A 143,676-nucleotide genomic window follows, 5' to 3' on the forward strand; every position below is an offset into this window, starting at 1 on the left:
TTCTAATTTTAAAGTGTGTGTATATTAGCAAAACCCTATATATATATATATATATATATATATATATATATATATATATATATATATATATATATATATATATTAATTTAGCATGGGATCATCACAATAATTAAGGTTTTTGCCGATAGTGGGGTCAAATGAATCGTTTATTGAAAACTGCAAGCATTGATTCAATCCTGATTTTTGTACTCAATGTAATGTGTCTGTAACCTTTAAACTAAGTTAATGATATATGATATTAATAAAAAAAAATAAGACTTGAAGTTAAAATGACTTAATTATATAGCATTGTGACGCAAAAGATAATATTAAGTTAATATTAATTGAAAGGATTAATATGACGTGCTTACAAATAAAGGAGTTATATGGTAACAAGGATTGAAAAAACAAAAAAAGCAGTCTGGCCAATATCCAAGCTAGCAAGTAAGACAAGGCTAAAGGTAACTTATATACTTCCATATATACTCCAATGATGCTAAGAGGAAGAAATGAGGATGAGTGGTCTTAGATTGTTGAAGGCATTAATAAAGAAAACGAATTCAGATGGAAAGTGCAGATAAGTTTCTTGTGGAAATTAACTTAGCTTGCAAGTTGGTTCAAAAATCATTCATTCATTATATGAAAAGGGAAAAAGAAATGATAATGACCCAAATCCTAGTTGGTTGAGTGCTGATTAGTTGACCATAAAAGGAAAAGGGTGTGTGTAACATTCTCACGCATATATACCATACGAATGAATAGCTAAATTTTGTACTATGGTAGTTTTAAAGTCCCACATCGGAACAACATGCGAGAAATACACCAAATGTTGAATATAAAGTCCTAAGCGAGCCAGCCTTTTAGTCATTCTTTACTATTATGATAGTTTCTTTTCTTTTTTCCTCAGTCAATGTAAAAATGTGATTCCTTCTTTTTACTCCCTCCGTCCCGGTATAATTGACCTACTTTGGTTTTTCACACAAATTAAGAAAAGTGTATAATTGAAGGGGAAAGTGGAATATATTGTACTCCCTCCGTCCCGGAATAACTGACCCATTTTCTAAAAAAAAGTGTCCCAAAATAACTGACCCATTTCAATTTTCAATACAACTTTCATCATTCCCAATACAATATAACACTAAATAATACTACTTTTATCATTCCCAATACAATATATTCCACTTTCCCCTTTATTTATACACTTTTCTTAATCTGTGTGAAAAATCAAAGTAGGTCAATTATACCGGGACGGAGGTAGTATTGGGAATGATAATTATTTAGTGTTATATTGTATTGGGAATGATGAAAGTTGTATTGAAAATTGAAATGGGTCGGTTATTTTGGGACACTTTTTTTTAGAAAATGGGTCAGTTATTCCGGGACGGAGGGAGTAGGGATTGGTTTTCTAATTTTACGTTGACCCTTGGAGAAAGGAAAAGAAGCTTTCAAAATATTTTTGTTGAGGGAAAATCCTCTAAATTATTTATTAAAATTCTGTCTTTTGAAGCTTTCAAAATATTTTTGTTGAGGGAAAATCCTCTAAATTATTTATTAAAATTCTGTCTTTTGAGTTCAGTTTATAATTTTGAAAATTTGGTTTATGTTTAAATACTTAATTTGCCGGGTGCAGCCCACCAAATTAAGTTCTACAAATTTAATTTCTATTTCAATTCTAATTCAAATTTAGAAGTAGATTTTCTAAGTAATTTGTTTACTTGATAAAATTGAACGTTAGCATGTAGTACACGAATCTGATAGATGTTTAATCGATGCCAAGATATATTAATGGTGGAATCAAAGGGTCAAATTTCAAGTTTTTTTAGAAGATTTTTATTTTTTAAGATTTATGGTTTTTTAAGTTCTAACTAGTAGTGTTGATTGAACAGTGACAAAAGGTTGTACACAAGTTGAATCATCATCTTTGGTTGTTGACATTGAGTTTGTTGTTTGAGTTCTTTTTTAAAAACTTTTTTTTTAAATTAGATTTCGGAAGCTCATCAGATCAGACCTCAAAGTTCACGAAGCGTTAATTTAAGTACTTACAGATTAACCACGAAAGAAGTTCTCACTGTGACAACGGAAGTTGAACCCATGTCCTTGTAGGGTACGAATCCAACTCCCTACCAAATAAGCTCAACTTGAACTCTTTTATAAATAAATTGGTTCTCTTAATTGCAAGCTGTGAAGTTTTTTATTTTTTGGTTTTATGTACTTTTGCTAAAAGTGATGAACTCTCACGAGATTTAATCCTTATTCTAAAACTGCTTCTCTTACTTACAGAGCTTGAAGAGCCATAGAAATGAATGCAACAAGTGTTAGTTTTAGATGCTTGGAGTGACAGGAAACAAACATAGCAGAATGGGTCAGGAGCCATCATAAAAAATATATATTTGTTTCTATTGCCCAAGTGTTGTAATTAATATTATAATGATAACCAGTAACATATAGACCATTTTGGTAACACATAATTACAAAAGCAAAATTGAAAATAAAAAAGTAGAAATTATCTGTTCGAAAAAAATATTGATCATTTTAGTGACACATTTTCTTTAATTAAATCATTGCCTTTTCATTCTATGCATCTTTAACAAACGTTGGTTTCTTGTATGGATTAGTCTCGGGTTGGTTCCAATCAAAAGTAATTTACTTGTAAATGATCATCTTTTATCTACTCCCCCGTTTCAAAATGAGTGTCGCTTTAGTCAAAAAAATTTGTTTCAAAATGAATGTCACTTTCAGTTTCCAATGCAATAATAACTTTTTCTTTTCAACTGTACCCTCCAATTAATACTCTGCACACTACTTCCAAAGTATTACTTTTAAAATTAACCAATAGTTAATAAGGATAATTTGGTAAAATAACCATTCTCTTTCTTTTAATCATTGCATTTCTTAATATGTGTGTAAACACCTAAAACGACACTCATTTTGAAACGGAAGGAGTAATTGATTAGGTATAAATATTTGTCAAGTTTCCCATGAATAATTTGTTTCCAAATCAAAAAGTTATTGATACTTGTTTCCCGTGAATATTTGTTTTCCGTAAAGACAAAATAAAATTGAATACTTGTTTCCCATTGAATTCACCGTCAGTGTAAATGTGAATATGTTTCCCTGAAAACAAACATAATATGCATTGTCCCTTCCAACTGAGCTAAGCTCACGAGAGACATCAATAAAATATTTAGTAGAGGAGGAAACATTCCTACTACAAATAGAACTCCAATATGTTTCCGGATAACATTGTTTAGAGCATTACCTGTAATCCTCTCTTTCCTTCAGTGCACGAGGACAAAATGGTATGGAAACTTGAAAAGAATGGCATATTCTCGGTGAGAATAGCACATGCCGCTCTTATGTTAGCAACACAAATGATGCAACAAACTCTCAATCTCCGATTAAGTGGCAGCTGCTTTGGAAGACCAAAGTATGACCACAAATGTAGAACAGGTTTGGAAAGGGTTTGATGGAATATGGGAAGTGAGACAACTGCATCGTTAGAACTCTTCAACTTCTTCAGAAATGGTCTCTGTGGTTCTGCAAACTCTCCTGATAATGAGTGTGCACTGTTTATGGTTTTATGTTAAAATATCTATGTTCATCTTCTTAACCCTTAACTCTTTTATTTTTCTTAACCCATTGATCGTTGAATCTTGTCAAAGATCTAATTTTCTCAAAGAGAATCTAAATTTTAAGTCACAATTCATTAACTAACTCAATTAATTGAATCAATTTGTTATTTGTTGATTAATTCCCATAGTATTTAATTAAGTTTGTTAGTTAGGGTTTATCAAGTAACTAGTCAAATTAAGTTGTATTAATAACTTAACTCTTTAGCCAAATGATTGGGTTCAAATGGTTAATGAGTTCCACCAGAGGGAGAATCGTTCTTGAGAATCCGATTTTGATTTTTGGTTTGCTTGGAACAATTCTTGACAGACTTTACTTACCCCGTAGCCGAACTTTGAATTACTAAAGGGATTTCCGCTAGATACCAGAGGGTCAACATAAAAACAAAAAAAAAGAACTTTAACTTTGCAATCAATTAATTTTGTTGATTATCTCGATGCAAACAAATTAATTGCTCTATTGTGACCGTTATTATCTTGTGTGTTTTAAAATTATTCTCTTAACAGTTAAATCTTCATAAGGCATCCAATACATTAATCTCACAAAATTCTGCTAAACACACCTTTTAAATCTCATATATTTTATGTGATATTTATTTACTCACTCAAGATACTAACTCGATAGTCTCTGAGTTGCATTTATCCAATTTGGAAGTAAATCTTTGACTACATATATTTTAATAATATTGTTAATTTTAATGGGGTCTCACGTTTAAATCACACATAGTATTCCATTAAACATATTAACTATTATAAGGACATTATTATGTTATATAACAAATAACATAATACAAAGGTAATACAAAAGTAAATCTAATCAACATAGATTATTCATTAGGGTTTACTCTACCATATACAACATCTCTTAGTCTATGAGATCATTTAAATTAGGAAAAGAAAAATACAATTATTTGGTACCAACATAATAACTAAATGATAGATCATGAAATATTTTGGCATTCGGTATATTGCACATTTATTTTGGTAGCATAACAAAACATTCTTCTTGATTGGGAGTTTGTGTACTCTCATGGGTTTGGTATTCATAGAATCGGTTGACATTCGTGATTAATGCACTTAGTAACAAACCATATTTGTCGACAATCGGCATCAATTTTACATTCATTACGTACTGTAATGAAAAAAATATAATAAATAATGGTACTAAAACCTTATAAAAAAATGTGTATACCAACTACGTAGTAAAGAAGTAAATTTGAAAAAGGACAAAAAAGTTATTTACCTCCATCAACTTCTGCTGCAACAAAAAATAAGAATAGAAAAGGAATCGTAGCATAAGCAAACTTTAGAATATGAGCCATATTTTTTTTCATTTTAGTATGTAAAAATAGAATGTGATTTGATCTCTTTATATTGTAAAAAGTTCATGATCTCCTACAAAAAGTATATAGTTTTTAGCTCTTATGAAGTTGTAAAACCCCTTCATAAAATTATAACTACTACAAAACATCTCTTATGTATATCAAGTGTGTTGTGTTTGTCCATTGAGCACACGTAGAAAGGTGATCACATAACAAACTTGTTAATAAAAAAAAAATTAATTTTCATTAGATTTCTAACCTTTCAAAACAGTAAAGGGAAATGTTAATTTTTTAGACAATATATAGTTATTTTTTTAATAATGCACCATAAAGATGAAAAAATATTTATGCATTGTAGGATCAATGTTTTTTGATAATAGTAGAAATCATTGAATAAAAAAGAATGCATATTTAACTTTGCAATTGCGTGATATTTAAATTTATGGACAAAGGTGCAACAACAGGAACATGAATAGAACTATTATTATTACACTCCTCCTGAATAACCAAAGAATATTCTTTGTTCATGGAACGAAATGGATCCATCAATGACGGTTTTTGGATTTTCAAAAATGTTGTATTTGGATTTTTAAAGTCTATTTTGAAAAAGAATTTTTATTCACCGAAGTTATTATTGGGTTGAGACGATCAGATTGCTCTCTTTAACACGATTTACAACACTACCCAAAATTGTGTAAGGAAGACTATCAACCCGCCGTCTCCCAGATAAAATAAGTTCAACTACATTTATGCAATTAGCTACTGCACTGTAGCTAATCGTTCAAGAATTACACCTCCAACGAGAATTTAATACCGAAACAAATCAATTATGGTAATATGTCCACTCTACTATAGTATTGTGACCGTTCAAATATAGTTTTACCATCATTCTAACCCTTAACATCTCCAAGTATTAATATGGTACTACAATCACTCAAATATGGTGTTACCACAATTTCCAACCTCTAAATTCTCCAAAGGAAGAAAATATCCAAAGGATACATACTCTTAAGATCATTCTTACCTCTGAAGGTACATTATTAGTTCTCAAAACGACTATGATCTTAAATTTCCTGTCTGAATGCATTTCATATTTAAATTAAATTTATCTAATGAAGGAGAGAGACTGCCCACCCATATCATGCTCTCAAGTTTTAATTCTCAAATTTAATTTTAATGTTTAGTAGTTTGTTTTGATAAAACTGAATGCTTACATATAACTGTATCTGCTAAATGTTTAATCGACCTTTTACATGCAAAATCTACGGTACACTTGAAAATTTAAGTGCACAGGAACACCAAATATTCAAATTAATGGCTAAATGAGTTTTTTGAAAAATAAATTATTGTTTTTGATTATTTACGATTATAATAATTAAATTTTATTTACTAAAAGTATCAGCAAAATAAAATTTAATTTTTCTGAATTTTTATTACTTATAATAGAGAATGTTGATTATATTTTACGATAAAATGTAAAAAAAGAAAAAAATAGTATAATTCTTATAAACAATGAAATTATATTTTTTTTCGTATGAAATGATATTTTCTAAAATATAAAAGTCGATAAATAGGTCTTTACTTCATAAAAAAATTATTGTTAATTTATGGATTTAGAAAGCAAGTGTATCGGTACACTTTAATTATGAGTGTATCTTAGAGGCCCCCCTTTTACACGTTTTTAGAGGCAAATTTCCTTGGCACAAGAGTAAGTAGGTTCATGATTTTGTAACTGTAAGCGCCAGTAATGTTGATTTAACAATGACAGGAAGTTTGTCAAAAGTTGAACCACCATCTTTTATGGTTGAGATTGAGTTTGTTACTCCCATATTTTGTGATAGTTGTTTGGTTTAATGGTAATTAAAGTCAATGAGGTCTTATTTTGAAATTCAAAATAAATAGTATCTCTCTCTTTTCATTTTTGAATGGTGGTTAAAAAGTTGATTGTAACAATAAAAGTATGAAAAGTTGAATGAAAAGAACAATGTTCACTTTCTCAAAAAAGATTAGTATTGTTACCATCAAGAGTACAAGAAATGAAAAGACGGAGAGGCGAAAATAATTCCATTAAAAATCAATAATATTAAAGAAATTCATATCTTGGATCGAGGTATGTTTTTTTGCTCTTACAGAAATATATGACATAGTGAAGATCATAATATCAAGATCCTTGGTGAATTTGCTTACAAGTTAAAGTTCAAAATCCCTTCCAATGTCATGCATTTTGGTGGGGACATGGAGGTTCTCCAAGATGTGGGTTGCATTGGATGTGTATTGGAGTCAAAGATCTCGGATCATTTAATGTAGACATGCTTGGTAAGCATGGATGGAAATTTCAAATTGATAGAACCAGTCTTGTGTCACATTTGTTTAAGGCGCGTTGTTCTCCTGATAGAGTGATAGTGACTTAATTTGGTTGAAGATTGGTCATAATCTAATTTACATGTAGAGGAGTATTTTCAGTGAGAAAATTGTGTTGAAAAATGAAGCTCGTTGGTGAAATAGAACATGTGATAATATCTCTCTATTTGGTGAACCTTGGTTGTCGAATGAAATTAGTTAATTAGGGAGCACCCCCGCTTTTGCATAGCTACAAAATGTAAAGGTGAGTGTTTATTGATCAATTATTTGATGAGCAAGTTTCGTTTTTAATCCTCAACATATCGTTGCATCACTAAATAACGGAAGACGTGTTGGTTTGGAAAGTTGAAAAGCATGGCAATTACACGGTACATAGTGCTTACATATTATGTATGTGTAATTTTGCCGATTATTCACATTGAGACGGTCTGGATAATGGGAATGTATTTTGTAACTTAAGTTCCTCCAAAGGTAAATAATTTGGTGTGGCGTGTGTGCAGAAGTTGCTTCCCTACATGAGATCGCCTAAGTAGTAGAGGCATGAATTTTCCCATAGAATGCGTTTTTTGCAACGAGAGTTGCGAGGACAACATTCACGTGTTAGGACAAGAAACGCAAGTATGTGCACTAATGATCAGCCAGAATCGAGTAGTGCTAGATGTCAAAGTTGGTCGAAACTGGCACCTGGAAGGTATGAGTGTAATATAGATGTGACATTCTCTTCCTCTCTTGATAAGGTAGGGGATTGAGATGTGTGTTCGGGACGACGAAGGTTCTTTTGTACATGCAAAGACTACATGTTTTTCCCACCTTCCTATGTGGAGGGAGGGGAAGCCTTGGGCCTTTATACTGCCTTAACCTGGGGGTTGGCCTTTAGCAAGACGACATGAATTTTGTTCTTGATTCTAAGAAGGTTGTAGATTATTTTAGCATAGATAGCATCAATATCGCTAAGTTTTGTTGTATTTTGATCGCATTAGAGAAGGTAGCCCCATTTCATGCTAGCTCCCATATATATTGATGTATCGTCATGTATTTGTTCTGTGATTTCTAATGAAATGCTATAAGTCTGTTCCTTTAAAAAAAATTGAAATTCAAAATAAAAGGAAATTAGGATAAAGGGTGTAGATTTTGACGTAGACAAATTTTGTATTATAGCAGTGTTTTGAGTCCCACATCAGAACGTGAAGAGAGAAAAAATAGAAAATGACCAATATAAAATCGAAGCGAGTCACTTCTATCAACTTATTATTCTTTCTTACGATGTGGGGGTCTATATAATATTTTTTTCTCTTGGATACCTTCGAGTTGCACTTTGGCAATTTCTAACCCTTCTTTTTCATGGTCAAGTTGATAATGTTGATTTTATTTTTTAAAGTGAATATTTGACAGTCAGGAATTCCCTAGTGCATTCTACTAAAATTATTTCTTAAGATTTTAATTTTGCTGGCTTATTTACAGATTTTGTATCCATATTCTGTTCTATCTAGGGTTCCGCTTTCATCTTGGTTATTTTTTGGCACTGGTAACGAAGGTTATTGAGGTTCTATTTTCTTTTCCACATCCAAGTCCAGCCTTTCTATTTTATTTTTGTTGGTGGATGATTAAGCCTTGTTCTTTTCTTAATCATCATCTATAATTGTAGAATAATGGAGACAGAGTTCACAATGTTATGGGGAAAACACTTGTTTTCTTGCTTTGGTTTTCATATGTTTTTTTTTTTTATTCATTTAACGGTTGCAGACTTGAACATCCTAAATCAGAAGACAGACAATGGAGTGAAAGTTAGAAAATGAATGTTGAGCTGCATAATATTAATTATTAAAGACTTTCAAGTTGTGCCTCTTCTGAAGAATGCACTGAATACCTTGCAAAATATGTCAAGTCTACTCAATACAAAGTTGACTCACAAAGACAGCTGAAGAATACTCTATATGCCTCATAGTATTTGAATTTTAAATTTATGAAAGCTATTTGTCAAACAGTTGATGTATCCAAAATTGTTGGCAATTTCAGATATCGTTTTCTTAACATCAGCTAAGATATATCGTGTAGATTGATTGAATTAGGGGTTCAATTTCCTTGGCACAAGAGTGAGTGTTCATTAGTTGATCCGTTTAAATTTTGTTCAAAGTTGCTTAAAAAATATTTGTGGCAAAGTTTAAAAAATTTTACTAATCTTCAATTTGTATTTTAAAAAAATTTTAAAAAAGAATTCATTACTCGGGTGTCTTATGGTAATTTTTATTTACAGCAGAAAAAATCTCATTAAAAGCAAAAATTTGTTCACCATTTTCAGATGTACATTTGGTGACTTTGATAAGAGGTCAGATATGAACAAGATATGATTGGGAAAAAGTAGCAGCGAGTATCTTCAAAGTTTTCCTTTTATCCGGCGGTGGTCACTCTAGTGGAAATCGTTTCTCATGGCCACTGAGATAAAAACCAGTGATTAATGACGAGTAAAAATGCAGCGAACGACTTGATTTGGGCAAGGAAAAACTGATGGTAGTTGGCATAGGGAAGAAATCCATGTTTGATGTTGGTGGTGGAAGGCGAGAGGCAGTGGGGGTGAAGAGTGGTGGAAGACGGTGAGAGGCAGTGGGAGTGAAGAGTGGTGAAGGAAATGGAGGCCAAAAGATAGGGAAAGGATAAACTAATATTTGCTCTCTGAAGGCTTCAACAAAAGCTAATATTTGCTCTCTGAAGGCTTCAACAAAAGCTAATATTTGCTCTCTGAAGGCTTCAACATAGTTGATCTCTAGTAGAATAATGTTCATGAAAAGCAATAAAAAATAAAAACTATTCCAAAGTCAAAGACCTGCCACAAATAAACTTTTTAAATTTAACTTACAAATGTCTAACTAAAACCATAAACTTCAAAGCGCTCTGACTAAACGGCTAGGGTTACAGCACAAATGCTGTTGAAAAGTGAAAACAAAGTTTTACAGCATAAATGTTGTTGTCCCGGGGGGGCAGTGCCTCCAAGGAGGACGCGATAAACAACAGAATCACGTCAGACAAAATTAATTGCAGCTTCTACAATTTCTTCCTCAAATGGCTTATCACACTGTTTTGTCAACTTAAAACCAAAGCATTACTTGTTCTCTGAACACTCCTTGAATTCAATTGATGGACGCTTGATAGCTTTCCTCCCGAAACCATCACCAAACGATTCAAATTTGATTTCGTCATCATCACTGTCAACAGTCTCCGAAGTCACTCGATTCTGATAGCTTCTTAGTTGAATGAGATATACATTGAAGTAATAACTCACCATGTCTTTTCTTGTCCTCTTTTGAAAGTAACTGGATGGATTGTTCCAAAAAGACTTGTTTTGGGAGGGGATTTTTCGACTCATTATATCCTTAAAACTCTTTTCTTCATCACCTGCCCATTGAAGTGAAACTTCCTCGCCCATTTTATCAAATCCCCAATGGTAAAATGCAGAACCCAATTCAAACTTCAGCTTCATCCTGTTTGCAGCAATATGCAATCTTACACAGTCAACTGAACCTTGAACATTGCAGCTACACTTTCCTCGTCTTCCTCTACCAACAAGATCTGTTTCTGTAGTAGGTCTTGAATCATCTTTAACAGGCCATACTTGTGTGCCTAAAGATTTAGAGTCACTCCCATAAACTACACCAGTCCATTGCGGAACTTCCACTTGGAAAAGAGGGCCAACAGAAACATGACGAGAATCATCACTAAATGGGTCATATTTTTTCTCTACAGTCACAGCTGCTTTAGCAGTTGATATTTTCTTTTTTGTCACAGCTGCTTTGGAAGTTGATTTTTTCTTCTTGATCATGACATCTGGTTTGCCAGTTGTTTTCTCCATAGGACTTTTTTCTGATTCCATACCGTGCAACTTAAGAGCGACAGACAGCCTTTTACTACGTCTCAGATTCTCATACTTGGCAGGATTCATCTTCACCTTCTGTAAAGCATAAGAAAATTCAGTAGATATTTTTTGCATAACACTTAAATAAAATTTCTTCTTTTAGATCTTGTCAACTAGTAGAAGCATTTCTCAATGTTTTGATATCAAAGTAATAAAACCAAAGTGATTCATTGAATAATCTATAGTGGCTTTTTACAAACCAGTTTGCAATATATATAAAACAGGCTTTTTACAAACCAGTTTGCATGACCGTGTCCGTTTCAAGGCCTTTTAGATGGGCCACCCTGTCCATTTCAAGGTTGCGCCCACAGCAGAATCCAATTCATGCGATTTAGGGGTATGTTATGATTCATCGCAATAAATCGAGATTCCTGTTGTGATCGCTATCCAACAAAGATACACACATCAATTAGTATTGATTGGGTTATTTGCTTTGTTTTCAATCGATATATAGATAACCAGGCTCAATAGTGCAGTTACAGTTCTTAATGGAAATTTCATAATGCAGTTACAGGCTCAATAGTGCTAATAATGATGGAATTTATTTAATCCTTGTAATTTTGTACACTGGGCCAAAGCTATCCAATTTCCCGTATTTTATTATTGTATTAACCCTTGTTGACCTATAGCAGTTAGCAGCAAGCTGAGAGTTTGGAATTTTATACATATTGTTTTAGGAAAGAAACCGGTAGATTGTGATTATATATTTATTATGAATGCAGAATTAAGTACATTGTAATGCTAATCATAAATACAATAAAAAGATAACTAGCCATTCATGTGAAAACATTCTGGTTCAGGATATGAAACGCACAAAAAATCCAATGTGTAAAATCATGTATAAAATCATTATGTGTAGTGAAAATATACCTTGGATGATGATCCACGGTTTGGTTCTGCATGCTTTCTGACCGACAGAACATCTCGTGCCCTCGGCATCTGAACAAAAATGTCCTGGTCTCCTTTATACTCCTTCCCCTTTGATGGTTCTGTTAATGGTTGAGCTACAGGCGATTCCCGATTACGTTTGCGAGAATTAGATTCCTTCTCAAGGGATGACCCGTTTGCCAAGAACTTTTGACTCTACTTCTATACTAGATATGTTTTGAATTTTATAACAAAAATAAAGGAGGCACAGAAAAACCTAGATTGCCCTTTTGTTTATGTTGATCGTACAAACACAGAACATCACAAAAATGGTGGTGACATCAAGGAAATGAAGGGTTTCCTGGCAGTATGAAGAGATAGGTACAATTAATCACAAGATCAAAGTTGAAACCTGAAAATTATTGATAATTGATGGTGGCGGTGATGGTACTAACTGGTGCTGCTGTAGAATTTCAATGCTGCAAATGAAAAAAATTAGCTGAATTTGAGTTTTTATTCAAAAGGATAAGAAATATGGTGCGAAAATAAATGACTAAAGTTGAGAGATTATGAGAATAAAACCCTCCTCTTCTCTCAGGGGTATTTCTCTTACCTTCATTTCATTCCCCTTCTTCGAACTCCCTCCCAACAAAATATTTTTTGACATTAAAAAAAATCAAACAACTTGTTGTTGTTCCTTTATAATGTTAAATACTAGGGTTGTTAATTGGGTGGGCCAGGCCCATTTAATCTAGTCCGATAAAGCCCAAATCGATTAGGTCAAGTCAAACCTACAATAAAAAATGGACATGAATCCACTGCAGTTGAGAAATCATACACGCTATGGCTAATCTCGGCCATTGATTTGAGATCAGACGATTAAGATTACTGATTCATTAAAGCATTTACAAATCATCTCATACATCAATTTTAAATCGGACGGTAGAGGTGAGTAATTGTGTCACGCAGTTACGCACCAAATCCATTTCCCAAATCAAACTTAGGGGGATGTATTGGGTTAGAAAATTGGTCAAAATTTTGTAACTTTTAAGATGGGATTTAAAATTGGTCAAAAAAAGGTGGAATTTAATAGATCGAAATGGTATAAATTTATAACAGTTGAAAAAATTACTTATAAATTTATAATTTCCCAAAGAGCCCCCCTTCATTTTTATCAAATATATTAAAAGTTACAAAACTAAATGCAAATATAATAATGAAATAATAATGTGCGGATAAAGAAAAGTATAATCGTCCCAGTGAGATTAGGTCAGTTGCTAGGGACACTGCATTATATTTGTAGGGGCTGGGGTTAGAACCCCGGACACCCCACTTATTCACCTTAAATGGTGAATTTCTAGCCACTAGGCTACTTGACAAAAAAAAGTATAATCAACACAATTGTTTCCTCTCTCTCTCTCTCTCTCTCTCTCTCTCTCTCTCTCTCTCTCTCACACACACACACACACACATGCACGCACACATAGTCATTCTTATATTGTCGATAATATATTTCAATGATTATAAAGTCTGGCATGGTTAGGTCAGGTATGCGATAATCAAACTTAGGTGAATGTATTGGGTCAAACCTTAAAAAGATTATAGAAATGTCTTGTATATTTTAAAAGATAATGTAAGGTTTTGTAATGTCAAAGATTTTAAAACATCTAACTCGTAAAAATTTATAAGATTTGAAATGACAATAAACAACGAAGACTTTTTTTGGATAGTAAAATGTTATTAAGTTAGTAGTCGTATCCAGGGTTTGAGCCCTGAGCTTCCTTCTTAGAACTCTTTTCATGTCTCTTAGAAAACAAGGAACAACTCACATTTCATCAACATTAGGATAGTAAATTTTGTTGTCAAAACCAATTGAAGGAAACTTACAAGGATAAACATCAGGTAGCTACTCCACTCTTGTCTTCCATACACCTTCTTGATAAGGACCTGCGATAAGTCCCAATAAAAGTGAGTGAAGCTGAAAACAACAAAGAGAAGAAGAAAAACCCACTTCTACAATTGTGTTAATCAGAGATACAATTGTGTTATTTGAACATCAAAATAGAGACGTTGTATGTGTTTCGTTTACTATTTACCTTCTACAACAACTTACACACATTTTAAAAATTAACACAAACCAAATGACACCCGTATTCGACACCAAAATTTGATGTCAAAAAATTGTTTCTCTTAAAGCTAAGCAATCATAGATCCTAATGCAATTCACCCTCATTGAGAAAAATGGGTAAACAATTAATCCGCGACATTGAAGTACAATTGCAAGACCAGCATAATCCATTGGACAGCAGTACTTATTAGCAGTTGTTGACTGCTGATCCAGATAAATAACACTCCACAGTGAATTCAAACATATACAGTCTATAGTACTAAAGGAAGAACATTTCAATTGGAACAAAGAAAAAGTTGCAATGAAGAGAGCAGCACCATATCAATCATTTTGAGATAAAAAGGGGAGAACTTTTGTAATATTCCAGCCATCAATATCATATCCAACATTAATTACATCATTATAAGGAACATAAGGAGTATGTCATTATTTGTGCATGTCATCATTTTATACAACAAATGTACACTAATTATCATTATTATAAAGCAGTAGTGATCAATACATATAAGGAATACAGTGGAAACAGGTCATTCAGCATACTTTTTATCCAAACGAAAAATGAAGCAAGAAAGTCTTTGATGAGTGATACCACAAGACTGAGAAAGGGTTATAAAAATGTTCATTGAAGAGAGAATCAGGGTAGAATCTCATCTTAGACTGATAAAAGCAAGATTGTGAAGAGTAGACCAGATGAAGAATAATCCAATAGTTAGAGGTGGAAAGGGAGATCAAGAAAAAATATAGGTCAAATCATGGAGAGATTTAGAGGTAGATGATCTGTCTTTGGACCTAATACATGACAGGACTATTGGCATCAATTGATACATATAAACGAACCGACCTAGTAGGAAAAAGACTGGTTTTTTTTCCTTCACCATCCATGATTGCTTTTTGAAAAACGAATCAACGTTGGGTGCCATGAATTATAGACAGGTCTACATCATTAAATCGAGAAATCTAATTTCCCATTCCCAACCCAAAAAGAAAACATTAACGTTCCAGCTCCCAATATGAATAGAAACCCAAGAGCTTATAGCACACAAAACTACAGTAAGTGTGTGGAGCTTCTGACATGTGTATTGGCAAGTGAGTACATAAGACATTCATATGCTATTGGTTTCAGCAGGGATCATTCATGGAAAAAAAGTGACTCTTCATCTAGCATTACTTTTTGTGTATTATTTGTGAGGTATTGTGTGGGATAGGAGCTGATGCATTTGATATGGAACATAAATCATTTTCACAATCTTGCGTCATCAAATCTTTATATTTACCAATTGATGATGTCTCACCCCAATTGGAATTATATGTAAAATGACAACTTATGGTCAACAATAATGAAGAAGATCTCATAATTTTAATGGAATTATATGTAAAATGACAACTTATGGTCAACAATAATGAAGAAGATCTCATAATTTTAACATAGATTACCTAAATATATTATAACAGCCATTACAGTTTCATTCTGGAGAAACTTAACAAGGATTACTACCTTTAACTTTTTATTCATATGCACCAATCTCGCATCATCAAGGAAGCAGATTCACCATTCAATGTATCTAATGCATTAACAAGATCTGAGTGAAAATAAGAAAAATGTAAGTTAGCAAAAATAACAATCAAACAAGGTTGAATGAAATGAATAGCAAGTGCACTTTTAGTAATATTCATTACCACCAATATATGTAAGGTAAAGGTTGTTAATAATGCTTACCAAACATGGGACTCCAAGTCTGGTTAATAACATCTAAACAAACCGAACCAGACCTGAATATCAAAGAAAAAGATTTTGATCAGCTGTTGAGTGTAACAATTTATTTGAGCAACAGCCAATAGAACTTTCATCTTAAAACTCCTTCGATGTCCCTTAGAAAACAATGAAAGTTTGCTTGCTATGAAAAACTCACATTTCATCAATATTACGATGGTAAATTTTGTTGACAAAAACAATAGAAGCAGACTTATAAGGATAAGCATCATGTAGCTCCACTCTTATCTTCCATACGCCTTCTTGAGAAGGACCTGCAGTGAGTCCAAATAAAAATGAGCGAAAACCTATGCAGCACGGACTCATCAGATTAAAGGCATGTCCAATGTCCGGCACCAACACGACACTGACACACATGGTTATATTCTATGAAGCACAGACACCTGACATGACATAATTGAATGTAATCACATGTGTCGGTGTCGTGTTGGTGTAGGACACCGGACACGCCTTCAATTAGAAGTGTTGATGCTATACAGGTGACAGTGCACTGTATGTGACACCTTATGTGCTAAACACAATTCGACATCATAATTTTGATGTCAAACAAAAAAATCATTTTTCCTAGATTTAACCAGTCATAGACCCTAATGCAATTCATCGTCGTCGAAGAAAATAGGCAAACATTCAATGATGAAACAAAAAGGGGAAAAATTGATACAAGAAGGATGCAAGAAACTTACTGTGTATAACTTAGGTCGATGGAATTCAAGAAAAAACTGTTGCATGGCATCATTGATCCTCTTCACGTTATAATCACCCATCATCCTGATTCACAACAACCCCAATTACAAAAACATTAGAAATTCTGAGGGAAAAAAAACTCCAAAGCAACAGAAATCCAAAACAAAACTCTTTGAAATCAGAAACAAAACAAAAAATCCATGTTTCGGTGTTTGTTTGTCTTTTGTAATTGTGGGTGTTATCTCTGCAGAGTAGAGTAGTGACTATGTCCAAACGAGGAAGTTTTCACTTTTGATTAAGAAAGAAAGTAAATTTCAACAAGCATTTAAACTAGTACCGAATTCTGACTTGTGCCAAGCTTATTCAAAATGTCATCCACCACTAACTTGCTATTTAGGTAGCCAATGAAACACGGATTCGGACACGGACACCAGACACCGGACACGACACGGACACTGACATGCCGACACAGTTAATAATTTGAAAAAATCACATAATTCATTGTAATTACAAGTGTCGGTGTCGGACACGACACGTGTCCGACACCGGGACATACCTAATCCAAGGTGTGTTTGTGCCGTCACAAGTAAAATTGAAATTCTAAAGCCACAAAAGTGTTTGTATTGGGCATTATGCTTTTGTTTGTTGAGGAGTTGGTTGACTATTTTTCCACTTTGTTTGAGCATCGGCAAGATTTTACAATTTTGAGTGGATTGGTTATTTACTCTTTTTAAAAATTGACATGATGGAGGTTTGACACATTTTGTATTATATAATCCGAACGACCGTATTTTGCGAAAGATTGTGAAATAGGTTGGCAAAACGTCGGATTTCTTTTGAGTTTTTATAGATTTTGGATTATATATTCCGAAATGCTATAAAAATGCTTCGAGTTTTATAATCCGAACACAGGTAAAATTGGAAAAGTGGAGAGTGTGCAAGAAGTAAGAAGGTTGAGAAAAGAGACAATCATTATTGTACTATGTTGAGGCCCAATTCTAATTTCCAACATATGATAAAAAATAATTGTGTACAACAATAATTTTTTGGGGGAACAAATATTTTTTGCCGATATTTTTTTATTTTGGAAGTTTTCTTTTTAAAAAATTAGATGAAAAAAATAATTTTTTTAAGGAGTAGATAAACTATTTTCTTTTTGACGAAATAAAGTTCAAACTATTGATAACAAAAAAATAGTTCAAATTATGGAACTATATTGCTTTCAAAGTAGGTAGAAGTTGATGTACCCCAAAATAAGCCAAAATTCAAAAGAAAAGTTACTTTGGGTCATCTCTGATTTGGCTCTCACATATTTTAATTGAAATATTATGCAAATTTAGAACATATAAATATGTGATTGAACACATAAACCCATCTGTGATCCGTGGCAGGATAATGCAAGCATGTTATTTTTGTCATCTTATATTCAAATTAGAGGCATCTCATAGTCATATTTTCATCTCATAATAGACCTTTCTATTTAATTTATGATTTTTTGTTTGTCAACCATGACAGCATGGTGATGATGGTGCACATGAACGTTTGTAGCACTATCTGCCCTCGGACCCATGTGATGTGATCTACTGCAAAAATTAAAAAAGGAATATTTGGCTCTATTTATATCCCATTATTCTCCATATCTACTTTGCTTTTTTTTTTTTTTTTTTGGTCAAGAAAGAATGGGGAGAACATTTGTTTGTAGTTTGGTTTTGCTATGCTTTTTGATTCCTTTAACTGTTGCAGACTGGAACATATTAAATCAGAAGACACACAATGGAGTGAAGATAAGTTTGAAGAATTATTGTGAAAGTTGGAGAATGAATGTTGAGCTGCATAATATTAGAGACTTTCAAGTTGTGCCTGAAGAATGTACTGAATACATTACAAAATATGTCAAATCTACTCAATACAAAGTTGACTCGGAAAGAACAACTGAAGAATGCTTGGTTTATCTTAGTACCAGCTGCAATCTGAAGAAAGATGGCAAAGATGCTTGGGTTTTTGACATTGATGACACTCTTCTTTCAACAATTCCTTTCTACAAGAATACTTTGTATGGATAATTCTGAATCCATCTTAATCAACTAATCGTTTTATGTTAATTGTTCGTTGTTTATTTGATATTGCTTAATCTGATGACCCTTTTATTGACAACATAGGGGAAAGAAAATTAATGTGACAGCTTTGGAGGAATGGATGAGCAAGGGTAAAGCCCCTGCTCTTGACTACTCATTGAGGTTCTTCAATGAGATTAAATCTAGAGGAATTCAGATCATTTTGATTTCTGGGAGGAGGGAACATCTCAGATCAGCTACAATCGATAACCTTGTCAATGTCGGTTATCATGGGTGGACAGGTCTTATTTTGAGGTCAGTTCAATCCAGTTTTTCCTCTCTTTATATCTAACTAATTCTTATATTTCCTTTGCTCCTCATAACAGTTTAACTAAATCCCCTCTCCCTGCATTGCAGAGATCCCAGTAATGAATTGGTGTCAGTGGCAGAATACAAGTCTCAAGTAAGAAAATATTTTACTAGTAAAGGTTATCGCATTTGGGGAGTTTTAGGTGATCAATTCAGCAGCATTGCGGGGAATACTGGCGGTATAAGAGCATTCAAACTTCCAAATCCAATGTACTATGTTGCCTAGTTTATCATTGTAACAGCATTGTTTCTTTCCCATTTTAAATTTCTAAAAGCTGCACTGCTGTTTAAGGAATATCCATTTGGTAGAAGGCAGACAGCCATATTCATGTGGATATTGTATGTCTTACCAGATTCACATGCAAGCTTATAATTATTTCAAAAATGCCCAAAAGTTATATGGAGTATTATTTCCCAAAACTTCTAGAGTAAATATGAAATACTACATTGAGTGACAAAACTGTGAGTCTCCTTGTATCTATTAGATAATAGATACTCATACTACTTAAGAAAAAATTGATGGTTCTGGTTGAAGAAGCTTTTCCTGGAGAATAAGTATTGTATGAATCTCTTAATTGAAAATCAATTTTCTTCTTTTATCTCCATGCTTAGATTTTCGTATTTTTCAAACACAGCCTCCTAAACAAGAACAAGCATATCTTTGTTTGAGCAAATCCTCTCATAACTAGAAATCCCGTATTCACTCAAGATCCTTATCAGTAAGCTGGCGACTAAATAAACGCATCTGCTGAAGAACTCCTAAGACTTAAGAGAGTGCTTCTGCTAGGTATCCACCCATGCCAGTGTCTTCTAAAATGCTAGTTGCTACATTAGCTTTTCATTGGAAGTGCTAAGTCCACCTTCTATTAGGGAGTACAATGAACTATAGACATCATCGGATCTTAATTGTTAAGAACCTAAACCGGCGATGAGAACAGATTCAAATCCTCCCGAGTTATAGATCTTCTTAGTATTCCTGCACATCTTTTTTATTACTCAAGTGATTATATATTACCAAGATTCATCAACAAAATTTCTTCATCAATCTAAAAATGTAAATTGACACCTTCAAATCAACATACACTACAACTATTAACTTTTCAGAAGTAATTCAACTGCTAAAATTTTGCCTAAAACTTACAGGAGGTAAAGTTTGTTTATCCCTTATTGAGATTTGCTTTCTGAAACCTACTATAACGACAGGACCAGTGCATCTAGGCAAAAAAATTCTATTAATTCTAGGCGTAAACTGTAGAACAAGTTAGTTTACCCTTTACATATTTCACATTTTCACTATCCTCCTCCATAAAGCTTCCAAATTTCAAACACCATAGCAGGATTCAGGAAACAAAAGAAACATTTAGAACAGTCAACAAAATGAATTAGACACTAGTTGAGTAAAACCCCATTTGCATTTCAATAGAATTTATAACAAATCTAGATTCTGGAGTTGGAATGATGAGCCGAAACACTGACCATCATAACAAAACTCATTATACATACACATTCCAATGCCTAAATGCAACTAACTACTGAGAAGACTGAGAAGAGAGTTTCAAGCATTCACTCTGACACCTCCTAAGACATGTGTCATTCCAATTAGGTACTTGATGTTGGTTAATACAAACCGTACGAGCACAAGCTTCAGCACACGCGTCAAGATCAGACACACCACAAACAGTAACACAAGTATCAGGAATTGGATCTTTTGAGAAAGAGCCAACCTTGTTCAACATCCTCTTTGAAGTGCAGACCCTTTCACAAACGAAAATTTCATCAGAACTCCTTTCTCTTCCCCTTGCACTCTTCAACCTTTGCTCCTCTGCATTCCTTTTCTTAACTCTAAATGCTTGTCCTGCAACAACGACAGGGACTGCTGCCCCCAAAAGTGACCACCAAATATCTCCCATCTCTGATACTACACAACTTCAGCCGCTCTTTCTTCAAATTTATACACTGCTGAGCACAATCCCAACAAAACAAACAACCCAGTTACAGAATTTGAATCTTTACTTGTTAATCAATACCAACCACACAACACAATACACAACGAAATTTTTAAACTATATAACCTAAGAGACGGAGTTCGAATTCCCTCAATGACAGTTGTAAAATAGTCACAGTGCCATTGGTGCCACTTTAATTAATGATAAGAAACAATTTGGGGTAATAGTCGTTTTAGTCCCTGAATGTGTAACGAGTAATCACAACAGTTCCTCAATGTATCAAAATTTCAAAATAGTCAATGTGTACCTCGTTAGTCAAAATAGTCCCTGGCGTTAAAACAATCCCTCAATATTGACATTAAATATGACAATAAGTAAGTACTTGTAGATACCGATACGACAATAAGTAAGTATGTTGAAAGACTATATTAACAAAACATTTTAATGTAAGAGACTATTTTGACTAACATAGTCCACAATCCGGACTATTTTGAAATTTCGATACTTGAAGGACTATTGTGACTGTCATTGCACATTCAGCGATCAAAATGACGATTATCCCCTTTATTCCTTAAACTATATAAATATAATAAGAAATCCCTAAAGTATTTGAACTTAGTCAATTTATTCACTAAACAATATGAAAATTCATCACTCTAGTCTCGAACGTGTTAGTATTAAGGACTAAATTGGAGAGAAAATGTTAATTTAAGGACTAAATTGATAGTTTATTCTGATAACAATCTCCATTTCAACAAAAAAAAAAAAACACCCCACATGTTAATTTAACATTTGAAGCATTTATTCATAGGTGCATTTCATGAATTGATGAGTGTGTGACTAAAACATTGTAAAACACAAGTTCATGTAATGTAATGTAATTGAAAATTAAGAGAAAAATTAGGAGAAAAATTAGAATTGTGATTCGATTAGAAATAAAAAGTAAGATAGAAGGAAGAAATGGAAAGGAACGAAAATGGAAGAATGGAAGTGAAACTAACCGGCGGTGGCGGAGAAAGAGAAGGCGGAGTATCGTCTCTTTCGCTCTGCTCTGCGTTGTCTTTCTCTAAACCCTTTACCTTCGTATTTCTATAGCCCAATCAAAACTACAACTATATTTTTCTTTTACTATTTACACCCCATAAAATACTTACATACCCTTTTCACACAAATTATTTAATGTATTATCCCAAAATACCCTTTTATATCTTCCTTTTAACACTTAACATTGTATTTGATTTGTCTATGATTGGAGAATACGAATGAAGTATGTGTTGGCGGATGTTCCTCTCCGAGATAAGTATCCACAAAACATTTTAATTCTTAAGTCAACGAGAGCTGGTTGGTGTTTAGAGTTTTTTTTTTTTAGAATGAATTACGTATCTTTATTTGGTTTGGTAGGCGGTCCCTCTCATATAGGAGGTTGAAGTTGCCAATTGTGTGTAAGAGGAATGTTAGGGTCACACCCTCTAAAACACTCTTTAGACACACTCTCATCTATTGGTGCCACCTCATCACTTATTTTTGCCTTTTTGACTGGTAACCAGTTCTCCAAGTTGAAAGAGAAATTACTCAACAATTCACAACAGCCACCACACACTTCTTCCACTCTCTCCACTCCCTCTCCTTTTCTCCGACAACAAACAAAATCATACTCCACCACCTCATCATGTTGTTCGTCTCTCCTTCTTCCTCCAACAGAGCCTTCGTTTTCGAAAAACCGGCGTTTCAAGCCTCGTAAAATCTCCAGCGATTACAGTATCATATTCATCAGTACATACATAGAGCATCTGAACTATTTCTACCTCCCTTCACCAATTCACGTTTTCAAACCCAGAAGGAATTACAATACATACATAGAGCATATGATTACATTTTATTAAAATTAAAACAAATCAAATTAAACTATATATTCCATTTGATGTGTTAGAGGGTGTGACCATAGCATTCCTCTTGTGTGTAATATTGGTAGGCAGTTGTGGCTAACCCAACGCATTGTTTGAACAGCCATGTGATTGTGATTAGAAGACTAAGATTAACGTTGGTTTCCTTTCGTCTATTTCACGCCCTCGTGGTGGCTTTAGTGGTAAGTTTTTTAATCAAGCGTCTAGTAAAGACATTGTTGGAGAGTGAGCTCATAACAAACAATATGTTGCCGTAAAAATAGGAAAAAGAACTGTGTAGTACTACAATAAGCAAACAACCACACCAAAAAGCAACAAATAAACTAACACCACAATATAACAGGAAAAAGAACTAGTAACATCACACTATATCAATTAATATCATCTTCATGTTCCTAAATTTCTTGGATGCAGACGGGTCCCAAACTCTAAAAACGCGTGGCCATATTCAAATTAATTAGTTCTCAAGCTTTCTTTGTAGATTATACTCACTTTTATTTACATCCTTATCAGACTTGTCAATAAGTAGTAGTATAAAAAAAACATAGAAGAAAAGAAAAAAACAATGAAGGTACCACCACTACAAGAAAGCTTGTGTATTCCGACCAAAAATTTCCGAGGAACAATGGTTTCTCGCTAAAATTAAGGATTTCCGAGGAACTTTTTCCTCGGTATGTATAAGTCAGAATCTCTGCTCCTCCCGCATGCAAACTCAGTGTGGCGCGCTTTTCCAAGTTAAATACCGAGGAAAATGTTCCTCGGAAAATATGTTGTCATTATTAAATTCTTTTCAAAGCGTGTATGACCCTTGTAATGTATTAAACAAGGATTTTATATAGCATATTGCATAGTTTACAATATTGAAACTTAGAAAGAAAAAGAAAAAAAAACTGAACGTGTGCTCCATCTTCTCTCTCAACTGGGACACCATGCTCTCTCTCACCCATACCTCACAAAACCTCCATTTTTGAGCAATTGAAATTTTGCATGTATCTTTTTCTTCTTAATTCCTTCAATAGAAGCTAAAAAGAATCAAGGTGAGTTAACATTTTCCATTTTCGTTTTTGATTTTTTGCTGAACCCACAAAACCCTTTTTCCCCAAAATTCCATTTTTCCCTTTTAATTGAATTCCATTTTTCCCTATTTGTTTTCATGGTAACAAGAATCGCATGTTTTGTTTGTGTTTTCGTTCTTTAGGGGAGGTTCGATCTGTGTTGTTTTGCTGGCCGAATTTTGTCTTGCTGATATTGTATTTTTAAGCGTTTACTGTAACAGGAGGGGTTTTTGTAGTTTTGTTAGGTGCTGTTATGTTGGGGGCGTGAGGATGCTTTATTCTCCTGTGTAATTTTGAGCTCATCCCACTATCTTTGTGGAAGCTCTTTTCATATATATAATATGCTGTAAAAAAAACATAATCTCCATTGTTCATTAAAAATTGCTGTTAACACTTCTTCCATTTTGTTCATTATCTATGTTGTTGTTACAAACTTCTTTGATTTAGTTCCAATTATGTTCAATTTTGTGCATTATCTATGTTGTATTGTATTCAATCTAGAATAACCTCAACTTTTTAGTGTTTAATCATGTTTTTATTTTTATGTATTGTGGAATTGATGCAAAATTTGTGAAAAACTGAACAATAAGTTCCTGCAAGTGTGAAAGTAGTGAAAATTTAGTTTTTTTTTTTAGTGTGAAAAATTAGTAAAATTAAGTTGATTGAGTGTTGAGTTATTTGAAATTATGTTGTTTGAAATTTGAAAATAAAATTAGCGCTTTTTTGAAATTTGAAAATAATATTGGTGGTCTTTTAAAAATTTGAAATTCAAAAGTTTTGGCAACCAAAAAAATAATTTAATTTTTTTTTAAATTAAATACATTCCGAGGACAAAGTTCCTCTGAAATGCTAGTCACTTCAGTGACCGCTTTTCAAATGCGTCAGTCTGGGATGCAGCTGTCAAATCATTATTCCGAGGACATTTTTCCTCGGAAACAAAAGTTCCTCGGAAATTTCCTCGGTGATAGGATTGCAACCAACTATTTTTACACTAAGATATTTTTGTGTTATAAGAGAGGGCATAAGAGTATTATCCACTATTACACTTATATTTTTTATTTTGTTGTGTGGGACCATGAAACAAATTTTGTTTTTGTGAAACTTGTTATTGAAAGTCATTTTAAGGGGACCATGAGTGGACCTTTAAAATGAAAGACTATATCATGGGTTTCCTAAAAGTTTACGGTTTTAAGTCCTAAAAACAATTTCCTGTGTAAAATTTAAGGTAAGGCTATATATAATACATCAAATGAACATACTTATGTACAAAAGGTGAGGGAGTAAGAGAAAGAAAATAGATGGATGAGGTATCAAGGGACAGCATGATCCACTTGTTCCGTGGCGTGCATGCACGAGTTTGCAAGTTTATATATATGTGTCAAGTTAGGAGGTTTATATGCTTGTCCTATGTGGATTTACACCAGATATATGTCAAATGGAAAACACAGTTTTCTCACTCTTGTATGTATATATTTTCTTTTTTTGTCTTGTAGTTTTAAGATTTTTAACACATTATTCAAAAAAATTATAAGTCTACATAATAAGAGATAAAACCAACCAGTTGGTTTAGTTCGATCATTATATAGCTCATGTGGTAGTTGTGTATGTTAATTTTACGTTAAACTAATTCGAACCAAAAAAGAAAAATCAACAAGTAGGTTTCAGAAGTTCCCAGCTTTTTCTCTTACAATAAAATTGTTCACACAAATTCGGAATAACCAAATTGATCATCAATCAAACCAATATCAATTAAAAAAACAAACTAATATCAATAAAACTAGTACGAATCCTTCAAATTAAAGATTGTGTCTCATGTATAACAACACAATATTGATGTATGTTGTTTGCAAAGTGAAGTTTGAGACATGTAATAACGCAATTTCACTAAGGGTTTGACCAAGTCAAATACTATCACAAGTTAAGAATAAAAATTATATTTTAATAAAATATCGGTTCATGTTTTTCAATTAAAATTATGAGACTCAATTTATTTAAAACTTCGAAAATATACTCAAAATTTAAACCAATCTCTGCATATTTTAAAAGTTTTAAGAATAATTTAGCAAATAAATTTTCTTGGGATAACATCATGGAAATATTAGACCGACCCCTAGTGTAGCAAGATATATGAAGTAAGATATTTTATGTATGTTAAAGATCTACCAATCACATTAAAGGCTACAAGTATTTAATAATTGGGAACCTAAAGGAAAATATTGTGTATAACCTTTTCAAATTCAAAGTTGCTTATGCTTTGCTTTGATTGGAAGCCCAGCACAAGATTGGTAAATTTTCAAGAGTTTGAATTGTCATAATCAAGAAGTTTGTGCAAGATCAAGGTGAAATCTTGAAGACTAGTGTGTATGGGATCACAAACTAGGGTTCTTGGTTATCAAAGATTAAAATTGAAGGATTTGAAGAATTAGGAGTGCTAAATTCTTAGGTTGAGTGAATTTTCTTGTAGTCGAATCAACAAACAGCGAGTGTTCATAATTGATGATAAAGAAAATATGTTGTCTACGGCAATGGGACTAGATGTAGACTATTGGTAAAGACGATACATTTGAACTAGATGTATAAATTTGAGTGTTTTTTAGATACTCGGTGTTTAATTCAATTTTAGTTTGTTTAGTTTGAATAAGAGAAATTCTTTGTGAAAATTTTCTAAACTTTTAGACTTCAAGAATCATGTTTACAAATTCAACCTTTTCCATATGGTGTTCAGAAAATCATAATCAAAGAAAAGCAAAAAAAAAAAATCTCACCTGCTCACTTTGAAAAGAAAAAAAACTTCTAATATCACATAGCTCTAAAATAATTTTGAAAAAGCATTTCTGATGATACATGAAAAACTCTGCATCTATTCATCCCAACTCGTCCACTATCTAGATATGAGACATACATTCTAACACACTCCTTTCAAAACCCACCATCTCATTCCATAGGTAACAAAACATAACTTATAAAACTTATATTTCATTTTACAAACAAAATAATGGAGAAAAGAATGTAAATAAGTGACAAAAAAAACAACTTAAAATGGGTTAGAACTCTAAAAATGAGAGAGAGGGAGGGGAGAGTATGTAGATAAATTGGAAAAGGAATTGGTTGAAAATTTTAAATAGACTTGAGAGATATTTTTGTCAATTCAGGGAATAACCAAAATTCATTAAGTTTTTAGAGGAAAATCAATTAAGTTTATTAGCAAATCTCTTTTTAACTTTTTATTATTTTTCCTAAATAACAAATAAATTAAGTTTGTCAAAAACAAATAAATTAAGAGTGACCCCTCAAAAAAGAAATTGAATAAATAAATAGAGTGAAAACTCATATATGGAACAAAATACTTTTAGTCTCTTAGAAAAATTATTTTTCTTAGAAATAAAGAGTGGATATACATTGTGGCTAGAAAAGATATAGGAAACTTATTTTTGTCTAAGAATAAAATAAAAGAAACTTTTAACACACAAAAAAAAATGTTTCTAAGGATAATAATCAAGACAACTTAATATTTATTTATTTTGAACTAAATTAGAGATGTGTCAAGGTTCAGGTCATTAGAGAATTTATACTTGCAAAAGTAGTTTTTCTTGTAAAAGTGGGGACTTATATGCCAAACAGAATAGCAGTATTCCAACAAGATTACATTACAAACTATAAGATATGTACCAGAAATTAGTGTTAAAAAAAGGGATATGAACCAAATATTTTATAATTTACACTACCAAACAAAGTAGTAGTATTCCAACAGGATTATATTACAGAATATATACCAAAAAACAGTCACATGGTGCTAGTACAGTTTTGAGATACTTTAATTAGATGTGAAGTCTTCTTTATATTTCGTTACATCACAATTTTCGCACCACTAATTGAGAATTAAGTTCAACCCATCTTGGCCTCATCTTTATTAGCAGCAATTGTTTTTGCACAATATTCAAATATGGTCCCATCATAGCATCTTCTAACAGCTTCTTTAGGCACAAAACCATCTTCATCCCTAGCTAGAACATACAGAAAACCCCATTCCAATTTACCTGCAACCCTGCAAACATTCATATATGTCAGCAATTAACTAATTAATCAATAAACTTAACAATAAAATGATCACTGACCAGCCAAATGGATCTAATGCATTTCTGTTTCCTTCAGTCATGTTCCATAATTCTCTAAGTGTTAGCTTGTCAGGTACTGTAAGAGCATACTTGGTAAATATGTTCTCAAAATTTGCTGGTACAAAACTGCATGTCATTTCAAAAAAAGACATAGATAAATGTTTATTAGGGTTTATGGGTCTTGCTAAAGAGTGTCCGCCGTTTAAAGTTCTTAAAGAGAGTCCGAGGACACTCGTTAGAATATATGACTATTCAATTTAGCATCACTTACCGTCCTTCTGTATCATAGACTCCAGAGTCACTCCCATGTTTTGCTCTATGCATGTTGTGTATGTATATAGGAAAAAGAGGTGAAGGAAACCAGTACTGTAAACATTACAATTCTTTTATCAAGGCTTAACAAATGGTTAATTTTCTCAAGAGTCAAGACACTAAAAAAGTACTCACAGGTAGAGTGGGATAACTCATTGAAAGATTGATAAAAATGGCCATAAAAACTGATACAAACACATTAAATCCAAGAGCACGAAACCCTGAAAAGTTCTTTAGGTCAAGAATCATTCATCTTTTTGGAACATGTAGAAGCCTCAAATTGAAAAAAGGTTGGAAATAATCAAAAAATCAGAAGTCTTACCTGTGTAAGTTTCCCAAGGGTAAATGATTCCATTACCATCTTGATCAAAAAAAGCACAATGCTGTTGAAGAACAGTCAAATTGTTGTGCTTCTTTCCTGGTGTTCCTTGTGGATGGCTTGTATCAGGAGTTGTCAATGCTCTAGCCATGTCTGACCAAGTTCGTCACATGAAATGGAAAAAGAAATTGGTTTTGTAACAGAGAGAGAAATATATAAGTACATAATTTCATCAACAACCCATTTGGTCAATTGTAATTTTTTTTACTTTAGTTTGTAAATTTAGTTAACTCAAAATACAATTCACAAACAAGACATGAAACAAATTTTCACACAAAGGTATATATAGGATAGGATATCTCAAGTGTGTGAACTTGTGTTGTTAGAACTTTTTTTACCTTATTTTGAGGAAATGAATTTTTTTTTTAAAAATGAAGTTAAAGAATTGAAACTTACATGGCTTTGGAATAGAAGTTTCCAAGTCGCTTCTAACCCTTCTCTGAGCAGTAACAGGTGCATTATGAGCCTCAGTTATCATTGATTCCCTCTCCATTTCCACAGACATTTTGATTCCCTCTCCATTTCCACAGACATTTTGATTTGATTGTTTCTCTTTGTGTTAATTGAGCTTCTCAATGTGATATGCACCTGATTTTGTAACTATATATTATACTTTGGTTGACGTGTGTACAAAAAGTGGGGGGTGCAAAGAGAAAAATAGATGGAGAAAGTAGAAAGAGCCAGCAATGATCCACGTGTTACGTGGCATACATGCATGAGTTTGCAAGGTTATATTGTGTCAAGTTAGGAGGTGATACTTGTCCTCTGCTGATTTACACCAATACATGTCAAATGGAGTGACTATTATTAGCTTTTATTATTTTTTTATTGTTTCATTGAATATAAGTAAAAAATATTGTGAATTTATTTTACTTATTGATTAAATTTAATAAATTAGTGTTTAAAAAAGTTAATATATTAGTTTTTAAAATATATTTTATTTTATATATATGGTCCCTCTTAAAAATTAGACAACACAAAGTCTAAACATGAACTTCTCAAAAAAAAAAAAAAAGTCTAAACATGAACGGGGAAAAATGTGAACTAAAACTCACATACACTGGAGACTCAGCCACGCCAGTGTTTAAAGAATCAGATCGAGCACACCCAACACGCGATTGAACCCTACACGCAAATCTATAAAGAACGGTGTGAAGTCTCAAAATAAAATAAAAATTGTTTGTATACATGTGTAAATTTTGTTTTGTTCTCATGAATACAAAATTGAGGTCAAAAAATTATTCGGAAGTAGTCAATAGAAGAAGCAAATAAACTAGTGTTGTTGAAGACACAAAGTGGAGTTTTAACTTAGTCAATATATGATCTTAATTGGACACCTATTTTTAGTGGGTTTTATAAGTTTGATATTGATGCAGCATATTTAATAGAGGAGGGCCGATAACTGGGGTATTCGTGTTGTGTTGAGAGTTAACGAAGGTATTGACATTGTTGTTAGTTGTTGACAAGTCTTTTTATTATTAGATTCAACGGTTGGAGAAGCTTTAGCTAAGCGGTAGGCTTTAAAATTTGTGAAAGGCATGTCCTTTCTAATGTGGTTTTGTCGTTGAATGCTTATCAACAATCTTTCACCTACGTCGGCTCTATTATTGAGGATTGTAACAGTTTTAATTTATGTTTTCATGGTTTAAATTTTTTAAATGTTAAGTGTGAAGCCAATCCTATTATTTAACTAAATATGCTCTTTATAATTTGAATTGCATATGAATCGAAAAGATTTCACCTTGTATTTTTACGGTCTTAACATTTGATTTATTGTCAATTTCGTTAGTAAAATTGTCTTTAATGTAAAATAAATAAATAAATAAATAGATAAGCTAATTAAAATAAGAACTTATCTCGCCATAATTTTGAGCTGGAACAAGTTGAATACTTACTTGATTGATTCTCTTTGTTGTTTCATTTAGAATATCATTTGACATTTGGAGAAATCACGACTATTCATAATTGAAAATGATATGAAATTTTTTGCATTATTATTAAATTATTATAAACTGATTGCTCCACTTCCACAATATAACAGCTGATAAGTGGTGTGAAGATATGTTTTGTTGGTATGATGTTAAACCAGTTGTTTTATTTTTAACTGTGAAAGATTGTTACTTTTCTTAATGTTTTTCTTATATTTCAAGATTTAAGTAGTCCTACATAGAATAATTTAGAAAAAATTTAAGTCTTTATATACAACTATGTAATATAACATTGTGTACAAACTTCTTCAAAAAAAATAACATTGTGTACAACTATAACGAGGAAACTTCGCCTCAAAATTTGTGTTAGAATGCATTGTTTATAACATGAAATTAAACATAAGCTTCGAATGGTTAAGATTTTTTTTTTAACAATCAGAAATGAAGCTTATATATTAACAAACCAAGGAATCTTCAAAGTACAAGGTGTACCAAGAAGACCCCCAATAGTTACAAATGTACAAAGTTAGAAAGATTAGCCAATTCCCAAACAAGCCAAGGGATTTGACCACCACAAATGAAAACCAAATACAAAAATGACATTACTTGCTTTTAGCCACCAAAGCGAGTACCGATTTACTTTATCCAACAACTGATCAATGGAACTGCCTAAATTATTAAACAACCTTTGATTACGGTCATTCCAAATGATCCACGTACAAAGCAACCACACAAGATGCATGAAAGAGCGACGAGCTCTCAAGCAACCTGCTGAATGAGAAATCAAATTCATGTGTTTTCATATTCAATAGAGTAATCAAATTCATGGATTGCAACAAATTTTTTTGGAGGAAAATGCACATGACTTTTGTTTGATAGTTGAGCAGATTCAAATATGGTGTACCGACTAACCGAATTCGGTCTAGCCAAATAGTTAGATTCTCACATAAAAAAATTAGAAAAATTGTATCCAAAATTAGTGGGAATTCATAAAATGTATTCATAATATATACCGTAAATAGTACGATTTCATTCGTATGTTATTGTAAAAAAATTATTTTATTAAACTAGTCTAAAGATTCGAATAATGTGGGTTGTTTTTTAATTTTTTGCAAAGAAACAGACAACCAGGACAAAAACTCTACAAGATTGATGGTTTCACCTTGTCAAAAATAAAATAAAAAATTTGATAGTTTCACACTCAATCCTGTTTCACTTAGACGAGGATTTACCGTATGAATACCTTCATAAGTACTTAAAAGTTGTTTAAGACTTCTACCATAAGTATTTTTTATGTTGCTCAAAAAAAAATAAGTATTTTTTATGATTGACTTAATTGAAACAAATTTATGAAAAGAATGGATAATAAATATGTAATTCGTATTAATCTGATATCAATCAAGTTTCATGAGTTTTTTTTTCCGTCAAATATCCTAGTGTTTGAACTTCACACATTTTAAATGTGAAGAAATGAAAAGTCAGAGGTTTTGACAAGGGTCGTGAGTTTTTATTTATGAATAATATTGACATATTATTGACTATCGTTAGAATTGTTATAATTTAAGAACTAATTCACGGTGGACCAATGTGAGTGCAAAAAAGATGAGTTTTGGACATCTCACTTATTCAAGGGACATTGCATATTATATGCAGAGTCGAGGTTTGAACTCCGGACACCCCACTTATTCACTTTAAAAAAGATGAATTTCTATTCACTAGACTACTTGACAAAAAAACACATTACTATAAAACATAAAAATAAAAATCTAAAACAAACATGCGTCAAAGTCACATGAAGTATCAAAATAAAATAAAAAAATGTTTGTATACATGTGTAAATTTTGTTTTGTTATCATGGATACAAAAATTGAGGTCATAAAATTAATCGAATGTAGTCAATAGAAGAAGCAGAGAAACTCGTACGGTGTTGTTGAAGACACGAAGTGGAGGTCTAACTTTGTCAATATATGATGTTCATTGGACAATTTAATATTGATTCAGCAGGTGTAATAGAGGAGGGTAGATAACTGGGGTATTGGTGTTGTGTTGTGGTGAGAGATAATGAAGGTGTTGTAGTTGTTGCTAGATGTTGGCAAGTCTTTTTATTATTAGATTCATAGGTTTACAGAAGCTTTAGCTATGCGGTAGGGTTTAAATTTGCGAAAGACATGTCTTTTCTAATGTGGTCTTGCAGTTGAATACTCATCAACAATCTCTCACCTATGTCGGCTCTATTATTGAGGATTGTATTAGTTTTAATGTATGTTTTCATAGTTTAAATTTTTTGAATGTTAGGTGTGAAGCCAATCAAGTTGTCTATTATTTAACTAAATATGATCTTCATAATCTGGATTGCATATGAATTGAAAAGACTTCACCTTGTATTTTTGCAGTCTTAAAATTTTATTTATTGTCAATTTCGTTAGTAAAATTGTCTTTAATGTAAAAAAAAAAAATAGATAAGCTAATTAAAATAAGAACTTGTCTCGCCATAATTTTGAGCTGGAACAAGTTGAATACTAACTTGGTTTGATTCTCTTTGTTGTTTCATTTAGAATATCATTTGACATTTGGAGAAATCACAACGATTCATAATTGAAAATGACATGAAATTTTTGGCATTATTATAAACTGATTGTTCCACTTCCACAATATAACGGCTGATAATTGTTTGGAGACGTCAAGTAATCAAATATTGTTAAGACCTAACTTTTTTTTTTTTGAAGGAACGTTAAGACCTAACTTTGTGAAGTTAATCAAATTCATGGATGCAGCAATTTTTTGTGGAGGAAAATGCACATGACTTTTATGTGATAGTTGAGCAGATACAAATATACAGAAATTGTATCCAAAATTATTGGAAATTTATACAAACTATTTATAGTATTTTCTCAACAACAAAAAAAACTATTTATAGTATATACAGTAAGTAGTAAGATTTCATTCATATGTTATTGTAAAAAAATTATTTTATTGAACTAGTCTAAAGATTCGAATGTGATGGGTTTTTTTTTTTTTTGAAGAAACGAATGTGATGGGTTTTTTTTGGGTTAATTATGTTTTTGGTCCATACAAAATTGCGACCTTGTAAGTTTAGTCCTTACTTAATTTTAATAGTATTTTTAATCCCTACAAAAAAAAATTTACTTATAATTTTAGTCCCTGCTAAAATAAATTTTGTTTAATTATCCTTAAACTCTTAAATTTTTTAACGATTCTTTTTATACAAGTTTAGAACACTATGAAAGGTTCATTTACTAAAATCAATAATTTTTTAACATGAAATAAATTAAATACGAATTTTTTAAAACGACAAAAGTTTAAGATATAAGTAACAAAAATATGGACGTAGAAATCAAATTTTTGCGATATTTTTTCGGAGGACCTTTTAATAAGGTTCTTAACATGTCTGTAAAAAATTGTTGAAAAAATTAAGAGTTTAAGCATAAATTAAACAAATTTTGATTGAGTAAGGACTAATATTGAGTGCAGAAATTTTTTGTAGGGATTAAAAATGCTATTAAAATTAAGTAAGGACTAAACTTACAAAGTCGCAATTTTGTAGGGACCAAAAACATAATTAACCTTTTTTTTTAAGGACGAATATGATGGGTTGTTATTTAATTTTTTGCAAAGAAATATAGGCAGCCAGGACAATAACTCTACAAGATTGATAGCTTGATAGCTTCACCTTGTCCCAAAAAAAAAACTAATAGTTTCACCCTCAATCCTGTTTCACCTGAGGATTTACCATATGAATACCTTCATAAGTACTGAAAAATTGTTTAAGACCTCAACCATGATGTAGGTCGTTTCTTAGTGATAGATGGTAATGACGTGTACTCGTGAGTTTAGCTTAGTTGGTATGGATAATGCATAATACTACCTCCGTCCCTATATATAAGACCATTTTGGTAAAATCACGGGAATTAAGAAAGTGGATATTTGTATTAAAGTTGTTGGTAATTACTACTCCCTCCGTCCCTTAATGTAACCCCCTTTTGTATTTTTCACATTTCTTAAGAAAAGTTGTCAGTGTAATTAATGTGTCTGTTTTGTGTATTAATATTACCAAATTGTCCTTTGTTTGTATGTGTATTAAATTTGACTATTCATATTTCAAGACAAGTTAGTAGTATTAATTAGGGGTATGTTTAGGAAAAAAGTAATAAATGCATCTAGTAATTTGAAAAGGGGGTTACATTTAGGGACAAAAATAAAATCAAATGGGTGGTTACATTAAGGGACGGAGGGAGTATTGTTTTTACAATTTTAGTATTTTTAAGAGAGAGAGTTAGTTTATGTTTTCCATATGTTATTTATTGCTAATTGAAGAAAAAGATGGATGATAAATAGGGGCATGTATGTAAAGAAATAATTAATGTAGTTGGAAATAGCAAAGGGGTCTTGTAAAAATGGACAAAAAAATTCTCAAAAGGGTCTTATAATTAGGGACGGAGGTAGTATATGCAAGTTCCGAGATTCAAACCCCGGCCACCACAAAAAAAAATGGTAATGAAGTTTGGTAAATATGAGAAGGAACGGACAATAAATATGTAATTCTTATTAAACTAACATCAATTAAGTTTGGTAAACATGAGAAGAGACGTTAGTTTTTTTTAAGTCAAATAGTATAATGGTTATATTTACACACGTGTGGAGAAGTGAGAAATTTGAGGTTTAAACTCCAATCTCTGCACATAATGTCAAAAACATTTTGAACTACATTTTAAGTCAAATAGTATAATGGTTGTATAATTATCAGTATATACAAATTTGATAATTTTGGCATTCATATTTCATATCACAAAAGTAAGATGATCTAACAAACTGCATCAAATAATTTTAGAATATGTCCCCGTGAGCTTAGCTCAGTTGGTAAGGACAATGCATAATATATGCAAGGTCTGGGGTTCGAATCATGGACACCACCAAAAAAAAAAATTAGAATATAATGTAATAATAAATATGGATTAATGATTTAAATAATATAATATAAATTACTCCCTCCGTCCCTTAATGTAACCCCCTTTTGTATTTTTCACATTTCTTAAGAAAAGTTGTCAGTGTAATTAATGTGTCTGTTTTGTGTATTAATATTACCAAATTGTCCTTTGTTTGTATGTGTATTAAATTTGACTATTCATATTTCAAGACAAGTTAGTAGTATTAATTAGGGGTATGTTTAGGAAAAAAGTAATAAATGCATCTAGTAATTTGAAAAGGGGGTTACATTTAGGGACAAAAATAAAATCAAATTGGTGGTTACATTAAGGGACGGAGGGAGTATATTACTTTCATTTTCTATATTTAATAAATTATTATTTTGTGTTCCTAAAGAGTTATATGAATAAATATTTAAGTTTTGGACTTTTGTTTTATCAAAAAAAATGGACTTTTGCATCATGTATTTAATCTCTATAATTGAAAATTTTGAGAATTTGACTTTTAAATTAATAAAATTGTAAAATAATATCTGCAATTAAAGTTTTTATCACTTTAATTCAACAAGTCAATTTCAAGGATTTTTTTTTTGTTACAAAAAAGGATAGATTATTATAACAAAGAAAGTCAATTTCAATTATAGTTTTTTATCACATTAATTAAACAAGTCAATTTAATCACATTAATAATATCACCAAAGTTTATTTTAACCTTGTTGCAACCAAAGTTGTACTCCCTCCAGTCATTATTATAAGCAAATTTTGATTTTTTAGGTTCACTCAATAAATTATGTATATGGTCTATATTATAGACTACAGACATCATTTATTGAATGAATCTAAAAAGTAGAAATTTGCTTATAATAGTGACGAGAGGGAGTAGATTATTATAGGCCAAATACCTCCCTGGGTCCTTTAAGTTTCACGTTTGTAACAGATAGGTCCTTTAAGTTTTTTAGGTAACAGATAGGTCCTTTAAGTTTCTAAGGTTTCAGATAGGTCCTTTAAGTTTCGAGTTTGTTTCAGATAGGTCCTTCATATCAACTCCGCTAAGGACCTATCTGAAACTTTAGAAACTTAAAGGACCTATCTGTTACCTAAAAAACTTAAAGGACCCATCTGTTACAAACATGAAACTTAAAGGACCCAGGGAGGTATTTGGCCATTATTATAACAAAGGTAAGAACAACATCAAAAAATGTGGAGTTATCTTAATGAATGTAAACGATGTTTTTTTTTTAGGGAAAATGTAAACGATGTTGTAATTAATATTCTACAAACTCTCGTGTTGAGTTTAATTGGAGACAAGAGAAAGAGATAATTTATACTCTAACTCTTTAGTCTACCTTAGAGTTTTTTTTTTACCAATTTATATAATAAATTGATACTTTTATACGAAATGTGATTGATCGAGGTGGTAAGGAATTTAAACTCTTTAAATATATGGTAAAGACATCGTATTATATATGCAAGGGTCGGATTCGAACTTCAAATTCCCCACTTATTCATCTTAAAAGTGAATTTATAGCCACTGAATTATTTGAAGAAAAAAGAGTTGATACTTTTTTCCTTGCATGCTCTCTTTGCAAGAGATAATCCTATTTAAAAAAAAAATCTATTTCAATTAAGATATTAATTTCATTTGATAATCCTCTCAAAAGAAAAAATTAATTTCTTTTTTATTGGTGTAAAAAATTAATTTCATTTAATAAAATAATAAATGAAGACCCAATTTAATACTTAATTTCATGCAATTTTCTCGCAATTCAATTTAATTTTTGATATTGTTCCATTCAATTTTATATAAAAATGAAATATAAAAAATCATGTCAACAAAAACCAATGTATTTAGACCAAAATTTTGATGAAATGCATTAATTTTTTCTTATATATAAGATTGGATGTATTATCAAATTAATCTTTCACATTTTCAAATTAGTTTATGGGTCATGTTAACTTGTGTCCTTAGGGCACAAGTTAAGAAACTAAAAATGAAATTAAAAGATAACTTTTGCATTGAAAATATAAAAATTTTAAACTTATAATGCAATAAATGCACAATTCCCAAGAAAAAGTTTCTATGTTTAGTTTTTAAACTTGTTCCCCAAGTGCACAAGTTAACATTTCCCTTAGTTTATTTAATACTCCCTCCGTCCCTTAATGTAACCACCCATTTGATTTTATTTTTGTCCCTAAATGTAATCCCCTTTTCAAATTACTAGATGCATTTATTACTTTTTTCCTAAACATACCCCTAATTAATACTACTAACTTGTCTTGAAATATGAATAGTCAAATTTAATACACATACAAACAAAGGACAATTTGGTAATATTAATACACAAAACAGACACATTAATTACACTGACAACTTTTCTTAAGAAATATGAAAAATGCAAAGGGGGTTACATTAAGGGACGAAGGGAGTAGTTTATAGCTTTAAAGACGTTGATATTCATAAACTAAATATTATCTATCTATTTATCCACATTTAAGATGCGTGAATCTAGTCAATAATCATTTAGTGATTTAGAAGAAAAAAAAAAGTAAATTTTTCTTTTGAAATTGACAAGACAAAAATTCACCAAATTGACCTTCATCAACAACTACAAATTAATTAGTGACAAGAAGTGGCGTTTAACCCCACACACTTCACATAACATCATCATCATCATCACTTGTTTGTTTTGTTGTATTCTATGAAAATCTTTGTTTGATTCTTAAATTTAGATCCTGTGGTGAATTTTTTTTTTTTCCCTTCTTTTTATTTCATAACCTTGTGTTCTGTTCTGTCTCAACTCTCAACCCTGTGTGTGATACGATACTCTTCCGTGAATCAATTCAGATTCTTGTTGTGGATTCTTTTCACTTTGCGATTTCCAACCATACAAATTCTCCATCATCTGCTTCTTCTTCATTCTGTTCTGTTTCCCCTGTTTTTCCTCTGTTTTGAATTCAACCCATCTATTCATTCCTCCAAAAATCAGTGATTTTTGGATGAATTCAAGTATTGGGTTTTGATTTTCTGCCAAATGGGTTTCTTCTAAGTTCCTTGATTTTTCTGAATTTTTTGTTGAACTTGTCTTTTTAATCTTGGAAGAGTGTTGTTACTTGTTGTTGATGATGGATGATACTGTGACCAAAAAGGATACTGCTAATGGCTCTGTGAATAAGCCTGTGGATGTGGCTTCTTTGGATTGTAAAAAGGTTGAAGATCATGGTCATGTCAATGGAAAAAATGATAGTGATTCCAATTCTTTGTTGACGACACTCCCTAAAAGAGGAGGAATGGCTCGAAAGTTGGATAAGACATGTAGGAGAGTGCAGTGGACTGATACCATTGGAAACAAGCTTGTTGAGGTGTTGGAATATGAACCAAGGTAAATTTTTATCAGTTACATTACAATTTACAGCCAAAGTAATTGTTTGTTTTTGAAACTTTAATTGTGTGCGTCAGTGACAGTGTGTGCTGGTTCAGTTGAGTTGTTATAGTTGTGACCATTTTGAACCATAGTATGTCTGTTATTTTAATGTTGCATATGGAATGGAATCTTTGGTAAATAGGATACTATTCTGCAATAAATTGATCAAATCTGCAAAACTTCCATGTCTACTATTTCCGAATTCATTATCTCTGAAATCCGGACTGTAAATAGGTTCAGTTTTTAAAACATTGATGGGAAGATGCTCCCTAGAAGCTACCAGACTTAGGGTGACCAGTGCATAACTTTTTTGTTCTTTTTTCTTGACTTACTTAACTTGTAACTAGATGTATAATGCAAAGGTGAAAATTGATAGGAGCCGCTTCTATGTATGATGCTGGAAGAGAAGGAAAAATAAATAAAAAATAACCAATGCTTTCTTGCCTACTTGGGGTACACTGTAGCAAAGAAATTTGAATATAACTGAAATGCTATCAATACACTTTTGAATACACTCCTTATGATATGTCAAAAAGTGTGTTACTTCTATATCTCTAGATGTGTCATGCATCCATTATTATCTGACATTTGGTCGCCAAATTGTGTGTGCAGTGATGTTAGTGACTCAGATGATGAGGATGCTTGTATCTGCTCAATAATGTAGAGATGATCCTGATAACCTGTCTCAAACTTAGTGGAGACACAAGAATTAGACACACATACAATGAAATCATCCCAACAAACTTTTAATGAATGAAGGAAAGAATAATCCACAGAAGCATCACAATTCGATGCATTGTATATTTTCTAAGTTTCTGTTTCTTCAAGCACTCGGCCACATCATTGACAACGAATTGTAGTGGAGACATTATAACTAGGAGAAACCAACCAGTTTGAAAGACTAGCATCAACTGCAACTTCCTGCAACAAAGGCTTCGACTGAATGGCATTCGATTCCAAGACGCAAGGCGAGAACTTCGAGCTTGATTCCAAGACTACAGGCAGCATGCTTGTTTTTTGCTCTGATGGAACATTTTCCTTTCTCGTTTGTTTGCTTGATGCAACTTTTGCTTTGATTGCTTTCCATTGAGTAAGATTCTCTACCGGGTGCAGAACGGAATTCATGTTTATGCTCCTCTCTCGTCCACTCAATTTCGATTTCAATTCAGCATCGTTCGACTTATGATTCTTCACTCCATCTTCTTTCTGTTCACTGTTTTCGTCACAAACTTCAGCATCCCCAAAATTCTCCAAACTTTCATCATCCCAATCATACCCTTCATCAAATTCATCATCATCAAACTCATCAATATCAGATTCCTCATACACTATTTCATCCTCCTCCTCATTGTCATAACTACAGTTATAATATCTATGATTCGACGGGTATCGAATCATCGACACTACAGATCCTTCTCTCTCTGATTCCACAGTAGTCTCCTTATTTTCACCTTCCTCATCTTCATCCAAAACCTGATAAGAACTAGGGTTTGCCTCATACATCTCTTCATTCAAATTAAAGCTAACTTTCTTCTTCTTGCTCTTAACACCACTCTTCTCCTTTTCTTGATCTCTACCTCTAACAAATAAAATAAAAAATCAAACTTTATATCCACTCACAAAATAAAAAATCAAACTTTATATCCACTCACAGAACCACATACAATAATATTTCTTCAAATCAAAAGATAAATAAACACAAACCTGATTTCAGAATATGGTACAATAGATTTCTCTGTGACAGTAGCAAGAACTTGATAGTTTCCATATTTCTGCAAAAAGATAAGATTTTTTCAATGAATTTGCATAAATCAAGAACTTAAGAATGATGGGTTGTTTTGATATACTTACTTGGTTTTCTCCAGCTAGGACTTTGTAGAGAGTCTTTCTGCGTTTTCTTTTGCTTGTTAAACCAAAACACTGAAGAAAACAACCCATTTTCTTTCTTTCTTTCTTTCTCTTTCAATGGAAAGAGAAGAAGATAAGAAAGAATGTTTATGTTGGTGTTGTTATTAAAGAGTAATTAAAGAAAGAAAGTGATATGAATGCAACTCAGAGAGAGAGAGAGAGAGAGAGAGAGACATGTGACAAAGTTTTAAAGCCGTTTGGCTCCAACGAGTTTCTGTTTTAGACAAAGCTCCAACAGGTTTCGAAAATGCTAACGTTAGGATTTTAATGATGATTGTTTTGTGGGCGCAACAATTTTTTATTCCTATGAGAGAAAGAAACAATGTTTAGATCTGAAAATCTTTGTTCTCTTTTGTTTGAATATATTTATCTTTTGTTGGGACTAAGATAAGATTGATCATGGTGATTTGGGACTCGTGTGTTTGTTTATTTTGGAGTATCGAGTTTGTATCCTTTCGATTTTGATTTATATGGATCAGTTTATACATAACTTTGTTTTGCATTTAAATTGGTTCTTTTTAGTGGACAAAAAGATTGGTCGTCCAAAATTAATTGATTTTTAAACTAAATATCGAGTTTTCAAACCAAAAAAAAAAGTGTAAATCCAATTTAATCTCTAAAAAAAATTAAAACACTTGTTTTAGTAGACAAAGTGACAATTATCATTTGATACTCTGACACAACTAATACCGACATGAAAATTGTTGTTGACACATTTAATAGGGCTGAAAAACACATGTAAATTACTCAAATATCACTCCGCAGTTAACTGCCGAATTTGACTGAAACCGGCTACAGTTAACTACCGAGGAAATCCACAGCAGTTAACTGCCGATGCGCTCCTGCGACAAATCTGGCAGAAGCTCTCTCATCCATTATTACTCTCATTTTACCAAAAAAAATTCAAATCTCTCTCAAAATCTCTCTACAAAACCCAACCAAATCAAACCAAATTTATTCAACAAAATCACAAGTAAGTAATCATAATGCTATTAACTTACATTTTAGTTGTTATAAATGTTTTTTTAGTTTTTAAGTAGATTTAATTTATTTTAGTTTTTGAGTAGATTAACATTTTATAATTCATTTTTAGAGTAGATGTTAGTTGATTAATTTAGTTAAAATGTTTGCATGATGTTTATGTTATAGTTTAGAATTTTAGGGTTATTTTTTATTTTGGTTTTTTATATTTATTTTTTTATTTTAGTTTTTAAGTAGATTTACATGTAAGAGTATATGATATATTTTAAGATTAGATATAAGTTGAATAATTTTGTTATATTTTACATTATTTTTATGTTTTTTTTAGGGTAAAATATTTTAGGGTTATTTTTATGATTTTTAGGGTTTATGTATAATTTACACTTCAAGTGTTTGATGAAATGTTTGAATGAGTTTTTCATTGATTGTTTTCAATTTCTTATTGTGTAGATTTGAAACAATGGTCGGGTGGATCGACGTTCATGCACAATTCAACGACGGAGAACCCCATAGGTTGAAGGTTCGGTGCCTTGGTGTAACGTTAAGAGGTCTCAAGGATGAACTGAATGAATTCAACCAAGGAGTCAACCCCGGAGACACAAAGAGGGTGGAATACGTTCGGTATAAACGTCCAACGCTCGACGAGGGGAGAGTATCATTCACTTGGGTGGAATTAAAGAACGACGAAAATGTGACGAGCATGTTTTGGGAGCACAGCATGTTCCAGTGGATCGATATGCGGGTAATGTTGCTGAGATCAACTGAAGATATCATCATGAGTCTGATTCCGCCAGAAGATTGTGATTAGGTAGGGAATGCACCTTCCAACTACAACAATTGTCTTCCTTTGAATGAGGTAATTCAAACTTGCCAAACGGCGGGACTCCAACATTCGCCCGACATTCCCATTGTTCCTTTCAAAAGATTAAATTCTTGTTAGGCTGGTTTAGATGAAGGTATTGAAGTGTCAAGGAATGGACCTCATTCTTTTGACACTTCAATACCATCATTTAAACCAAACCTAACAAGAATTTAATCTTTTGAATGGAACAATAGGAATGCCTTGTAGTTTGAAGGTGCAACCCGAATGTAATGTAATGTACCTTTTTATTCGAATTTATTCAATACGCAATTTTTATTCGAATTCACGCTGTCGCAATTTTAATTATTCGAATTCACGCTGTCGTAATTTTAATTATTCGAATTCACGTTAGATTTAATTAGTTTTTATTCGAATACGCAATTATTCAAAACGAGACTTTAATTGAAATTATTCAAAACGCAATTTTTATTCAAAAACACCATAATGTCAAGGAAAATGTAGCAAAATGTGCGCGACATATTAAAAAAACATAAAAAAGATCCAAAATAATTAGGCATTACAAGCCATTACATTCATTCACTTCATCGTCACACAAGTCAATCGGGTTGCCCGATACAGTCCCTGCGGCACCTGCTTTTGGTTGAGGATCAAAGTAGCATGTCCTCCCGCTCCTCCTCAACCTCGACTGATTGTACACCGGTACCTTCGAATCCTTCTTTTTGACGGAACCATCACATTTGATTCCGTGTCATGTCATAGGCGATTATTCTTTCTTCTTCTCGTCACCCTGAACGTTACCCTGGTTCTAATTCTGAGACATGTCTACATAAAAAAAAAATTAACGATCAAAACCTAAACTAAACAACAGTGCGATAAAATCAAAAAACCAAAACCAAAACCTAAACCTAAACTATCATCAAAACCTACACCTAAACCTAAACAATTCTGACAATTCTACAACAATTCATCAAAACCTAAACCTAAACTATCATCAAAACCTACACATAAACCTAAACAATTCTAACAATTCTACAACAATTCATCAAAGCCTAAACCTAACTATTCAATAAAATTTCTATAACAATTATAACAATTCATAACAACCTAAACAATTCTAACAATTCTAACCTAAACTATCCTAAAATCATAAAACATAAACCTAACAATTCTAACAATTTTAACAATTCTACAACAAATCGTCAAAACAATAAAACCTAAACATAAATCTAACATATCATAAAATCATAAAATCAATAAAACCTATATAATCGAAATTTAACAAAAAAAACAAACAATTCAACAACAAAACAGCAATGCAATAAGATTCAAAACATGTACTTGTTTTTGTGATTGAAATTGGCTTGGAATGGCTTGAAATGGCTGAAAATCGCACCTTGGAGAATAAAAAACGTAACAATGAAGTTTTGGAAACTCCTATGCCTGTTCTGTTCTTATAACAAAACATCGGCAGTTAACTGCCGAGGGGCATTTGAGTATTTTACATGTGTTTTTCAGCCCTATCAAATGTGTGAACATCAGTTTTCTACCGACATTTGTTAATTGAATTAAGTTATCCCAATTTAATTTTCTCAAAGGCTAAAATGTGCTTACATTTGCCAACAACATATTTGTTCAAGTGGTAAGGGATTTAAGTCCTTTAAGCAAGTGATCTGGAGTTTGACTGCAAATTTTTGCATATGAAAAAAAATTGATTGGTAAGAGAGAATCCACCTTATTTATCACATAGATTAAACTTCGTAATTACATCAAGGTAATCCAAAAAAATGCTTTCATTTTTTTTTGAAGGATTGTAATGGACTAGAATTAATATTCAATATTTTTGTTAATAAACAAGATGAATTGTGCATTTACGTTAGCTCTGCATGGACTAACATTGTAAACCACATGCATCCAATCAAATAACTTCATGATGACAGTTTTTTAGGTTAATTCCTAAATTATTTCTACAAATATTTACTTTGAATTATTAGATTGGATGTGTGCGTGAAAAAAATATTTACAGCTTTGGTGTATAAAAATTAATCTCTTTAATTCATTTATCGTTGTGTTACAAAGAATGTTTGTTTTTCTAGATAAGCATCAAAGTTTAAGAGAGGATTTTTTTTTTCTTTTAAAAAAATATTCAATTATAACCAAGCCACTCTTACTTTTCACACAACCCTCGGCACTTCATCAACCTTCCTTTGGTGAATAATCATTCTTTTCTTTATTTTATTTTCATTTATTTTTTAAACTCAAGAAGAACATTTTATTCTTTTTTCAATCACCAATTGTATACCACTTATACTCTTCTATTTTTTTTTCATTCTTTTTTGTCCCCAACTTGAATATAACTATACATGCTCTCTTATCTTAATAGGAATAGGAAGTATTCATTACTTTTCTTTTTGGCATAGGGTTATATTCAAGAAAGAAAAATAAATTTTAAGCATACAGGGTTAAGCAAAGAATCACCAGCTCACATGTAAAATGTTTGCTGGAGTGGGTTTTCTCTCAAACTATAAACATATGAATTGGTCATATTCGAGTAACATATGCATAGTAAGCAAGAGAGAATCAAACAAACTCAAGGATGACACAGCGATGACTCTCAATATATGTATATGCGGGATGCACACAACTAACATGACTTGAGGTCTAATGCATTATCTGACCTCAAAATATTTTCATGAACATTCTTTATTTTCAATTTGAGCAAGCAAAAGGTTCATAATCAACTATGTCCAAGTATAACTACATATTGAAACTAAAGAAACCAATTGCACAAAACATTTTTAATTTCCTCGTCTAACGTTTGACTTTATAAAAAACATGTCTTTTTTGTCATGTTCAATCAATATCCAGGGCGGGCCAATATATTTATAGGCTTAAAGCAAATTATATTGAGGCATTTTAAATATGTTAATAGAGAAACATAAAAATTAAGAACACTAAATGTTTAATTTTATTTGCAGCATGTCATACATAATATGGGTATCACTCCCTGTCAACATTCAAATATTGATTCATTAGATTATGAGGGTCTAACTCTTTCATTGGACATTTGTACTCAACCCCATTGGTACAATAACTTTTTTAAAACAAAAATTAAGTTTAATTAATAATATATGATAAAAATAATATTTAAATATACATTATTTCCTTATTCTTAAACCTTGAAATAAGAAAGTGTAATATTGAATTATAACACAAATATAAATTTCTATTTTACTTTTACATATTTTGGCTGCACACAACCTGACTTCATTTTTTTACAATAATAAAACGATATTCATTCATTTAAATTGATAAATTTTATCATTCAACATCGCTATAAACATAAAGGATGAATCTCTGAACAAACTCACAACATCCAAGTTAATAAAATACATGCAAAATGGATTGTCCACGATCCATTCGGGTTTCACACATGAAGACCTTTAAGGTTGTATGACTTATCTATCTATAAGACTAGCTTTAAATTGGATAATTGTTAAAGTGCATAAATCAGTGTAGTCAAAATTAAACATTAATAGTGGTGGATAGAGTCCAAAACAACTTTGCACATACAACTAGTCAAAACATTCATAATCACCACATAAATTAAAAACATTAGTTGATGTAACAATTCTAAATGTTTTGATTGGTTACGTGTACAAAGTTGTTTTGAATTGTCGACACACTACTATTAAACTCTAATAACAATTTCTACATTGTATTTTTGTTGCATGGTATTTTTATATGATATTTTCAATGAGTTAAAATAAGTTTTCAATGTCTAAATATGTCTATGCATAATTGAGAACAATATCATTCAATTAAGCAAAATGCATCTTCAAAACAAATTTTAAAAAAATAAAAAAAATACTTAAATAGATGATAATTCTCAAAAATAATCTAAGTTCTTTGCATAACATTTTTTATCAATAAATTTGATAAAACAATTTTGTTTGTAATCAGGATTGGACGTTGGAAAAATAGCACAAAAACTTCTACAAAAAGAACTTACAGTCATAAGTTAGAATTCAAATCTTCATGAGTAGCAAGAAATGTTTTTAATCTTTCCAATTTAACCTCCATACGACAATGTGTTTCGGAATAAATTGAGATCAAATTGAAATGTGTATTCAAGCAAGTAATTCATATGATTTTTGACATACCACACATCATAGACAAACTTAACTTTTTTTCAAATTGAATGTTATTACCACAATCCACAAAATTATTATCTTACCACAACAATCAAAATTAATTTCATTGAAACTTTTAAAGTTGATATAAAGTAAAACTCCCTAAACAATGATTTAAACGACTTGATTTGGATTTCAAGATGTTAAAGTGTGAGGATCTATTGTTGAATATAAATTGTATAAATTGTCTAAAAAACTCTCGTACTTTTCCAAAATCGTGAAAGTCAAACAAATCATTGGATGAATAAATCGAGGAACCCGACTCATTGAACACAACCTCTGCATGAAGCTTACATGCATTGTTAATTTTCAATAAGATCATGTAAGCACAATGATGTGTCAAAGCAAAGCGATTGATTATTGGAATGATTCTCAAAATCTTAGTGATATATACACACACACACACACACTAGCGAAAAGATGGGCACTCACATGTCCGTCTTTCCGCTCTTTTTATTACGCTAACGTTTGAAAATTATGAACGGTGTTATTTTTATGAAATTTTGATTTTGATTAAAACTAAAATTATAAATGTTTTTTGTTTTCAAGTTATAACAAAGCAAACCAACCATGATTATCTATTTCAATGACACCAACAATATAACAAAAAAAAAATATAATCTAAATTCATTTTTGTAGTGACACCAACAACAACCTTTATTATAGAAAAAAGTTTTTGAAGGTATAATTGAGATAATAAAAAGTAAGTATAAATATATTCATTTAGTTTGTTACACTTTTTAAATGATAAAGGAAAAAATAACACCGTTCATAAAAATAGTTACAATTTAGGTAGGTGTAAATTAGCAACCATATATATATATATATATATATATATATATATATATATATATACATATTTTATTTTTTTTAGAAAGAAAAAAACAAACTAGAATTATTTGTTCAAAGAACAAACCACAAACCTTCCTAAATCCATAAAAAAGGATCACATAATCTTTAAAATGGAATATAATACAACCTAGCTAGAGGTTTCCCATTAAAAATTAACATTACTCGTATTAAAATACATGTAGGCAAAATAACATAAAGTTTATATGCATTAAGGATATGATAGGCAAGTTGAGATCAAATGCAAACTGTTGGAAAATCTTTGATTATAATTTGCTATCAAAGCAAATGAGACCGGGTGTTTGTAAGCATCTGTTTCCAATGGATTGCAGTTGGAGCTTGCTTATCATACCATCATTCATTATGCCACATACCTCCTTTATAAATTCCAAAAAAGAGTTGGTAAATACAAAACTGTGGTTTCCGCCACTTGATTCTTGTCATGGTTGACATGCTGTAAATAACACAAGATCCTCGGATTCCGGTTAAACAGTTAGATATTTCTAAAGCATGCATCAATAATCAAAGTTGCGGTACACCCTCTAGGTATTTTTTTCAACAACTCAATGAGGCTCGATCATTTACAAGAATGTCATCAGCTGCAGTCATAAAAGTCATTCTTTTGTTCTCATTATAGAAGTTGTGACCGCTAAAGTAAATAACCAAAGTATCCCTAGGTTTAGACAATTCAATTAGTTCTATTATTATTTTTTTCCAAAATTGCAACACTTGTAATAGCATAATCTGTATTGTTCAGGTTAATGTCCATCATGAGATGACAATCCTTCTCGAGAAATCCAAAAATATTCACCAAACAATATTTCATCTTAAGGCAATCGGCGTAGGTGTACATCATTCTTGGTTCTCGGTATTTTAAACCGAAAAAACGTAGAAAATTTCGGTACTACCGGTCACGTGTTTGCTTGGAATAACAATGTGGTTCAAGAGCAGGTGTGTAGACCATGATTTTCGGGTGTCAATCCATTGATTGGTTTTGAACTTTCAATCGTTTGGACTTTTCGATCTTTATTCGTGGGAAGGGAAAAGATGAATTAAAAACCCTTTTTGGATCCGGGGGTTGGTTTCGATAGAGGAAGGTGTTAAGCACCTCTAAAGATCACGGTACTCCGTGAGAACCTCTTTCTAACTTTATTTTTATTTGAAAATTTATTGCTTAAAGTCTAAGTGAAAGAATGGAGGGAGAAGACGTAGGAGTTTTTTGTTATTTTTATTTGATCGATTTGGAAGGAATAAACCCTTGCCTACGTACCCTTAAAAGGGATCAAAACCGCCGTAGTTCTCTCTTAAACATATTTTTGTGGGTTAGGTTGATTTTAATTTGATTTTTGAAAATGGTTTTGAGAAGGGTTGCGAGACCTCAAGGTATAGAAGAATAAAATGGTGTGAAGTTGGTTCAATTTTAATTGAGAAATTTAGTCTAAGTTCGATTAAGATTCATTAGGAATTTGATTAAGAAAATAAAAAGGAAAACAACTTGGATTCGGATCCAAGGTTTATTAAGAAAATATTTGTCTTTTTACTTATTTGATTTTTGGGATAAAAGAGATTTTTCTAAACTACCGGTGAGCTAGCGTAACGACGTGAAAAATAAAGCGAGGTAAAAGCGATAAATAAAGTGATATGGTGTCGGTGCAAGTGTCGGTGTGTGCAATTACTACGCTATTACATTCCCTTCCTAGGTCCATTCTAAAGCAAAAAATAAAAATGCATAAAAATAAATTACATCAATTACCTAGAATACACACTAAAATCAATAACAATAATAAAACAAACCAAAAGCAAAAATATAATGAATGATAAAAATAAAATATGCATGCAAAAATTCTAAACACAATTAAAACATAAGTAAGCACAAATTAAATTGAGTACCACAATTAAAAATAAACAATCATACATTAGGAGAAAGTAATGAAAATAAGCATTTAAAACAAATTTTAAGGTTAGAAAATTTAAAAGGATGGAGATATATTTTTAGGAATAAAAAGAGGCATTTAAATTGCCAAAAGTGGTGTAGAAAATAATAAAAATGGAGGAGGAATTAATAAAATTAAAATTGGCTCAGCATGATTAAATCTGGACCACTTGATGCATCAAGGGGTCCAAATTTAATCACTAAAGGGCTCATCACAGCCACTAGATTGATCTAAAGAATAAAAAAACAACACAGCAAGGTAAAAAGTTGGGAACACAGCAGCCATTAGATCAATCTATAGGTTAAAATATAAACCGGAAAAGAAAAGAGAAAAAAAACTGAAAACACAGCAGCCACTTGATCAAATTTGATCAAGATCAAAGAGTGAATCCTCCCAAGAGCATCCTCGGGCGTTGGATCTAGGATCCAACGGCCTAGTCTTGAGGTCACATGGCCATATAATGAACAGCAAGCACAAAATCACAAATAATACACAGTAACCATTGGATTAAAAGCAAAGAAACAGATCAGATGGTTTGAAAGCAGGGAGCATGGTAGACAACAGGAGGGGGGGGGGGGGGGGGGGGGGGGGGTCAGCATAACAGAGGGAGTATATAAGCACTTCAAACAAAAAAAATCACATAAATCTCTTTCTCTTCTATCTCTAAGTTCTAAGTCTAACTTAGAGAGAGAAGCTCTCACTTCTCTCTTCTTCTTCACCAAAAAAACCGGTGGCCGGAACCACCACCAATAAAACTCCGGCGCGGCGGCCGACCACCCTTGGGTGGCGGCGCCGCCGTCAGAATTTTTTTTTTTAGCTTTTTTTTAAATTTTTTTTAGTGATTCTTAAATCCTTTTTCGTTCTAAGCACGGATCCGGCCTTGGTTTTTCGAAGAGATGAGAGATGAAATGTAGATCTAGCTTTAAACTTTTGAAATTTTTTGAAACAAAACCTCACAAAAAGCTAGATCTAAGCTACTACACAAAGATAAATACGAAATATTACCTTGAAGCTTTGAGGCTTGGATCTACGGAAATACTTGGAAGAAAAAAGAAAAGCTTCTCCTCCTCTTTCTAGCTAAACCGCCGCGGTTTTGTGCTGTTGGACCGGTTCGGCTCCGGTTCGGACTTGGTTCGGCCGGTTCAGCTCCGGTTCAGTTCGTATATGGAAAGTGTTGGATGATGATGATTTTTGGTTGTTGATTGTTGTTGGAAAATTAGTTGGGTACTTGAATGTTCATATGAGATTCATATGATATTCATAATGTTCTTGAGATTTTTGTGATTTTGATCCAAAATTTTGGAGAGAGAAAAGAGAAATGTGTTTATGATTTTTTACTCTGATTATTCTCTGCAGCTACAGTGATTGTCACTGACTCTGACGCGCTACAGTGCACTAAGGACTATTTATAATAAAATATTAGGGTTACTCTGATAAGACCAAATGACCACACTGCCCTTGTATCAGAGACTTGAGAAAGGGGACAAAGAGGACCAATCTGTGACTGCCATGTGGACAAAGAAATGGGACTCAAAGGACTAAGGACAAATAAATAAATAAAAATAAAAAGAAAGATCAGGGACATCAAAAAAAATGTCACTTACGTGACATACTATATATATAAAAAATTAATAATAAAAAAAACTAAATATAAAGAAAATAAAATAAGAAATAGAAATAAAAATAAAATAATAAAATTGAAATATAATAAAAATAAAATAATAAAAAAAAAATTGTCCCTTTCGGTAACCAAATGAGGTATTTTAAAATACCTCTCTGTTGAAACTTCGACTGAGATGACTAAAAAAATAGTACTTTTAAAAAACGAACAAATTTTTTTAAATGTCGAATAACAATTTTAAAATATGAACAAAAAGGATTCAATTATACGAACAAATAAAAAAATCTTCACTAACTAAAAAAATACGATAAACAGTTTTAATAAGAATTAACATACGAACAACAAAAAAAGTTTTAACTGACTAGAGCGTGAATAAAAAAATGCTTTAAATACTGAAATTGCAAATAAAAGATCTTAGCTATACGAAAAAGGATTTTAACTGATTAAGTGCGAACAAAAATATCATCTGGTCAAAATTTGGGGTATGACAAGGTGCAACAGTGATTTCGACATAGAAATCCAACTGAAGCTTAAACCCAAACTTTGTTGTGTGATATTTGTCGTAGACGCGGTTTTAGGGACTGACATGCGATACCGGCAAATTTGGATGCTCAACTGACGGGTAGGGGGCGTAGAGCTATCGCTGTTATTATTTATGTGGGCAATCACCATCGCATTACAGAGTTAGTGGCTATTCGTGATCATTTGGGAGAGAATTTTGGTACTACTGGTCACGTGTTTGCATGGAATAACAGCATGGTTCCATAGCAGGTGCAACGGTGGTTTTGATGTAGAAATCCAACTGAAACTCAAACCCAAACTTTGTTGGTGCAGGTTTTGAGGTTTAGAACTAGGGTTTTGTGAAATAACACGTGAAAATTGTCGTTTCAAATAGGAAATAGAACGGTTAAACGACATTTTTTTTAGGAAAAAAGGAATTGATGATAAGCTAAAGAATAATTACGACTGTAAGTGGCGGTGGTGAGAATAGAAGGTGATGATGGTGCGTGTGATCACGACATTGTGTGAGGTGAGTGGGGATGATGAGAGAGAAGTTAAGGATTAAATCAAATCAAATTGAAAATGTTCATTCAATGGCATGAAAATCGAAGAGCATTACCAACCTCATTGTTGGTGCAAAATCCTATCAACATAGTGTTCAATGTAACAATTGTAGGCTCGTATCCAATCTTAAGAATGCTACCAAAGATCAAGGATGCTAACTTCATCTGATGAAGATTTGGAAAACATTTGATAAGGATGTTCATAGACACGATATCGAGGATGCTAACTTCAACTATGACTTATATATATATATATATATATATATATATATATATATATATATATATAGTAGTCGGTGATTTTGGAATGAATTTTGTGTGTTTTGATAAATTTTGTTATAACTTTTTTGGATTTTAACTTTTTTATTTTTTTAATATAAAAATAAACATCGTGCTAAACAAACCAACTCTACATCTAGAGCATGCGAACGTTACCCAGTTCCTGTCTAATCTTCATGATCCTCTCCCGCTCCAAATCGGCAGAGAAGACTTTGGCTTCCTCAATGGTAATCTGGTTCTGGTAAAAATCTTTAATCACACCAAGTTCACCCAGTTTTCGTGAAGATTGTTCCTTAGTCCTTTGCAACTTCTCTAAAACACCCACATAAACAATAATTGATTCTTTGACCATCTTTTCCAAATACCACCAAACTGATAGTCACGCAGCAATATATATATATATATATATTGTAGTCGGTTATTTTGGAATGGATTTTGTGTGTTTTGATGAATTCGGAAAAAAATCAAGATGAACACATGAATGTTCATAGTTTTTTGATGAACACACACACACACACATACATATATATATATATATATACAGACACATACACACACACACACACACACACACACACATATATATATATATATATATATGTTTGTGTTATAAATTCTACTACTATTATTATTGTTATTTTAGAAGCACTATTATCATTATTTTTTGAAAGGAGAAGTACAGTTGTTCCTATTATTATTAGTATACACCATTTTTATTGAGTTAAAAATAAATATATCATATAACAACAATGTATACATTATATTCTTGTAAAAAAACAATGTATACATTATATTGTTGTTGTATGATATTTTTATATGATAATTTCATTGAGTTAAATAAGTTTTCAATGTCTAAATATGTTTATGCATAGTTGAGAACAATATGTTTATTCATTTGTCTATAGTTTTGATGTGGTTAGTTAGGTTGTAGATTTCAAACAGTGTTTGAATTTGACATTGAAATTGAAATGTTATTGTAGTTTATATATACATAGAAGTGTATACATAAACTATATGAAAGTTTTTAAACAGGTCACTACTTTAAAAAAGTTATATTTTTAAACAGGTCCTTACACTATATGAAAGTTTTTAAACAGGTCCCTATACTAAAAAAGTGTAATCAAAGTGGCAAACAAATATATTTTTTATAACCAGATCCGTTACATTGTTGTTAGCCAATTTTTAATCAAACAATAGTAGGAAGATCTAATTACAAAAAATATATTATTAGTTCAGAGACTTGATTTAAACTTTTTTAGTTTGGTGACCTATTTTGAAATCCCCAAATAGTTAAAGGTTTTTTTAGTTTGTGACTTCTATCGTACTTTCATTATTTCATGTCTATCATATTCACCTTTTATTTTAATTTCTTGTAAGTTTTTTCATCTATGTTTATTCTTCTTTGTTTATTTTGTCAAGCACCATTTATGCTTTATGATTGTTATTCATGTTGATCCAAAATGATACTTTTAATAAAAAAATTGGTTTGATTTACATTTGTTATTTTGGTATTTATTTCAAGTTTTATTATGATTTATAGTGTGTGTTGTTATAAATATTATGCAGCCTAATATTAGAGTTTCTAAAACATTTTAACAATAATACCATAATAGATACCCGATGTTCTATGGTTTGAGAAAAATGTAAAAAATTTATTTCATATTTATTTAAAGAGTGAAAACAATAAAAATGTCAATTTGTTGTATTTAGCAACAAGTATAAGGTGGAATATGGTAGTATATAATTTACAAAATAAAACAATTTTTTTTTACTATTTTAAGTTTTGTGATTGCATAATCCATATTCCTATAAAAGACGGTGGAGAAACATTAAAAGATAGTGCAAATCGGGAGAATAATGAAGAGGAAGCTACGTAAAACAATGAATATGAAGTCGGGAAGTTTAATGGAAAAAAAATTGAGACCAATCAAACATAGATTTTTATCAATAGATGTTCATCAAATGATGATGATTCATATGAGTAGGTTATTCTAATATATTTTATTAACATTCATTTATTTGTTTTATAGTCTATTGCTTAATAATCCTCTTATTTGTTATCAATCATAACAAAGTTAACGAAGATAATAACTAAATTAATATTGCATACATAAACATGTCTTTAACGAACATGTTTAAAATAAAGTTGTTTATAACTCTGTGTTATTTTTGGTGCAATGACTTTGTGATAATACTTGACTATATTTAATAGTTATTTCTAATTGTTTGGAATAAGCAAAATTGCAGTTTTTAAAACAAGGGATAATACTTCAAATAGCCTCTGTAATTTGAGTGAAGTTTAAAAATAGTCCATGTGAAAAATATATATAAATTCCACCCTTATAATATTGGATTCTTCATATTTTAGCCCCCACCCTAGTAAAAAATATTTGGGCGAATTATGAAAATAGTCCATGTAAAATATGAAGAATTCAAAATATCCATTTCATTTCCATTTTTCGGGTTTTTGTTTTTCATCTTCCTTCATTTTATTTTCCCTATTTTATTAGCTCCAATATCAATGTGTTACTTTGCTTTTTTTTTTCCCCCCTTAAAAAAAACAATTTTTAATTTTTTGCGTATGATTTCCATTTGGCAATGTACTTTAGATAGGCTATGAAGATGAAAACTTTTGGATTTTAAGTTAGATAAGTTATGGTGGATCTGATTTTGAGAGAAGAAAAGATAAAGATTTAGTTTTTTTTTTGACAAAATAAAGATTTAGTTTATTAAAAAACAAATTTGAGTTTTATGTTTTTGATTTTTTGGGTTTATGGACGTATGTGTATGAAGATGAATAATAGGGAAGAAGATGAAGAAATGTAAGAAAAAATTAGATGTTGGTGATGCACAATAACATACAGTAAACATGCATTATCTAACATCTCCTTTTTAAAACGAATGATCAAATGGTTAAATTTAAAAAAGTTTAATAAGGTCTACGATGAACCAACAATAATGTTGATCCAGCTTAGACATTTGTGGTTAAAGTTAACGGAAATGGACTAAATTGATTGGCGTAGATAAAGTTAAAGGACCAATATGAACGTTTTAGAAGTTATGAGACCAAAATGAAAACAAGAAATTAGTTAAGGGACCAAACGATCAATTTAGCCTTAATTATATGGAGACTAAAAGCAAATAAATTTTTTCAATATAAATTAAAAATGAAAAAACTTAAATAAAGTTTTAATATCAAACTTTGGAAAATTTATATGAGCTTCATCTAACAACAAATCATTCGAGAGATCCTGAGTTTAATTTTTGGGTAGATCAATTATTTGTTAGACTTAACTTACTTCTCAGCAGAACTTCAGATTACTATGACTCCCTTCCCCTAAAAATTGAAGGGTTAACACCAAAAATCTTATGAAGTAAAAAAATAATTAAACCTAATTAAAAAAATATAAAAATAAGAAAGTAAAACTTGAAAAATCTAAAAGTGAATTGTTCTATAAGTTGTTGTCTTGTTCCGTACTCCATTAAACAAAATATAGTATGATATATGCGATTATCGAGTTAAAGATCCAACCCGACACACAATGAATCGTTATAGAAGTAGTTGTCTTGTTCCTTACTTTATTAAACAAAATAGGATATACGTGATTAGTGAGTTAAATGCCAAACCTCACACGCGTAAAACGATAAGTTAGAAGGTTTGGTGCGTGATCTTGACTCATCCTTTCATGTATATCATCACATGGTAGGATATACGTGATTAGTGTGTCAAATGTCCAACCTGACACGCATAAAACGATAAGTTAAAAGGTTTGGTGCGTGATCTTGACTCATCCTTTCACGTATATCATCACATGGACAAAATCCAAACTTAATATTAAATTTGGTAAATATTAATAAGCACCCTAATGTAGTTTTTTTGTTTTTGTTTGGTGGTGGCCGGGGTTTGAACCCCAGACCTTGCATATTTTATGCATTGTCCTAATAAGCACCCTAATGTAGTTAATTATGAAATAAAATATATCACATAATATTATGCATAGTTAAATGTTTTATATTTTAATATTTAAAATTTTAAAATACTTATTAACTTTCCTAATAAGCACCCTAATGTAGTTAATTATGAAATAAAATATATCACATAATATTATGCATAGTTAAATGTTTTATATTTTAATATTTAAAATTTTAAAATACTTATTAACTTTATATCACAATTGTTTTATACATACATCCAATCATATTATATCACATTGCTATTTATAGCAAATTTTACAAATAATATTACAACATAATATTACCTTGAGATATGATTAAATTAGACATCTCTTTAAAACTCTACCACATATGTCTTCAATTTCAATTCATAATTCAAAAACACTTTAAGATTTCTACTTAAAACACTTTACATTGCTTCATGTTTATTTGAATGATTTCTAATTCGATTCAAAACAATTCTGTCAAAGAATTTCATCCTTCATAAGTGCTTAATTAATCGACTTACGAGATTAATCTCTGCATAAACACATTTTATTATTCCATTAAAATTCAATTAACAAAGATGGAAGCATATTCTAATTCTAAAAAAAAAATGTAAATCAAATCAAATCAAATCAAAGAAATCTGAGCCGTTAAACTCTATATATATTTATTCTCTCTCACACACTCTCTCTAGTTTGTTTCTCTCTCTTCCTCTTCTCTCTCATATACAGAGCCACAACCCTCGAAACCCTCTTCCTCTTTATTCTTCTTCTTCTTCCACCCCCAAATCCTCAACTTCTCTCTCTCTCTGCAACACCATTAAAAACCCAATTTTTATATATCTATATATTTGTAGAGAGTGAGAGTGTAAGAGAGAGAGAGAGAGAGTAAGAGAGAGAGAAAAAGGAATGGATTCGGATCAAGGAAAGCTTTTCATCGGTGGGATTTCATGGGATACGAATGAGGAGAAGCTGAAGGAGCATTTCAGCAATTATGGTGATGTTTTGAACACTTCTGTTATGAGAGAGAAGAACACTGGTAAACCTAGAGGCTTTGGTTTCGTGGTTTTCTCAGATCCTTCTGTTCTTGATAGGGTTCTTGAAGACAAACATGTTATTGATGGCAGAACGGTCGGTTTTGTTTTTTCTTTCTCATTTTCATTCAATGTTTTTTTATACCCTTTTACCTATGTTAGGGTTATGTGAATGTTTGTGTGTTTTTTTGTTTAAAAATTTGGTCTTTTTTGTTTTAGATTGTTTATTCCTGTTTTTGGTTGTGAATTGGAGGTGGGTTTTGTTTTGTTTAAAGATTAAGGCTTTAATTTTGCGGGGGGTGTGTTTAGTGGTTTTCATTGTAATTTTTGTGGGTGGGGTTTGTTTTGTTCAATTGCAAAGGCTGCTATTTACTGTGTATAGAGATTTTTTTTTTTTGTTGAAATTTTTATGAGCTGTTTATCGATGGATTGATTGCGTGTTTGTTTTTCTAGGTTTTATAGCATGAGACTAATTAATTTGTTCATGGTTTGATTTGCTTAACTTGAGATAAGTTTGTCTATAACTATTGTTAGTAGATTATTGTGTAATAGAATTGAGCGGTGCGGATGCATATTCCCCTGCCTTTTGTTTGCTGTAAAAACTTTGCTAGACCTGAAAAGATTAAATGTTGCATCATTGGTTGTAGGTACATTATTTTTCCATTGTGGAATAGGTATACTAATGGATATTTTTCCATTGTGGAATAGGTATCTCCTTGGTTGTAGGTACATTAGTGACAGGATTTAAATAGATTGTATCGGATGAAAGTAAAGTATAATGTTTCACTTTGGGAGAAGATACATTGGAATATCATTAATGTTGTTTCAAAACAATAATACCTCGTTTTCCTGAAATCCTCCTTATTGCATATATAAAGCCGAAAATATTAAATGAAACAGAAGAAGATTTTGATACGTTGATAACTTGAAAAGCATTTAATTATACTGTCGCTGAGTATGTCTGCTGACATCCTGGAAGCTAGATCTGTTGTGTCAAATATATTATGTTTTCGTCTTATATGTACTGTTACTTATAAGCTACATATGTTTATGACAGGTGATACTGCTACTTATAAGCTATATATGTAATTTGAAAATTTATCTGTACTTTTAAATCTGTTGTGACCCAGACCCTGTGTTTGCTTTACTTCCAGTTCCCACTATCGATTATAAGCCTAACTAGCAATGTTGTAATTTTGTTATTCAGGTTGATGCCAAGAGGGCTTTCTCAAGAGAGGACCAACCGATTTCTGTCTCTTCGAGATCTGGAAACTCCAATTCTGGGAATGGTGGAAATATGAGAACCAAAAAGATATTTGTTGGAGGGTTGCCTCCCACTCTGGCTGAAGAAAAATTCCGTCAGTACTTTGAGGCTTATGGACATGTAACTGATGTCGTAGTCATGTATGACCAAAATACTGGACGGCCACGAGGATTTGGGTTTATTACTTTTGATACCGAGGAGGCAGTTGATAGGGTTTTGCACAAGACATTTCATGATTTAAATGGTAAACAAGTAGAGGTAAAGCGTGCACTCCCAAAGGATGCCAATCCTGGTGCAAATAGCCGTATGGGTGGTGCTGGAGGTGGCAGTGGCGGAATGGGTGGTTATCAAGGGTATGGAGCTTCTGGTGGAAACCAAAATGCATATGATGGTCGTTCAGATTCTAGTAGGTATATGCAGCCTCAAAGTGCTGCAGGTGGATTCCCACCTTATGGATCCTCTGCTTACGGTGCTGCTGCTGGATATGGGTATGGTTCGGCTAGCAATGGCCTTGGTTATGGTGCAGCATATGGAAGTTATGGTGGTGCCGCTGCTGGTTATGGCGGACCTGCTGCTGCAACATATGGGAACCCAAATGTCCCTAATGCTGCTTATGCTGGTGGTGGCCCAAGGAGTTCATGGCCTGCTCAGGCTCCCTCTGGCTATGGCTCTATGGGTTACGGTAACGCTGCTCCTTGGGGTGCTCCAGGTGGTGGTGCTGGATCTGGTGCAGCAACTGCAGGTCAATCTCCCAGTGCAGCGGCTGGATATGGGAATCAAGGTTACGGGTATGGTGCTTATGGCGGCGGGTATGGTGGAAGTGATAATTCTTATGGGAATCCAGGTGTATATGGTGCTGTTGGTGGGCGTACTGGGAGTGCTCCAAATAGTAATGCTAGTGGTCAGGGTGGTAGTGAACTGCAAGGTAGTGGTGGCAGTGGCAGCTATATGGGCAGTGGCTATGGGGACACAAATGGAAATTCTGGGTATGGAAATGCAGCTTGGAGATCTGAACAGGCTCAAGCATCTGGTAATTATGGGACTCCTCAGGGAAATGGGGGGCAAGCTGGTTATGGTGGTGGCTATGGTGGCGCCCAGTCTCGACAAGCCCAACAGCAGTAATTTTGATAGTTAAATCTCTTGCTGGATCTCGAACTTGACTATCCCTGCCTGTTAATCTTACAACATGAGCTTACAATGATTTCTTTCAGCGGCGAAACTCGCGTTCGATCTTCATACACAATGGGACTGGTTGAGTTGCTTGAATCTCAGTAGTTTGCAGTATTTGTTTTTCTAGTTTATAATAAGTAGTATGGTTGAAGAGATACTAGATGATACTTTCTATTTTACTATTTATTTCTGCGTGTAGTTTTAAATTGCGTGTTTATGGTTTTAGTTGATCTGGATTTGGCAGTTCTTGTAGCATTTCAGCTATAGTATTATATTTCACCTTATATGATGGTTTGATGCAGCTATTTGTGTTGTCGTTTTTGTGGTTTATTCTCTTTCCTTTAATAGGAAATCTTATTTTGTAGACACATGCTTTAACTGTTAGTACAGGTAGAAATAAGCTGATGTAGTCCAGGTAGAAATAAGCTGATGTAGTCCAGGTATTTTCTGATAGCAGTGGACACTTGGTTTGATCACTTCATAATGGCTAGCGATAATGGTAGCGGTAATGGTAGTGATAGTAAAAACTTTGAGGATGGCATAATCATTTTCCCCCTGTATTTGCACTTGTGTTGTACAGGAGGAGGTGCTCGAGTTTTGAAGTGGAGCCAAGTGTCCACTCATATCATGGCTAAGGAATGAACTTATTCAGTCTATTGTGCATTTCTGGGCCATCACATCATCAAATTTGGAGATTCCTGGCTTTTCAAGTGATAAAATGTCATAGCCTTCAACCTGGTTTGTGGTGGCTGACAGATTTGTGGGGGATGGTTTGCAGCATATTGATTATATCAGTTGGCTGTGACTCATTACAATTTTGGCATGTGTTTTAGATGTCTAGTTGAGTGTTAAAGTTCATGCTTTGGAGAACTGTCAAACAATTTTACTGTGATAGGATATTTTTTACTTTTCTCTTTTTGTCTTCATTCCCAGCACTTCTCCTTCATTTCAGCTTCTGTGAAATTGATTTTGCTCTTTATGCTAAGTGCCTTTCTGTCCTACCCGTCAAGGGTTTATATTGGCATTTTTTTTTGTGCTTTTTTTTGTGCTTTCATCTTGTTTTATAAATGATAGGCTTTCTTATATTATACTGTGTTACCCTTATTTCTTGCTGCTTGAGTTAGAAAAAACTAATTCGCCAGTAACTGGTGCATGATATCATTTTTATAATTTTAACAAGTTTGATATTTTATTTTTCAAAAGTAAACAATTTTGTCCCTGTTCTGGTGTTCCCACACCTTCATCATCTACTCAGGGAATCATCTAAATCCTTTACCCACAAATTACTACAGACAAACACAATCACCTTTGCAATCCCACAACCACCTCGTCCATGGTAGCGGATCTGGTGGTGGCTTTTGAATGTGGGTTTTGTATTTGGGTTGGGAAGGGGAAGAAGGTTAAGATAATGGTGAGATTTTGTGTTTCTTTGACAGTGGTGGGTGTTGATGTCTTTATGGTGGTGGTGGTGAAGATTGATTAGCTAAGGCGGACAAGGAGGATGAGAATCTAGCGGAACTTGAAGGTGGCAACGTATGATCGAAGTTGTATTCCAAAAGTGAATATTTTTAGCCTGTTGATAATGTCTCCAGGGTTTTCTTTTTTGAGTTTGTAGCTAGGAGGCCATTGGGATAATATGGAGATGAAGTGATGGCGGTTCATTTCATTGATAGATCAAGAGTGGGAGGAAAATGCGGTGGATTGGTAGATTTTTTTTCTCCTCTAGTAGGCAAATGAGTGATTGTAGTTCAGGAAAATAATGGAATAGGGCCGAGTGGTTTGGGGAAAAAGAATGAAATGGATGCAGTATCACAGAGATGAAGCTGGTCTTGGCTTTTTAAAGCTGTGTTTGACACTAAACGTGAGTACGTTTGGTTGGGATTCAAACCTTAGTTAGCCACGCTACATGAATCTGCTTTTAGTCGGTAGAAAGAGTCGTGTTTTATATGGTAATGCAAGTGCCTTGTAGTCATTTTCTTAACGTTAGGTTTTCTTACATTAGATTATAATGGTCACCCTTATTTATGTTATCATTTATTGATGAATGGTGAAAAGAGCTAATCGTTCATTCTCTTGATGGGCGTGTATATATATGGCCAACAAAGATGTTGGTAAATACTCAGAAGTTTGTATTTCTTTTCAATCTTGGTGCGTGTTGAGTTCGTTTGGTTTATAGAATCAAGGACGGGAAAAATTAATGTTAAGAGTAGCAATTTCCTTTTGAAAAAGTATAATTTTTTTTTTTTTTTACATGAAAATAAATATCACAAATGTAGTTGTTTGCCACTCCAAAGGACAATTCAGCTCCTCTAATTTAACGATTTTCAAGAGACAACAACAATGATTTTCTTTATTTTTTGTTGATAATCACAATAGAGAAATTTTGTGGATTATCAAGAAATGAGACACTATATAGCATCAACACATGTATTCTGCTAGAATGAATGAGGCTTGTGCTTAGGGCCAGCTTTTGTATGGATCACTGAATGCAGTAACGTTCCCAGGGCGTGAGAAAACCACCTACATGCCACATGAAACATATCACTGTTGAATGAATCATATTGCTAATTAAGTAGTTTGATCTAGATTTATAATATGGTAAATAAATTACCTGATAATTCCCAAGTGTGCGTGACTTAAAACCAGCACCACAATAATCAAAATAGTATTCCCATGTTCTGATGAATTTTTCATTAAATCCTAGAGCCAAAATTTCACTGAGAACACAAAAAAAAGTTTACAATAATTAGTCAGTATAAGTAGTTAATTGAATATAACACAGAGAAGCACTATGTTTCAATCAAAATAATAATATACCTCTGCCTTTCCATGAAATTTTTTCTCCACAATCTTAGTGTTTGATAGTAATGAATTCCGAAGTTTTCAACGTGCTCGACGCTGCATTTGCGAATATTCAGTTAAGTAAGGGAGAATAATGAATATAAATGTTACAGTTAAAGTCTTGGCTTTAATGAGTTTTCGTGATTCAACTCGCCTAAACTTTTATTGATAAAAATAGAAGAATTCAACGGTTGCATATATTAGATTGTACCATAGTCTGGATGCGGATGCCATGGATGATGTGATCCTACTTAGAGAGGGTAGGCAACCTCCTGGAAAAATATATTCCTTTATAAAATCAGAACTGCGCCTATACTCATCATAACGCTCATCCGGGATTGATATGAACTATAGAACATAAACCATCTTCAATAGTTAGCACAAATTTAAATACCAACAACTATGTATCTTTAATGACTATTTCAATTCATGCCTTGCAGAAAGCTTATAATCTAAACATTACATAAAAATCATACAAATATAACCAAGGTAAAGCAAAAGTTTGATAGTAGTATAAACAGATACCTGAAGAACAAGAAGTCCATCATTTGCCATTACTGATTCACAACAACCAAAGAATTCTTCCATGTATTCATGTCCAACAGCTTCTATCATTTCACTGAAATATGCTTATACAAGTTATGTACTATGTTGGAAATATATGGCATGTGTACTTTAGTCTGCAAAATTAAAATGAAAAATAGCTTACCAAGATATAATCCTATCATATTTGTATGTCTTTGGCAATTGTCGGTAGTCACATAGAAGAAATTTGATATTGTCCTGTAACCATGGTTTGATAACATCAACAACATGATTTGATAACATCAAGAACACAGTAACAAAGATTATAGAGGCTCAATTTTTAAATGAACACATTTTAATTAGATTTTGTACTAAACTTATGAGAAATATATCAGATTTTATATTAATAAATTCATGACATAAAAAAAACTTTAGCTTGTTGATCAATACCTGAAGGCCAGCATCTTTAACTCTTTTTTCTGCAAGCTTGAGTTGCTTCTCTGACAAAGTGATACCGGTGTATTTGCAACCAGTTCTTTTAACAACTTCAATGGCTAAACTTCCCCATCCACATCCAATCTCAAGAATTTCATGTTTCTTCTCTATTCTAGCCTTGATTTATTTCAGGAAAAATTAGATATTATGCAAAACAGAATCGAATATAGCGATATAATAGAGACCAAAGTCACTCACTTTTTCAATCAGAAGAGATATTTTTCTCATTTGTGCATCTTTCAAGTCTTCATCTTCATCCTATCATATAATATCGGAAAAATAAAAATAAAAATGTTAATCAGCTAATGCAGAAATTGAAGTAGTAGTAGTAATTACATGATATTTAGGCTCAAGCATCAAATAATTGTTGTTCTTACCTTGAAAACTGCACATGAGTATGTCATAGTTTCATCCAAGAAAAGTGCAAAGAGTTCATTACTCTACAAAGACCAAAGAAGAATATCTTGACTTAGTGTCGGAACTAAAAAAAATCACAGAAGGAAAAATCATAAACATGATCCATAATGTCTTAATTTATACCAGATCATAATGTCTAGAAATGTTCCTTCTAGCCTGTGTGAGAGTATTTTTCCTTGAAACATGATCCATGAAGAACTTTGCAGATGTCAAACCGGCCGTAAATAAAATCGGTGTCCACCAACCCCTAAAGACAGATGAGAATAGTTGGAAATGTTAATCCAATTAATATACCTTAGTGTAGGCTTCAATTCATCATAGCAACTTACCTGCTCTTTAATTTTGGGTTGGATGAATTTAAATCTCTGTTGGCTATGAGAACCTACATTAAAAACACCAATGCACACGGAAGTAAAGAGAAAAATCCCAAAGGTACAATACTGCATAAGATTTAGACGAGTATACTTACCAAGAAAAAATTCAAGAGACCTTCATCTTTATCAACAAATGAAAAGTCTCCATTAATGTATGCATCTGCTAGGCCTAAATCTGCCTGTGTCATGACCTGACAAACATGTACAGATGATTAAGTTATATATCATTGCCATTTGCAACTACTTAATTTTAGAGTTTCATCACAGATAAACATGTCTTGTCTATGAAGCACCAACACAGACACAAACATCAAACACGACATTGACAATGAAACGTAGACATTGGTAATAATTTGAAAAAATCATAGTCATTGAATGTAACTAACTATATGCACCATTGCTTATCTAAAAAAAAAAACGACATGCGTCGATGCTAGACACCAAATACAGTTTCAATCTGAAGTATCGATGCTACATAGTGTCTTGTCACTTCTATAGCTAGTAGGCCATCATTCATTGATCCTAGTTCTTGCAAAATTTAGAAGTACATACCTTCCAATAAAATTGGGGACTGTGAACTCTCAAAACACTCTTGGGGGAACACTTTTTCCCAGTTCCCTCAAAGGTAAACATTGTTCCTCCTTCCTCCAATAAGCTGTAACACCTCAACGTAAAATGTATCAGTAAACTCAATAATTTATAACATGCCTAATTTTTTACATGTCTAATAATCTATAAAATGTATCAGTATCGATAACTTAAGTTTTGAAATAAAAAATTCATAATAAGATCAATATAGAGCATAATATCAAAGCAAATGATAAATGAAGAATATGTTACAAGACATTTTTGTGTGTGGAAAATTCATATTAAAAGTCTACACACTAGTGCAAGACAAGCGAACTCACGTTAAAGAACCAGTGGTAATAAAGGAACTCAGGAATCTAGTTACAAAGAGGTGTGCCCCAAGTTCTTTCCAAGAAGGTACCATGTGCTTAGGGTTGGTCTGAAGGGTAACACTCTTTCCAAGAATTCCATGAGCTGCAGTCATGCCAGCCTGAAAGTTCAGTCTTACACTTCAGTTCAGTTGTTTGTTTTGTTTCAACAGGTTGGTGACATTTTGCAAGGGAACTCTTTTTAGGAATGATATTTTTCAGTAAAAACCAAATTTCTTTTTCCATTATAAACTAAGCTTTGATTACCTTTAATCCATCTTCATGAAATCCATAACCTGAAAAGCACAAACATTTACTTAGATCAAAATATAGACTTAGTTAGCCCTCCAAATTACTTGTTTGGTTGCTATTAACCAAACGTGAGATCTCTCCGGTTAGGCTCCATTTGTGACCTAACAATTATTAAAACTTTTGAATTTGGATGTAAAGAGAATAATCAGGAATGTACCTTGGTATGCCCCAGAAAACCAGATTTTTCTTTTCCCTTGAATACAGTCTAGCTCTACTGAAGCTTTGTATGCGGCAACTGATGGAACCGGGTGGCCAGTTGACCACTTAAGCAATGTATTTTCTGGTACATGATCTGGATTTAGAGTTACAAAAAAGGGTTTACCTGCTTCTTCAATATTCTGCAAATCAAATTAGAATCAATAGTAATCACTCTAACAGTCATTCATGAATCATGAGTCATAATGAACGCATTTCTGTAGCAATTTTACCAACCTGAAGAATGTTTAGCCAGTATGTCACACAAACTTTGTTGTTGTTACTTCCGAGAAAATTCCAAGCACTCCATGCTGATGGGTTTTGCGGCATTAAATTTTTATCGCGATGAAGATAAATATCACTGCCAATACAGATCAACCAATAATTATGCATTTGGACTTGGAGAACAAAAACTCTCTTCATATTAATATGGATTTTACCTGTATGCATATTGAAAAGCACCAATAATTCTTCTCTCATCATATGTTGCTTCATTTCCTAATAATCTCAAAGCATCAGGTGCATGTACTGCCATTATGCATCCATCATACACTTCTTCAGAACCATCTTTGCCGTAAACGACACATCCTGCAAAATTGTTTCAATACTTGTTACGGAAACAACATTAAATTTACCTTCCTTTTATTAAGGGAAAGGAAGGGTTGAGAATTGAGATTACTTACTCACCTTTTTCAGAAGATGAAACCAAATCCACCTCACAATTAGTTATTATTTGACTCCCATTATTCTGAAGCTCTTCTTTAACCTGATTTTTATAACAACAAATAGTTAATGTGGAATGTTCTGTTCATTGCTTAAGCTGCAAGATATATGGTAAAGTTTAAGTGACACTGAAAACCATTCCCGAAGTGATCTAGGACCTAATAAACACTAACACACACATACACGGCACTGAAAATCTGACACTGACTCGTAAATACCAGTAACAATTAACAAAGATAGAGTTGATTGAATGTAATCACATGTGTTGGTGTCTGACACCGATACTTGTCAGACACCGGATATGTCAACTTGAAATATCAGTACGATATATCTTAGGTTAAATTTAAGACTTAATAATCGATAAATAGTACCTTCTTAACATAATTTTGTGATCGCCATCTGACAGTTAGCCATTGTGGTCTACCAAAGAGCTGCAGAGAGGATCAAGTCAATCAATAAGCAATACTTAATTTATTTGGATAATAATCACTATATAAATGTGTGAGAGAGTCAATTGTTTGTCCTAGTACCTGAAGTAGGTGGTGATTGCGACAGAATGAGAGAACTGAGAAAGCAGAAAAGCTCAAAACTCCTTCAGAAGAGCATGACCAAATAGAACCACAAATAGGAATCTACATACAAGTTTTTAGTGTCATAAATGTATACTTAACAAGAAAATCGATATTTATCGAGAAAAAAAAAAGCACTAGTCTAATATAATGATTGTACTCACAAGATATGCTTTCTGAAATAATTCTGAGTAACCCCTTGACTTGAGGAATTGCCCCAGAGACTCATTGTGATCCATATCTGGGTTATTCTCAAGCATATCAATATAACTGCATTGAGAAATGAGAGGAAATGAGGTTCTCAACTAATATATCAGAATTCAAGACATGAGTAAGAAAACTGCTCTACACTACATTGGCAATGGAGTAATATTCTTCTCAATTTCCAACTTTCCATGGTTGAGTACAAATTGAAGTATGCATGAAAGAGTGAGCTTAAATTTAACTAATTTTATGGGATACTGCTAGACTAACAAACCCGTCTCCAAAGAAAACAAATAAATAAACGCACATAAGAACACAAAACAATTGATCATGAAGTGTGGTCAATTGCGTCTACGTCTCTGACAGAAGAGTGATTGTTATAGTTTCTCAATTATGCAATTCTTAGGGTTATAGAGTACAATGCAGCCAACCCTGCTCCGCTACGTTCGAGTGTATGTCCACTTATCAGTGAATATGAGCCATAGTCAACGGATACCAATTGTTTCACAGGATATATATCTTTTAGAAAGAAAGCACAATCTAATTTAAATATACTTGATATTTCTGAGTTCACCAACAGTCAAACACCTTCAGAAAGATTGAACTTAGACAATGGATGATCAAAAGTAAATGCAGCCGATAAATCGATTATGTACTTGCCTTATAGCATCATCTTTGAACTTGACAATTTCTCTAATCATTTGCCAAAAGTAAGGATTCAATGCATTTCTCTTTTGTGCGAACAAGCCGGACAAACCGTTTCTGCTGCCCCATTCGCAGCCTCGGCCTTTGTCTAGGCTGACAGAAAATGACATGTCTGATAATTCCATTTCAACTCCAAGACTCTCAAAGAATTCCATCATATTGGGATAGGTCACCTGTTCAATAGTTCATGCTGCATTGTCAATATTCTCAAAATACCATTGTTTATAAATTTATAATTGATCCATTTCAGGGTACACAAATGCATTCAATAACTAAAATTTTCAAGATCAAGCCAGGATGGTTTTAAAATGATTGCCATATTGCAAGCTAGCTTGCATTATCCTATAATGTTTTTGATAAATTTTTGTACGAAAGTTTTTAAGATAACTATTGTTAATTAATCAAGACTGAAAAAAATGACCCAACTAATTTTATTTTATCATATTATGTTGATGATCTAATGGTGAAAATTCTAAGGCTTTGTTTGGGAGTTTGGAGGGGAAGGGAGGGGAGGGTTTTGGGGGGTTGGAAATATATAGAAAAATGGACAAAAAATTCACATTTTTTTAAAGAACAGTTTTTTTGAGAATGATAAACTAATACTTATGATTAATATACTTTTAATTTTAAAAATATAACAACAACATAGATTGGATTTGAAAAATTCATATAAACCCTCCATAACCCCCCCCCCCCCCCCCCCCCCCCCCCCCCCCCAAACCCTCCCCCAATACAATTTTTGAGTTCCCCAAATGAGGGGGATTTTTTATTATGAGTAAAAAATTAACCCCAAAGCCCTTTCCTCCCAATGTCTTCTATTTCTTCCACTTGTTCCTTCCTTTTTTCCAAAACCCTCCCCTCCCCTTCCCTCCAAACTCCCAAACAAAGCCTAAGTAATTGAGCTCAAGTGGTTAATGAACTCCACCAAATGACGAATTATTCAGGAGGGCCTGAATCTATTTTTGTGTGGAACAATTATTGGTCAGACTATACTTACTTTATGGACCACAATTATATATTTTATGGAATAAATTATCAAGTATTCTATATTCTTTGAGAATTAGTCCAATTGTTATAAGTTGTGGGAATATCTTTATGTCTATTCAAGAATTTTAAAGAGTGACGAGCCTACATGGAATAAATTTTAGCTATTTACACACATGTAATTTTCATTATTTGTTGATTGATATTTCATCATTAAAGGTTAGTTAAGAGTATGTAAAATTGTGAGTGCCATCATCTAGTTAACCAAAGGAATGCTACATTTGCAAGAAGGAGCTGTCATGGCAGGACCACTGGTGGAGGGGTCCACATGCCAACTTTTGCTGTGGATTTAAAATTTCTGGTTCTTATTAGCACAAAAAATATCTACAAAAATCTAATATCTTTAATCCTTGAAAGGATGACTTCATTTATTGTCTTAGAGTGTCTTGTTCATCTTTTATTAAGAATAAAATAATCTAATATACTATTGAATATTTAAATAAATGAAATTTTGTATAGTTTTCTTAAATAATACCTTAAAAATAGTTGTTGGTCTTTGGCACCTGTTTTATCTTTATTTGGCACCATATATCTTCCTGTTCTTTTCATTCCAGCCCAAAAAGTAGTTTTTTAAAGATGGAAATAGTGACGCTCAAGTTTGAGTGTGACTAAACATGAAAGTATAAATGCTATAACTAACCATTTATGTTAAAACCGAATCAAAAGTTGTCTAATTCTCATGTAAGTGTTAATAACATCCGTCAAACAAGTTCCGTGAACATAATTCAGTACAGTTGACATGGATAATACATTATTATATATAAGGGTTGGAGTTTGAACCCCGAACACCACTTATTCACCTTAAAAAGTGAAATCTAACTACTGCACTATTTAAAAAAAAATTGTTAACTGGTGCCCCGTGCACTAGTTAAGGAATTATAAAAAGAAATATTTTCTTGGAACTATTTTACTTTTTGAAACTTGAAAAAGTGTTGATTTTAATGTTAATTTATCATTTCTTTTCATTTTTAGCTGCTTAACTAGTGCTTCAAGGATATTGGTTAACATTACTAAAAAAACATGTGTTAAACAATGCGATCAAAGGGTCATTCTAACGGTGTCCCTAGAAACCTGATAAGGAAATAAAAAAATAAAAAAATTTTGTATGAAAAGAATAACTTTTAATCTTTTAAGAGATTCACTACATAACCCCTAAAAAAAAATTGAGTGCATAAGTTTCTAGATAATTTTACTATATTTAATTCTTCAAAGAACACTCATGATACTTCTTAGCATTTTCATAAAATAATAATAAGACCTCTATTCACAATAATGAAGATGAATCAAATATAGGAAATGTTAACAACTTCGAATGTCTCTGATGGATTTTTTAAGGTATTTAAATGATAACTTTCTATTTAAATTTGTATAATCGATGCATTGAAAATTGAAATATTTAAAAAGTGGTCGGAAGCACTCGTTAGTAAAACCCATAAAATATTGCTTAATGTATACTTGTCATTAATCTTCTTCTCTGTTCCAGTACCACACATTACAAAGGGCTTAATAACAGGCAAATGTTCTATGCAATTCACAACAACTTCACATTGTAATTTGTATCATAGGCAACAATAACATAGCTAATTGAATTCTCAAATATTAAATCACACAAAAGTAGATAATTATACTTTCTTTGAAAGAAAAAGAAAAATCCAAAATGCTTCACTTTCACTGTTTTGGATAATGTAATGCTTATGTTGAAGCTAAGACTATTTTCACAATACAATATTCACTTATAAAACAGTTATAACATAACTAAGCAAAATCGCAAAATCCTCAATGAATTATGAACAATTAAAATCCTCATGAATTATGAACAATTGAAGCAAAATAAAACAAGTAAAAAAGTGGTGAATTAGTAGTAATTACCCTATTGAAGACCATGAAACCAAGGTCCAAATCAACACCATCAGCATTAACAGTTTTTGCATGTCCTCCCAAGTAATCTTCTTTCTCATACAGAACCACATTGACTCCACCTTTGGCCAAAACATAAGCTGAAACCAAACCACTAATCCCACCACCAACTACTGCAACTCTCATATCTACCTTATCTTCTTCTTCTCAATGAGAACAAAACAACAAAAGTTCAAATATAGAACTTTCTTCCTTCTCTTTCTGTGCAACAATGTGAATAAAATAAAGAATCCAAAAGTCTTTAATAAAATGGACACGTTATTCGTGGAACTTAATCCTCCACAAACAAGTGAGTGAACAAAAGTGGAGACCGTGACAAGTTGAGACAAGAAAAGTACTGTAATATATACATATATATTATTATTTATATTGCTAAACTTAAACTATGAAGACTATTCCATAATTAATTAATCTACTAATAGCAATTTGTCATTATTAATATCCTTGAATAACCAAAAATCTTGTTCACTTGGTTATACTATACTTATAAGTTATACCCTTCTTAGTTCTTACTACTAATTATAAGATAAAACAAAACAAATAATAATCCTAACGCGTTCAACAAAAGCAAGGTCACGATCACATGACATGAAAATACATAATGTTAACAAAATACTAGTAATAGTTTATTTTGATAAAAAAATACAACCAATTATCATATAAGTAACTTTAGAAGTAAAATAATAGTGACAAATAGTAAAAATACAAGTCTGAATGATTTTCATAGTAAAAATACCATAGTCATTCATTTCTTATCTGTTTCTGTTTTGCAACAAGTAAGTTCTTGAAACAAGTACAAATGTTATCTTGAATGATCATACAAAATGTGTTACATAGTTCTTACAGTTTTCACATGAATATTTGACCAACAAAGGGTACTGATGCAGCTGCCACTACACTCCACAAGGTCCCTGTCCGTTATAACTAATTAAGGTACATGTTTATAAATACAACAAGTTAACGTGACAAAGATGGACCAGTTGAAAATAATGTATTAGGTACACAATGGGGAAAATGTGTACTTGGTAGGTAGGCTTGAAATGAACCCTTCAAACTCCAACATAGTTTGAAACTCGGCTCCACAATTAATTTGTGAAATTTTCTTAAAATAAATAAATAAATTTGTGGAATTTGGTTCATGAACTAAATTAGCTGAATTCTATACAGAGTTATAGTATTCCAATCTAAAAAATATTATTATTGTTGGCTAATATTACAATGATTGATGTTCACTAATTCTATCCATTCTGGTTGTTGGTTGAATCTGTTTTAGACAATTATGTAAAATTGATGATCATTTTTGTGTGTTGAATGTTAGATTATTATATTTAAAAAGTGAAAGATCATTTTTTTTTTTTTTACTTTTGAAGTATGCGATAGGAGCTAACGAACTAGACCGAGTTGTTTGCGAATTTGAATCGGTTTGAGTTTAAATTTTTAAAAAAAGTTTGTGGCGTTGAGTCAAGATGAGTCTAGTTGAGTCAAGTACAACTCGATTGATTCATTTTCTGCCCTTCCATCAATTCAATGTAAAAAGGAAACAATCTTCCTTAATTATATTTTTGTTTCCTTTATAAAAACTCCTACTACGGTGTGACTTGTGTGATGGTTAAGTTTTTAGTTGCGGTGTTTATAAAAGCTTATGATAGTTTCCGTGAATTTAGCTCAATTGATAGAGATAATATATGGGTTGGAGTTCGAACCTCAAACACCATACTTATTCATTTTTAAGAGTTAAATTTCTAACCACTTGCTACTTGATAAAAAAAAAAAGCTCATGATACTATTAAAATAGTTTTACCAAAAAATGTAATTTGTTTTATTAATTATGCAATATTGTTCCCTTTGTCCTATGATAACTGTTGTTGAAAAAAATGTCTCAAAACGAACATTACTTTAAGTTTCAAAAAAATGTAATTTTAGTTGTTTTTTCCTTCAATCTTACTCTCTAAATAATACCACGTGCATCACTTATAAATTATTAATTTTCACTTTACATTTATAATACTACTAATAAGAATCAAACATTGATGAATAAAGTTAATTTGGTAAAATGATCTAATATGATAATTTTGTGCCACAAATGACTAATATTCACACAATTATTGTTCCACGAAATTCCCAGCTTGTTAATGATGATTTACGGATTGGAGTGGGGACCAGGTTTTTTTTTTTTTTTTTTTTTTTTTTTTTTTTTTTTTTTTTTAACTTACTACTGTAAAAGAATGGCTTAATTTCTTGAAGTCTGTTTTGAGTAAGTTGCCGTAGCATGCACTTCCATGCTTTCTATTTTGGTGGCGTTAAGTTTGCAGACAAGTAGTGTGTGAAGAACGTGATAATTGGGCCTACAAGTATTTTTCTAAGAAACATGTCTGCAGCTTCAAATTGAATTATGCTCATTTCCCGACACATTTTGCTCGCGCCCAACTGAAACACCGAAAATACCCCTGTGTTAGTTAAGTAACGTAAGTGTTAAAATCTGTGCATCTTAACATGCGTTGTGCAACTTAACTCATGCTGGAATTAACACTTGCGTGATTTAACTAATGCTACGTGAGTTAACTCACGCAGGGGTATTTTGGGAAGTTCAGTTGGGCGCGAGCAAAACGTGTTGGAAGAAGAGCGGAATTCCTTCAAATTTACCTTCAAGGTTTTCAAACATGTCAATTTCTTATCGTGTCATACTCTCTTCTCAAACATCTTGCATTTTGGATTTTAGCTTCCAAAAACATAATATATGTTCAAAACTCTGATTTTTTTCCTATAAATTTTAGAATTCAAAAGTAGAGCGCACGAAAAGGCAAATAAGAAATTGACTTCATTTAAGGAATACTTGTATCATTTGTTCACGAATTAATCCAAAGTGTGTCAATAAAAGGTCCATTCAAAGGATTGTACCCAAAAAGAAAAGTCCATTCAAAGGTTATGTGAGGAAGGGTAATACATGAATTTTGGGAAAGAGTCACATCTTGCATAGGGGCTCAAATTCTTCCTCCGGTATAAATTTCTATAAGTCCTAACAAACAACTTAAAAAATATATACTCACTCTTTTTGTTTGATAATCAAAATATATAGTCACTCTTGCCCAATATATTTTTAGAAAAAATCATTATACTTAAAAAAATATGCATTAAACTCAAACAATTGGACGGAATGGTAATGTATCTCTTTCACCTTAATCAGAGGCCTCATATCAATTTACGAGAATGCGCTAGTTTTAATCGAGTTATCGGATCCTAACTCAATTTCATAAATTTATTGAAATTACAATTTGATTGTTGTTTTTGGAACGAATGTGACTTTTAATCGATTTTATTTTAGACGGTTGAGCAATTTTAAAGACCTATAAAACAATCACTTAGGTTAAAAGAGTGTGATGCTTGTGCGTTTGACATTTTTTTTGAGCTGTTGAGCCTGGTGGTTTGTTGATGATGGGCAGCAAGTGTTGTCTCAACTACTTGTATGTTGTTGACTACGTGTCTTTGCTAAATTTTGCACAACTTGTGCTTTGATTAGATCCATCAATATATCTTGCTTATTATTAACATTATTCAATCATTTAAATTTTATCAAAATTCGAACTTTTTAAGAGATGCTTGTTCAAAGTATACACAAATAACATTTCTCTTTCAAAGAGTTAGCTACATAGTTTTTGAAATTTTTCAAAAGCCATAATATAATGTTTTTATCCCAAATTATAAGTTATTTTAATAATTTCATATATATATATATATATATATATATTAAAATATGTAGTTAATATGTATGAAAAAAGAAAAATTATAAGTTATTTTACTCCATTTATTGTATGAGAAAAATAAATTATAATTTAAGACAAATGACATAATAATTAAAAATTATCATGGAGACACGTGACATGTTTGCTTATGTATTTTTCTCGAATAAAGATTATAGTTGATCTTCATCATGACAAAAATTAAGCTTATGTATTTTTCTCGAATAAAGATTATAGTTGATCTTCATCATGACAAAAATTAAGATTGACTAGACTACTAGACTAGCATGCTGAAGGGTGACATGTTAGTGTATATATTTTATTATTATATTTTTAATTCAAGTTATAATTAGTTTAAATTAGATTTGTTAAGATTGATTTAAAGATTAAATATGTTTTTGGTTCCTATAAATATATTAACTTTTCGTTTTAGTCCCTCTAAAATTTTCCTTCAACTTTTGGTCCATAAAGGGAATTTTTTCCTTTATGGATATTATTTGATTTTATTCCAAGGCAATGCATTCAGATAAATTATTCTCTTTTGTAAAAAAAAAAGATAAATTATTTTTTAATGGTTTGTTTGACTTGTCTTGATTTGATCCATTACTTGATGAATCTTTACTTGATGAATCTTCTTAATTCTTTACATAAAAGAATTAGAACATGATCGAATAAGAGAAGAGCCAAAACAACACAAAGTAATGCGTAAAAATTACAATAATCTGTACCGGCCAGATCTACGGGCTCACGAGTTTAATTTATGAAATTCGATGCTCGAAGTGAACATGAATGGATGGGTAGGGGTTGGAATTGGATGTGTAGGGATTAATTGGTTCGGTTTTATCCGAACCGTTGAACACCCCTTAGGTCTATCGCTTTTCTACCGCGAGTTTAATCTATACTACTAGCGAAAAGACGGCTACTCACGTGTCTGTCTTTCCGTTCTTTTTATTGTGCTAACGTTTGAAAACTATGAACGATGTTTTTTATGAAATTTTTATTTTGATTAAAAGTAAAAATATAATTGTTTTTTACTTTCAAAATAGGCCAAATACCTCCCTAGGTCCTTTAAGTTTCAAAGGTTACAGATAGGTCCTTTAAGTTTCAAAGGTTACAGATAGGTCCTTTAAGTTTCTAAGGTTTCAGATAGGTCCTTAACGGAGGTTGATAGAAAGGACCTATCTGAAACAAACTCGAAACTTAAATGACCTATCTGAAACCTTAGAAACTTAAATGATCTATCTGTAACCTTTGAAACTTAAAGGACCTATCTGTTACAAACGTGAAACTTAAAGGACCCAGGGAGGTATTTGGCCTTCAAAATATAACAAATCAAAATAATCATGAATCATGATTATCTATTTCAATGAAACCAACAATATAACAAAAATATATAATCTAAATTTTAATTTTTTTAATGACACCAACAACAATCTTTATTATAGAAAAACACACACACACACACACACACACACACTCATCTAGTTTGTTGATGAAGTAGTTTTGCATCAAAAACAAGATAAGTATTTGTATCGTCTCCACAGGGATTAGTGCGACATCACGGATAGTTTAACATCAAATATCATTCTAAGTAAAAAGGGTGATTGTTTGTTTAATTTACAACTATGTTAACTAATTGCAAAATGTAAAAGATGAGATTAATAAGGATTGAAACTTGTTAGGAGTAGCGTTCCTTAACCAAGCGTCACACGTAACCTAATGATCCATACGAATTCTAGCTTTATAAACAACATTATCACAATCAATTCTAAACTACCCTTCATGTCCAAAGTGATATAATTATTTCTAAGTTATCGTTTAAACATTCGTGTCCAAATCCCTTAAACGATAACAAAGTCGATCGGATAACTTAATCGACCGTGTCCAGCCTGATTAAGCATCCGAAAGCATTAAACTCTTGATTATGGTGATTATCACAAGATTAACAAAGTTGTCAAAGAAGTTAACCTAAGATATATTGCTACTCTAGCTCTAGATTCAAGAGTTTGTGTCCAAATCATCTTGAATCTTATTGAAAGCATTAACACAAGAATAACAACAATATTGAATATAAATTGCTAGAATCATATATTGCAAGATCAAAAGGATTACATGTTTAGCAAGATCAAGTACCTCTCATCCTAACAAAGAGTGTTTAGCTACACATCATCATGGAAGCCTTGCAAGGATAGCTTGAAAAGGAAGGATTCATTACACTTGTGATGTCTCAACTAAGGAGTAAGCATCCAACTTCCAAAACCACTCTCACTCTATGAAGAACTACCTTCTTTCTCTCTATAAAAATATCTAACAACTGAAGAACTAAGAAAAGCTAAAAACCCTAGATTCTTTCCTAAGATATTTACCAAGAATAGCAAGTGGGCTATTTATAGAATTCCCACTATGCTTGAGCTCGCCTCGCGAGCAGCCTTACTCGCCATGGCGAGTTATGTTTCCTTCACCATTAAGATTCTGCCACGTCACCCTGGGAGGGTCAAACCGCCCTTACTCGCAACGTCGAGTAGCTCTGCTCGCCTCGCGAGCAAGAGGGTGCTCACGGCTTTTTGGCTTGAATTGATGCTCGCCACTGCGAGCTGCTGTGCTCGCCTCGCGAGCTGTGTAGTACTTGCGGCCCTTTTGCACTTTTCTTGGCTTTTTCATGCTTGCTTAGTGTCTTGAGGTCAAATCCTGCACAATTGGGTAAAGTAAGGCAATTAAAGCGTAATAAGGCAATTATCACTTTTATCTCGGCTTTTCCCTAAATTACTTGCAAAACAAGTAACAAAAGTACTTAAAATATAACATGAAAATATCACTTCCTAGCACTTATCATTTGTTACATTTGTCAAAAAAATAATAATCTAGTTTGTTACACTTTTTAAATGATAAAGGAAAAAACTAAACATTTGTGTTTGTTACATTTTTATTTTAATATTTACATTTATTCTTATCTATTTGTTATATGTGTTATTTGTATTGAAAATTGATGAGGGTACTTTTGGAAGGAAAAATCCAACCCAAAAGTGTTGAAAGGGGTAATTTTCTTTATATAGTAAGTATAGATATAAAGAAAACTACCCTTTCAGCACTTAGTTGGATTCTTTTTTCCAAAAAACTATATGTAAAGAAAACTACCCATTTCAGAACTTTTGAGTTGGATTTTTTTTTCCTTCAAAAATGCCCTCAATTTTCAATACAAATAATACATAGATTATAGTTGTTTTACTTGGGTTGATTCATCATGTCGTATTCCCGTTTGGGTTATTCGTGAGTCAGGTCTAATGTCCCCCAGTCTTTGTATCTCTTTCTTTTTATTTAATATATTTTATATTTTGCCTAAAAAAACAAATAGATAAGAATAAATATAAATATTAACAAAATGTAACAAACACGATATGAATATATATATATATATATATATATATATATATATATATATATATATATCCATTTTTTTATCATTTAAAAAGCGCAACAAACTAAATGAGTATATTTATACTTAATTTTTTATTATCCCAATTATACCCTCAAACAACTTTTTCTATAATAAAATATGCATGGTCCGGGGTTTAAACCCGACCACCACAAATTTTTTTTTTCTAATAATAAAGATTGTTGTTGGTGTTATTGAAATTTGGTTTATTATAACTAGAAAACAATAAACATTTATATTTTTAGTTTTAATCAAAATCAATATTTATATAGAAATAAAAGTTAATTTTGACATATATATACCAAGATCAAATACTTTTTTTGCAAATAAAATTAAAGCAATTTTTTTTTATAATGTCAAATATTATTCCTATTATAATAGAAGTAGTTATTAGTTTAATAGGCTTTAACTATTATTTGTTTTTTTTTTTTTTTTTTATAAAAAGATAGGAGAATGACTTGTTTAGATTTGGGCCTATATGCGGGGTTCTACTCATAATAACCCTAGTAGCAATTTATCTAGTAACATAATATATTGGAATCGCAAATAGAAAGAGAGAAAGAAACCCTAGCTAGGTTGTTATCCGCGTCGTTGAATTTGAAGAGAGATGGGTGAGAGGAAGGTTTTGAACAAGTATTACCCACCGGATTTCGATCCTGCCAAGCTTCCTCGACGAAAAAAGACCAAAGATTCTCAAATCAAGAAGGTTCGTGATATGCTTTCGATGACCATTCGATGCAACACTTGCGGCAATTTTATGTACAAAGGTACCAAGTTCAACTCCAGAAAAGAAGTTGTTGAAGGCGAGACATATCTTGGAATTCAAATTTTCAGATTGTATAGCAAATGCACTCGGTGCTCAGCTGAATTTATCATGAAGACTGATCCGCAGAATTCAGATTACGTCGTTGAGTTTGGTGCGACTAGAAATTTTGAACCTTGGCGTGCAGATGATAAGGAAAGCTATGAAAGGAAAAAGAAGAGGGAAGCCGAAGAAATTGGAGATGCTATGAGGTCGTTAGAGAATAAAACCCTTGATTCTAAAAGAGAGATGGACATTCTTGCTGCACTGGATGAGATGAAGTCAATGAAGTCTAGGCATGCAACTGTTAGTGTTGATAAAATGCTTGCTGACTTGCAACGTAAGGCAGCAGACAAGGAGAAAAGGCTGGTAGAAGAAGATGAAGCATTGATAAAATCAATTTTCTCGAAAAATTCTGAAGTTTCTATCAGCAGAATTCGTGACGGACATGGTGAAACATCCGATGATAACCCAAAGAGGCGAAAAATTTCCAAAGATCTTCCAGGAAAAGCAGCCGACACTACAAAAGCCTGTTTGGATGGTTCTGACAAACAAGGAAAATTGATAGGCAGTTGTCAGAAGCCTAATCCTTTGGCGATGATTTCTGTTATTAAGAAACCAGAGACCTCTAATGTCAAAAGTTCTACAAATACTAATGGTGCACTGTTATCTTTGTGCCTAAGCTATGGAAGTAGTGATGAGGATTAGTTATCATAAATATTTGGAATTTCAACAGTTGCTTCCAATTTGATTTAGAATATAGTTTCTTAATTTTCAAGTTGTTGCAGAATTTCATGTTGTCATATTGTTTTTTGTTTTTGTTAAGTTGTCATATTGTTTTTTGTTTTTGTTAAGTTGTCATATTGTTTAAGACCAATGTTTTTCTGGTTAAGTTGTCATATTGTTCAAGACCAATGAAAAAAGATGCATAACAAAAAAAATTATAAAAACGGTAAAATAGACATCAAAACTATATATCTCCTTTGCGTGCGGTGTGAGTGTGTGTGTGTAATTAAGCTTTAACAAGAATTGATTTGAAAAATTGAGAATAATCGAAAGTTTTGATTACATTTTTTAAACCGGGTTAGTAGAAATATGGGGAGAGGCAAGGATACAGTTTTTTGGAGTGAAGAATGGGTTGGTGCAGCCACCTTAAAAAGGGGGTTTGACCTGATTTATTCCCTGTCATTATGTAAGGAAGCTAGAGTCTCATATGTGAGGAGGAAAGTTGAAAATACTTGGGCGTGGGATCTGCACTGGTCTAGAGAGCTTATATAGTTGGGCAATGTTGGAGGAGTTAGAGGAAGTTAATTTTAGGGAAGGGAGTTTCCGATAAAAATTGGGATAATGAATCGATTGTCAAGCTTTTATCGTGGACTTGGCAGAGATTTAATCGTCAAAGTTTAAGTATGAATTGAACCAGTGGTGGTTGAACCCGCTAGCATGCTTAGGGGTATCAGGGGATGTTGGTCTCGATAAATATGTGCATTTTTGGAAGCGGTTTTGGTTCAGGGGGGTGGCTGCAATGTTTTTGCCATCTGTTTGCAGTGATGCAATCCTGCGTTCTGCTATTGCTGGTCTGTGTTGAGGTGATGTGGAGTGGACTGTTGCGGGGATTATAATGCTGCGCTGCATTTTGTTATCACCGGTCTGTGTTGAGTAAATTTGGAGGGGGCTCTTGCAGGGATTATAATACTGTAATTTGTGCAACCTTAAAACATGTATCAGATGGATTCTTGGGGACTAGTGTATGCATTTAGCAGTGTTTTTGCTGTTTGGTGGTTTGTTTTGGTGTGTCGTGTTTTGGTTGTATCTCAGAATTCTAGTCCTTTAGACGTGTGTGAAGGATTTCATGTTATTATTCGCGGCTCCCATGTGTATTTGTGACTAGGAGCGAAATCCATTTGGACGCTATGTTTCTTCCTTAACTCAGCCTTTCTATTAAGTTATTTCCTGCAGTTTTTGTCAGGCTGATATTTGTTTTATTCATATGAATGTTATTGGTTCAGAAATTTTTTAACAGTACACATTAGAAGTGTCTTGTTCTGGTGTTTTTTCAGGGATAAAACTGAAGGAAAATGTAAGAGAAGGTAGTAGGAAATTTCTGAATCTGTTGTGTATTTTAATGTGAGAAAGTGAATCAATAAAAGTGATGATAAAATTTGTAGTAGTCAGAGTTAATCTGTTAGCAATGAACTGTTTGTTACAACAACTCAAACGAAACGATATTGCAATTAATATGTTAGTAACAGATTGGAAGAAAAAGTGATGGAATAACAGACAATAGTCAGTGGAAAATTGATGCAAGTGCAGTAAATGGTGTCATTAGATATTCTTTTCAGCAGTTGCTTTGTTGAATTCGATACTGTTTTTTTTTTTAATCATCAAATTGATTTAGCAGGGTGTGCCTCTGATATGTACAGTTGCAAATAGAGTCAAACTATTGTTGAGTGTTGGTGAAAGCTTGAAATGTGTCATGAATAATCCTTACTGATTAGTGTGGTCTGCCGTGGGGTGTTTTATGTGTAATATAAGTCATATATTATTTCTTGTATCTATATTGTGTGGAGCTTGTATCATTGACATTGTTCATCTTTGGTGAGGTTCCTTTGTGTTTTGGAGAGCATGCTTTGTCGTCACATTTACCTATCATTATGTCTTTTGGGGTTTTTCAGTCCTCAGTTGGAAGGTGGGTGCTTGGTGCATTTTGATTTTGCTGTGCATCAGCGCTTTATCAGGTTGTGTTGAATTATATTGGACTGGGAGTTGTATTTGGCATATCTTATGCCAATTTTGTTTTTCTTTAATAATATTCTTTTGTTGCTGACAAAAAAAGAGTTATGATCATAATATGTAACTTATTATTTTATTAGACTATTATGCTCCTTAATTTGTTTTGTTGTGAATGGAATATCCCTTGCGCACAACAACAGAGAATAATAGCTTGAGACTGATAGGAACACAATTGATGACAAAGATCTCCCTGAAGAGATTTAACACCGTTACATCTTCAAGGCTGAATTTGAATCCAAAAGATGGAACAAACCCTTACCATCATCTCCAAGTGCTCTTGGGTTTACAGGAAAAAACCAATTATAATATTAAAGTATGGTTCGAGACACAAAATCTCGTTTAAGAATATACATTTCTTATAATGTCAAAATTAAAAATGGGAATCAAAGTTGACAATAATTGTGAACTCTAAATCACTTTATTCCATCCAACAGTCATCAATTGATGCTGTTGGAATCTGTTATATTTCTTTACTACACAACATTGCTGCTACATAAAAACCAAAAATGTATTAGTATCTTTTGCCATAAAGAAATGACCCTATTATACCTTCCTTAGTAGAGGATAAAGTGCACAAGTGAGAATTGTGGCCAAGACATTAGATGTTACAACTACTGAAGGAGGAATTCTTCCTTTATCTTTCCTTATAACAATCCCTTCAATGATCGGATAGTTGACAAGAATGATATGAGCCATAAGATAAATTTGTATGAACATCTTGTCCAACTCTCCCAAACACAACACTCTATAGATGCCTCCTATGAAACAAGATATGTTGATAATGATGAGTGCAACCATTGGTACAAGAAACATGTTTGGTATTCTGAAATCATATTTGTCCATTTGATAAAGCATAGTTTGTTCCTCGTCTTTCACTTTATTTGTTGGCAAGAAACTAGCTTCTCTTAAACCAAATTCCTTCATTAGACAATCTAAAAATCCATATAGATGACATGTGACTGATCTCATCATCCGCATTCTTTGTTCTATTATCATCGTTATGAATGTTCCTCCAGTTGAGAGGGCTTCAAATAAATGTTTGGTTTGAGCTGATAGATAGATGAATGCATAAATGAAGAAAAATGGTTCTGAGACCTGAAATTCAAAACAAAAAAAAAAGAAACATAATGAGACAGATTGAGTATATGATAAGAGCTTATACTATAAGCGCTTGATTAAGCTATTTATCCAAACATAACCCTAGGAGAAACTAATATGGCATAAGAGATGGATAATTTTTGTTGTTACCTTAGGGTACAGAGAAATTCCAGATAGTAGACAAATCTGTGGAACAATAGCAAAACACCAGAAAGACAAGCAATATAGAGGGAAACATGTAACGTATGCAAGACAAAATCTAAGAAGAAGAGACATCCTTAAAGGGCAATTTATAAGGGGACACACTTTGGTCAAACCATTTTCAAGCAATCCAGAGCTCCATCTAGTTCCTTGAATGAATAAATCATTCAAATTAGTGGCACTATTTCCAACGAACTGTGGTTGAGGTGGATCACAGTAAACTGAATTCCAACCATTGCAACTTAGCATGATTGAGGTATGTACATCTTCACATACAGTACCATACATAAAGCCAACCTACAAACAAGCATACCAAATAATAAGTATTAAATAAAATTAAAGTGCCTTATTTATGTTAATATTAAGCATATTTTTATGAATCTGCATACCTCTTTACCCCATTTAGTTCCAATTTCATAATTACAAGAAGCCAGAAGCAAAGTTTCTTTTATAGGCAATGCATTCCCATCAGTGACTATATTTGGACTGCAATTTTGCTTTAAGGATTTGATGAATTCATTGGATGTGCCAACATATTCTTGGAGTTTAGAATCTGTGTCTGAAATTCAAAACATAAAATATGAATATGTATATGTTTAGTACTAGTAGTATGTAATGTACCAATGTATGTGTATGTTGCAGTGTTGTCAAATAGCATATATAGCGGCTCTATAGCACTGTTGCATAGCAGAATCTGAAAAATTCGCTATTTCCCGCTATCCGCATTTAAAAACACTGGTATGTTGGTCCAAACATACAACCTCTTTATTAAACAAATTGAATAAACCATCATGATCTATACCTTTAATTTTGTAATTCCCATATAATGCTTCCCTTTTCATATAGAATCCTGTGCCAGACAATAAGGGACCTGTAATTCCATCCATACCTTGCCATAAAACCTTAAGTTGTAGGAAAAAAAAAGAACAATTAAAAATACAGAATCATCATTTTGAAGATATAGATAATGTGAAATAATATCATAATTTGAAGTGTTTACTTTATATGTTGATCTATGCTGACTGTCATATATGTCATTCTTGCTTATATTGTGAAATTTCTGAGGGAATTGAACGAAAGCAAGTGAAGGTGATTTCTTGGGATCAAGGTGAAAACATAATGCTTGTCTTGCTGATGCTGGCTCACTGCAGAACATGTCACAATCCAGTACTAGAATATACGGAGAGTTGCTGATAACTGCAGAGACACGATACTGCAAGACAATATACATAATTGAGCAAATTTTTCAAGAGGTTTGAGAATGGTCTTGTATTCCCATGTTTCATTTAACATAATCTCAATTTGAAGGGGTGTTTGGTGTCCGAAACAACGCGACACATGTCGACGTGTTAGTGTCTTGTTCGGTGTCTGTCATTGTGTCGGTGCTTCATAGTTGTGGACTCGGGTAAACGTATCACCAATCACAAGAGATATAGAGAAAGAGAATCTTACAAGGACATTGAGGGCTCCAGCTTTGAAATGATGAGGATGAGAAGGTTTTTTCTCACGGGAAACATATACAAGTAATGGCAATTTCACTTGCTCTATTTCACCACTGCTATTTTCTTGAATCATCTGCCACCAATCAGTATTTATAGAGCTTAGTCTGAGATAAATTGGTCAATTGTGTGTAACAATGACATGAGGGAGAAAAAAAATGAAAAGATACCATTAATGCAAAATGCAAAATATCCTTGATTTGATAAGCTGTGTAGTTGGACATGCTATAATCACAGTTATGTTTTTAAACCAAACATCATATGCAAACATACAAGTTAATGAGTTATTTATTATCATTTCCTAGCAACTTGGTGCAAACACCAACATCATGTTATAGACAGAACAAATAGCATTGGTCATCAAAGTTGGTGTCTCTAATACTTTACGACAGAATCAGAGACGAATTTCACATTTTTCGTGTCTGAAATTCCGTCGCTATTTCATTTTTTTTCTAGTAGTCAAATCTGCTAGTTGAACTTTGAATACGCTAATTGAAATTCAAAGCAGTCCAATTTCTGTATGAATTAGTATTGTGTATACGTAACATTAATTATACCTCTACTGTGGATGGATGATTTTGACCTGTTAAGCCAGTAGTATGGTTCTGATCCTCCTTTACTCTCATTATACCTTCTTTGAATGCCTCATATTTTTCCTGCAAAATAAAATTAACATCATATATAAAACAAGCATATTCATCCTGAACACCAAAAATTGAGAAGCAATCCAATTTAGAATCTACCTTAATGATTCTCTTATCTGCAAGAAACTCAACATTCTCAGAAAAATCATCGCCATCATTCTGAGAATCCGAAAAGTAAGCTTCAGGACACCTACACGAAATTCTGTATCTTGTGCAAAAAGGAATCCACCACTTTGCAAATTTCCAAGCCTCCTTCATACCATTCAACGTAATAGGCGAACCACCATCATCAGAAACATACACATGAAGTTTCTCAGGTGGATAATCCATCGCCATAGCTGATAAAACAGTGTTCATAACATCTAAAGTAGGTTCCTTAGTTGGGTCTGCAGTGCATATAAACACATCAATGTTAGGAAGTTTGTCATTTTCAGGTAATCTTTCTGGAAAGACGGTTCTTTTAATCGGATTCCAACGGAACGCTTGGTCAAAAATCCATATCGAAGAGAGAATGATTTCAGATGAAAAGACTAGAAGGTAAGGTAACAATGGTGTTTCTCTTGTTTTTGAGTCTTGAAAGAAGAAACAAAGCCTATAGTAAACTAAGAAACAAAGAGCAATGGAATGGAGGATTGTGTGTAACCTATTGATGAAAACTAAGGACTTGTTGACATGGATCACACTTAGAGGAAGAGTTTCCTCCTCCATTGAGCTCATAGTACAGTTAATGGTTTAATGGCTTATGGAATGTATATTCAATCTGAGTCTTCTATTTATTTCACTGAAATATTAGTAGATGTTGAATAATAGTCTCACACATATCGATAAGGTACACTTTATGTCATTCTCACAAAACAGACCACACACTATCAATTGGATGAGAATCTTCTAAATTTAACAATAGTCATTTGCAACACTTTTGGATTTCAAATTAATTGTGACTTTAAAATACCAATAATTTTTTTTTCTATGAATATATTATTATTTATTATGTTTTAATCCTTCAAACTATTTAACTAATTGTAATTAATAAAAGTATTTTAATAAATAATTATTTTATCATTAAAATCTACGCAGTTAATAATTTTATTAAGAATACACACAACTCAAATATGACACGTATAATGAGACGAACATGGACTAAGAAAAAGACTTAATTGCACTTTTGACCCCTATTTCATCAAGCTTGTGAAAATTCACCTCTTTTCAAAATTTCACATTTTTGTCCTCCAATTTTACATTTGTTGCAATATTGGTCACTTCTGGTCAAAATAGTTATTTTTTGCCCTAAAAATAATGAAAACAAACATATATACTCAAAAGCAAAACTAAATCAACATTCATTTTCTTTTCCCCTAAAAATATATATTCGTTTTCTTTTGTTTTTGTTGAATGAAAAAAATTAAAATTGTATAAAAAAAACAACACTACAATTTTTTTTAATAGCTGTGTAAAACTAAAACAGAACCTAATTTAAAATGGTAAAAAATTGTTCCAAATTAATATTATGCACACTAACCCCAAATTATTATTCTTAGTAAGTGTAATTGAGTAAAATCAACATTATTATTTTTGGTCAACTCATTATCTTTCGTTTATTTTTAATCTGTGTAAAATACTCGTCCTCGTGAGCTTAGCTCAGTTGGTATGGACAATGCATAAAATATGCAAAGGTCCGGGGTTCAAACCCCGGCCACCACCAAAAATCTGTGTAAAATACTCACTCATTTGTGGAAAATAGGAACTACTAAATTGCAACGTAAACGGTCAATTAATAAAACTTGGAATTGTCGTTGAGTGAGTGCCTTCGAATTGGAATGCTCAATATTTTAACTTGTGTCGCAAGAAATCTGAAACAAGTTGCTATGTGACTGTACTTTTGGATGCTTATAGCTGTCGTAGTACGAAAAGTCATTTTTGAAGCCGCCGCCTTTGATCTTATGCTCTTTTTGAAACTTGAAATTATATTCTATACATGACAAGTTCAAATCGTATTTCCCCTCTTTTTAATTTTTCAAAGATTTTAATTGTCGTTGATCTCTGAATCAAAACTTTTTTTTTCATCACACAACAACAATCTTGCAAACTCAATTTACAGTATTTAATTAATCACAAGTTTAGTAAATTTTCTAGTAGAAACAACAATATTTATGATGACGATAACTTACTACTTTATTATTTGGAATGGTTTGATGTAGTTCCAACATTTTTCATCAACATGACAATTTTAGTAAATTTTCTAGTAGAAACAACAATATTTATGATGACGATAACTTACTACTTTATTATTTGGAACGTTACTACTTTATTATTTGGAACGGTTTGATGTAGTTCCAACATTTTTCATCAACATGACAATTTCATTAAATTTTCTAGTAGAAACAACAATATTTATGATGACGATAACTTACTACTTTATTATTTGGAACGTTACTACTTTATTATTTGGAACGGTTTGATGTAGTTCCAACATTTTTCATCAACATGACAATTTCATACATGACAATTTCATATTATTAGAAATCGTGGTTGGGCCTAACACAACCCCACAAAACCGGCTTGTGAGGGATTTCTAAGGCTTGTGAGGTGAGGATTGCCCTCACTTATAAACAAATTGTCAGGCCAACTCCTAACCGATGTGGGACTCTTAACACACCCCCTCACGCTCAGGATTACACATCTGAAGATTACACATCTGAAGCGTGAACATAAATGACGGGTGGCCCGATAACGGAAACCTGATAACAGGTGGCCCAAAGAATCATGAAGGGGCTCTGATACCATATTAGAAATCGTGGTTGGGCCTAACACAACCCCACAAAACCGGCTTGTGAGGTGAGGATTGCCCCCACTTATAAACAAATTGTCAGGCCAACTCCTAACCGATGTGGGACTCTTAACACATATGACTCTCTATATGACAAATATAGCCTTAATTCCTAAAGGCAATTAGCAAAACTCTATGAAGTATTGGAGACCTATTGCATTAGGTGTTGAAATTCCTTGCCAAGTGATTGAAAGTCATTTTACATAAATGCATTTCAGATAACTAATAAACTTTTGTGTTAGGAAGGTCTATTCTTGATAATGTGATCCACTATATGAAGTCCAAGATGTGTGACAAAGAAGACGATGCAACGCTTAAGCTTGACATCATCAAAACCTATGATCGAGTTAATTGGGATTATCTCAAAGAAGTCATGTTGAAAATGGTGCTTTCTCAACAAGGGTGAAGTGAATCATTTTATATGTCGAATCCACTACTCTGTGATCTATATATCTTTGAATTAAAAGCTTGAGTCTTTCTTATTCAAGAGTTTTGATGATGTGGCACATCTAAAAAAGCTTCTCATTCTCTAATATAATAATAATGAGCAATGCTATATATCAAGAAAGATTTTATCAAGAAAGATTCAAGAATGACATGGCAGAATAATCACCCTTAGATTTTATCAAGAAATTGTCCTGAAATTAATGTTAGCCAATAAAATCTCAGCCTGGCCGGAAATTATGGGGTGGTGCGGAAATCATGGGGTGGTGGGATTGAAATCTAAGGGTGATTATTCTGCCATATCATTCTTGAATTTTTCTTGATAAAATCATTCTTGATATCTAGCATTTTCCAATAATAATATTCTCACTTCACTTATAACTTTTCACCTTTGATATATCTCATTAATCCTCCACTCTCTTGAAAGCTTGCAACCCTCCACTATATCAATTTAATGTCTCATTATTATAGAACTCAAACAAAAACTATTTTATTAAATATGTTAATATATATATATATATATATATATATATATACACACACACACACACACACACACTAATAATATAACTCAAAATGGTTTGATATGCTTATACTCATTGGCTTCAGCCACGTAAAAATAAAAGCCCATAATAAATTAAAAAATAAATAAATTTTATCAGTTACACAATATATATGATACAACCGATCCATTGCTTTCTTTGAGTATTGAATAAAAAGAAATCATTGTCATTATAAGTAATAAACAATTAAAAGAGATAGTTGTTAAATATATTAATTAACTAATTTTCGGTTACAAAATATGTAAAGATATAAACTCCTCCATCCAGCAAGAGAAAGCATATTTCATATTTATCCATATGTTCAACAAACAAAATGATAATGTAAAGTTTGGTTTTGGATCATCATCACTTTCTTCAAGCAATTTTTGGGTAGTTTCTTCAATTTTGTATTCTGATTTTTTGTTATCTTTCTTATTCTTCACATATGTTTTAGCTATTCATTAATGGTTTATGTAACAGGATATAGACTCAAGTTACTTGATTATATAGATTGGTTAAATAATATAACTCTATTTTTTTTTTATCATTAGCTAGAGAATTGATATAACATTTATAAGTCTACTTTTCTAACTTTTTTCTTATTTTTTTCTATTGCTTAGTATAGATATACCATTTTTTCCATGTGAATGAGGAAGACAAACGAGCTAATGTAAGTATATGTCTTTAACCATAATTGTTTACATCAATTCAACTAAAAATTATGGATTTTTGACTGTGATTGTCTTATATAGTAGATTATATAGATCCTCCATATGTTCGATAAACAAAATATTTTAATATAATTTTTGTTTAGATGATTGTCACTTTCTTTAAGCTACTCTTGGATGATACTTTTCACATAGATTATATGGATTTTTGTATCGTAGTTTTTATTTATCTTTCTTGCTCCTCATATATGTCTTGACTATTCATTAATGGTGTAAGTGTTTATGTGGCAGGATATAAACTTCGTTTGCTCAATTACATAGATTGGTCACATACTTACCTATGTAAACTAAACTTGAATCATCACTCTAATGCTAGGATTGTCCCTACGTGACATCTCTAAAAAAACTTGATTTCTACTCTCTTATAAGTTTTTTTTTTACCAAAATGTGCAGTTAAGTTTAAGTTACATAAATATAAAGATGACTTCTCACGTTATATATATATAAAAAATGAAACGTCTCGCGCCACTAAATTAATACATAGACCAAAGAGTTGATTTTACGGTTACTCTACGTATGTCCTAATTTAATCCGTCAAAAAAAAAAGCTCTAATTTAAATATACTTTTAATATTCTATAATAATTCTATATATGTTCACATTAAGAACTTTTAAAAAATAAATGACCAACTTTTCCTTTTTTAACGAGTAAAGGACCAACTTAAGACCTGAAATAAACATAACAGACCACACATGCAATTAAGCCAAAAATTTATAATATTTATAGTTTGAACTAGCTCCTAATAAAAGAAAAAAACTTATAATATTTTAGTTAGTATTTGTCCCTCCTCTAATTTTTTGGGCAAGATCCGCCACTCAGGATGATTCCTTGAAATTTGGGGTTTTCTTTACGTTTTTGGTCAGACTATTTTTTATTTTTAAATTCCTTTTAATCTGTATTTTCTATGGAGCAATTGCCTTTTCAACCAAAAATAAGGTAAAATATAATTTCCTTTTAATTCCTCTACATGTCTTTCATAAACAGCAAATATATTCTTTAAAAATAAAATAAAATTTACAAACATGCACCTTTTCTACATAACAAAAGAAAAACAAACAAAAATTATCAAATACAATGCATTTAAGGTTGTACGATAAAAATATCTATACACCTCTATTTATTTTTTTAGTGTCAATAAACCTTCAACTTTTTTTAAATAACCAGTTCTAATTTTAATTCTATCAAAAGAAATGTTCATTATTTTTTCAATTATAAACAAAACATTTTAAACCAAAATTGAGTGTACTTAAATGAAAAAATTATAAGTGCATTGTATCAATATTACAGTTTTTTAATCAATTAAATATTTTTTTTATTATTTAACCGTATTTTAACAAACGCGTGCAACACACGAGTTGAATTCCTAGTTGTCAATAAAGAGATTGTCGACCCAATTATCCCATGCAGACGGTTAAGACAAATTAAAGGGACTCCTTTTCACCTTATCTTTTCATCATATGTGCCCAAGAACTTCCCTCTCTTATTCAACATGTAAGTCCAGAGGTTTCCTTCCTCTAACACGCTATAACGAATAGTCTAATTAATTAACGGTGGAAACAAAAGATGGAATCGAAACACAATTCAACAATTATTTTATCAAGGAACTACGAATTCTATCTTGCATACACCTTTGATTCAACAAGTTAATGAAGACAAACTACTAATATGGAAGGTCGAAAAGGATGGTCATTGTTTTGTTAGAAGTGCTTACAAACTTTGTGTGGATATATGATTCTCACCTCATAAGGTCTGAATTTTGGTCACGTATTTGGAGGCTCAAAGTTCCCCCAAGGTAAGGTATAAAACCTTATTTGGCGTGTATGTAGAGGTTGTCTTCCCCACGTAGAAGATTGCGAGATAAAGGCATCCGCTTCCCATCTAGTTATGTTGTGTGTAGTATAATTATGACGATAATGCTCATATTATGATTTATGGCACCTGAATTTGATGCATCATTGCGTATTAATTATAACGCGGAGGTTATTATTTTGACCTTGTTACATAAGTTTATGAAGGATCAAGTTGTGTGTTTTGCAACTACTTTATGGAGCTTATGGAAGCACCGAAATTTGAGAATTTGGCATGACACTACTGAAACGAGTGGGCATATTTTTTGAACTGAACAATACATATATGATTGGTGATTGAAATCACGCCAATAGAAACCATATTGTTCGTGCTTCCAGTAGTGTAAACCAAGTTGCTGCAGATGGGGCGTCTAATAATTCAACTTCGGGCAGTATGGAATGTAACAATAACGTACATCATGCGAGTTCTCCATGGAAGAAGCCGACGACAGATAGATAGAAGTGTAATATAGATGCCTCAATTTCCTTTCAACTGAATTGAGTAGGCATAGGCATGTGTATCAGAGATGATGAAGGATGGTACCTACTTGCGAGAACTTTGTGGATCACACCACCATGTACAACTGAAGTTGGCGAAGCTTTGGGGTTATTGCACACTATTCAATGGGTGCATGATCTTCGATTTGATAATGTGGACTTCACTCTTGATTCTAAAAAGGTTGTAGATAACTTTCATTAATGTTATTGAGTTTGGTGCGATATGTGGTGTCTGAATGTAAACATTATTTTAATTTTTTTTTTAAAACACTTTTGTCGAGTTTAGTCCAAAGCAAATAAATGAGGTCACTCATGCTTTAGTAAGGATAGCCACATCTGTAGCTCCAATTTTTTCATTAATTAATGTACTGTCATGTACAATTTGATAATAACTGAAATGTTATAAAGCATCTTTACATAATGAACCAATTACGAAATGTGTTCATAAAAGTGTGTTAGAGTGTCAATTACTAGTCCTTGTGAGCATAGCTCAAATAAGAGAGACAATTCATTGAAATATGAAAGAATGAAGTTCGAACCTCGAATTAGGGATGACAAAGCGGGTCGTAAGTCAATCAATCAAGCAAACCAACCACAAAAATAGTGGGCTAAACAGGCTAAGCCACCTCAACGAGTTAGACGTGACGAGCTCACTAGAGTTGACATATTCAAAACTCTAGCTCAGCCTGTAAAAAATAGCAAGCTACACAGGTCAAGCTGCGGGCCATGCCTGTTTTGACATCGCTGACTTAGATTCTTTACTTACTCACCTTAATGGTGAAATCCTAACAACTAAGTTACTTGAGAAAGGAAAAAAAAAAGTGTCTATTACTAACCCTCCTACCTAATAGGAAAAAAATTAAAGAGCATGTAAATAAAAAAGGAAAATGCTATTTATCTAGAAAAATAGCATCAAGAATTTTTCAAGACACATGTGGCAAGTTTTAATTGCATGATTTATTTGTCCACATGTGACAAGTTTTAATTGCATGATTTATTTGTCCACTTCCTATTTTTTAGCCACACCTCCTTGAATTGTGGCAAATAATGCATTGTGATTGGCTACTCTTTATTCTTGAAGAATTCTTGATGTTTTTTTTCTTGATAAATAGCATTGCTCAATAAAAAAAGGACCAATTTTAATTTTTTCACGTATTGTATTAGAGAAAAAAGCAGAAAAAAACAATGCAAGAACTAGCTAGCTAGCATTTTCTGTTTTAGTAACAAGGAGGATTACAGTACATTACACGTAATATCTCGTATTCTTCGCAAATAACAACGTTGGCAAACCCATAATCACACATGAAACTGCTGTCAACAACGTTAAACTAACAAACATGCAAACCCTTTTAATACCAACTACGTACCTTTCTCTCTCCCTCGCCCTCTCCCTCCTCCTGATCATACCATTTCTTCATCCTTTCAAACATCGCCACCATCATCACCACCGGTTATCCTGACCCTCCGGCGCATGGGTCAGCATAGCCGCCGTGAGTCCTACCCTTCTGCGTCATATGACTTCCTCCACCAACGCCGTCTCGAAACGGTCCTTGGTGGTGAAGAAGATGAGCTTGAATGGCCATTTGGAAAGGTGGAAACTATGAGCGCTGATGAGGTGAGGGAGACAGCGTATGAGATCTTTTTCACGTCATGCCGATCAACGCCGGGGTTTGGTGGACGTCAAACGCTGACGTTTTATTCTAACCATGAGAATAATGCTGGTGGTGGAGATGGTGGAAAGCCGAACCAGACGGTGTCGAAACCAACGAGTAGGGTGAAGAGAGCGTTGGGATTGAGGTTGATAAAGAGGTCGCCGTCGAAGAGAATGGCTGGTGGTGGTATAATATCTTCTTTGCCGTCGTCTCCGGTGGCTGGAGGTAGTCCTCTTTCCCATACGCCGCCTCCTTTTAGGCCGCGGCGGCCAATGACTGCCGCGGAGATTATGAGACAGCAGATGAGGGTTACGGAACATGATGATAATAAATTGCGCAAGACCCTTATGAGAACCCTTGTTGGTCAAGTATGTTCTATTTTTTCAATATGTTTCATGTTCATTTCATGTCCTACAATATTATATTTTACTTTGGGGAAAACAAGATGATGATGAAGACATGCAAATAATTTTAAGAATGGAAACAATGTGATGTGATACCAAAAGAAAGATAAAAATGAAATATAAAAGTTGAATTGTAATAGATTGTTAGAGGATAATCGATCATTTTGGTTCATAAATATGCGAGGGGCCGTCAAAATCATTCTTGAATGTAAGAAAATGACGAAAGAATGTGTTTTTTGTTAGTCAATTTGATCATTAAACATGTCTTTGACTCTTTCGTTAGTTAGCTTAGTCCTCAAATGTGTCTTTTGGCAATCAATTTGGTCATAAAATTACTAGTGATTTTGATACAAATACATTCAGAGACACGATATTGACACCATCTCATGGACCAAAATGACTATTTGCTCTACCGTTATATCTTTTGTTGCATAGGATTTGATTATGCCTCTTGGTGTCATGAATGAAAATGACCCTAACATGAAGTGATGACTAAATTAAATGCTTTTTTGTCTAATAATTAGTTTCATGAATAATATTTGCAGATGGGAAAGAGATCAGAAACTATAATTCTACCATTGGAACTTCTACGACACCTAAAGCCATCAGAATTCAGTGATTCAAATGAGTACCATATGTGGCAAAAGAGACAGCTCAAAATCCTTGAAGCAGGGCTTCTCCTATACCCATCACTCCCTTTAGAAAACAACAGCACATTTGCGTCACGCCTCAGAGACATCATAGACAGTGGTGAATCAAGACCTATAGATATAGGCAAAAATTCAGACACAATGAGAACCCTTTGCAACTCTGTGGTTTCCTTAGCATGGAGAAGTAACAACGGTACTCCAACTGATGTTTGTCATTGGGTAGATGGATTCCCTTTCAATCTTCATCTATACACTTCTCTTCTTCAAGCAATATTTGATATACGGGACGAAACATTAGTCCTTGATGAAGTTGATGAGCTTTTTGAACTCATGAAGAAAACATGGCCAACGTTTGGGATCACATTGCCAATTCACAATATTTGCTTCACTTGGGTTCTGTTTCATCAGTATATAGCTACTGGACAGATTGAACCTGATCTTCTTTCGGCTTCATATGTTATGTTGACCGAGGTTGCAAATGATGCTAAGAGGGAGAAGGAAACTTTGTATGTTAAGATTCTTTCTTCGGTTTTGAATTCAATGCAGAGTTGGGCTGAGAAGAGGTTGCTCAATTATCATGAATATTTTCAAAGAGGGAATGCTTCTCAGATAGACATCCTTTTTCCTGCCACGTTGTTAGCTTCAAAGATTTCGGGAGAAGATCTTACAATCACAGATGGTGAAAAGGGTGACAGAGGAGACTATACCATTGTGGATTCGTCTGGTGATCGCGTTGACAACTATATTCGTTCATCCATGAAAAATGCATTTGAAAAGGTTTGTAAGGTTTCTTAGCTAACTATCCTAATCGGTTATTATTAATGCCTAATCAGTTATCATATTCTACTTAATCGATTAACAGTTCAAAACAAAAATTACAAATTAAACAGAATCAGAAAGGTATGTTTGTGAAATATATAATCATAATGTGTTTGTTTTATTTATGAAGGTATTGGAGGCAGTGAATGCAAAATATGGTGAATATGAAAGAAATAAAGAATTGAGTGAAGTTCTGCTTCAATTAGCTCATGAGACTGAAGTTTTGGTGATGAAGGAAAGGCAGTTATTCAGTCCAATACTAAGGAAATGGCATCCAACAGCAGGTGCAGTTGCAGCAATGATGCTGCACGCATGTTATGGCCATGTTTTGAGGCAGTATGTTAGTGAAGTGAATTCATTGACATCTGAATCAGTTCAAGTATTGCAAAGGACTGGTAAATTTGAAAAGCTAATTGTCCAAATAGTCGTTGAAGACTCTAATGAGTGTGATGATGGTGGAAAAACAGTTGTGGGAGAGATGGTTCCTTTTGATGTTGATTCAATCATTTTAAGTCTTCTTGGAAAATGGATCGACGAATCACTCAATAAAGGCAAAGAGAGTTTGCAAAGGGCAAAAGAGACTGAAGTAAGTTTTGTATTTATGAATTATGATAATTGTTCTTTCATACTTGAAGGACATAAAAATTATGTGTTAATTTCTTACCATAGAATATATGGTTAACAACTTTTTTTCATTTATATTGCAGACATGGAATCCAAAGTCTAAAACAGAACTATATGCACAATCAGCTTCTGAGCTAATGAAATTGGTAGAGACGATCGTGGACGAATTCTTCCAAGTTCCAATAGCAATTACAGAAGATTTAGTTCAAGACCTTGTTGATGGATTGGAAATCCTCTTCCTAGACTACATGAAATTTGTTGCATCATGTGGTAAGAAAAAAGAGACTAATAACATAATAGTATAATACAAAATTGCCTCTTTTATTTTTTAATTTTATTAATTAAAGTGGCTCTAATGGATACTTTACAACCGTTCCCGAAGACATTTGAACTATGTACCTTGAGGTTAGAAGGCTAAGCTCCCACCGCTGAGCTAGCACCTCAAGTGTCTAAATTGCCTCATTACCTTTTTATATACAAGCAAAATGTGTAATGTACATGTATTTTCTTTTGACCTGTATTTTTTTTCAGGTTCAAAACAAAGTTACATTCCTTTACTTCCTCCATTGACAAGATGCAACCGGGACTCAAGATTCCTCAAGCTATGGAAGAAAGCTGCTCCATGCGGTTCTAATAATGAAGATACGTATCAAATTAACGGAACACACGAAAGTCACAATCCTCGTCCTTCAACTAGCCGAGGAACACAACGGCTCTACATTCGTATCAACACCTTGCACTATCTCATGACTAACATCCACTCCCTTGAAAAAGCTCTAACAATGAACCCTGGTGTTGTACCTTCTAACCGCCTTCGGTTCACAAACAACCGCAGGGCACAAAACAACAACAATTCATATTTTGAATCCCTTAACTTGTCTATTCTAGCAGCATGCCGCCATGTCTCAGAAGTCACTTCATACCGTCTTGTATTCCTCGACTCAAGTTCTGTCTTCTACGACAGGCTCTATGTTGGCGGGGTAACAAGAGGTCACATTAGGCCTGTGATAAGAAACCTAAAGCAGAATCTGATACAAATGTCAACAATATTAACAGATAGAGCTCAACCATTGGCAACGAAGGAAATAATGAAGGCTTCATTCGACGCATTCCTTATGGTTTTGCTTGCTGGTGGAACCTCAAGGGTGTTTCACAGGCATGATCATATGGCACTGCGAGAGGATTTCGAGAATTTGAAGAGAGTTTTCAGCAACAATGTGGAAGGTTTGATAGCAGAAAACGTTGTGGATGGAGAGGCTGCAGTGGTGCAAGGAGTGATTGCATTGATGGGACAAAGTACTGAGCAGTTGATGGAAGATTTCACTATTGCTGCATGTGAATCAAGTGGAATAGGTATGATGGGAAATGGACAAAAGTTACCAATGCCTCCTACTACATGCAAATGGAATAGAGCAGATCCTAATACAATGTTGAGGGTTTTGTGCTATAGAAATGATGGTGCTGCAAATCAGTTTTTGAAGAGAACATTTCAGTTAGCTAAGAGGAGGTAATAATATAATGTAACTAAAAAAGAAGGACAAGATATTGGTGAAATGATGAAATCATAGATTTGAATTGTCAATGCAATTTTGTTGTATGATTCTTATGATCTTCAAGACAAAGAAGAAGTGAAGAACTTGTGCAACTTTGGTGATGGGAAATGGATGTTTGTATCTATTCAATTTTTATGGTCATGGGAAGGGGAGGGAGCACATGTGTATTTGGAAAAGGACATAAGTTGTTGAATGGAGAAAAAAATTAAAAAAAATAAAAAGAAAAAAATGTCAAGAAAACAAATGTTTTGTTTGTTTTCATCATTTGATTTTTGTACAGATTGCAGAAAAGTGGTGAAATGTAATTATTCAAGCAAAAAAAAAAAAAAGGTTAAAAAAGATTTATGTTTCATACATGTTCATAACATCAAAACAACCAGGTTCCTCAAGCCTCCTTTGTCATACATCATGCAAGAAACAAGATAAGGTGTTTATTGAAATTTGGGGTATGTCTGTTTATGCCTCATTGATTTATGATCAGTCTATATGTAATGTTGTTCTATTTGATTAATGAAATTAGTGTTTTAATGTCAATAAAAATAAAGGAATACACAATTGTATGAACATACAATATACAATAGAATCATGAATGAATAGGCTTTTGCGTTCTTATTAATTTGTATGCATCGATCAATTTCGTCTTCAAATTATTCGAAATAGTTAAAACGTCCTTGAATTTTATAAATGTCGATCAATTTTGTCCCCCGTTAAGTCTCACTATTAATGATGATGACGTGTAACGTTAAACACTAATGTGGATTGTCAACTCATATGTCACGTATTCAAGGACAAAATTGATCGAAAATTTTGAATTTTTTTTAAACTTTTTTTTGTATTAATGTTCTGTCCCATGATGAGAAAGAAAGCTCATATATTCAGTTTATTGAAATTGAGGAATTATATAGCTCATTCTTATAAAAAGAAACACAAGAGATATGTGGATATCGTTTATAATGAAGTTTATAAACATTTTCTAATAAAAAAAAACATATTTATACAGATAACAAAAAAGCACTAGTGGAAAACAAATTATATATCTGTAACTTTTCTTAAAAATAAATAAATTACATGTAAGTTATGAATTGTAATATAACCCTTTAAAAGATACCTCAGATACCCCACTTATTCACCTTGAAAAAATTGAATTCTAAACACTAGACTACTTGACAAAAAAAAAAAAAACTAGATCCCGCACAGGACAACTAAGTTAATCGGATTAGTTGAATATTAAAAATACAATCAAGATATTTTTAAACATGAGTTATGCTAACAATTGTTACATGATTTATAAATTTTATGTAGAAAAAATTCTTTTATTTTTTAGTTTTAATGTGTTGAACACACAATATTCAATTTTTTTTTTCTTTCTTTAGACTCCTAAGCAAATTCTCTAAATACACTTGTTAACATTTTCTTTTAAACATTAATACAATCAGGGGCGTAGCCCTTCATTGACAAGGGGTAGCCTTGGCTACCCCAAAAATTATATTAATCTTCAATTAATTGGTATAAATTTATATTCGACTACCCCAAATAATAAACATTGAGCTACCCCAAACAAATTCAATTGCTGAAAATTACCATAAATAAGAAAGTAAATACATTACTACATGATTGATAGATTTATTTATATTGGTTTGATACTTACTTAATAACAATTATAGAAAAAAAAACTTTTTCAACCGTAAAAATTACCAAGACAATAGTCATAAACAAATTAAATGGACATTGAGTTTCTTGCAAATAACCTATTTGTTTACATTGGAAAAGACATTATTAATATATTTAGTAAGCGGTCAATTATGCATAAAATTGGCTTCTTGAAGTGCATTTTATCCAACTAAAATCACTTTTTTTTTGTTTGTAAAATTTTAAAAAATCAAGACAAAAGTTGAATAAAATTTTTATAAGGACTAAACCTAAAAAATTATAAACTATGGGATCAAAAACATTCTTATCCTTAAATTTAATATATTTGTTTTAAAAATATTTTATCGTTTCTTTATATTTGGCCCCTGCGTAAAAAATTTGCTAGCTTCGCCGCTGAATACAATCAATAGTTATTTTTTGCCACACGGTTGAGAACCTTTGCTCGCAACACCTTTGACATGTAGATGTAGTCATAATCCACCCTAAAAACCATAACAAAGACGTGAGAATGAGTGCACTACAACAATAACTATTACTCTCTACGGTCATTATTATAAGCAAAACTTTACTTTTCAGATACATTGAATAACTAATTTATCTAGTCTATATTATAACCAAATACAATAATTATTCGATATATTTAAAAAATGAAGTTTTACTTATAATAGTGACTGAAAGAACTTATATACGAAAAAGTTAACTAAACGCTCCACTTTTACTTGTGCCATTTATTCACCATAACACTGCTTTAATTCATAAATGGCATACTCATTAAAGAACCATAAATACAATAAATATTGAATTAATTAAAGTGATAACATTAATGCAGACCAAATTGATCATACTCTTGAAAAAAAAATAAGGGGAAGAACATAAGGAAAACACATCAGAAAAGACAAGGTGAGAATAGGATCGTGTTGTTATTGTTGTCATCAAGGTTGTCAAAATCGAAATTTTGCTTCAGGTCAAAAGGAAAGAGCAAAATCAAAAATCGTAAAATCGCAATCAAAATCGAAGGATTTTACCGAAACAAAAATAATGTTAAATATGTGTTATAAATTGTATATAATCGTAACTCATTTTAAAGTCCACAAAATACTTATGAATAAATAACTAAAAAAATGGACAAAATCCTTCAAAACCCTTTAAAATCCTATGATTTTGTATGGATTTAACTATTTTGTGCGATTTTGATGCACTTTTACTAAGATTTTTCCTATTTTAAGTGTGTGTTTGGTTCAGCTTTGAATATAATTGATTCTGACAGAATTGATTCTGATAGAATTGATTCTGACAGAATTGATTCTGAGAGAATTGATTTATGTTTGGATACAATTATGTAGAATTGATTAAACAAACTGATTTATGTTTGGATACAATTATGTAGAATTGCTTTTGAATGTATAATTACTAAAATAGACATAGCTAAAGGAGAATTGATAAAGAAGGAGAATTGATAAAGGGCAATAAAGGAAAATAATAGGTTGTAATAATAAAATATAATATTTACTGTTTATAATTGATTCTAGAAAAGCTAGAAGCTAGGATTTGTAGCTTCATGGAGAATTGCTTTTGGAGGATAAAAGCAATTCTGAAAAGCCAAACCAAACACGTTGTTTTTGGCTAGAATTGCTTTTGGCACTGTAGAGAATTGCTTTTGGCTGGGCAGAAGCTGAACCAAACAGGCCCTAAGATTTTGGTATGGATTTAAGTCATTGAAGATGAATAAAGTCGCAAATCTGTATTTTAGGATTTAAGCCAGGAATTTGACAACAATGATTGCCACTATTTTCAAAGATATTGTTAGTTGTCATTTCGCTACCAAGAATACTAAACACCAACAGAGTAATGATGAAAGTTATAGAAGAGAGAAGCATGTGTGAATAATTTGTTCTATGCAAAGAGTCTCTATTTATAACAAAATAGTCACATATATCAGATCCATACAATGCTCAATCACGATTGTTATTGTTTCCAAAACTGGTCATTCTGTCATTGCATTCCAATAATTACTCCAAATCAGAAAAATAAATGCATATTGATACAATTGTCTCAACATTTATTGTTTTTGAGCTATATAAGGTGATGATATCGTGCAATATCATCAATGAATCAATGTTTGTGTGAATTGATAATGTTTGACCAAGGTAATAATTCCGCAAATGCTGAGTATTTAATCCTTACTTCCAGTTTTGAAATCCATTTAACACAGTTTTGGAATGTTATGCAGAGTCAATGGTAAAGTAAAACACTATTAATTTCATAATTAATAGGAGTCAATGAAAGATAAAATTGTCATAGGAAAAAATTGGCATGATACATGGGCCATTACATTTTTTTAAGGGTAAAATGGAGATTTCCTAAATAAGCAGGAATGAGGATTAAGAAGCAATTAGGTTTTGGATTAATGGTTGCATGACTTAAGGGGCACTTATGGATTAATGGATAATAAATAGATAGATAGATTTGTATTAGATCTGGAGTATAACATATCAAAATATGACAAGTCTATAATTACAATTTACAATTGCCTTATTCATACAAATTGTCTATATATCCAAAGGAAAGAAAACTAATTAATTCTTGCTGTTACACAAATAGTCTTCAATAATGAATAAACGTTAACCTTTTCATCAAGGTGCATGTGTCTCATCTTGAAAGATAGTTTCATTGATTGTTTGCAACACCAAATGGAAGAAAAAGACGGGGATAACCTCGACGCTGATGAATGTTTCCGGCGACATTCATTTCCTTCAGAGGGCAGTTTGGGCCACCACTTCCGGGGATAAAGGTGCAGCCAGATGGCCCTGAAGGAGGAACAGGACCCTTGTCAAGTGATTGTAAGCTCAGTTGAAATTTGTTTTTGGTATTCAATACCCTAGTAGCTATGTTTGGTTCAACATGAGATATAGTAAGAAGCAAAAGCATGCCCAAAATAACGTTGAGAACCTTCATGGTGTGGTGTGTCTTTGAAAATGAATTGGAGATTTAATAAGAAGAAAAATATTGCACTACTATAATATTTGAGCATCTCATGGGGGGATCGTGCTATTTATATTTGGTGTACCTAACATTCTTGAGTAAAATAAATAAATTGTGTGACTCATGAGTTATTTTATTTAACGATTTAATGTTGACTAGTGATCATTTATTAACTAACTAACGGTTATCTTATATTACTACTACATTTGAAAGAAGCAAAACAAAAACATCAAATTTGTTTTGAATTGGTCACATGATATAATTCATGCTATTGCTATGGAGAGTTTTTGACTTGAATGCATGGTTTTTAACTTCTCTTTTTTGCATTTCCTTCTAACCACGTAGCCTAATTTTTCTTTTGACAAAACCACGTAGCCTAATTGAATAGATCTTTTGAAAAGGATATAGATCAATTATATAAATAAATTATTGATTAAAATCAAAAGGACAAAGTTTACTACTTTGCTCTTCTTTGATTGAGTCTATGTTTTGACTGGAAAAGAAGCAGATGGTCGAATTTGCTAAATTTCTTGGTACTGCCTTTAGTGTGTATAATTATTTAACTGAGGGGGAATAATGATATACATATTAATTTGTAAAAAAAAAAAAAGGTAACATATACATTAAATGGAATTTAATTTTTCATTTTACACAAACACTTAATCAAAAGAATGGGCGCAATGTTTTTATTTTGGTTTTAGGGTTATGCTTCCAAAACCAAAATATTAAAACAACTTATAAATAAAATATGTCTAGATTCACATCTTAGAAATGAAATATAGATATTAGATATGTAAAAATAAAGAATTTCACCAAGTTGGTGGAGAGTGGAGACATTCCCGATTATTCTACATGCGCATGCCCTTTGTCACGCAAACTAAAGCTCACACGCAAGCACATTCGTTTATATTGCACGAGTTTATCATAAACTAATATTATATAGAATTAACTAATATTAAACCACATTCCTTAAAAAATTTGTCCAAGTAACTAACTTTTTCACGGCGCTGTATTATTATCATATAGTTCGTCAAATGGTGCATTTGATATAGGGAAAGTATTCTGTCCCATAATGAGAAAGAAAACGCAAATATTCAGTGTATTGAAATTGAGAAATTGTAGCTCATTCTTATAAAAAGAAACATAAGAGATATGTGGATATAAATTACAATGAGGTTTATATAAGTATAACATTTGCTTATTAAAAAAACATATTTATACAAATAACAAGGAAACAATACTGGAAAACAAAGTATACATCTGCAACTTTTCTAAAATAAATAAATAAATTATCTGTAAGTTGTAATATAACCCTTTAAAAGATATTTGTATTAGATGAATATAACATATCAAAATATGACAAGGCTCGCATATTTTGCCTGAGTTGTCTGACACGGCTCGCATAAGTTTTATATAGGTGTCGGACACCGATCGTAGGAGCGTCGAAGTAAAGCAAAAAACAATTATTTAAAACGCCGGTTCAACACGTATCGTACGAGTGTCATAGGAGTGTCGGACAATGAGGCGCGTCGGACACCGCAACATGCCTAGTCCTAGAGGTGTCCGTGCTTTATAGGAGGGCAGACTAGGCCACCAGTTCCAGGGATAAAGGTGCAGCCAGAAGGCCCTGAAGGAGGAACAGGACCCTTGTCAAGAGATCGTAAGCTCAGTTGAAATTTGTTTTTGGTATTCAATACCCTACTAGCTATGTTTGGTTCAACATGAGATATCGTAAGAAGCAAAAGCAAGGCCAAAATAACTTTGAGAACCTTCATGGTGTTGTGTGTCTTTGAAAATGAATTGGAGATTTAATAAGCAAGAAAAATATAAATATTGCACTACTATAATATTTAAGCATCTCATGGGGGGATCATGCTATTTATATTAATTGGTATACGTACCTAACATTCTTGAGTAAAAAAATAAATTGTGTGACTCATGGGTTATTTGATTTAACGATTTGATGTTGACTAGTGATCATTTATTGATTAATTAACTGTTATATTATATTACTACATTTGAAAGAAGAAAAACAAAAACATCAAATTTGTTTTGAATTAGTCGCCTGATATATGATTCCTGCTATGGAGAGTTTTTGACTTGAATGGTTTTTCAATTTTCTTTCTCGCACTTCCTTCTAACCACGTAGCCTAATTGAATATAACTTTTGAAAAGGATATAGATCAATTATAGTTACTAGTTTGAGACCCGTGCCCTGCACGGGAAATGTTTTTCCAAAAATTATTTTGTATATATTAAATAACATATTTTTTTTTAAATATTTCTTGTGGGTCCTTATTATAAGAAATTTTTAAAAAAAATTTGTGGCCCTATTTATAAGAAAATGTCACATTTTTTAAGGTATAGTTATTGTTTAAAAGATATTTTTATCCTTCATTTAATGATTCTCTTTTTAATCTTAATGGGTGTATTAATGATTGTATTGGTGTTGGCCTAGTGGTATTGGCTTGGGATCTGGGAGTGCGATCCTCCTTAAGGTCGCACTCAGGTTCGATTCTCTCTGGTGTCAATTTGGATGGGCTAATTTAGCTTCTTCAAAAAAAAAAATAATGATTATATTGGTTTTGATGATTTTTGGTTTTGTTTCTTATATTAAGAACCAGAATGGGTAGATCAATAATACCTTAAAATTCTAGGGAACAAAATTAATGATTATATTGGTTTTGTTTCTTATATTAAGGCCCAGAATGGGTAGATCAATAATACCTTAAAATTCTTTGGAAAAAAAAGGGAACATTACAATTAAAAAAGTCTTATTTTTATTTTGTCATTTTGTGTTCACCTAGAAGGTTTAGACTTTTTGTCCCCTTCTTCTTTGTGTTACTATAAAAATAGATCTAACACTCTATTTATTTTTTCACCCAAAAACTCAATCCTCTGATAAGTGCGTATGAAAGGGAAAATTAAAGCTAACCGAAAATATGATTTTTTTAAATATTTTTGAAATAAAATCTAATTTTAAATAATTGTAATGGTAACTCATGTCAATTGATAAAAAGGAGGATTATGATTAAAGTCTAGCGAACCTGCGTACATTAATCGCGGGCGGAAACCACCAAACCCGTGTACGATAATGAAACCATATAGCATGAAGGATTACATGTGATTGATTAAAGTACAAATCCGAGTCTAAAAATGAAAAATGATAAACCATGAATTTTGTTATATTTAAAAAAAACATGAATTATCTCAAATAGTAAGAAATTAACTTTGGTAGAAAAAATACACACAATCAATTATCCCAATAATAAATTGGTTCAATGGTAAGTTTGATTCATGTCTCTTATTGGAAATATTTTGTTTTGGAGAGGAGAATCTACAACATCAAATTCAAACAATGTAGATCAACTCTACATAATACATACATGCATAACATAGCAACCTAGTTAATTTAACCCTAATAAGTCCTAACAAATAAATGAAAAATCATTAATCACGGGCACAATCAAATGAACCCGTCTACGAATATAAAACCATATAGCAGAAAAGTTTATGTGTGGCCCATTAAAGCATCAAACCGGGTCTAAAACTAAAAAATGAACTGATCATCAACATAAAAACGGTCCATATATCATCAACTACTTGAAGCAGGTTGAAAATTAAATGTAGAATGAATTTGTTAAGTTTGATTTTTATTAAGCAATAAATAAGTAATAACTCTTTCAAAAAAAAAGTAATAAGATACTACATATAGTGCAATATTGAAGCAACACAATTGCATAGGTGACAAATGAACAGTTTTTACTCCCGTCATATATTATAAATAATAAAAAGCGATGTTTCATCCCTTTGTAGAAAAAATTCATAACAGATGTCCTGGTACAACAAAAAAGTTAAGAAATCGTGAAAATAGTGTTTTGACATGAAAAGTGAAAATTTGAGATTATGGAGATTGTTTTGAGAGTCTAAAGATTTATCTCTTTTTTTTTTCATTTTCAAACTTCAATTTTAAAGTAGAAAAGGTAAATTTTCAAGGACAAAGTTTACTACTTTGCTCTTCTTTGATTGAGTCTATGTTTTGTCCGGAAAAAGAAGTAGATGGTCGAATTTGCCAAATTTCTTGACACTGCCTTTAGCGTATATAATTATTTAGCTTAGGGGGATAATGATGTACAAATCAAATTTGTAAAAAAAAAAAAAAAAAAAAAAAAAAAAAAAGGTAACTTATATGTTAAATAGAGGCAAATGCTAACTTGTGCTCTTAAGGGAATATGTTAAAGAACTCATTATAGAAATATATGTCATAAAAGTTGCGCATTCAACTTTTCAAAAGTCAATAAATTATGTTTTCCGATGCAAAATTGTTTTTTTTTTTTGGTTGGTTCCTAAACATGTGCCCTTATGACACAAATTAGCAATAGCCTTAAATATAATTTAATTTTTCATTTTACACAAACACTTAATCAAAAGAAAGGACGCAACCTTTTCTTTGGTTTTAGGGTTATGCAATTATGCTGCAAAAACCAAAAGACGTAGTACATTTTCATCTCTGGTGACTCGTGGTCGTCGCATTCTCTATTGTCTATCGTCCATGTGTTATTGGTGTGTTCATGGCTTCATCGTCCCTCTTTCATGTTTTTGAAAGTGATGACAATGGAGAAAAGGAAGAACAATTTTAGTTAGTGCTTTATTCCAGGGGTTTCATCCCATTACACAACCCTCGTTATTTGATTGTTTCGTAGCAATTGTGATGAGTTAGATGTCCCACATTGCTTGGAAAAGTGAAGGTTTGGCAATATATAAGTAAGAATCTGAAGGCATGAGTATTCCGGTCACTTAAGTATAGTCATATTTATAGGCTTATGATGTTATTAATACGAGAGTTTGTTTGCATATTGATCTCTATTAATTTGAATGAATATCATTTACTTTTAATGTAAAAAAAAATCAATTTTATTTGTTCCTTGGTTAAAAGAAAAAATAGCATTTGTTTATTCTATTTTCTTTTTTGAGTTTAATGGCCATGCATTGAAATTATTCTATATATTTTTTTTTTTGAGTTTAATGGGCATGCATTGAATATCTAACAAGAAAACATCAATTTATCATTTCATACAATTAATTTCAAACTATATTTATGATTTGGTAGAAATAATACAAAAGGCTTATTGGATGTAGGCGTGCATCTTCTATTTTCTTATACAAAATTCTCTTCTATTTAAAAGAATTCCTATATAGTAAGTTTTAATTTGTTAAGTGGTTGTATATTTTCATCAAGCAACATATGTTTCCGCAGAAACACATCACAATCTATCTGTCCATGTCCTTTATGATTAATCCAGTAATGATGAGTAGAATCTGAGTCATCTACGTAATTGTGCTTGGATTATTTAATAGTAAGCAAAATCGCTAAAAATGGATAAATGTGTAACACATTTAGAAATTATAAAAGACACTGAAAATCCAGAAGCTAATTCAGATATGTATATAGAAGTAGAAGATATGGTAGTAGTGTATTAGTTATCTACAACATACAAATATGGAAAGACGGTGTTTCCACGCACATATCTTCAACAACAGCAAAAAAAGTGTCCAATTAAAACTCCCATAGTGATCTATAATGTTGTTTGTAGATATTATCAAAGTGTTGTACATATCATAGATTATATATATACACGTGATTATGAGATTATCTCATTCTCAACCCTGCTTGCTTTTTAAGGAAGGAATTATTAAGTGTGTACGATTGAGACCACTTTACATTTTACACTCTTATGTAGACATATATTCTCTCAATTTTTGTCCTATCTCATGTTTTCTCAATTTTTTCATCTCAACTCTTAACTATTTTTTCTCCTTTTTCTCAACTTTCAAAATCACTCCCGATTTATATTTCAATGACCTAGATCTTCCATATTATTTCCTCATATTTTTATGTTTTTTTTTAATGTGGTAATAGTCAATTTGATCCTTGAATGTATAACAAGTAGTCACAATAGTCCTTCAATATATCAAAATTCTAAAATAGTCTCTGATTGTGCTATTTGTTAATCAAAATAGTCTCTGACACTTAAATAACCCCTTAATACTCAATAACTCTTTTGATATAGGGACTAAAATGACAATAAGTAAGTATGTATAAGGATTGATATCATATTAAGTAAGTATATTGAAAGACTAATATATGACAATAATATTAGCAAAATATTTTAATGTCAGAGACTATTTTGACTAACAAAATGCACAATTAAGAACTATTTTAAAATTTCAATACATTGAAAGACTAATGTGATTATTTGTTACTCATTTAAGGACCAGTTACTATTACCCGAAAGAATCCTCCTTTTAAGAAAACATGAGGAAATCCTAATCTCTCTCCTGCATTGATTTCCACACATTTTTTAATAAAGAAAGTTGCGGCTCTTAGAGAAATATATTTAGTGAAAAATGTTATACAATCCATTAAAAATGGATTTTAAATCTATTAGACGAGAAATCCTTACTTGATCACAAGACTAAATGCATAGTGTTTAGGTACACACAATGATGTATTTGTTCTCAAAATGTTTATTTTACTTTATTTTTTTATTATTAGAAAAAAATATCTCTTTGTGTGTGCGCCTAAATACCACTCCCTCCATTCATTTTTTTTTTTATGTTTTAGAACTTAAACTTTATTCCAAAACTTTTGATGTTTTAGAATTTTTAATACTTTTTATCCAATTTTACCCTTGTTGAAAAACACACTTTGAAAATTGGAAGTTTAAATAATAAATGCAATTTGTGTGGTGAGTTTCAATAATTAAGGAGATTAGAATTTTGAGAAAAAAAAATCAAGGAGTAAGTAAGGGTATTTTAGTATAAACCATACAATTATTCCTATAATTTAATGATTCATTAATATTTGTGCAATCACCTAAAACATCAAAAGAAAAGGAATGGAGGGAGTATACATTTGGTCTTGTAACCATAGAAGACTAGCTCCTATTTGACTAGCATATTTCATTAAATATCTTATACATTGTATGAAATATCCCTCTTATACATTGTATGAAATATCCCTCTTTTGTATATCATGTAATATCTTATAATTTTCTCTTTTACATTGTAATATTTTATACATGTAAATTTAAAAGAAAATTAACATGTACTTATTATATATATTTATCATAACATAGACTTGTGTGCAAATGCTGGAGTATTTATGGATTCAGACATGGATATTTACAATATAGAATGTATTAATTGTTAGACCTTGTGCTATATGTGCTAAGAGTAAGATCAAATTATTTTATTGGTCTTATGTATTGTAAATTTTGTTTATGACTATTTTTGACTTATATAACTATAGTGTTGTTTGTTTTCCAAGTATGAAAAAAATTATGTACTTTGATTCATATTAGTATAATTGTTTACATAGATATATTGAACAACAATATCATACTTAAAATTTACATCCTCGGTACCAAGTTGTTTACATTTGTTATGAATGGTAAATTATGTTGATTTAATTTGAGGAAAAGTTCAACTATGTTAATTTTCGTGTTCTACGACGCACAAAACCTTCTATAATTTATTTATTTGGTTCATTTGCAAACCACACCAGATAACTATGAATATTTATACAATAGATATGAACATTAAGATAGTTGTAGTTTACTACAACAGAGAGAAACCTAATATGTTTAGGGTCCGTGTTGATGTCATATCGTCTGCCTTGAAGGATCAACTAGATTAAACATATTCTGAATTCAACGGTTTCAATAAATCTCCTACAACAGTTCAGGCCTTGTGTGCTCTACGTCTGGATGTTTTGTGAATCCAACCACATAGACACAAGAAACATGGACATTGTTAAGTATTGTCTTCCATCTATCAACCCATCAGATGGAAGCGTTCAGTTCACTCAGATGAAGGACTAAAACTAATGTGCGGTTATTGTGAGAATGATATGATGGTCAGCAGAGACTTTCACATCAATTATAATATATTTTCTGAGTTTTGACATGATTCAAATTATATTATTCAAAATGATGCAAATAGAATTCAAATTACACAATCCTAACGGGGTAAAAAAAAAAATTGGAGGAAACACGAGAAATGATTAGGGTGAAAAGAGAAGTTCGTGTCTTTGTATTGTAACAAGTCTATTGTATTTTAACTTTGTATGGTGTGTGCCCAACCTTCTAACACATAATTTTGTGGATCCTCTGCAACTCTTCATAGAAGGATGGTAGAATCGCTCTCACTATGATGATGGTTTGGACCATTTCTAATAAATTTTACATATGGGAAAAATAATATTGAAATATAATATAAACCAGATTTTCTAAAATATATTGTTAAATATCAAATGGGGCATAATTTCATTGACGTGTTTGCTCTTTAGTCTATTTACGGTTAAAAACATCAATATAATATAGATGATGCAATTGGCTAACAGTTCATACTTGACTTTAAAAAATGTCAAACTCGGATTTCAGAGTAGATTTATCACTGATAACAAGTCAAACCCAAGTCTTGAATTTGTTTACCTGGTCAAAGCTTGAATCTCCAAAATTCCACATCAATTCAACTTATTTTCATCCTAATAACATAGGACAAATGTTATTTTCTTACTGTATAATCATGTGTACATGCATCACAAGGATGAGTAAGATCTACTTTTTGCATTAAAGAGCACAAGTCATCTTGCTATGTCATAATTTAACTTTAAAAAAAAAAAAAAAATTAATGTCACCTATTAACAAATTTGGTTTCTCCTTATCTCACTTAAATTTTTTTCTCTATTCACAATTGAATCTTCATAATTTGTCTTCTCTAGTTTTTGAAATAAACTTTTTTCTCTTATTAAAAAAATGAATTCTCATTTATGATGTGTGGTACAAATGATGGATGCTTGAATTATTTATCCAAATGTATGAGAAAACAAATGTTAAGAGACACCCCCTTGAGTAGATCTCATTTGTATCACAATATTATCTCATAAATCATCAATTGCACTGCACACAATGAATAGCTGGATTTTTCCAAAGTAAATTATCTTATAATACATCTTCACTTCATTTGCTTTCTTTAATTTTCAAATTAAAATTCCTCAACATATTCCATAATTAAATTTATTGCCTTAAGTTTTCAAATTAAATCTATTCAAAATTTAAGTAATTATAATACGGGTTCTTTTAACAAGTGCCCTAAGGACACTTGGTAAGTATTCAAAAATATAAATAATTGATAAATTTATGTAGAAACAATTGTTTTTTGATGTTTTAATGTTTTGATTACACAATTTCAATATAAAATTTCCACATTAATCTTCTTAACAAGTGCTCATACACTTATTAAATTTTCCCCTTAAGACACACACACACTCTCTCTCTCACACACACAGACACACTCATTTTTCTCTTTAATAACAACAGTTTTAAAGAAATTAACTAGTACTAATACAGTTGTAATTGCTTAACTTTTATTTTTGACTTTTTAACTTTGCAATCCAAAGAAACTGAATTTGAGTCACTACATAGAGTGCATGACACATTGTCTTTCTCTCCCCTAAATAACAACAATAATAAATTAACTTTTAAAAAAGCCATTGAATATATTGAACCCTTTTTATAATTTGAAGTAAAACTACTAGTAGCCATTTGCAAATGTCTTATTGATATCCATAGCTGACAAGGGTTACGGCCTTGGTACAAATTGCATCTGAAAAGAGAGGATGCATGGTAGAGTTATGATGACAAAACGCTTCAGACCTCGTCTCGATTCAACTATAATCCTAGAATGCCAAACATGCATAAAAAAATGGCTGGCAGAAAAAAACACAACACTCTTTACAAAGTATTTTTGCTTGTGAAGAGATTACAACCTCATTCCAATCTAAAAAAAAAAAAAAAACCAACATTTCCTCAAATACATTACATTTTTGGCGACCATTAAATTGTGAGCAGGCCTTCCCTCTAAGAACCATTTGAAGGCCTGAATACAGTATAACCATTGACACCACATGCCATATTTGAGTAATAATCTGGATAATATGGGTAGCCATCATTCTCTGTGTTTCTCATGCCTGCATACAATAGATCAGGACCCGTGGCCACCTGCCATTGGTTTGTAATCAATCCATCAACCTGTCCATTGACATAAGGCATGCTAGTAACTTGCGGGATGTAATCCCTAAGTGAATCAAAATGCCCATGGGACGAGCTATACCCTCCTCGGAATCCATGATCATGATGGTAACTTTGTGAACGCTCGAGCCTGCAAGAACTGGTCGAGGATCCGCGGTCATCATTTGCATCCAAGTCTCCAGGAAAGCTGAATTGTCGATTTAGCGATTGCGGCCCATTTCTCAGACACTCGAATCCCAAACTTGCCCTGGCCGTCTTTCCAACAGTATGCTCATCATCAAGCAGGTCGTTTATGATATCAAGGTGAGGGAACTCATCCACCAACGCTTGATTTTGACGCCCGGATGTGCAGGCTGGGAACTCAGTTAACATGTTGCCCATAGATCTACTGTGTAGTGGCCTGTACAAGTCATGATTTTGATCATCATTAAGACCAGCGGGCTGATCATACGTGCTTCTGGCCGATTCTCTTTGAGAACTTTCAATCCACTGGGAACCATTCTGTAAAACATCCTGTGTTCTCAAGCCAAAGGGTACACCACACTGGACAGCATTAGTTTCCATTCTATCAGAGCTATGGGATAGAAAGATTGGCGATGACACCAAGGTAGACGGTTGAGAATAGCTAAAGGACGGGTTTACTCCTGAACATGACGAGCTAGAATGGGTCAGACTGGCAGCAGTTGAGGTCACAGTGTTCCCCATGATAGCATTTCTGTAGGATTGAGGAACATGACTATGAGTGTCGGGTGAGGGATCAGGACCTAACCGGCCAGCTGCACTCATTGAGCGTGCAAGTGGCAGAGCTGTTTGAACCATTGAGACCACAGGAGCAGTTGGCCTGGGACCAGAAACCAAAGGAGTACTTGAAGGTCTTGAGATAGTAGGCACTCGTGATACAGATCCTTCAGTTAATCTTGCAGTTGAAGTCTTCTGGATCTCAGTTTTGGACGAAGTTGTAACTTGTGAGGCAGAGGTGAAGGGGGGAGATGGATCTTTATCAGTCTGTTGGGAGCCATTTGAAGATGTTTTAGTGACATGAAAAGGATCTAAAGTAGCACTTGTCTTGTTTACTAACATTTGACCAGGCGAGCTACTAGGAGGACTGACAGGTGAAGATGGCACAGCTTTATGTAGACATTCGTTGTCAGTAAGTCTTTCTATCCCAACTTCGTCTTTGATGTTGGGTTTCATTTGAAGTGAAAGAACCTCCCCGTCCTATCCATTAGAAAAGATACAAGACTTTATAGTGGTACATAAATCACACATTTAAAACCATTTAGCTTCATAAATAGGATTGTTAAATAAAAAAATTATGAGCCTTCACCTAACAACAACAAGGCCAAAAACCTTAATATTCAAGCCTCTCCCTTAAACTAGTCACAAATAGCAAATAAATAATCAGAAAACAAATCTATCAAAAATAAAATAATCAGAAAACAAAGAATTCAGAGATCATAAACAACTCAGATTCTTTTTGGGGTGGTGGTGGTGGTGTCTATAATGTGAGACATGGAAATCTTTGTACATCTGTCTAGGCCTTTGGAATAACAAAAGAGTGGAATCAATTAAGGACTAAATCATTGTTGATTTGTCCCGGGTGGTGCAAACAAGATGGAAAAACAGACATATTTCTTGAAGATGAATAGTAAACAAGGGAAAACAAGTTGTTCAGCCATCCCTCCATTTTTAAGACCTTTTTTATCTTTTGAAAAAGAGGAGTGCTAGCAAAACTCTCTTTCTAACACTCTCTCATTGGATGAAATTAATGTGGATCCCATTTAAAGTAGGGGGATCCACATTGATTTCACCCAATGAGAGAGTGAGTGTTAGAGAGAGTGTTGTTAGCACTCCTCTTTTAAAAATTGCTCAAAGAGCAAACAACTCTGCACCTCCTAAATTGTCAAAAAGAAACAGGAAAAATTGTTTGGGACTCTAGCTCTCTAAGATGAGAAGGCCACACAACATTGAAGCACGGAGAAATAAAATAGACAGAAAGGAAAGACATTAAATAATCAGTAAGAAATCAACAGATAAGCTCCGGGGAAGTTTTTTTTTTGAACAATTTGACGAGTATTTCCAATAAGAGTAGAAATGGGACAACCTTTCTGACAACATGCTTCTCAGCCCACTTTAACCGATCCTTCAATGTGACAACAGCACCCTCGGACTCATTTTTTCCAGCCTTTCCACTTCCAGACTCTTTGTTAATAACCCCAGCATCTGCTGCAGCACCAGATGGCCGACCATCTATTTTATTTGTCCAACCACCAGTGTCACATGATGCTATGCCTCTGTTCTTACCTCTACAGATAAAAAGAGCCAAATCAAAATAACACTTCTGAAATATCATTAATACCCGTCAACACCAAAAAAAAAAAAAAAATAACACTAAGCTAAATACTTGCCTGCTAGGTGACTTCTGGGCTTTACAATTTGAAAAAGAGTTCCCCTTGTAGGAGTCAATCATGACTACTGATGGCAAAGAATCGGAAGAACATGTTGATGAACTATCATCTATTGCTGAGCTGCACCTTTTATCAGACATTATTCCATTTTGTCTGGATGAAACATCACCTATGCCTTTGTTACAAGCCTCGGTTGGAGGATGAACTTCTGATGCATCAGTATCCCAATTAACAGGACTAGTATCTCTGTCTTCTGAATCCAGATGAAGCATTTCAGTAACTCCATCCACAGAGTCAGACACATCAGAAATATCTTCCATAGTATCAGGCTTTTCAGACAGAGTTTGAGCTTCCTCATTAGAATCCATTTTCTCATCAACACCATTGTCTTCTTGGTTCGTCTCATGCACAGCCATAGTAGTCCTCTCCTCCCTCCCTTTGTCCTTTACTTTCTTATTGTTCCGCTTTTGTTTGGCCTGCAGTGAAAAGAAAGGAACACAAGTCAGCAACTAAAATGAAAATCAACCAACAACTCTCCTTTTCCCATGTATAGGAAAATGAGACGTCAACAGAAAAATCTTGAAAGTAACAATTGGATTGAAAAATGGTTACCGATTAACTACAAATTTGAGTAATTGTTCCTAAATTATAATATTTTTGTCCGTGTACTTGCGATAAGTACAATATCAGATATTAGGGTTTAGTACTGTATTGGTCATGCCTTGAGAACAATGTAGTCAGGAACGAGTTCCTACGTAGGAACGGTGGGCTGGTGAAGGGACGTAAGATCGAGGAACGTAACACGGTTCGTAAGAACCCACTCGAGGGCAAAATTGTAACTTCACATATACACACACACAAAAACTTAAAAATAATAATGCAAGAAAGTATATTATTTTTATTTTTTTTGAACGGCAAAAATTTATTGAAAAGCCACGCCGCAAGACGCGACGAAAGCTAAGAAATTACACAGGAAAAACTCCAAGAAGGGACATACAGGCACTATTACAACAGCCATAAACAGCTTAGCACAAGAAAGTATATTATTAACTAAGGGGGTCAGAAAGTATAAAAAAAAATGTATATTTAGTATTAATCTGGGTACTTAAAAAAAATATATCGCTATGGGCCTAGCCCAATACTATATAAAAGAGTGAAATAACCAAACCCTAATTATTCTCTCCTTTCTGTTCTCCTCAAACACAGCGCCTGCCACATCCATCTGAACTCTTCATCTAAACTCTCAGATCTACCTCTCTTCAATCGTTCTCATTTTCATTCTTCTTCCTCCTTCACTTCTTCTTCCTTCTTCTCATTCTCTTCTTCAATCCTGACCAAAAAAAAAATAAAAAATTTGCAAACACGACCCAGATCAAGGTCGTAGCACGTTTGGGTGGGGAAAGCACGTAAGATTGTGCGATCCTACGTGCTGGGACTCGATCCTGGCTACCCTGCTTGAGAAGGCTCTCCAGGGTGGTATTTATAGCCTGTTATGGGCTTGGTTTCTCGTGACTTGAGCCCCAAGTAATGAGGGCTTTTATGTCTGTATGCCGAGCTCTAGAGACTTCTAGAAGCTGGCTGAGGCGCCCCCCAAGAAGGGCGCGCCTTAGGCCTCGAGGCCCTTTTGGAGGGCGTTCAGGCCTTTAGGAGGGGTTCTGGGTCCTTCTGGAGGGTCTCTAAGTCCTTAGGAATGTATTGACGGTTCACAGCCCCCCAAGCACGAGCTTTGGGACAAGGCGAAGTGATGAATCTATGAGGTTTGTTCATAAGCCATCTTATGCTTTCAGATGCTTGCAAAGGGCGTTTGTCCTTCGAGAGGTTACCTGAGCCTTTCTAGAGGGTGTTCAGACCTTTAAGAATGTATTGGCGGTTCAGTCCAAAAGTTCAAAATTATATTTTTCTACAAGTCAAACAAAAAATTTATGGATAAGGCTAGTCCATAAAAACGGGAAAAGCAAGCCAGTTGGTGAATTGTAATTTGAGTCTTTGATATTTTAGGTCCTTAGTTTATTACTTATTTTATATTTTTCTGTATCATTAGAAGTTCCGCTATCATTGTTTTTCAAAATTCATTTATTAAGACATCTGGTCATCATGTGAAATTAATGGACTTGGATGGCTCTGCTTGAAAAACTTCTATGAAATGGATGTTTAGGATGCCAAGGTTATAAAGGGAATACCATAAAATCCTAGGCAGATATTATAATTAGTAAAAGTCAACAAAACTTCAGTTCTAAAGCTTTCTTTGCGGTTGTAGACCCCAAGTTTCAATGTTCCACTTTAATCTCCTACCTTAACTATTTTGTTACAGTGCTGCATTTGTTTCCTACATAATGCATCACAGCTCTGTTTTTTATCATGTTGCATCAAATATAATGCAATTTCTAGGAAGGCAAGGATGGTAAAGACGCAACCAATCTTAAACAAGCAAGTCAACCATAAATATTGGCAAATCATGCATAACCTCACTTCATGTGTGCTTGCATTAAATTTTCTTGCTCAAAAAGGATTACAATCAAAATTTTACTGAGAAAGCTTTGAAGCAAAAAAGCTCAATATAAGCAAAATCCAAACATGGTATTCATTACAGCAACTCAAACCATAGTCTTTTCCCATTGGATGGAATCGGTTACATAGGTCAAGGGACTCCAAAGATCAAGTGACACCGTAATGTTCAGCCATGAACTAAATCCAATAAAAATTTAATGATATGACCTATAGTTTTCATTAGTCTCTTTTTATCACTAAGTATTAGACTATCCTCCATCTAATCAGGCCTCAAAAAAAGGTATTCCTCAAACCAATAATGTAAAATTCCACTTCACAGCAAGGTTAAATATACAAACTTCCTAGCCATGGTACACATAAAAAATTAGCTGACTTCATCAATACCATGTCAAAAAAGACTTATAGATTGGCTGCACTTACCAAGTCTATCTACTCAATCATTTGCTTGTGGTCTTCAGAATTTCGGCATGGCCTAACTCAACCCTCAAAACGAGCTCAAGAAGCCAGGATTTTCCAATCCATATAAGGACTAATTTGGCCATATCTCTAGTTGACATGGCATCTTAACACATCCTCTCACAATCAACACAGGATATCTGAAGCATGGTTTCACGTGGTTGGTCCAATAACATATATCTTAACACACCTATCACGCCTAAAATTAGACATCTGAAGCATGTACAAATTTGGTGGCACAAAAACAGAGATCTTAGCACAACTTACACTCAGGACTGGTATCTGAAGCGCAGACAAATATCCTTGGCCCAAAAACAAAACTAGGGTGGAGTTAGTACCATCTTGGAATTGGACTTAGGTCTACCTCAACTCCAAAAACTAGTTTAAGAGGTGAAGGTGTTCTGGCCTTATACGGATAATTTAGCCATAACTCTAATCAGTTGGGAATCTCAACAGATCTCATATAATTGTCACCTATAACACTTTTCTTTAATAATTTTTTGTACCGGAATTTATGAGAATGGTTTCATTTTGCCTCTATTGACATCTAAAATCATAATCTTAACAATGTCAGACAATTGCATTTCAGTCTGTGACAAATAGTCAATAAAAAAACAATAGTTAACAAGAGAGCAAGATAATGCATTAGCATATGTGAAATCAATATTTAGATATATAAAAATTCCTTAATGATGCAATTTCAATCTGTAACACAACCTGCTTTTTCTTTGCCTTCTTTTCCCTCTCATTGACTCCACGTTTTGTTTTCTGATCACCTTCAGCTTGCCATGATGCCTCTTCTTCACGGATGAGTTCTTCTTGTCTCTTTAGAGCAACAGCTTCCTGATAAGCAACCTCAATTTTGTTGCTGCACCCATGAAATTAGGAATTAGGATTTCTAACTACACCGCGAATCCAATATATAGATATAAAGATCACAAATAAAAAAATGTGTGGTTCAGATGTAGTGAAACAAAAAGCATGGCTTCTTTAATTATCAGATACACTATTAAGAACTTCTCTATCTTTCCACACATCACAAATCATCAGTTCTCTCGTAAAAGTGAAATTGCACATACTTTGTTACACGATTGCTTCATATTCATGCACAACCATTAAAGATGTGACACACGATGGGGGAATCAATTAACCGGCAAGTATATTATACATTTAAAATGTATGCAAGGATATACCCAAATATTATATACATGTAAGCATATCAAACACTTAGTTAACACCTAGTCTTGACAAACAAGGATCTGTAACTGTCTACAAGTATCCCCCTCTCCAAGTCAGGATACCAAATTAGGGACTCATTATATGTTATGAAGTCAAAATCATAGAAAGCAACACAGAGGGCATGTCAGTAGAGAATTTATCCAAATAGATTTACTTATTCATGAAAAAATACTTATATTGCACTGCTTTTTCATGAGTATAAATCATCAGGGAACTCAAATTTACAATTACAACACCATCTGAAACAACTGGCATCAATCTACAGCTATTAGATGTTTATATTGGGTCAAATTCATTTTTATAAAACCGGCTGGTAAGGTGAGGGGTTTCACTCTTTATAAACTCATTACAGGCTCTATCTTTATTCTATGTGGAACTGGGTTTTTCAAATACATCCTCTAATATGTCCAGTCCTGTTGGGCTTGTTGCATGGATATAAATTGTGGATGGCCCAATCGATAGGCCTGATACCATATTAGGTTTGTATAATGGGTCTAACTCATCCTTACAAAACCGGCTTGTAAGGTGAGGGGTGCCACTCTTTATAAACTTATTTCAGGCTCTATCTTCACTCTATGTGGGACTTGGGTTTTTCCCAATAGAAAGGGTTCATATTGAAGCTTTAGAGCGTTGTGTCATTTGCAGCGAACAAAATTGTTATTAACTATATCTGTTCATATCTTGATTAACTATATCTTTCATTTTTTTCGTCAAATAAAAAATGAAAGATCTTGTACTCGGTCAAGATATGAACAGACATATTTCTAAAATATTAAAGTACATGGAATTCCAAAAGAAACAGCCAAATAAAATCTTGCAATTTGAAAACAATGACAAAGGCAATCTCTTGAAATAACATCTGAAATCACAAAGGAGCTATTCATGTACAGACCATCTCTTACAAACTAGAAACCGACAAAACCAACTGATTAAATTATAAATTAGTGGAGTCTACTACTGGGTAATTTTTGCAAATAAACAGCTCCCGGACAAGCAAAATTCAGGAGTGTATAAATAAGCAATTAAGGTGAGAAACACTGACCGAGACTAATTACAAAAAACTAGTGTATGGCTGTATGCTACCTGAATATATGAGCAAGGACAAATATTTCCAAAGTCCTACGCCCTAATTCTGTGAGACGCCTTTCATCGCGCTCAATAGAATCTTTATTGAAATCCTCACCAGAGTTTACATCCTACAAAACACAAGAAACAGGGTTCTTAGCAATCAAAAGGATTCCAAACCTATAAAGCCAAAAGGTGTCGTATATTCCATAGCCCTGTTGGTAGTTATAATAATATACCGGGTTATTGAAGATAACATTCCAGATACCTAATATGTGCAAATCAGTAGGCTAGATTTGTTGCTTTCTAAATTATATGTGTAAAAATCTACACTATCATTAATTAATATCAGAAAGATAACATCTACGAGATATGGTTAAAAAAAGAAAAGAAAAAGAAACACGGCCTAAATTGAATTCATGTTGAAAAGGGAATATTTACGTTAGTGTTGTACAAATAGTAAAAAATGCACTATCAAGCTATCAAGCATGGGCAACTTTAGAATAACTAATAATCCATATTTGAACCCAATATTAGTTTACAGGATGAAAAATTAGTTCCTTCCACAGCCAAAACCAATTTTTATCAAATTACTAAATATAGTGAAAATTTATTTTCAAGATGCAATTGTATTTGCACAAGAAAGCATTTCATGGACTTAACACTAAGCAGCCTAACTCCCACGAATTCCCCCACTAATTCAGAATATGAATATAATTGCCTTGCTGTCATTTATTATTAGATTGCATTTTAGATTACGTAATTTTATACAAATAATGTAATTTGGCACGAAGTGATGTTCCATAGCTATTGGCAAGCAAAAACTAAATAAATAAATATATATATATATATATATATGAAATATAAGATGAGTCCTTTCTTGTTATTCTTCAAACAATGAAACTTCAAAGTGCTACCATACGTGTGATCAATCAGAAATGACAGAATAAAAGCAACAAAAAATATGAAATATAAGCAGGAAAAACTTAAGCAGCCAACAAACATAAACTGAAGAGTTCTTTAGGCTATTAAAAATAGATTGCCAGTAGATGAAGAAGCAATTGAAAAAAGAAAAAGAAAATCAATCTAAACATACTCAGTTCAGAATACAGTATCCAAGTTTTTGGTATTACTTTTTCACAGATTTCGTTCGACAAATAGGCCTAACTTTGTGCTACTCTTTTAACCAAAAAACTTCATCCTCTGAAAATTTCCTTCCACAGTGGTATCAATACCATCACATTTCAATTGGCTCAATGCTCAACCATATCGCCGTCTATTTAGGTGTCAACATATAAATCCTTAGTTACTTTAACAAATATTATTCTAAATCTTACCTTCGTACGATTTTGGGGACCCTTTTCATCTTTTGGAGGAAGTGGTTCTATAGCAGCCCTTTCAAGAAGCGGTAAAATATCGTCCACCAGTACAAACATATCCTTCTCAACACGAACAATAGGTGCTGGTATTTCTTCAGAATCCAACAATTTTACCCAACCTTTCTTGCTAGTCTGGCCCTCAAGAGCCTTCAATCCACTATACAAGGAATCCATAACCAAAGTAGAAGTGACTTCTTTCTCAATAAAGAAGTGTTTCACTACTACTTTCAAAATTACATCTGTCTTCTCCCTAGACATACGGCGCCTAGATGTTTGATCAACTTCCCCCCAGAAAGCAAAGAAACTGCAAATTTTGCACATTACTGTTTGATCAGCTTATAAAATCAGACACCCACAACTAAAAGGTCTGGCACAAGTGGCAATGGATACTATCACATTATATTAGTTAATTAAATCGGGAAACAGTGGCATTGCAATAAATATGAAACGGCAATATAAAAATCAGATTTAATTTCAAAAATGATGTAATTTCAGAATGCATATGCATAAAACTAGGCATAAACTGGGGGTATTCATAATACATCAAATCATGGTCAACAATTAGATTTGTGAAATATGTAAAATTAGTGTAAATTCTGTGTCTATAATGAGATCACACACCTTTTATTTATAATGGTTTTACAATAAATAAATTGAATGCTTATTTAGTAAGCACTACCCTAGGAAGTTGTATACTCTAGGAGTAATAACAATCAATCTAGGAAGTTTTACAATTAGAGGAATATCTGAAGATTCTTAATTTTAACAAAATTTGACAACGTCACTGATTCACTTCTGCATTTTTCTTCCCAGATTGCCCAAACGTTTTCGCCTTTCTGGATTGAAGAGGAATTAAGTCAACCCAAAATAGATTTTCAGGAAGATGTATTGAGTGCTATTACTAATCGGGGAGTGTGAAAAATAAAAATTTAAGGAACCTTACTTTGATTAGGGGACACTTTAGAGCAAGATAATAACTACAGAATAAATCATGTGACATAATAGACAATACATATATGCCAGAAGCGAGACACCTAGCTTTATCAAAGGAGAGCATAAAGTACCTTGACCACCTAGCTTTATCCTCTATCAACTTCCCAAGCTTGCTTCGTCTTTCCTCCACAAAACGCCGACAAATTTGTTCTACATTTGTCAAATATACCCTAACAAGTTCTCTCCTATAATGACAATCAAGGCAACGGAAAGGCCTGTCTGATTTCTCCCTGCAGCAGCAACCAATAAAAAAAATGGTCACGCATCTGAATTAAAAGTTCCAAGTTAAAAGGCAAACAAGATAACAAGATTATCCCATCTGATCAGACAGCCATACAATGGATGCATGCCAAACTTTGGAGTCTTAAATAACATGAAGTTAAGTAAAAGAATACCTGATGACTTGAACTTGAGCTTTTATTATCAAATTCTCAGAAGAGTCAACAAATCCGTCATTAACCTTTGACAGCTCCATAAACTTTTTCCATCCCCAGTCATGCTCCTTCTTCCAAAATCGGTGCAATGTATCTGAAAAACTCAACAAATAATGAGTAATGATGATAGAAAAAATTGTAATATCCAGTACGTATGCCAATTATTAGCTAACGTACCAGAATATTTTGACTTCTTTGGGTCTTTATTGACAACCGCTATTGTAAACTGTGCAAAGTGACTCCATCCTGTATCATCCCAAAAAGAAAAGGAAAAATAAGCCAAATACTATGGAACAAACTTTAGTAAATAAAACTAACCAATTATTAATTTAAACTCAAGGAAATAAAAATCATTGGTTTTACCTGGAAGAAGTTTGTCATGGTTAGCTACACACAGAAACAGCGAGAGATGATTGCAAACATCACATCCTTGTGGATAAATTAAAATATACCTGCCAATAACCAAAGAAAGATTCTGATGAAAATCAAAACATAATTTGGCCTGTGGTGCGTTGATAGAATTAATAAATACTACAAGGTCACAGATCACATAAAGCTCTTTCCCTGATATGTACATTATGTCTTGCTCTTTACCCTGTCATTTGTAATCATGACATGTACATTTCTTGTTCATCCTTTTTGGTCAATACTTGGAAATGGAAGTAAAGAGGCCAGTTTTTAAAAGCCAGTGTGTGATACAGGCCAGTTTCTAAATTTTAAGTCAATGTGTGATTTGTGCCAATGATATTATGAATATGGTTGGAGCATAAACCCTGTATCTTGAAGGATATTTTGTTGTCTTAGAAGCTGATATGGAATTAGATGATTGACTTCTAAACGGTGCAAAGCGTGCAATCTTTCTTAAAGGGTGTTGACAAATATACAGAAGGATTGTGCAGATGTGCTCAACTGATAATTCTCTTCCTTTCCTTTTTTTCCGTTGTTCCCATGGAAGATCTCAATCCTCGAAATTCATCGTGCTTTCTTTGATTAAATGAATAATTTAATTTATTATTTATTAATGCCCTAGTAAATCAGGACATCTCAGAGATATAATTTAAAAAAATTACAGTACACCGACATTTTATCGAAACTCAAGGTAAAACTGCTGTCATGAATGACTCGGGATAATACAAGCATAACAACACATTCCTGCATATAAATAGTTCTTAAAGAGTAAAATTGTAAATCAGAGAGAAACCACACGTTTCTATAAGTTTATCTAGACCCTCATACCATTTGTAGCCTCCAACCTCAAATGCATTACTGCGAAGTTCCCTTTTGGTAATCTGGTTAAACTTTTCTATCTTCCATGTATATTTCCCATATAACTCAGACGGTTTTTGTCCTACGAAGAGAATAAGAAGTAAGATTTTTACAATTTTTTTATGGAAAAATATTGCCAATCAACCACGACCCATCATGAAAGGATCAAGAATCAGCTCAAGCTAAATTAATAATAAAAAAAAAATAAAAAAAAAATAAAAAAAAAAAAACATCATTTAGAAGGCAATATTATCTAACTAACAAGACAGAACTTCCTGCTGAATTCCCCCACTCTGGCCTAGAAAAGGTTCTTATAAGAAAATTGGCAGAAGGTACATTTGGTGCAACAGTTCAAGTTGTTGCCAAGTGAGTGACGTGACTAAGATGATGTGGGTTCAAATTTGTAGACTCAGATTCTCTACAAAAGTTTCCCTTTATGATAGGAATTTTAAAACACCAGAGTACCCTTTATAGTAATCGGCACAAAAGAATTACCCATCTTATTCTTATAACTTGCCTTCATACAGTATAAAAGTTGAAATATAATTACATCTATATTCCATTCTGCCACTATAAACAGTCTGAGAAATTTGATGATCTATTAACCTCACTAGAAATCTTATAAATTGGCAACTGAAACAAATAAAAGGGTATCCAAGTAATAAAAACAGGATGTATATATTAAGATGAGTTGATCAAAGAGGTAGTCAAAATCAAGATTTTACGCAAGATCGGAAAGGAGATGTTAACTCGTAAATCATGCAACTGTAAGATCATACAAAATTCATAAATCTCAAATATATGCATATAAATTCATTCATATATATGCATATAAAATAGCATAACTAAAACAAAAGAAAACTTAAATCACACTTGAAATACTTGTGTAAATTTAAATTCATAAGCATAGCTCAAATAATAGCATAGTGCAAAACCCTTACGAATTAAAACTTAAAATACTTAGTATGTAATTAAAACACTATCATATAACGACAGCATAAAACTTGAAATACTTGTCTAATTAAAACGTTAAATCAAACTCATAAGTCTCAAAGAAAACAACAACTAAAGTTGCCTTCTGTAGTTCCACAACCGCGACCATAATCGTAGAATCGGTACAAAGTAAAGGTGATTATGCAAGATTCCACCAAAATAAGATGTTGCGACTCATAATCGCTGAGGGAAAATATAATCGCAAAATCGCCAAATATTGTCACACAGGAAAACATCTAATCGAAGTATACTTTATGCCACAATTACCATCCCTATACCTCACTTAGAAAAACACACACATACATGCAATAAAACAACAAAAATTCAGTAGAATTGTATAAACCAAAAAAAAAAAAGACTTTACCACCGTCGTCTTCGTCAGTGTCCCAATAAGGGGGAGAAGTAGACGCGATTCCATTCTCCACCTGCTCGGAAGACCTCCATTCCGCCAATGCTTCCCCGGTAGAATGCTGCCCGCGTGAATTTCCCACTCCAGACTCCTCACTCAACACTCCAGCCATTCCCTAATCAAGAAATATTTCAGTAATCACTTGTACAGAGCCTAAATCATCCCTTAAACCCAAAATTAATTATAAAAATAAAGCATCAATTTTTAGTGTATAATTTTTAAAAATACTATAAAATTGAATTCAACGCACCAAAATGAAATGATAATAATTATAATTCCAATGAAAATTTCATAAATGTTAACTTCCCAATTTCAAATCACTAGCAATGAAACTAAAACCAAAAACCAAATTCATACAAAAACCCTAAATTCAAAACAGATAATGAAATTAAAATCAAACAAATTGAAACAAGATAACCAACCAAGAACAACAAAATTGAAGAACCAACTCGTGAATCCCAAATTACAAAAAAAATAAAACAAACCCAAAATTCAAAAACACAATCAACGATGAGTACAGGAAGATCATTGGCAATAATTACCGAAAAAATAAAAAATTGAAATGAAAAAATGGCGCAGGAGAAAAACGGTTGAAGATGAAGAGGAAGAAGATGAAAGTGGATCGAATAGGAGAAGAAGATGAACCTGGAATCGTGAAAGAGCAGCGGTTGTGAAAAGGGTAGAATCGAAGTTTGTGATATTTTAGAGAGAGAAAGAGAGAGAAGTGAAGGAGAGAGAAAGAGCAGCAACAGACGAGAGCAAAGGCATAACCCAACACACCAATTTTTTTTCTTTCTTACTTCTTTTTTTGTTTTAATAATTTTAATAGAAGAAAGTTTCCTTTTCAATTTTATTCTATTTTATTTCAATCAAATATAGATTTTAATTTCAATTATATATTTTCCTTAAAAAAAAAAAAATCAATTATATATTTTTATGATGGACTTGCGACTTATGAGTGAGGATTCTAGGCATCTAGGCATATATGTTAGCGGCTTCTTATATCATATGGGAAATTCTACTTCAGTTATAGCAAAGTTGTAAGGGTTGTGTACATTGTTTGAGTATGGCTAGTAGATTGGGTTTCACTTTGATCGTTGTCGAGATGTGAGTATATATCGCTCATAGAGTACAACATTAAGCGAGATCAGGTCTGAAATGACTCACTCAAGAAAATTGAAAGTGAAAAACTCTGACTCACTTTCTATCGTTGTAGGTTTCGATTTTGTCGTGTCATGGTTTATGCGGGTCTTGGTTTGATCGAATAATCATGTGAATAGAAGAAAGACATGCATACGGAGAGACATCTTATGAATTACATAATATATATATATATATATATATATATATATATATATATATATTTGCATTGTAAATTAATTTGGTTAGTGGTCGCCGTTAAGAGATTGTATACTCGATTTGATTTTGCAACATTGTAGTTCATCTTGTGTTTGAATGAATTGCAATATTTTTTGTTTAAAAGAAACGACGTTTCAATACTTAAATAAAAAATTGTAAAAATAATTAGGATAAAACATAAAAGGCTTGTGCTATTACAACTTCGGTCGGGTTTGTTTAGAGAAAGATTTAGATTTCAAAACCAAACCCGACCATGTTTAACCCTTTTTGTTCGTTTTTTTTCCACTCACAGCCCTAAAAACCCATATAAACCTGCCCGATCCACCCAACTTGCTCATGGTTCACATGTGTTCGGTCGCCATAAGACTCTCTCTAGTATAGTAGGACTTAGTTTATTTTGAGTGATGTCAAAGTTAGATTTAGATTATATACAACGTATATATGTCTCTTTTAATGATCCTCGATGTTTAAGTTCATTGAAAAATAATTTTGAGTCATGCATATTTTTAAAATCATACAAAGGTATTAAAATCACAATTTTTACAAATTTTGATAATATTATTCAAATCATGATACTATGTGATTTAAATCATGGCTTTGTTTCAAAATCGCAAGTTTTCTAACTAGACGATTTGAACCAAGTTTTTTTTTGTTGACAAAATTCAAACCAAGTTGTAAGATGATTTGAATCAACTTGATTAAAAATGTGATTCAAATCATGCTTAAAGGTGACTTGAATCACCTATCTTTTTTTCAAGTGTTTTAGGACGTCAATTAGAATTAGCATGAAATGGTTTGAATCATCTAGCTATGTGATTCGAATCACCTAAGAAATTTTAGGTCTTAAACTTCAATCAGAGAGTTGTAATTCAAATCAAACTATTCATGTGATATGAATTGTATTGGTTAAGAATGTTGATTCAAATCAACATACTAATGTAATTTTAATCATGCATGTGATTTTTCATATTTTTAATGTATTAAATTTCTTTTCTCGTACTGAGTCCTATCTAAACCTTACTCATTCCCACATGAACACCTAAACATTCATTTCACTCTAAAATCCATCATTGTAAGGTTCAATTTAGTCTTCTTGATCCTAAACTTTGAGTGAGATTCTTAGAAGCTTATATAGGGATTCTTTGTACATTAGTGTTTCAATGAAATAAATTGAGTATTGTTCAATCTTTTATAGAACTGAAGGAAACTGAGTACCGCCTTTTCACCTAAATTGAGAATTTAGGGTTTTAAGATTTTTCATCGTTCATGATGTAAAAAGTCAATTAAATTAAGGGTTGAAGATTCAAAGTGAAGGCTTCATATTAAAATTGGACAGATTCAAGGTGAAGATCAAGGTCCAAATTTTGAAGGGTTTCAAGATTTAGGGATTTCAAGATTTAACGGGAATTGAAGACAATTTGAGGGCTCAAAGAGTTATTGTTGTAATCATTAATTCAAACAAATTTAATATTGTAAATGAAAGAAGATTTATCTCCCGTGGATCGACCAGAATTAAATTGTGAGATCAAGCATATTTACCGAGAAGTTAGTTGTTGCGCTGATTGTCTTCCAGATCTTGATCATGGTGGCGAGCTTGATTTCACAGAGTTTCATGCCCCCGTTCTTCTTTATTTTTATTAGATTATGATAATTGTAAAAGGATCTCCTTCCCTCATCTTTTTCGTTTGAGATATCATTTTCTTATTAAAAAAATGTTTATATATTACATCCTCGAAATCTTTGTTGCATTTGAGTAACTTTCAGAACTCGATAATGAAATTTTGAAGCGAGAGTGTTACTACTTCTTTTTTGACTTGAGATATTAGTGTCTTGAATTATCTGAAAAAACTAATATCTAGTTTACTTGAACTTACAAAACTTATTTGACAATGTATACATATAAACACGTTTGTTGATATTTTAGGAAATAATCTTACTATAATTTTCTTTTCACAAATTATTATGAAATTTTTTTTGAAAGGGGGAAATAATCTTATTATAATTACACAATGGTATAATACCATAGAAATATAGTATACAATTAAACTCTTGTGTATGAAAGTCTTTCCTGTTTAGTTAACTGAATTTGAAGGAACTTGAATGCATATCACGACGCCTCTTTTCATAAGAGACCTGGATTAAATACTCATTTGTTGACCTCCAAGATTATTTTCTACTTGACATAATGATATTCTCTCATTTCAGTATTATACTGTTGATTTAGAGAAAGAAAAAAATAATTTACATAAAGTCTTTGACTTAGTTGGTCCCCAAATGGTGACTCGGTGAGACTCTTGGATCCTCTACTGCTTCTCTTCATTAGCAAAGCAAAGAAAGAAACAAAAATAAAATGTAATCAGGAACAAAATTCACATGCATGATCTCTTAAAGCAAGACAGTTATAATTTCCCTAACGCATGCATATTCATTACTACCTAGAACAATGTAATTTATGACTCATCCGCAATGTAATTTATAAACTTGATGACTACTGTGAAATCTGCATATAGAATTTTGTATGAATTCGCTCATTGATTCATATCCTCCTCGGTATCATGTTGAATGGAGCCCTATTTGGAGATTGGACGTTCCGGCCAGGGTCTAATCCTTTCTATGACTAGAACCCATCTCATCACGCGGGTGGGTAGCTAGTGGTGATAATTCTTTGACGTGTGATAGGCTTGCAGAGATGCATATGCACATATTTTTTGTGTGCTTAAAGGCTATTAGTTGCTGGGAGAAAATTGCTCTTGACTCCCTCATCTGAGACCTCCATTTATTTGCTAACGATTTTACTGACATGTTCTTTGATTTATTTGGCAGATTACCATCCATCTTTGATTTATTTAGCAGATTTATTTAAAAAGTACAAGATCCTAAATTAACTAAAGTCACAACTCACAAAATAATAAGGTTCAAGAGCCTAAATGCATCAAAATCATAAGTTAGGCTCATCAAGAGCCTGAGTTCCAATTACAAAATATCAAAGTCAAGACCCTAAATTCAAAACATCTAAGTCAAGGCTCTTCATTAATTTTCCACCAACCTGCAATAATAAAAAAAATATATATATATGTGAAAAACTAACAATTGTAACAAACATTATGCATTAGCCCTTATAGAATTATAAATGCCTAAAATCATAATATTAACAATGTCAGACAATTGCATTTCAGTCTGTGATAAATAGTCAATGAAACACAATTAACAAGTGAACAAGATAATACATTAGCATTTAGCATTTGTGAAATCAAATTGTAACACAACCTGCTTTTTCTTTGACTTCTTTTTCCTCTCCTTGACTGCTTGTTTTGTTTTCTGATCATTTTCAGCTTGCCATGATGCCTCTTCTTCACGAATGAGTTCTTCTTGTCTCTTTAGAGCAACTGCTTCCTGAAAAGCAAGCTCAATTTTGTTGCTGCATACATGAAATTAAGAATTAGGAACTACATGCATTTAAATTTAATTCATTAATGTAAAGAGCACAAATAAAAAATTAAATACATCTGAAATCACATAGGAGCTATCCTTGTACTGACCATCTCTTACAAACTGGAAACCGCCAAAAGCATAACCGCGACAAAACCAACTGATTAAATTAGTGGAGTTCACTCCCAAGTAATTTTAGCGAATAAACGGTGCAGACAGACAGACAAAATCCGGGAGTGTATAAACAATTAGTTAAGTTGAGAAATGCAGAGAATGAAACTAAATATTGTGTATGGTACCTGAATATATAGTTTAGGACAAATATTTCCAAAGTCATTCGCCCTAATTCTGTGAGACACCTTTCATCATGCTCAATAGAATCTTTGTCGGAATCCTCCCCAGAGTGTCCATTCTGCAAGAACATGGGAAACATGTCCTTAACAATCAAAAGAATTTCAGAGCCCTTTAGGCACTTCCTTGTTACTGAAGATACCATTTCAGATACCTAATATATGCTTCAAATACCAGCAGGATAGGTTTGTTTCTTTCTAAATTATATATGTAAAAATGTACGCTATCATTTATTAACATCTACGAGATATGGTAAAGAAAAAAAGGAAACACGGCCTAAAATGAATTCATGGTTGAAAGGGAATATTTCAGTTAGTGGTGAGCAAATACTAAAAAATTCAATATCAAGCTATCAAGCATATGCAGCTTTAGAATAACTAACTAATCCATATTTGAACTCGTAATTGTTTACAAGGGTGAAAGATTAGTTCCTAGCCACCACCATTTTCTTTAGGCTATAATAAAAAATATATGTCCAGCTGATGAAGAAGCAATTGAAAACAACTCAATCTAAACATACTCAGTTCAGAATACAGTAGCCAAGTTTTCGGTATCACTTTTTTACAGATTTCTTTTGACAAATAGGCACAACTTTGTTCTACTCTTTTAACCAAAACTTCATTCTCTAAAATTTTTCTTCCACAGTTGCATCAATACCATCACATTTCAGTTCAATGCTCATATCAACAAGTAAATCCTTAGTTGCTTTGACAAAAATTATTCTACATCTTACCTTCGTACGATTTTGAGGGCCCTTTTCATCTTTTGGAGGGAGCGGTTCTGTAGCAGCCCTTTCAAGAAGCAGTAAAACATCATCCACCAGCACAAACATATCATTCTCAACACGAACAATAGGTGTTGGTATTTCTTCAGAATCCAACAATTTTTTCCATTCTTTTTTGCTAGTCTGGCCCTCGAGAGCCTTCAATCCACTATACAAGGACTCCATTACCAAAGTAGAGGTGACATCTTTTATGATAAAAAAGTGTTTCACTACTACTTTCAAAATTACATCTGTCTTCTCCCTAGATATGCGGCGCCTAGATGTTTGATCAATTTCACTCCAGAAAGCAGAGAAACTGTAAATGTTGCAAATAACTGTTTGATCAACTTATAAAATCAGACACCCGCAATTTGGAGGTCTGACAATGGATACTATTACATTATATTAATTAATTAAATCAGGAAACAGTGTCGTTGCAATAAATAAGAAATGGCATTATGAAAATCAGATTTAGTTTCAAAACTAGGCACAAACCACGGGTATTTATAATACATCAAACCATGGTCAACAATTAGATGTATTAATGGAATTCACCCACTGTTGTATCTTTTCTTCTCAAATTGACCAAACTTTTTTCACCTTTATCGATGGAAGACGAAGTAAATCAACCCAAAATATATTTTAAGGCAGATGTGAGACACTTTAGAGCAAGATAATAATTACAGAATACATCATGTGACATAATAGACAATATATGCCAGAAGGGAGACACCTAGCATTATCAAAGGAGAGCATAAAGTACCTCGACCACCTAGCTTTATCCTCTATCAACTTCCCAAGCTTGCTTCGTCTTTCCTCCACAAAACGCCGACAAATTTGTTCTACATTTGTCAAATATACCCTAACTAGTTCTCTCCTATATTGACAATCAAGGCAACGGAAAGGCCTGACTGGTTTCTCCCTGCATCAGCAACCAATAACAAATAAAATAGTCACACGTCTGAATTAAAAGGCAAACAAGATGACAAGATTATCCCATCTGATCAAACAGCCATACAATGGATGGCATGCCAAACTTTGGAGTCTTAAATAACAAAAGTTTAAGTATATAATACCTGATGACTTGAACTTGAGCTTTTATCATCAAATTGTCAGAATCATCAACAAATCCGTCATTAACCTTTGACAGCTCCATAAACTTTTTCCATCCCCAGTCATGCTCCTTCTTCCAAAATCGGTGCAATGTATCTGAAAAACTCAACAAATAATGAGTAATGATGATAGAAAAAATTGTAATCTCCAGTACATATGTCAATTATTAGCTAATTACCAGAATATTTTGACTTCTTTGAGTCTTTATTAACCACGGCTATTGTAAACTGTGCAAAGTGACTCCACCCTGTATCATCCCAAAAATAAAAGGGAAAATAAGCCAAATACTATGGAACAAACTTTAGTAAGAAAACTAACAATTATTAATTTAAACTCAAGGAAATAAAAATCATTGGTTTTACCTGGAAGAAGTTTGTCACGATTAGCTACACACAGAAACAACGAGAGATGATTGCAAACATCACATCCTTGTGGATAAATTAAAATATACCTGCCAATAACCAAAGAAAGATTCTGTTGAAAATCAAAACATAATTTGGCCTGTGGTGTGTTGATAGAATTAATAAATACTACAGGATCACAGATCACATAAAGCTCTTTCCCTGACATGTACATTATGTCTTGCTACACGTTCTAAAAGAGTAAAACTGTAAATCAGAGTGAAACTACACGTTTCTATAAGTTTATCTAGACCCTCATACCATTTGTAGCCTCCAACCTCAAATGCATTAGTGCGAAGTTCCCTTTTGGTAATCTGGTTAAACTTTTCTATCTTCCATGTATATTTCCCATATAACTCAGAAGGTTTTTGTCCTACGAAGAGAAGAAGAAGTAAGATTTTTACAATTTTTTATGGAAAAATATTGGCAATCAACCACGACCCATCATGAAAGGAGGATCAAGAATCAGCTCAAGCTAAATTAAAAAAAAAAAATCATTTAGAAGATAATATAATCTAACTGTCCAGGAACAAGACACAACTTCCTGCTGAATTCCCCCATTCTGGCCTAGAAAAGGTTCTTTTAAGAAAATTGGCAGAAGGTACATTTGGTGCAACAGTTCAAGTTGTTGCCAAGTGAGTGACGTGACTAAGATGATGTGGGTTCAAATTTGTAGACTCATATTCTCTACAAACGTTTCCCTTTATGATAGGAACTTTAAAACACCAGAGTACCCTTTATGGCAATGGGCACAATAGAATTACCCATCCTATTCTTATAACTTGCCTTCATACAGTATAAAAGTTGAAATATAATTACATCCATATTCCGTTCTGCCACTATAAACAGTCTGAGAAATTTGATGATCTATTAACCTCACGAGAAATCTTATAAATTTGCAACTGAGACAAATAAAAGTGTATCCAAGTAATAAAGACAGGATGTATATATTAAGATGAGTTGATCAAAGGTAGTCAAAATCAAGATTTTACGCAAGATCGGAAAGGAGATGTTAAATCGTAAATCATGCAACCGTAAGATCATACAATATTCATAAATCTCAAATATATGCATATAAATTCATTCATATATATGCTTATAAAATAGCATAACTACAACAGAAGAAAACTTAAATCACACTTGAAATACTTGTGTAAATTTAAATTCATAAGCATAACTCAAATAATAGCATAGTGCATAACCTTTACTAATTAAAACTTAAAATACTTAGTATGTAATGAAAACAATATCATATAACAACAGTATAAAACTTGAAATACTTATCAAATTAAAATGCTAAATCGAACTCACAAGTCTCAAACAAAACAACAACTAAAGTTGCCTTCTGTAGTTCCACAACCGCGACCATAATCGTAGAATCGTTTCAAAGTAAAGTAGTACATTTATACAAAAAAGTAAGAAGATCAAAGAAAAAATGGCCCTAGAAGAGAAGGTGCTGCTCAACCGCCTTTGGCAGTCCGCAAGAGTCTTTTCCTATATGTGTTGTGTTATCTTGATGCATAATATATCTCCTTTAATTTCCGGTGTGGACAGAGGGTCGCTGACCACTGTCTCGGTATTTGACACAGCTTGTGCAAAAGACTTGGTGATCGCCGGGACAAGGAATAACCTCGACCATTGCACTTGGTGTTGTGAAACCACAACGATGATGAGTGGATTGGTTACCAATTGACCAAATTTCCAGTTCCAAAATTCAACACAAGTCCAATTGGCAACAAGAGTCGAACGGCGCAAAAGTCCACAGATTGAACAAAATGGCATTTGGATCCAAACAATACAAATATTACATGATGCAAGGAGAAACTCATCACGTTGAACAGTAATTAGCAAACGGATTTCAATGGATAAAAGATGAAGCTGAACGGCGCAACACAAACCCTAGCATCTATTTCTCACCTAGAAAACACAAACACATACATGCAATAAAACAACAACAAGAATTGGATAAACAACGACACATGCATGCAATAAAACAACAACAACATTTCAGTAGAATTACATTAAGGACAAAATAGGAAAAAATGAATATACCACCAGTGTCCCGGTAAGGAGCCAAAGTAGGCGTGATTTCATTCTCAACCTGCTCAGAATGCTGCACACGTGAAGTTCCCACTCCAGACTCCTCACTCAACACCCCAGCCATTTCCTGATCAAGAAATATTTCAGTAACACTATCACATACTGTATCATATTTCAGTAAGAGAAAAATGATTAAGTAAATGGAGGAGATTATTGAATAGAAGGAGAAGAACCTGGAATCAAACAGTAGCAGTTGTGAAAAGCATAACCCTAAACCCTAAACAAAATTATTTTGTTTTTTATTTTATATTTTAAATTGTAATAATGAAAAATTGCCTTTTTAATTTTATTTATTTATTGTAATTGAAAGTTTATGTGAATTCTGCTTCGGAGTTCATCAGAGTCAAACAGTTCTTAAGACTCATTTGCGCGCTAACACATGTACCTGCAAATCAGCTTCCCGCATTGACACCATGAGTTAAACCCATCGACGAGTGTTAACGGAGCTACTTATATATATCAGCTATCTCAGGTTGGCACCGAGAGTTCAACTCACAAATCAACTCCTTATCACCTGATCAATTTTCATTGAAAGTTTTTTTTTTCTTGTGCCATGTATTTTATTTTAGAGATATACTTGGATCTTTTGAAGCTTAACTTTCAGAACTCAAATTTAGTTACGAGAGTACAGCAGAATAAAAAAAATTAGTAAGAGTGTTGATTTTTCTTTTATGGAGTTGTGGTGTCAATCTCTTTGAATTATATGGTTCTTTGAATTATAGGACTAAAACATATCACCTATTTTATGAGGATGAAAAATGAAATTTGATATATTTATAGGGACTCCAAAACTTAAATTTATTGACTTCCAAGAGATTTTTGCTTTGAACAACAAAAAAATTATCTAATTGGTAAGAATGTGTTGTGGTGAAAATCTTTCTCTCCAACAAATGAATTCAGAAGATCAATCTATGATTCAAGTTAGATCTTATAGAGTTTTTAGCTGATAAGTTTTAGATTACAAGCGCACAATTAGAGAATGAAGAAAGTATGGGCGTAAAACGTGAAAGAAAAAATGCACAAGAAAGGGAAAATAAAGGAACGAAGCGTGCAAAAGAAAAAAATATACTAATAAAGACGCGATTGAGTTTCATACATCATTCTTTCAAAGTTATGAGCAAAAAGTTATCAGCGGATGTGTTATCCCCTTAGGCGAAGTTTTATCAAATGGAAATGATCTCATTTGCATTGTGTTTGATTCTACAATTTTTAAAATTAGAAAATAAACTAACTCATATACACACACACATATCTGTGTGTGCGCGCGCTAACGTTCCAAGAGTCTTCTTCTGCAAGGTTCTTCTTTGAATTTAAATCAAGCTCATAATTGTTGTGTGGAAAATTTTTTGGATACAATTCATATGGCAGTTTTTAGAAGTTGTGTAATTTGAATTCTTTGAGTAACTCTGGATGCTACTTCTTAATATCTTATTCAAAATAATATACTCTTCAAACTTTTGACTTGTTCTCGATCTTCAAGGATATTGGACTTAGTTCGCTTAAAATACTATCATTCAAAATCTTTCTTTCTAAAACTGGTCAAGCAATCCCTAACCCTAATTTTAACCTAGCTTTTTCCCTCCCATTTCAACGCAATAAATTTGCAGATTTGACCTCCTCACCCATTTGTCGCGCAATAAATGTCTTTCATTTCAAATTCAATTGTTTGAATTGCTCATTTAAATGTCCTTAAAGCATTTCGAATTCTCACATTTGACCTTCTCACTCCTTTGCCATTCATTAAATGCACTTTTGTGATTCATATCAAACCGAAAATTCTCTCCTCATTTAAATGCAATTGTTTGACATTCTTCTTTAAGATCAATCTTTTAAATGCTCCTTTACCACACAATAAATTCTAACATTTGACTTTCTCACCCCTTTGTCACGCAATGAATTTCATTCATATCAAATCCGAAAATTTTATCCTCATTTAAATGCAATTGTTTGACCTTCTTTTTTAAGATCAATCTTTTAAATGCTCCTTTGCCACACAATAAATTCTAACATTTGACCTTCTCACCCCTTTGTCACGCAATGAATGTCATTCATATGCTCACATCTATCTCTTATTTTTAAAGCTTAACCCCCCCCTCAGCAGAAATCATCTTCACCCTCTCATGGGTCAGCATAGTCAAGGAAATGTGTGTTTTTTTTAGGTATTTTAGATACATCATATTTTCTTTGAGTCAATCCATGTTTTAGAAATTTCTAATTGGGGTTTTTCAAGTTGTAGATAAAATTGAATTTTGATTGTATTACACGAGATTCAGATGTGGTTAGTTCTATGTATTTTTCTTATATGTTTTTAAGTTGTTTCTGTTTTTAATCTCAGACTTACCAATGATGATTTAGAGATGTATTTTTGTTTTATGTTTTCAGTAACAACGTGTAAGATGTTTCCTTATCCCAAGAAAATCCAGTGAATATGTCTTTTTTGCTTTAAATTATATGTCCACCATTATTTTGATTCAGTATAATATATTGTATTTGCAAATTATCCCATCTAATATAGTGTTAGAAGAAAATATAAAAGACAAAAAAATTTATGAGCTGACATAGCGTAAACAAAATTTAAATAAGTTAAACAAAGTTTGGATACATCGTTAATACTCAAATTTAAATAAGTTCAACTTACATTATGATTTTAAAAGATAGAAGCAAAGCTATAAGACATCAAACAGGTTGAGACATAGTGTAAAATTTGAGCAAGATGTTTCTATACCTCAAAGAATATAATTAAATCAGCTTACTTCTCTACAAGTTAACAATAATCGGACATCACATAATATATAGTTTAAGCAGGTCACCTACATATAAATTTAGAGGATCTAAAATACTCAAATTTGAACAAGTTTAACTCAGTTTGGATACATTAATAGTACTCAAGTTTTAAAAAGTTCAACTTATTTTATGATTCTAACATCCATATGGAATTTCAATCCGAAAATGGCCAAGATACTTTTCTATCATTAGTTATCCTTTTGTAATGTAAGTTAGTTGGTCATATGGTAAAGCACACCCGACTAGGATTGAATGTATATGTTTGAAACCATTTATTTTAAGTAACATAATGTTGAATGAACGTGTAACCTCTCTTAAGCCTTAGAGGTTAGCATGTCTCAAACATCTGACCTCCACTATCTTCATTCCCATTTAGAGTTTATAAAAATCAAAGATAGTTATATATTCTAATGTAGTAAAAATTTGCTTTGTAAATTGTCCATGTAAATCCAAGAACGTGTTTGCATAAATTGTCCATGTCTCTTATTTGTACTTTAATGATGTCATACTCTAACGATGTCAACTTAATATTAATTATGTAATACATCATATTCCTTATGGAACTATTAAATTACAACCCAATTAGACGATATAACTTATTCGTCGCTTTTCTTCGTTGGTTGGACCCGTGCATCGCACGGGTCGATGTTCTAGTTTGTATATACATGTACCCTCCAAATGTCATTTTTCAAAAAGATTTAAAATTGACATTTTAGATTTGAATAGATGCATCGAATTGAAATGTTTTTGAGCGAACAAAGAAGTTGTCATTTGAAATTGGCAACCTCGCAATATTACGCCTACTCCCCTATAACTGCAATGAACAACAAGATTGCGTGTATTAGAAAATTTTGATATTCGCATTATCCAAGACTAACTCCCTTTTGCAGTGTATCCATGATGATTGTTTGTTTTGAGTTTTCTATGTTCATAACCATGACCATCCTTACACACACACATAACTCCCACCCAGTTGGAACTATTTCTTGATGCCTCTCAATGTGGGCTCTAGATTTTTGCTCAGATAATGTCGAATAATTAGGGTTTGGGATTTCTAACATTAACGTTGCGTTCATTTCTCTAGGCAATAACTGAGAATAATATCTCATTTCTCGTGCTCGTTCCAACTACTTAAGTGATCATTGTAGCAATGTTTCTTCTAACCTCAATAAGCTTTATGAAGATCAAATGACAGTCGATAATCCTATCAACATACTAAAAGAAGAACTTCGAAAGGAAGAGACGAAGAAAGAGGAAGAAATGGAGGCTATTGTTGCAACCAAATCTATTCTCCATGATATTGATATGGAGTTTGTAGAGTCTTGTACAACGTAGTCTGATCTTCTATGAAATTTGACTTTTGCGGACAGGGTTTGTGATGTGGCTGCTAAGAAAAATAACTTGGAACAAACTTGGGCCAGAATCCAATCTCTTCCAAATCTTTAGATGTATTTTCTTGTATTATGTTAATATATATAACCTTTTTTCTTTTTTGGCCATTTACCCTTACACTTTTTTCTTATAATAATATTAGTTTTTTTATTATTTTTTGGTACAAATTATTAGTTATTTTAATTTCATTTTTTTGAAGAAAGTTATTTTAATTTCATGAATGTCTTGTTTACCGTATTTTAAATATTGTCCATTAATTTACATTTCTCGGTTGCTTGAATCTATATCTTGAATCAAATAAGCATCGTTCAAAGAAGAAAAAAACTAAATGACGAAAGTCCCATCCCAATTTGGGGACCATTTTCCAACTCCTCGAGTTTTAGTATTGACTAGAAAAAATTGTTTTCCATACTAAATCTCCTATTTTGAAGTTTTTCTTCTTGACTTTCTTGTCATAACATCTGTTCACTCTTTCTTTTTGTTGAATAATATTGTCCAAAGCCAACATTTGTTCTTCACTTAGATTATTCAATTGATCATACATCATGTTCCAATAATCTTGCACATGTAAATCATTTTGTCTTTGCAATCTTAACGATTGCAGATTTAATTCAAATGGTAAGACAACATCTTGACCATACACTAGTTTGAAATGAGTGGTATAGGTTGCTCCTTTGGGAGAATTTCTATATGCCCGAATAACTTGATTTAGGATTTTATGACAATTTCCAGGTTTTTAATTTGATCAATATGCTTTTTGATTAAATATAATTAATCAACATTTTATTAATGGTTTCAACCTGCCCATCTGCTTGGGCATAATAAGGAGTTGATGTTAATAATTTAATATTTTTAGATTAAGCTTAACACACCATTTTCTCCCTATGAAAATTGTTCCCATGTATGTCGGTTTGGCCCTGAACCTACGTGTCTATGACTTCGTTTCTTAAGAAATCCGTGCAGCGAAAGATCCTGAATATGAGACTTTCTACACCAAAAATATTCTCTTAAATGAAGGTATTCGTACGTGGATGGTGGCTCAAGATCAGCCTCATGAAAACCTTATATTCCCTGAGGAGGTTCTATCACGTGGAAACAATTGACCGGAATGAGTACTTCATTTTGAATTCCTCTACATTGATCTTAAAAAACACTCTTCGAGTCTTTTTGTTTGAAGTAGAAAAGATTATGCTTTGAATGTTCATCTTCGAGGGAAAGTCTTAAAAACTTTTGACTTTAAAAAATAAATTGAACTATCACACTTTTTTCGAGTGTGATCCTTCCAGAAATACCAGGGGAGTTTTCAGTGGAACCTATCAAATATCTCGAAACAATTTTTCAAAATTTGCTATAAACAAATTAAATGGGTATGTTGTAGATACATTATAATAAATCATGAATTTGTTAAAATAATAGTTATTAATTTATCACTTTACACTTCACTCATTTTAGAGGAACGAAATCAAATTCATAAACAGAAATCTCACAATAGCATGAAATCCCACACCATGATGGAGGGCATCAAATTCAAATTTGAAAAAGAATTGATGATTGCTCTTTAAGCACTTAGGCTGTGTTTGGAACAGCAGAAAGATGAAGGAAAGAAGGCACAAGGGATGGAAAGTTTCTTGAGAAACGTGTTTCCATCGTTTGGTTCCTTGTCAGTGAGGAAAGAAAGTCTGATTTTGGTGGGTCCCATGCGCAGAAACCTTTCCTCCCCAAGATGCGAAGAAACATGGGGGAATGGAGGCCAGTGTGATAAAATTACAAAATGGCCATTGAAGTATCATCTCTATGCTATTTTTTTTTTCCTTTAAATAATATATGCTTCCCTGAACGTCACTTCCGTCTACCATTTTTTTATTCTAATTAATAATATAATATATTTATAAGTTACTTGTTTTTTTAGAACGTTGCTTATTTATGTCTTTTTTTTTATTTATGTCTATAAATTATATAAATAATACTTAAAATATTATATTTATTATGTAGGGATATTTATGTCAATTTACTAACTATATAACTATCTTTCTTCAAAAAAAAAAACTATATAACTATCTTTCCTTTCACTTTCTTCATACTATCACTCAAACCAAACAACTAAATAATCATCTCACTTTCCACTCACTTTCTACTCACTTTCATTCCTTCAACAATCATTCCTTTTACAATCTTTCCTTTCACTTTCTTTGATCATCCAAACAGAGCCTTAGTGATTGCTTTCATGGACCCATCAAACAACAATTAACAATTTAGTCCTTTTAAAATCAATTGAGACACTTTTTAAATTGGTTCATCTCATTTAAAAAAATGTGTTGAACGGTAATACGGTTCGACTTTTTCTACATGTGTCTAAAGAGCAATTGTAAAAAGAATTTGTTCTATACCCAAAAGGTCAAAAATTAGAATATTGGGTTTTGGAAAAGCTGATTTCAAAGAAGGAATAAAATGAGTGACAAGGCAGTTGAAAAGATTCACAACAAACATGAAGTTGAAGACAAAATACAATGTACTGAGAACAAGCAAAGGGCCCCAAGTTTTTGACCAAAGGAGTTTTTCTAAGTCTGATGTCGTGCACGGTCCATATGGTGTCACCCACCACTAGATCCAAGCAACAAATAATTAAGCTAAATTTCAAAATAAACATTCATTGATACTACCTCCGTTCCTTTTTAACTGTCACTTTTTGACATTTTACACAAACCAAGATATTCAATAAATGTTACTTTTTCTTATACAACAATATATATTTTTACTATAATAGCCTTAGTCATTTAATATCTTAATTCATATATTTCTCTCTCCGCAATAAATAACTAAGGGTAATGTTGGTAAAACAACATTTAATGTTGCATTGAACTTTGAAAGTGACAGTTAAATAGGAACAAATTTTTTCTCAAAAAGTGACACTTAAAAAGAAACGGAGGGAGTATTAAGAAATTTTATTGTAATTTGTTTAGTCATTGCTTCCTTCAATCAACAACTTTAATTTACATTTTGTTATCATTTTACTTTTTTAAATTGATATCGGAAAATACAAAAATATCTTTTTTAAATTGTTATTTCTTTGTGATTTTTAAATTGATATTGAAAAAGTTTATGATCTGTCCCTGTCTAAAAACTAGAAAGCCGCATGTGCTAATTTAAGATTTGATTGAAGAGTACTATTGCACTAGTGTAGTTTCATATTATCGTCAACAATTGTTACCTAGTCAACCACAAGAAATAATATCACTTGAAATATTCAATCACAATATTCGTTTAGTAAACTTTTCTCGCTTTTAATTTTTTTTACATTTATATCTTTTAAGGAAGAAATTGTCTGACCACTGCAGCTGGACATCAGACACAACGGCAACAAATAATACAGTGGCAGCCACCAGTGCAAGGTGTTTATGAAATGCAACGTCGACGCGGCCATTTTCAATGAGCAGAAGAGTTTCGGTACGATATTTGTATTAGAGATCATCGTGGCCATATTATAAAGGCTGCTACAAATTGGTACGAAGGAAATCCACTTCCTCAAGAAGCTGAAGCGGTGGGTTTACGTGATGATATTTTGTGGCTTGGACAGTTGGGATTATAAGATGTGCACATTGAACTAGATTGTAAGCTAGTGGTTGATATCATATGTGATAAGAATAACAACCAAGCCGAATTTGGCAATATCATAGCCGAATTTGGCAATACCATAGCCGATTGTAGCTGATTGCACTTTTAGCAAAGGTGTCAATATTACATGTTCGTCACCATGTCTTTGATTTGATTCCTTCTTGTATTACAAACCTTGCGATGAATGAAATGATATGAGTTTATGGTTGTAAAAAAAAAAAAAAGAGGAAGAAACTGTCTGCCTCGTATGAGATATAGCATCCATTCAACTCACAATTTGCGTTCCTGGATCTT

The 143,676-nt window shown here is 32.5% G+C and overlaps 12 protein-coding genes, 1 long non-coding RNA gene and 1 pseudogene across 25 annotated transcripts; 6 read left to right on the top strand and 8 right to left on the bottom strand.

The window, feature by feature from the left end:
* Positions 1-430: 430 nt before the first annotated feature.
* Positions 431-3,610, top strand: LOC146956624 (uncharacterized). The gene is made up of 2 exons (XR_015020455.1): positions 431-2,104; positions 2,281-3,610. It is a non-coding gene; the product is annotated as an uncharacterized LOC146956624 (long non-coding RNA).
* Positions 3,611-10,115: 6,505 nt separating this feature from the next.
* Positions 10,116-16,966, bottom strand: LOC146956625 (AT-rich interactive domain-containing protein 2-like). Of its 5 annotated transcripts, none has more exons than XM_085729985.1 (8): positions 16,669-16,966; positions 16,125-16,239; positions 15,932-15,984; positions 15,710-15,794; positions 13,974-14,033; positions 12,542-12,565; positions 12,090-12,447; positions 10,116-11,255 (listed from the first exon to the last, which is right to left on the bottom strand). In XM_085729985.1, the coding sequence occupies exons 7-8, from the start codon at positions 12,156-12,158 to the stop codon at positions 10,410-10,412; spliced, it is 915 nt and encodes a 304-aa protein (XP_085586111.1). In that variant the 5' UTR covers positions 12,159-12,447; positions 12,542-12,565; positions 13,974-14,033; positions 15,710-15,794; positions 15,932-15,984; positions 16,125-16,239; positions 16,669-16,966; the 3' UTR covers positions 10,116-10,409. The 5 variants fall into 5 exon arrangements, with proteins under 5 accessions (XP_085586111.1, XP_085586122.1, XP_085586139.1 ...); XM_085729996.1 differs by having other exon boundaries at positions 12,090-12,223; positions 12,499-12,565; XM_085730013.1 differs by having other exon boundaries at positions 12,090-12,223; positions 12,499-12,565; positions 15,649-15,794.
* A 1,081-nt stretch (positions 16,967-18,047) lies between these two features.
* Positions 18,048-19,486, top strand: LOC146956626 (acid phosphatase 1-like). The gene is made up of 3 exons (XM_085730064.1): positions 18,048-18,722; positions 18,829-19,038; positions 19,141-19,486. The coding sequence occupies exons 1-3, from the start codon at positions 18,349-18,351 to the stop codon at positions 19,316-19,318; spliced, it is 762 nt and encodes a 253-aa protein (XP_085586190.1). The 5' UTR covers positions 18,048-18,348; the 3' UTR covers positions 19,319-19,486.
* A 999-nt stretch (positions 19,487-20,485) lies between these two features.
* LOC146956627 (thionin-like protein) lies at positions 20,486-22,172 on the bottom strand. 2 transcript variants are annotated; one of them, XM_085730075.1, is made up of 2 exons: positions 22,040-22,172; positions 20,486-21,048 (listed from the first exon to the last, which is right to left on the bottom strand). In XM_085730075.1, the coding sequence occupies exon 2, from the start codon at positions 21,000-21,002 to the stop codon at positions 20,622-20,624; it is 381 nt and encodes a 126-aa protein (XP_085586201.1). In that variant the 5' UTR covers positions 21,003-21,048; positions 22,040-22,172; the 3' UTR covers positions 20,486-20,621. The 2 variants fall into 2 exon arrangements, with proteins under 2 accessions (XP_085586201.1, XP_085586209.1); XM_085730083.1 differs by having other exon boundaries at positions 20,486-21,051; positions 22,040-22,118.
* Positions 22,173-27,691: 5,519 nt separating this feature from the next.
* On the bottom strand, positions 27,692-29,376 carry RD20 (Caleosin-related family protein). The gene is made up of 6 exons (XM_085730099.1): positions 29,200-29,376; positions 28,747-28,896; positions 28,560-28,645; positions 28,384-28,478; positions 28,113-28,238; positions 27,692-28,042 (listed from the first exon to the last, which is right to left on the bottom strand). The coding sequence occupies exons 1-6, from the start codon at positions 29,306-29,308 to the stop codon at positions 27,883-27,885; spliced, it is 726 nt and encodes a 241-aa protein (XP_085586225.1). The 5' UTR covers positions 29,309-29,376; the 3' UTR covers positions 27,692-27,882.
* Positions 29,377-38,313: 8,937 nt separating this feature from the next.
* LOC146956629 (uncharacterized) lies at positions 38,314-39,899 on the top strand. Its single transcript, XM_085730141.1, has 2 exons — positions 38,314-39,054; positions 39,709-39,899. Exons 1-2 carry the CDS (start codon positions 38,795-38,797, stop codon positions 39,758-39,760), a joined length of 312 nt encoding a protein of 103 aa, XP_085586267.1. The 5' UTR covers positions 38,314-38,794; the 3' UTR covers positions 39,761-39,899.
* Positions 39,822-41,472, bottom strand: LOC146956630 (FK506-binding nuclear-like protein). Of its 2 annotated transcripts, none has more exons than XM_085730115.1 (3): positions 40,948-41,472; positions 40,801-40,868; positions 39,822-40,675 (listed from the first exon to the last, which is right to left on the bottom strand). In XM_085730115.1, exons 1-3 carry the CDS (start codon positions 41,032-41,034, stop codon positions 39,937-39,939), a joined length of 894 nt encoding a protein of 297 aa, XP_085586241.1. In that variant the 5' UTR covers positions 41,035-41,472; the 3' UTR covers positions 39,822-39,936. The 2 variants fall into 2 exon arrangements, with proteins under 2 accessions (XP_085586241.1, XP_085586252.1); XM_085730126.1 differs by having other exon boundaries at positions 39,822-40,669; positions 40,948-41,442.
* A 15,904-nt stretch (positions 41,473-57,376) lies between these two features.
* On the top strand, positions 57,377-61,167 carry LOC146956631 (RNA-binding (RRM/RBD/RNP motifs) family protein). Of its 2 annotated transcripts, XR_015020476.1 has the most exons (3): positions 57,377-57,814; positions 58,925-60,232; positions 60,732-61,167. XR_015020476.1 is itself a non-coding variant. In XM_085730152.1 (2 exons), exons 1-2 carry the CDS (start codon positions 57,593-57,595, stop codon positions 60,101-60,103), a joined length of 1,401 nt encoding a protein of 466 aa, XP_085586278.1. In that variant the 5' UTR covers positions 57,377-57,592; the 3' UTR covers positions 60,104-60,452. The 2 variants fall into 2 exon arrangements, 1 of the variants encoding a protein (XP_085586278.1); XM_085730152.1 differs by lacking the exon at positions 60,732-61,167 and having other exon boundaries at positions 58,925-60,452.
* Positions 61,168-62,351: 1,184 nt separating this feature from the next.
* On the bottom strand, positions 62,352-72,352 carry LOC146956632 (uncharacterized). Of its 4 annotated transcripts, none has more exons than XR_015020480.1 (25): positions 72,144-72,320; positions 71,360-71,550; positions 68,402-68,619; positions 67,702-67,807; positions 67,499-67,600; positions 67,340-67,399; positions 66,933-67,011; positions 66,686-66,833; positions 66,483-66,606; positions 66,208-66,388; positions 66,006-66,034; positions 65,712-65,860; positions 65,356-65,458; positions 64,899-64,994; positions 64,759-64,811; positions 64,553-64,676; positions 64,390-64,452; positions 64,211-64,270; positions 63,968-64,129; positions 63,702-63,775; positions 63,518-63,611; positions 63,204-63,264; positions 62,969-63,049; positions 62,763-62,868; positions 62,352-62,671 (listed from the first exon to the last, which is right to left on the bottom strand). XR_015020480.1 is itself a non-coding variant. In XM_085730178.1 (25 exons), the coding sequence occupies exons 1-25, from the start codon at positions 72,154-72,156 to the stop codon at positions 62,609-62,611; spliced, it is 2,616 nt and encodes an 871-aa protein (XP_085586304.1). In that variant the 5' UTR covers positions 72,157-72,352; the 3' UTR covers positions 62,352-62,608. The 4 variants fall into 4 exon arrangements, 2 of the variants coding, with proteins under 2 accessions (XP_085586304.1, XP_085586315.1); XM_085730178.1 differs by having other exon boundaries at positions 63,204-63,340; positions 72,144-72,352; XR_015020481.1 differs by lacking the exon at positions 72,144-72,320 and having other exon boundaries at positions 71,360-71,622.
* Positions 72,353-79,088: 6,736 nt separating this feature from the next.
* LOC146956633 (uncharacterized) lies at positions 79,089-80,346 on the top strand (annotated as a pseudogene). The gene has a single exon (XR_015020482.1). The product of XR_015020482.1 is annotated as an uncharacterized LOC146956633 (transcript).
* A 2,215-nt stretch (positions 80,347-82,561) lies between these two features.
* Positions 82,562-86,358, bottom strand: LOC146956634 (quillaic acid 3-O-glycosyltransferase CSL1-like). Its single transcript, XM_085730221.1, has 8 exons — positions 85,714-86,358; positions 85,528-85,626; positions 84,924-85,046; positions 84,472-84,684; positions 84,274-84,373; positions 83,861-84,030; positions 83,421-83,768; positions 82,562-83,267 (listed from the first exon to the last, which is right to left on the bottom strand). Exons 1-8 carry the CDS (start codon positions 86,329-86,331, stop codon positions 82,716-82,718), a joined length of 2,223 nt encoding a protein of 740 aa, XP_085586347.1. The 5' UTR covers positions 86,332-86,358; the 3' UTR covers positions 82,562-82,715.
* Positions 86,359-93,841: 7,483 nt separating this feature from the next.
* On the top strand, positions 93,842-98,310 carry LOC146956635 (protein unc-13 homolog). Its single transcript, XM_085730230.1, has 5 exons — positions 93,842-94,520; positions 95,102-95,983; positions 96,156-96,611; positions 96,733-96,919; positions 97,181-98,310. The coding sequence occupies exons 1-5, from the start codon at positions 93,972-93,974 to the stop codon at positions 98,158-98,160; spliced, it is 3,054 nt and encodes a 1,017-aa protein (XP_085586356.1). The 5' UTR covers positions 93,842-93,971; the 3' UTR covers positions 98,161-98,310.
* A 14,087-nt stretch (positions 98,311-112,397) lies between these two features.
* LOC146956636 (TNF receptor-associated factor homolog 1a-like) lies at positions 112,398-126,862 on the bottom strand. Of its 2 annotated transcripts, XM_085730241.1 has the most exons (13): positions 126,724-126,862; positions 126,034-126,193; positions 124,647-124,758; positions 123,774-123,862; positions 123,588-123,656; positions 123,372-123,504; positions 123,048-123,206; positions 121,942-122,287; positions 120,623-120,735; positions 119,018-119,168; positions 115,337-115,812; positions 115,033-115,234; positions 112,398-114,146 (listed from the first exon to the last, which is right to left on the bottom strand). In XM_085730241.1, exons 2-13 carry the CDS (start codon positions 126,188-126,190, stop codon positions 112,758-112,760), a joined length of 3,396 nt encoding a protein of 1,131 aa, XP_085586367.1. In that variant the 5' UTR covers positions 126,191-126,193; positions 126,724-126,862; the 3' UTR covers positions 112,398-112,757. The 2 variants fall into 2 exon arrangements, with proteins under 2 accessions (XP_085586367.1, XP_085586377.1); XM_085730251.1 differs by lacking the exon at positions 124,647-124,758.
* Positions 126,863-130,540: 3,678 nt separating this feature from the next.
* LOC146956637 (TNF receptor-associated factor homolog 1b-like) lies at positions 130,541-136,000 on the bottom strand. The gene is made up of 10 exons (XM_085749539.1): positions 135,980-136,000; positions 135,547-135,661; positions 133,756-133,867; positions 133,456-133,544; positions 133,272-133,340; positions 133,057-133,189; positions 132,744-132,902; positions 131,951-132,296; positions 131,166-131,278; positions 130,541-130,855 (listed from the first exon to the last, which is right to left on the bottom strand). Exons 1-10 carry the CDS (start codon positions 135,998-136,000, stop codon positions 130,666-130,668), a joined length of 1,347 nt encoding a protein of 448 aa, XP_085605665.1. The 3' UTR covers positions 130,541-130,665.
* Positions 136,001-143,676: the final 7,676 nt, after the last annotated feature.

Source organism: Medicago sativa, chromosome 1 (assembly GCF_051527215.1).
Source record: "Medicago sativa cultivar Bolivia chromosome 1, Bolivia_mono, whole genome shotgun sequence".
NCBI lineage: Eukaryota > Viridiplantae > Streptophyta > Magnoliopsida > Fabales > Fabaceae > Medicago > Medicago sativa.

Bases quoted from the DNA above. Each gene is read 5' to 3' on its own strand.
- LOC146956636 (XM_085730241.1), bottom strand. From the start codon at position 126,190: ATGGCTGGAGTGTTGAGTGAGGAGTCTGGAGTGGGAAATTCACGCGGG. The intron at 115,813-119,017 runs GTTGTGTTACAG...TTTTCACTGCAG, and splicing joins AGAAGGCAAAGAAAAAGCAG to GCCAAACAAAAGCGGAACAA. The intron at 114,147-115,032 runs GTTGTCCCATTT...TCTAATGGATAG, and splicing joins AGAAGCATGTTGTCAGAAAG to GACGGGGAGGTTCTTTCACT.
- LOC146956632 (XM_085730178.1), bottom strand. The intron at 67,601-67,701 runs GTGAGTACAATC...ACTTGTATGTAG, and splicing joins TATTTCAGAAAGCATATCTT to ATTCCTATTTGTGGTTCTAT. The intron at 64,995-65,355 runs GTATGTACTTCT...CATGTTTGTCAG, and splicing joins GTCCCCAATTTTATTGGAAG to GTCATGACACAGGCAGATTT.
- LOC146956630 (XM_085730115.1), bottom strand. From the start codon at position 41,034: ATGGGTTGTTTTCTTCAGTGTTTTGGTTTAACAAGCAAAAGAAAACGC. The intron at 40,869-40,947 runs GTAAGTATATCA...ATCTTTTTGCAG, and splicing joins TCCTAGCTGGAGAAAACCAA to AAATATGGAAACTATCAAGT. The intron at 40,676-40,800 runs GTTTGTGTTTAT...TTTATTTGTTAG, and splicing joins GTACCATATTCTGAAATCAG to AGGTAGAGATCAAGAAAAGG.
- LOC146956625 (XM_085730004.1), bottom strand. From the start codon at position 12,158: ATGCCGAGGGCACGAGATGTTCTGTCGGTCAGAAAGCATGCAGAACCA. The intron at 11,256-12,089 runs GTATATTTTCAC...TATGCTTTACAG, and splicing joins ACCGTGGATCATCATCCAAG to AAGGTGAAGATGAATCCTGC.
- LOC146956627 (XM_085730075.1), bottom strand. From the start codon at position 21,002: ATGGGAGATATTTGGTGGTCACTTTTGGGGGCAGCAGTCCCTGTCGTT.
- LOC146956634 (XM_085730221.1), bottom strand. From the start codon at position 86,331: ATGAGCTCAATGGAGGAGGAAACTCTTCCTCTAAGTGTGATCCATGTC. The intron at 84,685-84,923 runs GTAAGATTCTCT...ATTGTCTTGCAG, and splicing joins CTGGAGCCCTCAATGTCCTT to TATCGTGTCTCTGCAGTTAT. The intron at 84,374-84,471 runs GTAAACACTTCA...CTACAACTTAAG, and splicing joins AGCATAGATCAACATATAAA to GTTTTATGGCAAGGTATGGA.
- LOC146956637 (XM_085749539.1), bottom strand. From the start codon at position 136,000: ATGCGGGAAGCTGATTTGCAG. The intron at 135,662-135,979 runs GTACATGTGTTA...TTTCTTGATCAG, and splicing joins TGCGGGAAGCTGATTTGCAG to GAAATGGCTGGGGTGTTGAG. The intron at 133,545-133,755 runs GTATGAGGGTCT...GGTTATTGGCAG, and splicing joins GAGGTTGGAGGCTACAAATG to GTATATTTTAATTTATCCAC.
- LOC146956631 (XM_085730152.1), top strand. From the start codon at position 57,593: ATGGATTCGGATCAAGGAAAGCTTTTCATCGGTGGGATTTCATGGGAT. The intron at 57,815-58,924 runs GTCGGTTTTGTT...TTTGTTATTCAG, and splicing joins ATGTTATTGATGGCAGAACG to GTTGATGCCAAGAGGGCTTT.
- LOC146956629 (XM_085730141.1), top strand. From the start codon at position 38,795: ATGATGGATGATACTGTGACCAAAAAGGATACTGCTAATGGCTCTGTG. The intron at 39,055-39,708 runs GTAAATTTTTAT...TTGTGTGTGCAG, and splicing joins GTGTTGGAATATGAACCAAG to TGATGTTAGTGACTCAGATG.
- LOC146956635 (XM_085730230.1), top strand. From the start codon at position 93,972: ATGGGTCAGCATAGCCGCCGTGAGTCCTACCCTTCTGCGTCATATGAC. The intron at 94,521-95,101 runs GTATGTTCTATT...TAATATTTGCAG, and splicing joins TGAGAACCCTTGTTGGTCAA to ATGGGAAAGAGATCAGAAAC. The intron at 96,612-96,732 runs GTAAGTTTTGTA...TTTATATTGCAG, and splicing joins AAAGGGCAAAAGAGACTGAA to ACATGGAATCCAAAGTCTAA.
- LOC146956626 (XM_085730064.1), top strand. From the start codon at position 18,349: ATGGGGAGAACATTTGTTTGTAGTTTGGTTTTGCTATGCTTTTTGATT. The intron at 18,723-18,828 runs GTATGGATAATT...TTGACAACATAG, and splicing joins CCTTTCTACAAGAATACTTT to GGGAAAGAAAATTAATGTGA. The intron at 19,039-19,140 runs GTCAGTTCAATC...CCTGCATTGCAG, and splicing joins TGGACAGGTCTTATTTTGAG to AGATCCCAGTAATGAATTGG.
- RD20 (XM_085730099.1), bottom strand. From the start codon at position 29,308: ATGTCTGTGGAAATGGAGAGGGAATCAATGATAACTGAGGCTCATAAT. The intron at 28,897-29,199 runs GTAAGTTTCAAT...GAACTTGGTCAG, and splicing joins AACTTCTATTCCAAAGCCAT to ACATGGCTAGAGCATTGACA. The intron at 28,646-28,746 runs GTAAGACTTCTG...AGAACTTTTCAG, and splicing joins CCCTTGGGAAACTTACACAG to GGTTTCGTGCTCTTGGATTT.